The 103,009-nt window shown below is 33.8% G+C and overlaps 5 protein-coding genes across 10 annotated transcripts; 3 read left to right on the top strand and 2 right to left on the bottom strand.

The window, feature by feature from the left end:
• Positions 1-268: 268 nt before the first annotated feature.
• LOC128166151 (PDZ and LIM domain protein 7-like) lies at positions 269-15,310 on the top strand. Of its 4 annotated transcripts, XM_052831112.1 has the most exons (14): positions 269-524; positions 1,909-2,060; positions 2,564-2,593; positions 5,212-5,308; positions 6,501-6,595; positions 6,734-6,960; positions 8,896-9,052; positions 10,847-11,029; positions 11,512-11,549; positions 11,937-12,186; positions 12,481-12,667; positions 12,848-12,968; positions 13,675-13,790; positions 14,255-15,310. In XM_052831112.1, the coding sequence occupies exons 1-14, from the start codon at positions 411-413 to the stop codon at positions 14,330-14,332; spliced, it is 1,845 nt and encodes a 614-aa protein (XP_052687072.1). In that variant the 5' UTR covers positions 269-410; the 3' UTR covers positions 14,333-15,310. The 4 variants fall into 4 exon arrangements, with proteins under 4 accessions (XP_052687072.1, XP_052687075.1, XP_052687074.1 ...); XM_052831115.1 differs by lacking the exons at positions 8,896-9,052; positions 10,847-11,029 and adding an exon at positions 9,321-9,357; XM_052831114.1 differs by lacking the exon at positions 10,847-11,029.
• Positions 15,311-19,832: 4,522 nt separating this feature from the next.
• Positions 19,833-31,172, top strand: LOC128165798 (4-aminobutyrate aminotransferase, mitochondrial-like). The gene is made up of 13 exons (XM_052830632.1): positions 19,833-20,001; positions 24,340-24,491; positions 26,708-26,825; positions 27,348-27,397; positions 27,726-27,806; positions 27,896-27,988; positions 28,136-28,262; positions 28,554-28,702; positions 28,904-29,041; positions 29,274-29,441; positions 29,715-29,861; positions 30,034-30,145; positions 30,546-31,172. The coding sequence occupies exons 1-13, from the start codon at positions 19,950-19,952 to the stop codon at positions 30,668-30,670; spliced, it is 1,512 nt and encodes a 503-aa protein (XP_052686592.1). The 5' UTR covers positions 19,833-19,949; the 3' UTR covers positions 30,671-31,172.
• Positions 31,173-31,338: 166 nt separating this feature from the next.
• Positions 31,339-39,038, bottom strand: LOC128165797 (GTP-binding protein 1-like). Of its 2 annotated transcripts, none has more exons than XM_052830630.1 (11): positions 38,883-39,038; positions 37,864-37,992; positions 36,908-37,016; positions 35,924-36,104; positions 35,286-35,532; positions 35,000-35,095; positions 34,570-34,808; positions 34,226-34,370; positions 33,467-33,649; positions 32,410-32,545; positions 31,339-32,173 (listed from the first exon to the last, which is right to left on the bottom strand). In XM_052830630.1, the coding sequence occupies exons 2-11, from the start codon at positions 37,951-37,953 to the stop codon at positions 31,776-31,778; spliced, it is 1,824 nt and encodes a 607-aa protein (XP_052686590.1). In that variant the 5' UTR covers positions 37,954-37,992; positions 38,883-39,038; the 3' UTR covers positions 31,339-31,775. The 2 variants fall into 2 exon arrangements, with proteins under 2 accessions (XP_052686590.1, XP_052686591.1); XM_052830631.1 differs by lacking the exon at positions 38,883-39,038 and adding an exon at positions 38,646-38,859.
• A 2,128-nt stretch (positions 39,039-41,166) lies between these two features.
• Positions 41,167-68,387, bottom strand: LOC128165811 (cadherin-87A-like). Of its 2 annotated transcripts, XM_052830654.1 has the most exons (39): positions 68,299-68,387; positions 67,679-67,756; positions 66,930-67,001; positions 64,784-64,917; positions 64,100-64,243; positions 63,725-63,838; positions 63,293-63,427; positions 62,703-62,816; positions 62,142-62,220; positions 55,985-56,097; positions 55,525-55,731; positions 55,109-55,264; positions 54,697-54,864; positions 54,438-54,511; positions 54,112-54,320; positions 53,663-53,864; positions 53,433-53,502; positions 53,080-53,337; positions 51,965-52,091; positions 51,347-51,489; positions 50,358-50,688; positions 49,902-50,059; positions 48,930-49,079; positions 48,694-48,816; positions 48,288-48,474; positions 47,755-47,975; positions 46,981-47,175; positions 46,766-46,876; positions 46,484-46,628; positions 45,981-46,229; positions 45,396-45,637; positions 45,002-45,090; positions 44,589-44,696; positions 43,987-44,004; positions 43,327-43,474; positions 42,692-42,816; positions 42,328-42,353; positions 42,162-42,196; positions 41,167-42,023 (listed from the first exon to the last, which is right to left on the bottom strand). In XM_052830654.1, exons 2-39 carry the CDS (start codon positions 67,737-67,739, stop codon positions 41,742-41,744), a joined length of 5,523 nt encoding a protein of 1,840 aa, XP_052686614.1. In that variant the 5' UTR covers positions 67,740-67,756; positions 68,299-68,387; the 3' UTR covers positions 41,167-41,741. The 2 variants fall into 2 exon arrangements, with proteins under 2 accessions (XP_052686614.1, XP_052686615.1); XM_052830655.1 differs by lacking the exon at positions 43,987-44,004 and having other exon boundaries at positions 68,299-68,386.
• Positions 68,388-68,654: 267 nt separating this feature from the next.
• On the top strand, positions 68,655-100,980 carry LOC128165695 (cadherin-23-like). The gene is made up of 41 exons (XM_052830474.1): positions 68,655-68,759; positions 69,091-69,142; positions 72,399-72,434; positions 72,978-73,070; positions 73,418-73,554; positions 73,965-74,042; positions 74,352-74,441; positions 76,395-76,505; positions 78,220-78,366; positions 79,554-79,694; positions 81,365-81,440; positions 84,791-84,924; positions 85,609-85,812; positions 86,205-86,369; positions 86,781-86,945; positions 87,352-87,419; positions 87,778-88,021; positions 88,295-88,443; positions 88,589-88,667; positions 88,779-88,851; positions 89,137-89,312; positions 90,566-90,692; positions 90,910-91,058; positions 91,422-91,560; positions 91,781-92,020; positions 92,695-92,858; positions 93,042-93,188; positions 94,467-94,595; positions 94,925-95,117; positions 95,418-95,665; positions 96,028-96,213; positions 96,359-96,478; positions 96,602-96,740; positions 96,832-97,104; positions 97,495-97,781; positions 97,937-98,028; positions 98,332-98,418; positions 98,641-98,758; positions 99,329-99,459; positions 99,899-99,927; positions 100,045-100,980. Exons 2-41 carry the CDS (start codon positions 69,115-69,117, stop codon positions 100,062-100,064), a joined length of 5,412 nt encoding a protein of 1,803 aa, XP_052686434.1. The 5' UTR covers positions 68,655-68,759; positions 69,091-69,114; the 3' UTR covers positions 100,065-100,980.
• Positions 100,981-103,009: the final 2,029 nt, after the last annotated feature.

The following is a 103,009-nucleotide window of genomic DNA, read 5'->3' as shown; positions in this document are numbered from 1 at the left end:
GGGTGGGTGAAATATGCCTATGAATTTCGCATTTATCAATACAAAAAGACCCTGCTAATTTGGCAGGCATTTCCGCATACTCATTCACACTACAACCCTTTTTTAGATTTGTGACTAATTCTACCTAACATGCAAATTATACATATTAATGTTCCCCTGCCTTATTTGTACACACTTCCTATCGAGTGGGCGTTCCCCCACTGTCTACTCGGATACCTTCTAAGTCAACTAGTTCTCAGCTCTTCATAGCATATTGAAAAACAACGTGAACGTGAAAGCACCAGCTAAACCGTTCGGAACCCTTGTACCGTGTGCAAATGCTCCTTTGCCCATTGACTGTGAAGTGTATTGGGGGTACCAAAAAAGTGTATACATGCTGACACCTTAAACCGAAACGGAACTTTTAAAGTATGGCGTCGGTTCTAACTTTAGAGGCTAAATTAGAACGGGTGGATCCCACAACACCATGGGGATTTCGAATGCAAGGAGGAAAGGAGTTTGGAATTCCCTTGACGATTCTTAAGGTAAGGAATCTCTCTTCTTCAAGGACACACCCTACACCTGCACTCACACCTGTAAATTTTCACGGTTGACTAATCCCAATTTGACAGATTGATGTTTCCTTTAATGACCTAACAGTATTTTCACCTGGATCGGGATATAGTTATCAGCCGGTTTCTTGATGGGAACTCTCTATACGACTATAGATCTTTCCACACGGTTAATTTTTTGTCACCTAATGCAATGAACTAATTAAAAATACTGTTAGTGACACACCTGACTGCCATGTATTACTATTTTTGTCATATTGTTATAAAGTACAGCATGTAGCGTTGGATCTGTGCAGAGCAAGTTCTAGGAGGATTAAGGGCCACTTCAAACTTGATTAGTAGTAATACCCTCTATTAATAATACCAGATAACATCTGTGTTATGGAGTCTATACCATTAACATTTCTTCCTCTTCTTTACTTCTTCCCTACTTCAGAACTAAATAGACAATCTACGTTATGTTGTCCTGCTGGGTTTGTTCTCAGCTACAGAACTATAGCCAAAAAAATTGTGTTGGGTGCTATACCAATTCCTGTACATTCACAATTCGATGTTTCTTAGCATTAGTACATGAAAGCTCAGAACTTAGACATACAGCTACATATGTAAATGGTTACTATGGTTAGGAAAACTGTTACATCAGCGAGAGGATGGGTTGCCAATATCTGTCAAGGTATCAAGGTATTCCTGGAAAGTAATCACAGACAGAGAACGCTAGGATTTGTGTACCTTTCTTATCTCCTCTACTCACCATTCAGCCAGGCATCCGTTTAAAATAACTCTTACAGAATGCTGATTGCGAAGAATATGGGAAGTGGAGAAACATATCAAAACTTGTGTGTTTTGAATGTACAGTCATGTATCTATCATGTCGATCTTGAGTTATCAGATATTTTTCTATCTCTACCAAGAATCTGTGGGGGAGAGAAATCTTCAAATTCACCATGATCAAATTTTATCACTTCAACCTTTTTAGAACTGTAAGATTCTGTTATGAATAACAATATTGTTGATGATGCAGTCAAACATGCTCAGTATTAGTATACGGTACATCTTTTTAAAAAGATGGGTATTAATGAGATAGAATACACAGAACACTTATTCTCTTTTGAGAAGTGGACAGGCATAGCCAGTAATTCATTGACCAAAGCCTTGCTATAAGGACAAGAATAAAGAAGGAAGATGGTAATACAGACACGAAGAGTTCAATAAAAATTTCAAGAGATAAAAGTCATTATTATATCATGGTCATTATTACATATATAAGTGAAATAAAATGGAGAGAGAGAGAGAGAGAGGGAGAGAGAGAGTATAATGCCATTTATTTGCTTTACATATATCTTGTTATATTTGTTAGGTAAATCAAGGAAGTCTTGCAGCTAAGTGCGGACTTCAACAAGGGGACATTATTCTGAAAATTGGCAGCCAGGAAACAACAAATCACAAGCATAAAGAAGCCCAAGACCTGATCATTGGCTCTGGCAACAAACTCGATCTCCTTCTGCAGAGGTAAAGAGTTGTGAGAGATGTCAATGACACAAAAGTTATTTTTATACCACCCCTCCCCCATCTGTGCATGGTGGATTTCCTCCCCATGTCCCTATTTTGTATGTCTGTCCATTGTTGGGTGAAAATTGTTAGGCCTCGATCTTCATGAGAAGTGCAACCACTGGATAAAATATGAAAATGAAAATATTACTGGATGGTTTGCTACAGGAAAGAGCAATAAACTGTGCATATTGATTTGGTTATGGGTTAAAAGTTCCTGCCTTGCATGTTTGCAAATAATGTTACTAGTATATTATCTTTTTATTCATTCAGTTTTCAGAGTTTTCTTGATAATGGAGAGTGTTTTGGGTTCACAATTTGGATGGGTTGGATGCATTGCTTTCTCTGTTTGAGTTACACGAGTTCAAATATACAGTGCTTTCAGCCTATTACTGCTTCTTTAAGCACTTGAGTAAGGGTTAGTTTCAAATCTTGTCACCTCGTATTTTTCTTTTAAATTCAAGAATCCGTGAAAAAAAGTCAAACAATAATCGGTAAGTACAGGAATGCTGATGAAGAGAATGAATCAGTTTTTAGAGTAATAGAAGGAGATATTACTTGTTGTTTTGTTTGATGTGATATTAATTGCCTGATACTAAATCTGAAGGGTTGACAAGTTTTAGTTGATAGGTTTGATGTCTAATGTAGATATAATGAAGAGGCACAAGTCACAAGACATGCATGGCCGTTAAATGATGTTTGTTGTACAGTATTTCTGTCGTGACATCTATGTGACCTACGTGTGAAATAGTTAGCATAGCTGCACTTTTCTCAAAGCCTCTGATGATGGAATTAAACAATGTGTTTCTATTTTCTATCTATTCTTTCAAGAACTAGGCATCTACCAGTAAATATTTCAAATTCCTCTGCTTTTCTTTTATTTGTTGCTGGAAATTGTTATTTCTTTTTGGAATGCTTCTCTAAACTGACATATCATTACTAGCCTCTTACTAATAAAACTTTACCTACAGATATAGGAATTTTAATCTTTTTGCAACAAGGCTAATGATATATAGCTCATTGAAATGTTTAGATAGAGTGCATGCTCACATTTTTGTTTTCTGCTTCGTAAAGTCTCCGATCTTATCTAGATATCTTAGCTGTCTATGTGCATTCTAGTATTACATCATAGTAGACATATTTACAAACAGTACAATGTTTAAAGTACACTGACAGACTCTGTTAAGGGCAAGGCCCCTCCGTGGAGAAGTACCTGTACCTTAAGTCTCAACCTCCATATTGTTTATACCAGTACCATACATCTGTTAAAGGGTTTTAGCATTAGTCAATAAATCTTACGTTTTTTACGTCCAGTAATTTTGGCAATTGTGGATTGCGTAGGTAGAATGAAAATCAATCAGACGCATGTAATCAGTAATGAACTACAGGGGGGTAGAAGCTGTATCACACTCAATCACTACATTACACAGAGAGCACAGGGGCCAGGGAGGGCTATATATAGTTTTGTTTGGGTAAACTCCTAGTGATTACTACAGGTCATCCAATCAATAAGTATCATCATGTCTCTCCCTGCCAGTATCTCCCTCTTATCTAAAAAAGACAGACAGCTGGTTCATCTTGTGTTTACCTGATAGACAATCGTAATAGGATCACAGGTTTACACCAAGAACATGTGGAAACTGCCGAAAAAGCAGACTATTACATGTTATAATGGGAACGCTGATAAAGTGGAACCCCCAGTTTATGAGAGCTAGCATTATGAGGATACACATTAAAGCTTTTTACCAAGTTCTTTGAGAAAGCAGATTTGTTATCAATGATCTAGCATTATATTTGATACAGTCATGAAGATACATTTCTTAATCAAACTGTGCATGTATTGAACATTACAGAGGATAAAATAGAAAAAAATAATACGCCATTACACCTACAAAGAAATTAATCAGATAGCTCCTCAAACATGTCTAAGAAAAACTTAAACTGTTTTCTTTTATGTTTTCAAACCCACTCATTTGAATTAAAATGTTTGCACAGAAGCAGAAAGAAAAGATAACAGACTATCATTAACCATCTCTTTCTCTGTGTGAAACAGCTCTATTGTGAGATTACTTACTCTTTATCCTGGGTTTGACAAGTTATTTAGAAACGTAGGATTTTTAATTCAGGAACTGCTGAGAAAGCATGAGTGTAATAGGTGTATATTGTTATGGCTTGCATAGTTTCTACGTGTATCAGATAAGATTTCATAAAGGCCTAGATGGGAAGCAGGGAAACATTCTTGTGGCTGATTAATCACACACAGACGCACACGCCAAAAACGTTTTACACCCCAGCAAAATATACTGAAGCCAGCTAGGTTGCATTCGATGTTACCTGTGAATGAACTGTATAGTTCAATTTGCTATTCAGGTGCCGTGGTTTTATTAAACCGCCTCAGTTATACAACCACCATTTGGTGAATACATCAACCGACATTTGATTTATGTGCTAGAATTCCCCATCTATTGAAAAATAATAAATCTGTGTGCTCAATATGTCTGCAATATGTGTTAGTTTAAAGCAAGCAGTCATTTGTTACCTGAATTCACTATACTTGCTGAGGTTTGATTTTATCAGTGATTCAGTGAAAGGAATTTTGTTTCTTAAACAAAACACAAAAACAGTTTGACTTATTTTCCAGGACAAGGGCAATTGAATTTTTAATAAGAAACAACAAGGCACTCATTAGCATAAACAATGAGCCATTTGACGTTTGTAAAAGAAAATAAGGCTTGATGGAACTGTGAATTCATGATACTCCCATACAAATAAATCACTTTAGAAACAGAGGAACCTTTGATCTGTAAATATTAGTCTTCTTTCGTTGTTCGACCTAAAAATTCTACCTGGCCTTGCGAGCGCCAAAGTTCCTCATAGAAATTCTTAACCTCAAATCTGAGGTTTTACCTCAATTTTAAGAACTTATCTTGAAGAATATGAATCAAGTAATTTTAATGTTTTTGGTGATGATATATACTCGGTGATACTAGACATCACTCTTTATAAAATTCCTGTAGATATATGTCATTTATATAGATATATAAGGGACTTAAATTATAAATCTATAAGTGATTTATATAAATCAAGTCTCACTTTGTTTTCTATTTTTCAGAGGTGCTCCAGCCCCCCAGCATACTTATGAAAAGTTCGCTACCCCCAGCTTCAACTCGTATTCAAGCCCCTCTGGTGCCCCTCAGGCGGGCTCCCAGGTAAGAAAACAAATGTGGGTGCTGGGAGTCTCTTTGTAAGAGTGGCTATCAAACAATCACCTGCTAAAAGGCGATAGGGATCTGTAATATCTTCTTGTTATGTTACATTGTAAACACTCGATAGCAAGAATGTTGGTAAACATGCCACCTTAAAGTCTGATAAGGGGAGAGGAAATTGATTCAAATACTGGACATTTCTTGAAAATTAATGTGAACCGATTAAAGTGTGTTAATGCATGTTTATATTGATGAAAGACCAGGACGGATAAGGTTAGGGTTGAGTCATTTAATACCGGGGGTCGTAAGGTGGTGTAAGGTGACAGGGAAAAGGAAGGGGTTTTATAACCCAGCTCAGCCAAGTCAACAGTGTCTGCTTGTGTATTGATAGCGGGTTCAATTACACCACAAAAATTTACACAGGGAATCTGTTGAGCCAGCATTTATTGTTTCCTACATATTTGTGAAATATAAACTGCTTTGCTTCTTGAGACAGACAAGGGTCTGTTAGAGAAGAGTTTACAACTTCCTAAACTTCAATTAAACGACCTCTTTTAAATTTGATATTACATGGTTTTTTTTGTATGAAAAGAGAAGTAGGCATTGTTGACAGCATGAGGCTGAGTCATTTTCAATGAGTTTGGTTCAGGAAGGGTGTTTTTGATGGAGTTGTCCGTATTCAATGATGTAATCGAATGTTATATTTCAATCCTCTTTGCAGGCTATTCAATTTCCTATTTTCAAAAATGTAAGGGATTAGTTTGTGTTTGACAATACACCATCTGACACTTTTATATGTGTTGTTATGATGAAAATCACTTTGCACTCAGAATTTAAGTTTGTTGTTTTGATTTTTTAAAATAATTATTATATATGATACCAATTTTGTGGGAAAAGACACAAAAATACAAAGAAAAATATACAATATATATGAAAAAATACATCTCCTATGTTTTTACATATATAAGCAAGTAACTTGAATGAACTTCTCAAGCCCAATATCTGAAGAAAAATACTCCCACTAATCAATCAAAGGCATACGCTTTTATCAAAATAAAGTAAATCTTTTAAGATCTCCTTGTAATAATATGCAGGTGTTAAATTTTAATTAAGATACTGGCACAAAAGTAATTGAATCAATATGAGTTGGTGGACATATATTGTGTCCTATGTACATTTAGCCATCGTTTTACAGAACTACAATACTGCTGCAAAGCCCTTTGGATCCCCTGCACCCAGGCCCGATGTGGACGCTGTCACACAGCAAACTAGTCAACTCTCCTTTGCCCCGTAAGTAAATCCTAAATTTTACAGACTTTGTTTTTCATAACATTAAACAAATACACAAAAAGTGTTTTTAATGACCATCATGGCAATTTTTGAGTGTAAATGTGATGAATTTTTATTGATGTTTTCTGTAATGTGCAGGAAGCCTGCGGCGGTGCCGGCTGCCCCTCCCCCTCCCCCTCCCATGCAGGGCCAGGGGCCAGGGTTCTACTCAGCCACCCCACCCCCTCCCCCTCCTGCTCAGACCCAGGGGCCAGGGTTTTACTCAGCTGCCCAGAAGTATGCGGACAACGAGGAGAAACCAACATTTGCCCAGCATCAGTCACGCTCCTTCAAATTCCTCCAAGGCATGATGGACAGTGGACAAGGTGAGTTCATCCAAACAGAAAGAAAATCAAAACTAGATAAAATAAACGATGGAATCAAGCATGCGAAAATATTTTGATGTAAATGGGGCAACAATATATATATATAAGCACTTGTGTATAAGAGAATTTCTCAAATTCAACTTTTTAATGGAGATGTGAAAATATCTCAACTATGTATGATGGAAGGAAGTAAGGTCTCAAGCCCTTTCACTTGGTACCAGAGTAAGAGGAAATAGAAAAAGGAAATAGCTGTTTTGTGCATTGTTGCTATTATGAAAAATTGTTGAAGTACATGTAAATGAATTGCAAGAAAATTATGTGACAAAATTGTATAAAATAAAGTATTGGAGTATTAATTATTCATGTAATATAATTAAAATTCTTCTATCTGTAATTGGCTCAATTGCATGAATTGTAAGTGAACTGCATTTTAACTTTTCCTGTTGTGAAATGCATGAGTTGTTTCTCAAAAAAAACTGAACTGTTGTTTGGTGTATTGCCAAAACATTTAGAAGCAAAGTTGAAAATCCTCTGTTTAATAAATTGTGCCTTTGTTTGGTGAATAACCAAGAAAGTAAAATGAATAATTAGATGGCAAAGTTGAAAAACTTTGGTTACATAATATTGAAAAATTACGCCCTAGTGATAGACAGAGCTCTAAAACCACCAAGTCATTTTAAAACAAATGATCAATTTCACTGAACTATGTGAAGAATTCAATGGTTTGAGGCTCTTTCCAGTTCAGATGGTTTGTCTTACTTATTTAAATTTGGTTGGTTGGTAAACCAAACTTTTGCTTTTATTTTTTACATTTATTGAACATTTCAATTACTTATATCACAAAGCCGACTTTTCTAATCAATGAACTTATCAGTATAAAAATTTGATAGGAAATGCCTCATCAAGTTTTTGTAAATAGTTAAATGTCATCTGTGCTTTTATATAGTAGGGAATAACTAGGGATGACATCATATGTCCTTACATTTAACTGCATTTAGTGGCAGAATTATGAGGCTTGGGGTAAAATGCTGACGATGGACCCTCCGCTTTGGAGGGTCCAAAGTGGAGGGGGTGGAGCTTGCATGGTGTGTCAATCTTAATTCAGAGTCCGTTTGATCTGTCATTCCATTTTCATCATGCACCTAATAGCTAAAACATATTGGTTGTTTATTAGAAGTTTAAAAGGGGGGGGGGGTCCTAACATTTAATGATTTTGGCAACTTCAAATGAACTTTATCAGGATACATAAATTAATCTATGTTTGTGTAACAATTATTGTGAGTCCAGTGAAACTGGGAACAGGAAGTTAACTCACCTCAATGTTGAGAGATTTATTTTTTTCCCTGAGTAACAAATGTTAATAAATTAATAGATCTAAAAGAACATTATCCATTGACTATCATTATTAATTTCAACAATTACACAGATATAAACTCCAATTTTTATATTCATTGTATTTAATGAGCAAATTTGAATTAGGGAAGGGGAGTTTTTATGTGCCTGTGTTTAAAAGTCATATAAATAAAACAATGTTGTGGCCCATTCTGTTTCTAATAACATAATTGGAATGACAGATCAAACAGACCCTTAATTAAGATTGACACACCAAGCCCCACCCCCTCCACTCTGGACCCTCCAAAATGGAGGGTCCATCGTCAGCATTTTACCCCAAGCCGAATTATGAGTCATTCAAGTTTAAACTGGCATGTGCAAAGTGTAGATACATCAACTGGTATCTAATTTTTCTAGTCCAGATTTCATTTGAAGTTTGAAATATTTGCTGAAATATGTTAGAAACTTGATCAATTAGGTATCAAAAGATAAAAATCCAGTGTGAATACTAACAAATTAAAACACTTCTTGTGCAAATTGTTCATGTTTGCTATTTGAGATCATGCATGCTGTAGAGACTTCATAACACCCCACAATTTTCAGAGCCACCTAAAACCCTGCGACCTTCTCCTGGCCAAGTGGTTCGGAGTGTCTCCCCCAGCACAACCCAGAACAACTTTAACTCCAAACCCCGGCAGTTCAATACCCCACAAGGAATGTATTCAGAGGAAAGTACCAATAGTGCGTTAAAGATGGCAAGGTGTGTATTTTCTACAGACAATGACAAACCCTCAGTTAGAATCCTGACAGCTTTTTCCAGGCTTTTTATATTTATTGTTCATCTTTTGCATGATTTCAGTTCTTCTGTAGCCTTTTTATAGTTACGAATTAACAAGACTTTCAAAGACAGGTGGAAACTAATGTCTTGTCCCCTAGAGTTTAGGGGAAGGGAAGGTAGACTGTCACAGGGTGGAAGGCCTGGTTTGGGTTTTTGACAGAAATGTTGACCTCAGTCATTTTGTTTACAGATATCCCTGCTAAGCCTGAGCCAAGTCCTCCATGGAGGTAACATGTCTTCTGCTTGTTAGAGGGACCATTTTGTAGGGAAGGTGCTATAAAAGATGGCCCCCATACAAAGTTGACTTTGACAATGTACTACCATAAATTTATCATCAAATGTTCACATAAGGACATAAGGTTATACATGTACTATATCTATATATTCAATGACTGACAAGGGCTTCAAATGCCCCCCCCCCCCCCCCAAAAAGAAGAAGAAATAACAAAACAAACAAACAATAAAAAAAAACAAACAAGAAATTTGCTTGTTCATGTATTAAACTGTGCTTTATGCTTCCAAATTAGCAGACTTCTAGAAAAGTGAAGGATTTTGACCATTTTTGTGAGATTGCAAAAGTTTTGTTATTAATTTCTGATGTTATGCATACACGTACCACCAACAAGTGCAAATAAATGAGAAATAAATAGATTAGAAAAACATTGTATGTAAACACTTCATCAACATTCCTGAAATACTTTAAAAATATTGATTCACACATTCAAAATTTTACTCTCACTAGATTGATAATGAACTAGAACTAAGCTGTTTAATTAAATTTATTTCATTCACTGCTGTACAATGTCAAAGTGTATTGGGGTCAGATATAGCCCTTTCTGAAATGAGTTCCTTGGAGTTTGCATCATCCTGGAGTTTGATGAATATTGTGTTCAGTTTTCATTTTGTTTTACCAGTAGTATGCAGCATGTTTGAAAAGATGGTCCAGTTTCTTGGGAATTATAGAATTTTTGCATGTAGATTGATGTTTTTTCTCCATGGGTCTGCTTGAAGCACAATCTTTGAGTATTTTGTAATTTTTCTATTTTTTTTTCTTTTTTTTTTACATTTAATGGATTACCTTCCTGGCAGTCATGGCAACCAATCTGATGAGAAAAAATTCTGTCACTTTTTTTTTCGCAGATATAAGTTTTTGGTCAAAACGCTTCATTTGGAATGTAGCAATTTGTTTTTAGTACCAGGCAGGGAAGTTCACAAGGAGTGATGTTGCCTTTACTTGGCTGATATTTTTGTGACTAAACTTATATCACTTAGCCTTTAATAACAGGGATAGATTCACCTGTCAGTCTTTATTGACACTGTTAATGAAATATCAACATGGATTTAGTGTTGCGAATTGTAAAGATTAAATAGCCATGTTATTGGCCTTTTGAACCCAGCAATCTCTAACAAAAAATGTGCTGTCTGACACAAAATCTTAATAGGGTTAGTCAGGAAGTTTCAAATTGGGGGACACTTAGGAAAAATATTTCAAGTATCACCTGCGCCAGCATCTAACAATGAATGTTAAGAGCAGGTGCTTGTGTTAAAAGTTTTGTCAATTATGTCTTCTTCTCAGTCTGCACCCATTGATCTGAAGTGTCAATTTTTTGTTTTTTATTCATGAGTGTTTATTTTGAATATCTTATTATGTAATAAACCTGTGTATGAATGCTCTGCATGAGAAAGTAGGATTAGAGCCCTGCATGCATGTTTCAGGACTGGGGACGAGCAAGAGGAGGAACAGACGGTTGACGCTCAGGGGAAGGTTGTGTATCGTCCCTCAGAAACATTCAAAATGGTGCATGAACAAGAGACCCCCAGCCCACCCAAGCAAGAAGATGATTACAAACCTACTCATTCCAGAACTTTTAAAATGCTCCAAGAGAAATTGGGAGCTGGGTAAAGAATCTAGTACATAGTCTGGTCTGTGCCACCGGCATTTCGAAACACAGAGAAGAAGTTAAAGATTCATGAAAATTTATGAAACATTTTAATGACATTTATAGACATGTTCTTGTTCGAAATACATACATTAAACTATTTTCTGGCACAGACTAGAAATTCTACAAATTGGTTGGAGCTAAAGCATGAGACGAATTTGATAATTGCCTGTTGTGTATTTACCATTAAAAGTTGCCCAGATGTTGTGTGTTTATTCACCTGCATGTAATCCATCAAAAATCGATTAAATAAATGTTGAATTTTTTGAGCACTTGAATTCATGATACAAAAGTTGTAATCTTTGTAATGATAAATTAAAACAAACTTCAGTTCTTAAATGGGCATTTCAAGGATAATTTAATAAAAAGTATGGTTTATTCCCTTTATTATTTGTCATGAAATTCTGAAATTTTGATTTTTTAATTTTTTTATTTATTCAGGGACCAGCCCTCTACACCTAAGGCTCCCCCAGCACCAGGTAAGGGCAGCTAACTGTGTATATCATCTGAACCTCTGTCTCTGAGAATACTATAGCTTTCATGAAAATCTTCCAAAAACTGCATTGAATAGTTTGATAAATAGATCATCTAACTTATTGTATCTATGATATATATAAATGTATACTCAGTTTGATTGAATTTTTCTTGATTTATCTATATAAACAGTATTTAATTTAACATAAGCGATAGGCACAACCTATTTTAGCCGTCTCCCTTATTTTTCTTGATGCTTTAAGTATCATAATATGTGGATCTAGGCTCATTTGCCCTTGTCAGTCATTTTCAGAAATGCATATTTTAAATCTATGGCCTTGAGTAGCAAAACTATGATCTGTAATTATCACAGCATATTTTTCTTCCTCAAGCTCAATCTTCGGCGCCTAAGCCAGGGGTGTGGACTCCCCCAGCAGCCCCTACTGCCAAGCCTTTCACCCCCAATGTTCAGCCCCCTGCCCCTGCTGCTCCAGGAGGCCCCAAAATGGGCCCTCCAAGGAACCCAACTGGAGTCAATGCAGTTAGAGCCAAGAAGGGTGAAGCAACTATTTTCAAGAGCGGTGATTCAGTGCCAGGAATCACAAGAATTCCTGTCTGTTCTTCCTGTAGCATCTCAATCAGGTATAGCTATCGTCACTGTCTGATTAAATGCCAATAAACTAAGAATAAACTTATTAATAAGTTGAATTTTAAATTAACAAAGTTTTTATGAATAAGTTTCGAAAGTAAAATGAAGTTTTTGTTGAGTGTTTGTAAATGTTTCTAAATTTACTAATTTGCAAGTACATGTACATGTACCGGGTATACAAACATTTTTGTTGAAAAATAAATCAAGATAAATTGACATAAGTCTGTTCCTGGGGCCTGAGTACATAAATCTTTAGAAAAGAGTGAACTTGTGTTGTTATGTTTCAGAGGGCCTTTTGTGGTAGCCCTGGGTAAGACCTGGTGCCCTGACCACTTTGTCTGTCAGAACCCGCGGTGTGGACAGAAACTGCTGGATATTGGTTTCGTAGAAGAGGGAGGCTTCTTGTACTGTGAAAAGGACTATGAACAATACTTTGCACCAACTTGTACCAAGTGTGGAAAACCAATTGTTGGGGTAGGTCAAGCCTCTGCGTAAAAGTGCGTTAGTAAACATGATTATTGGTTTGATAGATTTAAAGATCATTCTTGCATGATTATTGTCTGATTGGGGTTAGAGATTTCTAAAAAGTATTGAAATGAAGTAGTTTGTTTAATGAAGCCATTCAATGACAGTTATTTTCTTTGATCACTTCAGGAGTGTGTTAACGCTCTGCAGAAGACCTACCACCCTGTCTGCTTCATCTGCTACCAGTGTAAGCAGCCAATCGGCGGTAACCAGTTCCACTTGGAGGATGGCAACCCCTACTGTGAAAATGGTAAGTTGGTACAGTACTAGGATTTGTACCAGTAGAGTACATAGATGGTTGACATTTTGCTGGTACATACTGAGCTTGATGTACAAATGTTGACTGGGATTGACTATCATGTGACCCCTTGACGGATGTGATGGTGCCTGGCACAGTTATATATAGTGAGAAAATATTCATAAATGCTAAATAGTGGCAGTTTTCATAAGCTGAGAGTTCAGCATACATTTATCTAGAACAAGCCACTTCAATACATTCAGCAGAAGTAGCTATCACTTCTCAAGGGAGACAAACCAACCTACCCCATTCAAAAAAATATGATAAGGGCAGAAAATGCATCACCCAATACCAACATTGAATAATTTGAAGATCTCTCAAGTCTTTATTCTTGGTAAATTGGGCAGTACATACTAAGTTTGCATTTTTGAATGAATATGAAGTATCTTGAAAAGTATGCATCATTTAATTAATTAAATCCCATTTATTGTGAATTTATTTACTAGACTTTTACTTGCACCTAAAATCAATTTTATTATTATCATTTTTTGTAAAGTTTATTTTTACTTTCTATAAAAATGGTAGAGGTAATCTTCTAATCAGGCATCTTTTAAGCTCTCAGTTTACCAGTATTATAATGGCATTCTTACCTTTGAATTAAATGTAAGAAATATCTCTGTTGTCTTAGAACGACATTAATGTGCTGCTCTCATTGTAGACTGGAGGCAGATGTTCCAGACCATGTGCAAGGGGTGCGACTTCCCCATCGAGCCCGGGGACCACTGGGTGGAGGCCATGGGCAACAACTTCCACTCAGAATGTTTCAACTGCTCGGTGAGTGAATCAAAGGCCAAACTTTGGTGTGCATGGGCTCGTTTCCTCTCATTTTGACACCCATAAAGCTTTTACTTGTCATTGGAATACATAGAGTAGATTTCTTTTTCCAATTCAAATTTTATGAGTAAAGTAGGAAAAAAGGAAAATGGAGGGTACCATTATAAGTAAATAACCAGCAATGTTAACCAATTGAGGAATGAATTTGAAAGGTACCAAATTTTAATATGAGTGCCGGTATAAACCCGGGACAGTTGATGCTTTACAACTGCTCATACAGATTGAATTTATTTGGATATTTGATTTTATAATATGTACGATGTACAAGGGGGAGACAATCTTGATTTTACAAAGAGTTTCTCTTTTTAGTGTGTATATACTGGTTGACTCATATTGTGAGCTCTTGTTATTTAAATACAATGTATTCTAATGAATTTTCTCTTTTCATTTCTTTTTTTTCATAGACCTGTGGTGTTAATCTAGAAGGTCAACCATTCTTTGCTAAAGGCGGCAAACCCTACTGCAAGAAACACACCCGATAAAGTTCTCCGTCAAAATCTTAGATCCTCCCATCCACAGTCACTGGACCTTAACCACCTCCTTCCGTGCCTGGAGTTCAGCAGAAATGTGATATGTCAAATTTTGGAAAACAGTAATAAATTTTCATTTTAGTGCCAAATCTTTCTTGATGATAATGGATATGTCTGTCACAGTTAGAGGTCAAGAATGAACTTCAATCACATGTTTAAGAATATTTGTGTTTTGACAGAGGTGCTTTTGTATTAAGCTGTAGAAATAAGCATGTCGTAAACATATCATATGAAAATGAGGGTCAGAATAGCCAGTTGTCTAGCTAGTCGTGATATTATACATGTATTGTTTTACATGTCGTGTCTGGGTGACTCCTTAGATGATACTATTTATAGTCTTAATGGGTCACAGGGTGCAACCATTTTTGGCAAAAGAATCTCATGTGTGCAAGTATTAACTTAAAATCATGTAAACACTTTTAATCTTCATACAAATACTTATACATGTAAAGATAACTGCTCTAAAATGTTGAAGCTTGTAAATCTACTTTTTCATGCATTTGATTAACTGGATGTGCATTATATACTGCGCATTTCTAGGAGGAATTCACAATAGCTAATTTGATGTAACAGCTTTACAGCCAAAATAACTTAGCACAGATGTTACTCATTGTTTTGATTATGCAATTTGTACATGCTAGTCTCAGGCATTTTCTCTAATTCTTGTACCTATATCTTCATGCTTATCATTAGACTCTTTGTGGAAGTTAGTGGATTTGTTTGTTAACTTGCTTGTAGGATGTCCACTGTTTAATTTCCTGTCACAACATTGGTATGTTTTATTTGTTTATGGGTGATAATGTAAATATTGAAATATTGATAAGTGAACAACACCAAGATCAATGATATGCTTTAAGCCAGTTCATTAATGAAGTAGGATTGTTTTATCAATGGATTAATAAAATATTTATCCCAAAATGAGATAAGAAATGTGTTATTGTTTTTTAAAGGTACTGCTTAGGAATATGGAGGATTGGTTAAGTACTCCCCCTATAAATATATATCTTTGTTTACCTGATAATACTGTAGAATAGTAAACTTGTTTACCATTTTACCTACAGGGTTAAACAAAGGGTGAAATCTAAGGTGGACCAACTGTGCTGTGTTCTGAATGGGGAGATGTGTCTGATGTCTGTTCAATATTCAAACATCCTATATATCTGATAGTGTTTTATATACTTATTCAATTTTGACCATGGTGGTAGTCCACCCTACATTGTTTATCAACCCTGGTAGGTCAGTCATAGGATGCACAGTAGTAAATGACTACTGGTACCTAAATTTCACAAGCTTTAATAGTACAATATCATTCAAAATAACAACTCACTTATTTTTAACACGATCTGCTTAGCACATTTGTTTAAAGGTATATAACGTTGTTGAAATTAATTTTTCACGCTCCCTTTCAGAGGTTGCATATACTGAAATGGGTATACAGATTTATCAGAATATCTATGTCAATTAGGTTTGGTTTTGTGTACCATAGTGCATTTTTTAAAAAAATTTTCTTTGCATGGGTTGCACATCTGAAATGAAATTCGGTATGCAGGTTTATCATAGAATATTTTTGTGAAGTTCAGTTTTAGGTATGATCGAGCAATTTTTGACAGTGCTGTGCTCCTTGGCCTTATAAAAATTCCAATTATTTGCAGTTTTCATTTATTTCTTTGCAGCGGTTGCACATACTGAAATGAAATTGTTATCCTAGAAATAAAAAAACCTTCCATTGGTACGCATAGGATTTGATCAGAGACTCACAATTTCTTTGAAAACAAGTGTGATTAAAAAACAAGTGTATTGATTGGTGGTACCATTTTGCAGGAACAAAATTTTCAATCAAAAGATGCCATAGTAGTGAAGATTGGGGGGGGGGGGTGTTATACTGGTGAAAGATTTAATTCCAAATTAAAAAAAAAAATTAAGATAATGCATTAAAATAGTACCGGTAGTTTCAAGAATTCTAAGTTATGTTTAATGATAAAAACAGTGCAATCACAACCATATATTGGTATGGTATATTTGATATAGCATAATGCTATAAATATAAACATGCAGACGGTTATACCAGTGCAACCCGTCTGTCAACAGTTTACATATCTATCATGTACATCCAACTGGAATGCTTGTTTCCTATTCGGAGAGATTCAATAAGCATGTTTTAAGTTTAAACACAATCAGATTGTGAATTCTATTTATCGTATATCTGAATTCATGACTAAACATCTAATATATTGAGGCATATATGTATATTTCTTAAATGTAAAATGCATGTACATGTATCATATTCCAATCTGGTTGTTTTTCATTTTTTTTCAAATAAGAATTGTAAAGTAGCACAGCAAAATAGCTTTCATGAGTTTAAAGCAAGCCCTATAATTCTTAATGTATGTACAATCTTGACAGTTCATTTGTAAAAGCTATTATGATAATTTTCTCCAAAAGGCTGTAGCCAGTTATACTGTAACACTATATATGCTGGTCAGGTACATGAATAATCTTGGTGACAGTAATGGCCTGCAAATTTGCCATGCATGTTTAAGCTTATTTGTATTGCATAATAGATAATAGATAATAATTTTTGTGAAATAACAAATTTTCAAATTTCCTAAATACTGTTTCTTTGTATCTGCATGATGTTTAATCTTACAGTTTATGGGAATAGTGAACATACTGCAGATGTTTGAGCTTGTTTTTACTCTTCAATTGTTTACATATCCGGTATCCTTATGTCACTCTTGCAAGTAACTGAAATAAATTAGATTTTCAATTAAAACTTATGACCAATTACTGATATTAGTTATGATAATTTTGCAGATCATATAGATCTATTCTGTGTAGAATGTATACATATAATAGACCATATAAATAATGCACCTTGTGTATTATTTGTTATTTATATACACATGTAATTATAAAAAATACAAATACAAATATTTTATTGGCACAAACACAATTACAATAATTGGCAAAGGCCCAATGGATATATAGGAACATCATTGTATGTTTACAATAATTGCATGTACAGTATATATATTTTTACTGATCTATATAGATCAGTTTAAGGTAGTCCTATACTCGGCACTAAATGGGCTCAATCATTAAAAGCTTAGCTTTAAATGATAGATATACATTTTAGCAATACATATATAAAAGAATATATGTATGTTTACATGCTAGTTTGTGTGCTATCACCTCTCAGACGGGTGTACCTCCTTGCGAAAATTATTGACAATTATGAAATTTGCCAGACGTCCGTTTTTCCTAAAAATAATTACCAATTTTAAAAAAATTAGAACTGAACATACAAAATAGAGTATAAATATTTATCTAAGCCATATCTCATCAATAATTTTGCGCAAATTTTTGTAAGTAAGTACGCTTTATGGACCTGATGCATCAAAATAGAAAAAAAAAAATGCAATGCTAGTATCGTGTTTGGTAATTTTTTTACTATTTTATGGACTCAAACTTAAATTCACGGTGTTTATTCTATAGATTGACATCTTAGAAATAAGATTTGGTAAAATAAATTATATGTTGACGGATTACTTTTCACGCTATAAGCTCCAAACCAAGTACACCCTGACGAAAAAATCAGTAAAGATCAGATTTTGCAACAGTTTTCTGCCTAGATCTGTCAACAATGTTAGATATCATTTAAACATTAATTAATTGACGATTGATTAAATTCAAAATAGCTTCTGTCTTTAAATTTAAACTGGTTTAAGGAAAAGAAAAATTGGGGGGGGGGGTCAAAACAAAGAAGATATAAGCATACCTGAGTTCCTGGTTAATGAGAAACTTCGTTTTTCATTTTACTTTAACAGAATCGAGTTTCTCAACATTAATCATTTCTATCTCTCTTAGAATACATATATTACTGTTCTAATTGCTTACTATTGCCATTGTTTACAACAGCGATGTAGGGCAAAATCAATACCGGGTATCAAAAACGCTTTGTAAAAGTCGAACCAATATTGTAAAATCCGTATTATGACGTAGTGCGATACTCGGACGACTTTAACATTTCCTTAGCCTAATTGACATCTGTGTTCAAAGCAGTCATTAATGAATTTAACAGTAATTTTTAAAATAGTATGTTTTTCACTATTTAAACATCCATGTAAAATGTATCTTTCTTTGTCCAAGTTATTGGCAATATTTATTTCACTTAGCTTATAAAAATTACTAAAATAGCTGTTCCTTAGATGAGAATAGGCTTTACATTGAAAAAGAAAATGAGTTTTATCTTCAATTGCACCAGTTTTACAAGCATTACAATATCTTTCATTCCTAAATGTGACATTATATCTACCACTTTCTATTGCAAGTTTATGTGCACTTAATCTTATTCTACTAATAGAGGATCTCTCAGATCTTTTCCTGAGTATATCAGCATAAGGACTTCTTTTTCTCATATATAATTTTTGAAAAAATGAAAGTTTTTCTGAACTAAAATTTTTGATGATTGCTCTTGGATACATTGGTCAATGATTCTTTGCTTTATGTTTGGTAAAAAAGTATTGAATTGTGCTTTTATAATACTAATGTTTGAGAATCCCAAATTATCTAGGATGCCATAAATTTTCTTATATGTCATAGAGAGCAGAACGGATAAGATGCCACTGCATGTGGTTGAATGTTTTATTACATACTAATTAATTAAGATGGGTTTGTATATGATTTGAGATGTAGGAGCATCTTCAGATATTTTTTTCATTGATTGCATGTTCATAGTTCAAATACATAAAAAAAAGATGTTTACTGAATTGAAAATGCACACAAATATTAAATTTAATCACATTTTTTAACCATATAAATTTACACACACAAAAACGGCTTCCTCAGGAACACTGAATTTCATTTTTAGAATGTTAAATCAACGCTTTGTATTAAAAACAAATTTACTAATGAATAAAATTTGGGTCATGGTTTTTTAAAAAAAAAAGAAGAAGGGTTGTTTGCAAAACCAGCTGAATCTAGATACAAGTAGCTTCGTTTGGACAAGAATCTATGGTTTTCTTCTTTGTGAAAATGTTCAAGGTATAATCTTATATTCTTATCTGTGTTTTATATATACACAAAACTTATTGACATCTTGTAACCACGAGTTACGTAATTACATCTAATACTAACCCAACACGTGATAATGTTTACAAACAAAATTTTACTTTCTGTGCGTCTGCGCACTTGCATGATAACATGTAAAAATAATACCTAAGTGATTTAGCACCTGAGTAGAGCCAAGAGAAATACGTTTTTTATGGTGTTTTCATCATTAAAACTGATTTAACATATGTTAAATATATAAGATTTAAGCAAATAAAGGATTTCATATATTCGATTTACTATGCAAAGGCCAAATTATTGTTTATGATCGCAGCGGTATCTTTTCACTGCGAAGAACGAACTGATTGGGAACCGGAGGTGTGTCCTTCATTTACACCAGATTTATCCAGTTTTTTGAATTACGAAGTATACAATAGAAGGCCTCTAACAACAAAGTTCATTAAACGTCAGAACGCAGAGTTGAGAAGACAACAGCAGCAGCAAGCGGGCATATTGTTTAATGGCTGTTTTTCTACGCCAGAGTGTTCGTTTGGGAAACCAAGTCAAAAGTAGTAAGTTACTCTCCTTTCCGACTATCTCACTTCGCAATGACGCCAAAATGGTCTACTTAAGTACTTTGACTGCACGACGTCAGGCAGTATAGTTGTCTACGGTCCTTAGAACGAAGGTAATCAGACCTTACTATGAATCATGAGCTTCAAACCTATATTTATTGAAATTCTGTGTATCAACTGAAGTCTCATGTAAGATCACTATAGATGTACAAGGACTTTAAAACTTTGTATATTTTTTTGCGGTTTACTGCACAAAAATAAAAGTCGTGCATTTTTTCGTTCCAGCGCTTATATATGATTTAAACTGTAAATAAAATTTGCAAAATAAAAACGTGTGAGCTCTTAATTCAATGTGGCCAGAAATTAGTCCTGACTTTCACTTTCATTTGGAACCAGTAGCATTGGTTACAGTGATTGATTATGAATGATCAACAAATTTTGATGAACTTAAGACAGGTTACAATGGTTACTTGTAGCACTGGTTTCAAATTAGTTTCGGTTTAGGTTAGGGTTAGGTTTGAGGTTATGGTTAGGTTAGGAACGGATTAGGGGTAGTTTAGGGGATATAGCTATAACCATTGTAACCAAAGAAAATAAGATCCCCTGCTTAACAGAAAAAGGCTTGTCATCTGCTGCTAAACAGGAAAAGGGTTGTCACCAATGTTACCTTTTGTCACCAAGAGAATATAGCCATTGTAACCAAATTCAATAAAACAACCTGCTAAAAAAAGGTCTGTCACACCTGTTACCCTTTGTCATCAAGAAAATATAGCTGTAACAGGCATTACTGGATAATATAATCCATCTAGCGGAGAGATACCGGAAAGCAAAATTTGTCATATATGTTACTTTTGTCTCCAGAAAACAATGCCTTGTTACTTGTGTCATGATATCTACTAATTCCTGTTCTATGATGAGGGGAGTCGAATGAAAAATGCACGACATTTATTTTTGTGCAGTTAAAGTTCAAGTAAGAAATGACTTCTATCATGATATTATGCCTGCCTTCAAAGAGAGAGAATTTATAAATTTTTCAAAATAATTAATCACCTTTTAAAAGAAAAGGGTTGTCACCAATGTTACCTTTTGTCACCAAGAGAATATAGCCATTGTAACCAAATTCAATAAAACAACCTGCTAAAAAAAGGTCTGTCACACCTGTTACCCTTTGTCATCAAGAAAATATAGCTGTAACAGGCATTACTGGATAATATAATCCATCTAGCGGAGAGATACCGGAAAGCAATTTTGTCATATATGTTACTTTTGTCTCCAGAAAACAATGCCTTGTTACTTGTGTCATGATATCTACTAATTCCTGTTCTATGATGAGGGGAGTCGAATGAAAAATGCACGACATTTATTTTTTGTGCAGTTAAAGTTCAAGTAAGAAATGACTTCTATCATGATATTATGCCTGCCTTCAAAGAGAGAGAATTTATAAATTTTTCAAAATAATTAATCGCCTTTTAAAAGATAAGATCACATGTATAAACAGAAATTTTCTATCAAATATTGATGTAGGGACCTCTTTTGCAAACATAGGAGATGAAATAAAATTTTTAAAAAATTACATTCATTTATCTCATAATTTCTTAATTATTTGGAATTATATAAAAATCTAACCTTAACAGCTTATCTTTTATATTTACAATCCAAGTATAGTTGTTTACCAATGGATTATGAGACTGTTTGGGTACAACTTCACTTGACTATGATTCGTAAACATCTTTTTAATCTATACAAATCTACCGATATATATAAAATTGCTGGCAAGACACATTTATCTGACCAAACTTTGAGTGCTGATTGCATCATATATATCTGGTCAATTTCATTTTGATTTGGCCAAATTTTATTTTGCTTTGAAGTGCGGAAAATGACAATTTCCCCTATATTCCTTTTTTTAATATACCTGTATTTTGAGATGGGGCCCTAAAAAGAACCAGATTGTAGATTTTATTGAAACTTTGCAAATATACTAGTTAGAGATGATGTAAAATACATATGGTTAAAAAGAATTTTTGCTATTGCATTTATGCAAAATAAAAAAAATAAGCTCCCTTAAACATGGCATTGTTATCTCACCAAGATGAAGATGGGGGAGCTAAATCTGCTTACTGTATCCCATACTGTGGGCATTGGTGTTGGCAACCGGAACTGATTAAAGGTTTTGGAGCAGGTCCTGTATACAAGTTATTACTTGTCCTAACTTCACCAAACTTGCATGGATGGTGCATTTGGACATACTTAACTACTATATTATACCCCCGCAAACAAAGTTTGGGGGGTATATAGGAATCACCTTGTCCGTCCGTCCATCTGTCCGTCTGTCTGTTCAATTCGTGTCCGGTCCATATCTTTCTTATGGAGAAACATGGGAAGTTCTTACTTCACACAAAGATTGCTTATGACCTAAGGGTGTGTCATGACCTTGACCCAAGGTCATTTTAGCAAGGTCAAGGTCACTGACAGAAAAAGTGCAAAATTCGTGTCCGGTCCATATCTTTCTTAAGGAGAAACTATTGGAAGTTCTTACTTCACACAAAGATTGTTTATGACCTAAGGGTGTGTCATGACCTTGGCCCAAGGTCATTTTGGCAAGGTCAAGGTCACTGGCAGAAAAAGTGCAAAATTCATGTCCGGTCCATATCTTTTTAATGGAGAAACATTGGAAGTTCTTACTGCACACAAAGATTCCTTATGACCTAAGAGTGTGTCATGACCTTGACCCAAGGTCAATTGAGGAAGTTCAAGGTCATTGTTAAAAAAAATTTGGCCCAGTATACCAATAATTCAAAATGTTTATATATTAAATGGCTGCTTGACATGTGGAATTTTGTTTGATTCGAGTCATGTTTGTTAACATAAGGATGCAAATGTCCTCATGCACTAACAGATAACTTGAACTAAAATGGAATTTAAAGAATAGAAATTACTTATTTATAAAAAATTGACGGTGAAATAGATTCATCCAATATTTTCTATAATAGAAAAAATACATGAGTTATAATTTTTTCTTAGCGGGGGGTATCAATTGTGAGCTTGCTCACAGTACCTCTAGTTTAAGATTTAATGCTGAATCTGGACCATGAATTCAGATGCTACTTTTTGGAGCAGGTTAAAGTTTTTAGAGCAGGTGCTCTTTGATAGCCACAACTAATTTTGATAGAGCATGTACTTGAGAATCAGTGGAAGATACACTCTTGATTTCTCTAAACATAACAAGTTAAAATTAAAGGTGTTATATCAAGTTTGACCTGTTCTTTGAAAGCTGACAGTGATGAAAATGTTGGAAAATTGTTCAAGGTATTATGAGTGACTTCAATGTAAACTGTACTAAACTTTACCCATTATAAATCTAAAGATATCTGATTTTGTTTCTGTGAATTTTTCTGAGTGAAAAATGATCATTTGCAATGAAGATATCTTGGATTATTTGCCTTTCATTGATTCATTAATTTCATTAATTCTTTCACAGGTATATTTATTAATTTTTTTCCAAATGTGCTGGATAAATATCTTGGGACAGACTATAGTGTGTTGGATGGTATATGAGACATTCAGTTTCAGTGTAGTCAAACTACAGATAAGATGCACTCGTGCATGCTCAAGAAATTAGACTTTAAATAACTGTTGATTATCTCTACTAGCTGTAATGTTTTAATTAGGTAAACAGAATTTTGTTGTACATGTAATTAAGTTATAGACTGACAGTAATATATTGCAACATTAAAGAGCTAGACCTACGATATAAAGACTTATAGGACATAGTACATTGTTGTTTGATAACGGATCCTTAAGTCATTGAGCAGGTAATGACCTCCCATGACCCTCCTCTACTGTTATTTAAATCCTTCACCGAGTTCATGATACGCATACACCTAGTTGTTGGACCTAACTTTGTAATGATACTACAGATGTAAGAACGGTAGTGTTATTATGTATGTCCCTTAGGCGTTTGACTTACGCATACACCTAGTTGTTGGACCTAACTATGTAATGATACTACAGATGTAAGAACGGTAGTGTTATTATGTATGTCCCTTAGTTGTTTGACTTACGCATACACCTAGTTGTTGGACCTGACTATGTAATGTAACTATACAGATGTAAGAATTAACGGTATTGTTATTATGTACGTCCCTTAGGTGTTTGACTTGACTATGTAATGGTACTACAGATGTAAGAAAGATATTGTTATTATGTATGTCTCTTAAGTGTTTGACTTAACTATGTAAGAACGGTATTGTTAAGTCCCTTAGGTCTTTGACTTTACTATGTAATATGGTCCAACATATATATTAAAGAATGGTATACTTTTGTGTGTTTCAGGCCTACGGTTGTGTTATGCCTCCCAGCATACAGCAGCAGAGCTTTCGCAGCATGTGACAGCAGGATGTCCAGAGCCCCAGGGTCCAATCCTGAGGACCACCCTCCCTGGCCCCGAGTCCCAGAGGCTGATGAAAGAACTGGACCAAATACAGGTCATTAGAAAAAACATTCACAGTAACACACCCCCCCCCCTTCCGCTTGACAGCATCAGGACATCTAGCCATAATAGACATTAACAATGCAATGATGTAATCTGGTAAGCTTTTTCTCATCACAAACAGTTCCCACATTTTTGTTTTGCATACAGTGTGATATAGATAGATTTATTTTGGTTATAAATCTATTCATGTTCTATGCAGTTCTGTCAGTAACTTATATAGCAGGATGTACCTGGTACCGGTACATTATAATTTATTGTAATCACAAGGGTATTAATTAGTTTGAAATATTTGCTGTCTTCCTGGCTTTTTAATGATTTGGATATTTTATTTGCCAGGAAAATGTCAATTTCCTAGCTTTTTAACAATTTTGATATTTTACCTGCCAGTTTTCCTGGCAAATAAAATATCAAAATTATTAAAAGGCCAGGAATACGTCAGACATTTCGAACAAAGTGACTAAGAATGTGTGATATTGATTTAATGACAGATGCGTTTTAATATATGCACTTGTTTAAAGGAATGAGATGTACATGGCATTTACTCATGTATAAATCATTATAGTACATACTATGTTCTCTTGCATTAGTTACTATTATTAATAGTTTAATTAGGGCATAGCTCTGCGGTTGCCCTATAGTGATCAATCTGTCCATCCATCAGTCTTTCTGTCCTTCCCTCTGTCCACCCAAGATCGCTTGTCTGGATCATATCTTCTCTCCCCATGGCCCAATCTGGGTCATACTTCACCTGCAGAGTGGCTTTGGGTAAAAGGTGTCCAGTGACTGTGAACTATGTTTCTAGTCTAAGGTTAAGGTCATAGCAGAATTATCGATAAAATCTTTGTCCGGGGTGTATCTTCTTTCCCCTTGGTCCAATTTGACTAATACTTCACTCACAGAACGTATATGGTCAGAGGGGTTTCAGATCATATATAATGTCCACTAAGCCCTAATTTGGCTCATAGTTAATATCAAGAGAGCTTTTGAGTAAAGGATGTGTAGTAACCCTGAACCAATTCTCAAGGTCAACTGTGAAGGTCATAGCAGAATCATATGAAAAATCCTTGTCCATAGCATATTTTCTCTCCCATAAAAGAATGGGAAAAAAGAATCATCACCATATTACAAGGAAAACTAATTTTAGTTAAAGACAAATCAAGACAAAAGAAAGGTTGAGATTTAAAACATGTACGGGTACACTGTGTTATAACTACATAACCACATACTGGTACACATATTAATCAGTTTAGATTTCATAACTTGTAGGATGTAAACATGTACATAAATTTCAAGGCAGTTTTGTGACATTAATTCACTTAATTAACTCAAAATAAATGGTAAAATTCTTATCAATTTACATGCAAATGAAGCTTAAAATTCTATATAATGTATCACAAAAATATATTCAGTCATCAATTAGATTATTTTTGTGTAAAAGCTACAAGTTTGTTCTTAGACGACCCTCTACAAGTTTAGAGAACGTGTAGATACCTTGTCGTCACAAAAACTTACGATGTAATATGCGAAGAATTTAGCTAGGTGATTCACCTAGTTCACGTACACGTTTGAAATATTAACCTCTCTAATATGAAGGATGCATTCATGTTCATTTTTCATTTTATATAAATGCCTAATTTAAAAAGGGAAACTAAATTTTTAAGTTCTTTTTGTGAACAGGCCCCTCTATCACTAAAATTTTTAAATTACTGGACTTTCTCAAATCTTTTTTAAGAACATTGCATACCGGTAATTGTTTAGGTATAAGTACTTGGATTTGAGGCTGAAAATTAACGCAAGGTGGAATAACACATCGTCATAAAATGGCTGACCTCTGATCAAAACAACATTTTGTTTTATTAAAACGATTTTATCGACGGCAACATATAACTTACCCCATAGCCAAGTGGATAAAGTGTCGGGCTTGTGATCCGTACATACCGAGTTCGGAACCCGAAGGGGCTTTTGTTGTTACTTACTGAATTGATTTTTTTAGATATTCATTTTTATCCCCAATTTGCAAATTTTTTGCTTATTTGACATGTATAGTTTATTTATCATTATATCTTTCATAATCAAATAATTTACAGTTAATCTGAGTGACTTTTTCCAGGTTTGTTATTCCACCTTAAGGAAAGTTGTTGAAGGAGGAGCTATATTGACTAGTTTTTACAATCATGAAGTATACTGGTAATTTGATTTTAATTTCAGAATGCAGGATCTGTACAGTTTTTTGTTGACTATGCAAAAAGTCAGGGAAACTACATTACGGACGTGGATGGAAATGTGATGCTGGATATATTTACCCAGATTGCCTCCATCCCTATTGGTGGGTGTAATCCTCAATTTTTGTGTGAGCTGAAACACATGTAAAGCTGTTTTAATCGCAAGTTAATCAATTTTTTGGTTGTCCCAAAAAAGGATTAATTTTAAAAAAGCTGCAATCAAGAAAAATTATTCCAGAATTGCCTTTGAGAGTGACTTGTTTAGAGGAGAATTTTAGCAACTGCTTGAAACGGGATGGTGAATTGAATGACTCGAATGACAATTTTAATGTCTGCACATCCATAATAGATGAGGGTGGTTCATAGGGTTTGTTTGGTTTCCCTTTGAACTAACTTTGCACAAACTATGACATGTTCACAAACTACTACATGTATTGGACCTTTGATAAAAGTCATTATTATCATTTGATAACAATTACCTTTATCAGAAGTTCAGATACATGCAGGAAACAACAATGTTAAAGAGACCATGATTTCTACAATAGATGTATTCTATGAATGTCCCAATAGTTTTTTAATTACTCAGTAATGTTAAAATTTGAGTATTTCTCTTTATTTTTTTTCAGGCTACAATCATCCAAATTTACTGAAAGTCATGAGTGACCCAGAAAATCTGGTAAGAATTTTTTAATTAGAGTCAGTTGAATTGAAATTCCAAAATTTTGTATAGGTCATATAGACCGCTTGAAGGTTGGGTAATTTTCTTGTTTTGGTTTTAGTTTTTTTAGGTTTCTTAGATGTGCTTTCATCAGAAAAATCAGTCATGGTAATAGTTAATGATTTTCTGAAATGACAACTTTTGAACAAATGAAAGTACTGGTACAATATAGATGTAGACAAACTGCTTGGGGTATATGTATGCATGCTTTTTTGCCAAGGAAGGATGGTGTTTATTGCAAACCTTTATGGTTTATTTCACATATAATTGTTTTTCTCCATTTTAGAGCACTTTTATCAACAGACCAGCATTGGCGGTGTTTCCACCCAAGGACTGGGTATTGCGCCTTAAAAACGCTCTGTTGGCCGTAAGCAACTTTCACATCCTCTAAATAAGATAATGATTCAAATCAAATCATGATGGATGTGTAAAACCTATTTCTTCTCTCTCCTTAAGGTGGCACCTCCAGGTATGCATCAGGTGCAGACAATGGCTTGTGGAGCTTGCTCTATTGAACATGGACAAAAAGCCATGTTCATTACATACCAAGTAAGTTTTGGAAGAATAACAACTCAAACCATTTTAAACTCATGAAACTACAAAAACCAAAAGTGTTACTAATGTATATTCACATATGGTACCAGTAACATAAAATAATATACAATAAAAACTATAAAGCTATAACTTGTGTTACAGAGAAAGAAGAGAGGAGGCCTCCCTCCCTCCGAGGAGGAACTGACTTCCTGTCTCTACAACAAGGAGCCGGGATGTCCTGATCTGACCGTCCTGTCCTTCTCGGGGGCCTTCCATGGGAGAACAATGGGTCTGTACTAAGCTGTGGTTTCATCAGTATTTGGGGGAATTAATTTTCATGGATTTAATGCAAAGCGCAGTATCAAAGATGTACTTAATTTGTGGACAATGAATCTATCAATACAATTTGTATTATAAATCAGTTCGCCAACAAAATCCAAAAAAATTTATATTCAACAAATGTTGATGAATCCATGGTACCCGGTACATCTAAAACACCAATAATATCTGAATTGTTCCTGGTTATGCCATGTGCAGCTTTAGATACACAAAAATAATTTGTTACTTTCGATATGTATAGGTGCTCTTGGAATCACCCATTCAAAATGGATTCATAAGTTGGACTTTCCAACTCCTGACTGGCCAATGGCAACATTTCCCAAACTGAAGTACCCACTACATGAAAATGAGAGAGAAAACATGGAGATTGAGAATCGTTCCTTGGAAGAGGTAATAAACTCACACATACCACTGGGCCTGAATGCTTAAAATATGCAATTTTAGGAACTGATCTGTATTAGATTACTTCCTATTGATACAATTCCAAATGGCAAATAAAGTTGATAAAAGAAAATGTAAGATTTGGAAATACTTTTTGAGAGTTAAATTAGATTAAAAGTACACTTATTAGTCAGTAACTTTTTGTGTCAGGTACGAGACAGGATCTTTGAGTACAACAAGAGGGGGCGTCCAGTTGTCGGCTGTTGTATTGAACCCATTCAAGCTGAAGGGGGAGATAACTTTGCTAGTCCTCGATTTTTTCAGGAGCTCCAAAAGATATGCAAAGAGGTACCTAATGTTCATCTTTATGCTTTTTTCAAAAATTCTTTTAGGAGAACTGTTTTTATAAGATATGTAGATATATAAAAGGTAATGAGAATAATTATAAAACTCCCTGGTATTTTAAATTACACCAAATTCAGTCTCCGTGTGTGCAGACACAAGACTGAAGTTTTGGGTAAATAAGTCAATAGTTACATTTTAAAGTAGAATGTTTTTAGACAGAGACTTGTCGTTGCAGAATGAGGTGGTACTGCTGATTGATGAGGTCCAGACGGGGTGTGGGTCCACTGGGAAGTTCTGGGCCCACGAACATTTCAACCTTCCCGAGTCTCCGGACATTGTAGCATTCAGCAAGAAGATGTTGACCGGGGGCTTCTACTACAAAGATGAACTCAGACCTAAGGAGGTTTGTTTTATTTAATCAGACTCTGTAATCCTAGATTCATATAAGTCATGTATGAAATTAAAAGTTGCCCAAGCAAAAATTAAAATGAAATTTTAATTGGGAAAGCTTTAGGCTATAGAGAGATTGGTGGTTGTATTATTTTTTCATGATGAACATTTGTTGGCATCTAAAATCAATAGAAGTTTTCAAAAATTGAATACAATGTACCGATAGTCAGTTTTTATTACATCTATTATAAATATATGCAATTTATTTGTGATCATTAAATTTCAGGCTTTCCGTATTTTCAACACCTGGGTTGGTGATTCCTCTAAGGTGTTGCTGTTGGAGGCAGTGATTAACACAATCAAGGAGTACAAACTTCTCGAATCTGTCCAGGACACCGGGAACTACCTACAGAATGGACTCCATGAAATGGCGGTAAGTAGAGGGAGACAATTCATCATTACTGCTAAATGAATTAGAGTTTAGAATTTATAGTGGAGTAAAACAGTAAACTCTGAATTAAAATCTGCTATTATGAAACATTTTCATGAATTAACTTTTAAATACTACATGTATTTTAAATTGAATGTTGACATTTTTTCTGTAGAAAAAATTCCCGAACTCTGTGAGTAATGTTCGTGGACTTGGAACTTTCTGCTCCGTGGACTTTCCCGATGGAGCGTTCCGTGACACCGTTATCACCAAGCTCAGGAACAGAGGTAGTATAGATAGGAACACCATTCAGCCCTAAAGCTGAACACTGCTCTTAACTAGGCACCTTCACACAGATACCAGGGTTGCGTTCAAGATCGTAGCTGCTACGTAGTTGAACGGAAAGCTAGCCTAGCCACTAGGTAGATAGTCGTAGCCTAAATATTTTATGCTAAGTATCGACTTCAAGATGGCCACCTCAGTTACCACTTAGTAACAGAGGTCTGCCCCTTACATAACGGTTGTAGGGACAGCAGTGATGAAAGAGAAATATGGCAAACAGTGCCTCTTTAGGAGCGGTGTTCAGCTTTAAGTGTTAAATTTTAACAGCCAAAGCCTAATCACTTCTACACATGTAACAACTTTGATTCAGATTGAGAATGCATAATGTATAAATGCTGTTTGTAGGGGTGCATGCTGGTGCCTGCGGGGACAGGTCTATGAGGTTCAGACCCACCCTCATTTTTGAGAGGCGTCATGTGGACATCCTGATGGATACTTTTGAGAAAACCCTCAAGGAAGCCGGTCAGTGAGGGGGGAAGTCATTGCGAGGCAGCATAAGCATTAGATAGTGCTATGAACAATTCATTACAGGATAGTGAATGTAGTATTTTTTAAATCATCAATGCAGAGAATTTTTTCATTAATATTGTATGTTTTGTATAGATTTACATGGATTTGGTCTCGTGTTCTTTTAATATAACAATTTGTAGAGATTGTAGAACATATGTATTGATTGATTTTTTAACATTTTGATTGTACACATTTTGTGTTGATGCACATGTTTCTACTATGGTATATATTTTTTGAGGAGATACATAATATGTGTGACAAATGGGTTTCATTGTATATGAACCCTCTTAGTTCTGGTATATATGTATTCCTAACATTAAATTTCATGTCAAAAGTTTCCCCATTACGTGCCATCAGAACTATATTAAGAGTGATTATTTGACAACTATTAGTATCTGTTTTATAGATACAGTTGTAATCTATGTGTACAGTTTTGAATAAACTCTAAATCTTAAAACAGAAGTTCTGGTCTTTCCTATTCAAAGATGTAAGATTGTGTAGAATTTCATACTTCGTATATGGACAAGCTATTGTATGGTGTAGACAGATGCCAAGTACAGGATTTGTGATCCTCAGTGGGCATGACGACCCTTTTTTACTTCCTGAATCTTATTTAGCACAACTCCCATACATTTCACTTTTTTAATGAACACACCGAAAGTCTGTATCAGTCTACATATAAAAATGATTTTTTAAAATGACATTCCAGTAAAAATTTGGGATTTTAAAATTTTGCAAATTTTTACATCTGTATGGTCTGCAAATGGACAGATGTTGGAGAAAAAAAAGTTCAGACAGCCACATTCTTGTTGATGAATTCCATCACTTTTGTTTTGTCATTAACAATGTCAATGAAAACAATGAATTTTGCAGCTTCTGCAGTATAAAAAGTTGATATGATTGATTGAAACTGAGTGGTTTTCACACTAAAAAATTGTTTTCAATTACAAATTACAAGCATGCCTTAAAATTAAACATGCACTGACAGTATACCTTTAGCCTTCTTTAAGCTAACTGTCACATGAATGGAAACTAGGCTAGTAAATGCCCCACACAAGTGTGAAATCAGGACTGAACTGTCACTTCTTGCATGGAGCTTGTTGATGGAAGGTTTTCCTTGGATTCCTCCATGTCTAGGTTCTTGCTGCTGTTCCGCGTGCGCCTTTTTTTGCTGGGTTTCTGCGGCTCGTTCTGTGGATGGACCTGATGGTTTGCTTCCTGCGCTTTTTTGGCTGCCCTCTGTTGCCGCGTGTTTTGTGCCACTGCACTCACATGGGGATACAATTTTGTAATGTTCCCGATGGCTTTTGTTCTGCCTTCTCTGAACACCATGCGCATGTCAGTCTTTAAATATTCAGGGTTTTTAATGAATCGGAACCTCACTATGGACTTATCGCCTGTTCGTAGATGTTCTTTGGTCATGTTCATAATGGTTGCTGTCTGTCGAACACTCCCAACATGCACTGTAACACAAAGCACACAATAAATCTGAAAACTCAAAATTACTCAAGAAACTTCAAAATAAGTTTGAACATGCATCATTTAATAATTACCGTACATGTACTGGTACACTATCATGCCAGGATATTGAGCCACCACAAAATCATAAGGATTCCACAGTATCCTTTTTTTATAATAATGAAATTCCCTGTTTCATGTGAGTTCATCCAGTTATCTACGTATATCAATGACCACTCACCCATAGCTTGGTATCGCACACTTATTGTCGTCGGGTGATGTAACACAAGGATCTCCCCTTCAAACTCCCAACATGCCTTAGGTTCAAGTTTCGGAGAAACCATCACCATACCTTTTCGTATTGAAGACCGTTTTACCTACAATAAAATCAAAATCATAATTTGGAGAATTTTTTGAATTTCAAAAGAATTTAACTTTTGTTTTATTTTCATCATTCATCGCCTTTTAATTAGTGATGGGAATTGGTGAGATTTTCATAATCAATAATCGGTTTCCCGCAACTAACTAATTATGGATTATAATCGGAGATTTTTATATTTTATAGTGTAGTGCTAAATAAATGTAAATACTGTGGTTTCATCAATATTCGTTGAATACCAATTTTCGTGGATTTCGTTATTCAGTTGATCCACGAAATTAAATGTTCATTGAAGTGCAATTTCTAATAACATTTTGTATTGATAAGACCAATGGCCACGAATTTACGTATCCTTGAAACTGTGATTTTCACTTTATCCACGAAAATTGATACCCTTGAATATTAATGAAACCACAGTAAACAAGTTACAATGAACAGACTTATTACTAGGCTTTTGTAATTTGATTTACTTAGTACTTCTAGCTATAAAAAAATTATATTCAAAAGATTTTCTTTAGTAGGCAGTCCAACATTAATTTTCTTCAAACCAAAATGCGTCCAGATTTGGGAATGTGCTATATTTCCCAAGTAAGAATATGGAGCTCGTCTGACATTTCAGCCATTTTCAGACCGCCCACCATTTTAGGGTTTAGATAGTTCACGTTTAGAATATTCTGTTTATTCTGATTTTAGGGTTTAGATAGTTCGCGTCTAGAATATTCTGTTTATGATATGTGCTCATTGAAAGGGAAATAAACCTCAAACGATTAATCGTAATGAAACCTTTTATGATCGAGCGCTTAGAATGCGATAACAATCGATCGATTTTCGATTATAATCGATGATTGGAACATCACTACTTTTAATATGTAAAAATGACCACAAATTGTATCCATCAGATTCCGGCGGTATTCCTTACCTTTTTGAGTGAAAATGAGGCTGTCTGACCTCCTTTGACCTCTCTCACTGGCATACGTTTGCGGTGTATACTCTTGACAGTGATTTGCTGAAAATGTCCGAGTGCATCAGGTCCAAGTAGTAAAGTGTCATTGAGTTTAATGGTACCTTGAAGAAGAGTCCCTGATACTACTGTTCCAACACCCTGAAATTATAGACATACATTTCATATTTTCCAAAACATAAAAAATATTTTTTCAAAAATAACACCTGGTAAGTTTAAAGTAAACAGTTTACAATGCATCCTTTGAAGCTGCAATCCCATCATATTACACTATGATACTGAATAATTATAAGTATTGTGAACCAGCAATATATTTTACCCATAAAAAGAATAATGATGCTATTCCTTTACAAGATTGACAAAAGGTATCTAAATTGTGAGTATTTCTGATTTTCTTTTTGAAATCATTGCCAGTTATTTAAGAGTCTGGTAGGTTAAAAAACCACCTACCAATATCTGATTTTTCTAGCCATACACTGTTATCATGTTGACAAAAACAACAAATTAAAATTTAATAATTTAAATCCAACAGAGCTCTGCTTTTCTAGAAAATGCCATGACTATCCAGCTTTTATAAAGCAGAAATGAGTGTACAAAATGCTTCCGAACCTTACAACATCAGAACTTGCAGTATTTTTTCTTGGGCAGAAACAGCAATGAAATTCAAATTTAATTTGCATGACTTGCACTATATGAGTTTTTGTTGTTGATACATACTGGTACTGAGAATGTGTCATCTATCTGAAATTCTGCTGGCGCTGTTGTTTCTGATTTTAATCGAGTTGATAGAAGATTCAGGAACATCTTTAATAAGTCTAAGTTTTCACCACTGACATTTGAGACTTGAAATATTGGACACATCCTGCATATCAAAATAAGGTAGATATAATTGTTGTTCAGAGAAGAATGAATTCTCAATGCTTTAAAAAAACCTAGGAGGTTTTTTAATAGATTTAAAAGCAAAACATGAACAGTAAATAATAAAATGTTACCACCTACATGTATACATACTTGTCTATATACTACACGTATTAATATACTTGACCCGTGAGGTTACACACCTTTCGGATGTGAAATTAGTGGCTGAGCACACAACATCATCAGTGTTTTGTACAATTACAGGGATTTTCCTGCACCCAGGAGATTTGAGGATTCTCTGTAACATTTTGAGTGTCTCCTGCAGTACATTGGGGGGACACATGTCAATCTTTGTCACAACAACAAAGACTGGCACATTGAGGGCCAAGGCCAGGCCCAAGTGCTCCTTGGTCATTCCTATCACACCAGCATTAGCTCCTATCTACAATGCAAGAATCAGATTTCATTTAGTATCTTAACACTTGTAAATACCACAATATCTGTTTTCAGAGGGATACATTTATCATATTTTCAAAGGCAAAATTAACACGTCTTCTTTCGAAAAAACAGAACTTCCAAAGCTTAGCTCATCAATAGCGTACAATTTGATTATTGAAAACCCGAAGTGCTTACCATTAACATGGCAAAATCTGGTGCGTGCCCTGTCATGCCAAATACTGTAGTTTTTAGGTACTTTTCGTGTCCAGCTAAGTCAATAAATGTGATCACCTGTAATTAAGAAACTTAGTCTTAGGGCTGATGATTTCAAACTTCACACAGTATTTCAATACACATTCTTCAGAAGTCATATAACTTAGCAACATTCAAATATCAAATGAGTTTGTTATATTACCAGTATCTATTCATCAAAAAGCTAGCACATATATGACTCCAAAACCTTACATAGATTTATTTATACCTTTGAGGACTTTTCACATATTTTAATCCAGTCCAGGTTTCCATGGTCCGGTTTGTTAACAACATTTCCTGAGGCATCAAATCCCAGGATATCATTGCCCACACTACTGGTCCGCCCTGACTCCATCTCGTGTTTGTGTCGGAACAACCTCTGTCTAGCCATGCCACGCCCATTGTCAAGGTCACCGTGAGTCAATACCCCTAGTAATGTACTCTTTCCTGCATCTACATTGCCCACAACTGCCACTCTGAAAGCACACAATCCTATTCATCAGTAAATGTTTACAGTCTACCTAAACTGACTTGTAAATGTAAATTCTGTAAACCAACTTCAAAAAAAAATTGCAAGGTTATAATATTACTATCTCAAAACTGTATCTGTGTAGATTATCTACATGGACTTGGTTACAACAACTAATAGCTACCACAAACAAGATAATCGCTAGTGAAATAATGGTGAAGTAAAGGCAGTGCAAGTATTAAAAGTTTTTTTTACAGTACATACATCACAAAAGTTCCCATCTTGACAGAAAATCTTCTTTCTTTAAGATTAAGTATTCATGATAATTTGAATTCATTGTCTTCACATAATGTGTTAACAGAGAGAAAGAGCAAGGCTGAAAAGGTAAACAACTCTACCTCACTTCCATAAAGTCATCAAATTCCAGCGATCGTCTCAGCAAGAACTCGGTCACCAAACCCTCTCCTTCTTTTCTCTCACGCAGCTGGGCCATTTCTAGACCCAAGGAATCTGCTATGCTTTTCAAGGTAGCTATTGATGCCTGCATATCTTCCTGTGATAGACCTGGAGCATCGCCCTCTAGGGAAAATATTAATTCCAGTTTATGCCATCTACATACAACATTTTAAAGGGGCATGGTCACGATTTTGGTCAAATTCTATTTTGATGTTTTTATTATTTACAATGCTTAAGAAATGTAGTTCTAATGATCAAATAAAATTTGAGAGTCATTCGTAGAGTTATAAGCAGGATACAGGGCTCACAATTCTTTGTCATGTAAACAAGGCTCGTGCCCTGTTTTTGTTTACATAGGTTCAATATACCAGTCAATAATCTTTTCCCAGCTATCTTATCTATCTTTTGTCTATATTTTTATTTATTTTAAGCATAGATAAACAGTTCCTAACATTTAAAACATTAGTTTTAGGTTTCAGACTGAATTTTTTACTTCAACGTTCTAAATGTAAACAAACGCATTATTTATATAGCGAAGAATTTCAAGCTCTGTAACTCATTTAAAAACTCAACAAATGACAATTAAATTTCGGTTGCTTATTAAAAATGCTTTTCTGAAGCAATGTAGATATCAATCAGAAAAATAACTTTTGACCAAAATCGTGACAATGCCCCTTTAACATAAATGGCTGGGTTAACAATCTTCATGAAATTGTTTTACATGTTTGAATATGGAATTAAAAATTGTGCAATAACTCTTGTTGCATCTTACCGGCATTCATAATTATTTTTAGCATTTTCATTTGTGACAACATAAACTTTCCCAAACACTTTTCATGTGTGACTGCAATAAAAATTTCTTAATAAGAATACTGTTTAATGTGATTTGCATGCAGACTAGTAGAAAATTTGAAAAGTAATTTTACCTCCAGTTCCAACTTCATAAATTGTTTCCCCTTGACCTTCATCAAGTCTTTCTTTGATCATATCCACAATTATGTCGTATTCCTCATTATTTGGACTAATTAAATGTCCCTAAAGACGAGAAAAAATTAGTTTTTATGACATTTTAAAACTGCAAAATATGTGTTCATTCCACCTTTTTGTTAAATCCAGATACCGGGGTATATTAAGTTTTGGTTTTCCTAACAGAACAAAGGACTATATTTGGTATGGTCAAATATCTGCACCCAAATTTAATCAATTTATAAATAGTATCATATAAATATCAAATCTTCATAAATCATTGTACAGAGGATGCATATCACTTCAATCTTGATTTTAGTCACCAATGCTTATCCGCTGTTTATCTATGACTTCAGTAACCAAATTCCCACAATTTTGCAAACAAATGAAAATATTCTCATTTTTCTTTATATTCTGCATTTGGAAGTATAGAGCGCAGGTATGCTCAAGTACTATTTTAACACATTTTTCTTCATAAAATTTTACACATTATACTAAAAATTGGTACGTGAGCAAGCCTGCCCTCTATGTTTCCCAGTCGAAAAACAATTGGAAAACACCCATACTTTAATTGCTACAAAACATCAATTTATCAAAATAAGACAATCTTCATGACATCATTTTTACATTATGACATCACTGTGGTGATAACCTTTTACATACTTATATTCAATATGATTTCAAATATCTTCCACCTTATTTTTAAAGCTTTTTATAAAACTTTAATATTGGGGGCGAAAAATGCATAATAGTACCGCACATAGTCCTTTCACCTTTGTCAGTTAAAAGCTTCATGCTCAGATACTTTTACATAGTAATTGAAGCATCTGGTTGACAAAGAGCAAAATGGAATGTAAACTTAGAAGTAATGCACAATGACATGCAAACTTTGGTCTAACCTGTAAACAGATCTCACCTTGCTAACAACTGAGGACATAGCGACATCTTCCTCTTCCTCCGGGGAAAATAGATTCTCCCCATTCTCCATTTCGAGAGTTGCTGCCATTATAAGATCTTTGTTCCTTGACTTCTAACTTTTGTAAACCTGTGAACCAACAAAAGATCGTTGAAGAAATGATTTTCACCCAAAAATTTAGTGTCACAGTTTGTTATTGTCTACTCATTGTTCTCCAACGTCTCATCCCCAATATGAATATTAACCCACATTCAATCAAATGCACAAAAACTTCATAATTTGATTGTTCATATTCTTTCTTATTTCATGCAAATTAGTCATTAACATTATCTAAAATGACGCAAAAGATTATTGTTAAATTGACCCAAAGCCTAATTGCCCTACGCTAGCACCTTAAAAAGTTTTTGTGCCTAAATCAATTTACATGACTATCCAAATGAGATTTGAAAGCAATCGAAATATTCCAAATTTTAAAATCTTTAGTGATATATAATATTTGCAAGAGTGTTTACTATGGCTTGACACAGAATAAGCAGTTTGTTTTAGGAAATTCTATACTACTGTGTATTGCATTGCTCCTTGGGTGCCATATGGTTCATTTTATAGCATATATTACAAGGCAGGATTATTTAATCTGCAGCAAGTATCATGTCTGCTCTGGAGCATGCAACACACCTTGTCTTTAGTAATTATGAAAATAAATAAGATTTTGCCATCTCTATTTCCTATCGATGCAAACACAATATAATATTACGCAATAGACAGATCTATACAATAAATACCGTTTTGCAAACTTGGAATGCAAATTATGCAACTTTTACTCCTCCGATCAAAAGTCCAGGCGAATATCTCACAAAAACTTTTTTTTATATATATAAAACCCAAACTATATTCTCATTTGTTGAAGTAATTGTTAGTGTAACACCAATGTAAAGTTTTCTCATACAGCAAAATGAAAATCTTATTCGCCTCCGATTTCTTCAACAGCATTTTCAACTAAGCAAACTCATACATCGTACCTCTATAATGTACCCTATGTATTCAAATCAATGATGCAATGAATGTGAAATTCTGGAAATCTGGCTATATTCCAAACAATATTTTGTTTTACTTCTTTTAAGTCGTTGCACCACCATGTCATCAGGACTAATACTTTCCAAACAGAAAACGTCATTGAAATTCCGGGGAAGGCACAGGGTAAAACCAGACTTTCACAAGACTTACTATCTTCTCTTTGAATTCGGTATTGTTTTAAACATTCAGATAAAAAGCTCTATCTAATGTTCGTTCTTTATTTCGTTGTGTTTTTGTTTTACGTAAACGAATATAAAAAAGCGCTGCTTAGTTTTGGAGTTTAACCTTTAAAAAAAAAAATGAGGCCCATAGGTAATGTTGCTCACCTGAATAAGCAGAGAATTAGCAAAACACTGTAACCAAAGTAGTTAATTTTCCATATTTACTATACTGCAGTAGTGTCATTTACGGAGGAAAAGCAATGTTATTGTTCTACTCTTCCTTGATATACAGCACGACTGTTTTTACTATTTTTAGCAATACATGTATTTGAATTATCGATCATTGTAGACTGGATAGCCTGCCCTTGATTACAATCATTGTGACTATCAGATGAGATCTAACACTGTTGACACCAGATAGCTCAGTGGGCACAGCACCTGACTAGTGATTCAGGGGGACCCTGGTTAATGAGTCAGTTATGGTTAACAGACGATAAACCTAGTTTATCAACTGTGAAACTATTTTAATTAGCTCATATTTGTGAATTTGGGGTGCCATTATATAAATGGTGCCTGTTTGGGAGGGTAACTGTTGAAATTGACACACCGAGAAAACCATTGTCAACCGACGCCAAGTGGAGGTTGACAATGGTTTTCGAGGGGTGTCAATTTCAACAGTTACCCTCCAAATTAAACAGGCATTATTTATTTTATTATACTGAATGTCTTAATTTAATTTTTTTTACTGCTTTTATATAGAAATGAAGTGAATTCTACCGTGAACCGTACGCGCATAATTTAGGCGCATGTAACAATTCGTTGTATTACCCGTTGCCAAGTGTGTTGCGAACGCCGAGGGTAATAGAACGGATTACCAACTGCGTCTTAACCAATCAGATTTCAGTATTTAACATGAAAGTATAATTATTTATAATATATAAATAGTGCCTGTTTGGGAGGGTAACAGTTGAAATTGACACCCCAAGAAAACCATTGTCAACTGACGCGAAGCGGACGTTGACAATGGTTTTCGAGGGGTGTCAGTTTCAACTGTTACCTTCCCAAATAGGCACTATTTATTTTATTATACTGAATGTCTTAATTTTAGTGAAAATTTGACTGCTTTTATTTAAAGCAACATGAGCTGTATTTTTAAGAATATCATTTTGCTGCAAAAACCTGCTAGTATGTTATGTCTGCATATATGATTATAATTTTTATGATAAATAAGATTTGAAAAAATCATTAATTTTAGTACAAGGAAAGATTTCTCTTTTAAGGAATACATGTATATAGCAAATCAATTTTTGTACAGGACGACAATAACTCAATTTTGCTCCAGCTAAGGCTTCTTAACGGCCTTTTCCACACAAATATGGCTAAAAGAAATTTTAAAAAACATGATATTTTTTGTCATTTTAGTAGAATATAACATTTTCGTAAAAAAAAAAATCAACGTGAAATGTGCAGCTCATATTGCTTTAAACAATAAGATGCTTTCTTTGGCGATTCATCGCAATATGAAGGTAGTCTTTTAGTGGCTGTTTCTATAGAGCTATGAATTAACTACAAGTTTCCGTAAGAGATAGAAGAAATAATACTTGGTAGATGTTAATATATAGAAATGATGTGAATTCTACAGCGAACCGTACGTGCATAATTTACGCACATGTAACAATTCGCTGTGTTACCTGTTGCCAAATGTGTTGCTAACACTGAGGGTAATAGAACAGATTATAAACTGCGTCTAAACAAATCAGATTTAAGTTTTTAACATGAAAGTAAAATAATATTTAATATAAACTTATGAACATATGGTGCATGTACCAGGTACATTTCATGATTCCCCAGATGTAACTACATTCTTTGAGAAAACTGCGGATCAATTTTTAAAATTTTATTTCTAGACGGACCATCAATTACTTGGCAATCTATCATTTTATCTCATGGTTAGTTTTACTGAACAATTCAGTGCATTACATTGATAATTATCAAAACCAATGTTCAAGACATCCAGACTTAATTTCAAATTAGAAAACAATCAAAAGTAATCATGGTGAAATGGAAAACAATTTTCATTCAAGTTTTATTTAAATATAAAAATATATTTGTATCAAAATGGTTAATGACATATAAAAAAGCAGAAATACTTTTCAAAAACACATACAAACACATCCATCAATGAAACTGTGTGTTTTTCTATAATCTATCATTCAATAACAAACAGTAGAAAAATGGAGCATTTCATATCATTGTGCTAATGCAAAAGAATCCATGTATGTATAAATTACAATTTACCAACTCGGCATCTTAAGATCTGATTTCAAATACTGATGTCATCTTCAAGATTTCTCTATCAATCAGAAAAATGTTTTAGAATACAACAAGACTTGTTAACTTCCGTTGACAATAGATTTCATACAAACCCCCCAAAGAAAAACAATTCGACATACATAAATAAGCTTCAAGGAGAGCATGAATTACTAGTACATCCTATACTTTTTTTGAGATTGTTCTCTCCTAATCTAACAACATGGCAAGTGATACATTGAAGTAATACATTTCTCTGTCTGTATGTCTCTAGTATTTGATGATGATTCAGCACTATTGCTGGGTATCAATGATTTAACACGTTGCTTAAGGTTACATCACTTCTGTCTCTATCCTGTAATCCTCTTCGGCAGGCTCCGACAGTCGTGGGGTGTCTTTGGGACTTGGAGGGGGGCTGGGTGGGGGGCTAGAATCTGGACTAGCGTCCCTAATTTCTACATTGATCTCCTCAATCTGCTGAGGGATAGGTTCTGGAGCTCTCTCATCCAGCCGGCCCTTCCCGACTTTGGCATACATTGGTTCTCGAGGAACTGGTTCATCGTTCTGGAAGCCGGAGTTATCATATATCTTGAACTCTGGTACTTGTTGGAAAGACTGGAAAGATACAATACAATAGTTATAGCCCCTGCTGCAATTTCTGATTATACTTGTACTTGATTTCCTCTTTATTTGAAAGATATCAATAGTATAGAAGAATGCTTCTAAATGTTCCTTCCGCGGCTCATTACTTACTGGATCATACCCTCCTCTGAAACTGCTCTTGTATCCTGTAAATAAAAAACCCATTAACATTACATTTTAGTCCTTATATCAGTGGTAGTAAACTATCTCATTTCAAGTCATCACGATTTTGATACATGCAACAAAGGCATCTTTTGAAAACATATTCAATGCTTACGCAGTCTCTCTTCTTTCTGTTTACGCCTGCAAAGCAAAGAAAATAGCGTCAAAAACTGCCTTAACTAAACAGCGTGCATCTTTTTAAAAGGTATCAAACAAAGAATTTGTATCCTTTGTTCAATAGCTTGTTATTAGTTTAAAGATCTTGAGGCCAAATACCATATTTTCTTTTTTTTATAATGATTATCATGGAATATTCTTACAAAAGATGATCATTTACTACAGCTAATCCATTGAATATCTTCAAACAATTCAGAGTTATCCCCCTTTAACTGCTCAAAACAATTTAAGAAGAATCATTACATGAATAACAGCTAAACTATCATATATAATGTTGATTATTGATGGCCTTGAACTCTGACCTGCTTCTGATACACCAACATGCCAGCAGGAGGAAGAGGAGAGCGAGGATGATGAGGATGATGACTAGTATCATCACCACCATTGTGGGCGTCCGGTCCAGGTAGTTCTTCTCTGCATTGCCCGCCTAAATAAAACACATTCATTTAAATTTTTATTGTAATGCATATATTCATACATGTACTGGTACCTGAATATATTGCCTCAAATTAGAGGTTCTAACGGTAATGAAATTATTTTTCCTTTTTTTTTTTTCTTTTTTTTTTTACAAGTTCTTCACATAAGTCGATGTCAAAACTTCATATCAACTAAAGTTAAACCTTAGAACCTCAGTGCATCTAATTTTTTATGATTCAAACTCATACATGAAAGTTTTAAGTGAATGGCAATCAGTTGACAAACATTTTAAAATTTGCCTGCATGAACTTGGTTGGCAATTAATAAATGAACATATACCGGTATACTTTTTCTAATTTTTAAACTCAATTATTTTTGTTGTTTTATTTCTTGGTAATTACTCCATTGAAATTTTCAACGCTATCAAGAAGAGTCTAATGTGCAAAGTGATGAACACCACAGAACAATTCTTCAGGGAGACTGACGGCATAAAAATTGCAAACTTTACAAAACATCATACCTCAATGTTCTGTATATATAACATATCAAACTGGTCACTGTTGGCTGATCTTTGTTGGTTTAGGAGATTCAGTAATTCAGTCGTGGGATAGATGTAGTACGAGGCTCCGTTATAGTTACGACGGATGCCAGATATGTACACGTCAGACCTGAAGAAACAACATACAGTAACACAGGTCAGCTGATTTCTAAAATGTTAACATATTTAGAGGTACTTTCCACAAATTGTGTCAATCTCCTTTCAAGAATTACTGTAGATTCTTTATTAAACGTGAGGAATTAATATTGATGTAAAATCGCGAGTAGCACATCTCCCGGAATTTAAAGTTTTGCTTTTTTTGCAGATGTAAACTACAGGAAACTATGAAAAAAAATTAGCATTCACGATTTCATATTCTTGCAATTTGATGCAAAACAGTTAAATTGCAGAAGTAAGTACCCGCATAAAATAAGGAATCTTCACTAACTAAAATCTGTTACAAATCATTAATGATTTAATAATAAATGTTTACTATGTTCACCTTAATTATCATAAATACACATAAAGCTTTCAATTGATTTTATAGTCAAAAAGTGGTTGACGGTAACTCTAACAGAAAACCATTTCAATCACAGTGCAGTGTGGATTATTATTAGACTGGGGAATAAATCATAGCATTACCATAGCGTATCAGATGACCTGAAAATCAAACCATTTCTATTGTATTCAAACTGTTTTCAACGAACTCAAAAATCCTTGAACATCAAGTATTTGACTATGTAAGACTCAAAACACACACTGAATTTTCTTAAAAGCAGTATATTTTCCATACAAAATGTTTCCACAAATACACGCTAAAATACAGTTTCATTTAGATACTAAGTATGCCTTAATTTACAAATCTAAATTTGTTTTTAAGGTGGTTTGGGACAACTGTCAATAATAATGTGAATAAATATACATTATAATAAAAGAACTTTCACCCTTTTATAATTTAAAATTTCACAATATTTGCCCCCAAAAATGTTTTAAAATTTTTGGGAAAGGTATAAATTATAAAAGCTCCAGCGGGATTTGATCTCATGACATACAGATTCGTAATTTATAGTTAACGCTCTATCCAATTGCATTACATTGTATATTAAGGTAACTATTCTAGAAAAGAAAAAGTTTATAAAATTATACTTAATTTCAATCCGAAATATGTCATAACACAGAGGTGTCCCATACCACCTAAAGTAACTTCATTGTATTTCACGTGCACATTGCAAGTGATCACATACCAGATGGATGTAGTCTGTCCATCATCTAGAACATGGTCAACAATTTGGGTGGCGCATACATAGTCAAAAATAAAGTCCCCATTCTGTAGGGTAAGTTTCTGGAGGGATCTGTAAGGAAAAATTGTTGAATATAAATAGTGGTAGTTACATAATCAAATGAATTCTAAGTGAAGAAATGAGTTAAAGCACTGTAAACATTGTATTTGTAACAGTTACAATTATGCTGAGAAATTATCAAATTTGTGAGGGTCAATTCTTTGATAGGTACAAGCGAGAAAATATTCAATGCCATGTCCATGACATTTCTTAAAAACTTTTGCGAGTTTTTGCATACTGGGGCCATTTTGGATATCCACAATGTCAATAAACTTTGTATGATTGCAAGCATGCACACAACAAAGGTCAACACTTACTTCTTAATTTGTTCAAAGAACTGCCTGACTTCAGTAGCTGGTTGTTTAAGAACCAACTTGACTTGTCTAGTCGGCTCGGTCACAAATATCTGCACACAAAAATAGATGTCAAATTAATTCCTTGTTATATTTCAAGAAACTGTAGATGCCTAATTAAAAGCAAGGAATTAATATCCACTTAAAATTGCGAGAAGCACATCTCGCAGATTTTAAAATATCGCATTTATCTTTCGGACATACCGTATATAAACTAAATGCGCATTCACGATTATATGTTCTCGCAATTTGATGCAAGACGTTTGAATCACGGAATTAAGTGCCCTCATTAAAAAAAAGGAATCTACAGTAAACAAAACCTTTGAAAAATGTACCAGTTACTGTGATATCAACCTACCAGGGCAGTGGTGTTGTGATACAGTGTTCCCTGGTCTGTGGCCCGAAGCTTCAGGTCAAAAGTCTGTCCCCCGTAGCTGTTCATCAGGACCGCATTATACAGGACACCGGAGCGGGAGTCAATCCCAATCGCATTATCCCTGTTCCCCTGCTGAATGGAGTAGGTCACAGATCCCACAGAGTCTGCATCCACAGCCTCCACCTTCAAAATGCTCTGACCAAGGGAAGAACGGACAGAGATACCTTTAGAAAACGAGAAAAAATATCATTAAGTAACAAAATCACTATGGTGTTAAAGCAAAAAGAAGAAGAAAAAGTGAAATTTTCACCAATATGCATACAGATACAATATACAGCTTGAAATGTCATAGCACTGTAGATCAATTTCATTTTGGGAGATCTCATTTCTATCAGAATATAGTTAATTCATTATTATTTGCAATATACAATTTTTCCTAATTGAAAAACAGGAGATTGACTTGACAAAAACTTGTTGTTTTTTGCAAAACAAGTTCATGTTTAAATAGTTATCACAAATAAGCAGTGATTTACAGGGTCCTTCATAGATAAAAATACCCCCACTTACACCCATGGTAGAGATTCTGGGTAAAATCTGGTCGAACATCGTTGGCATTCTTGATCTGGATCCTCCAGGTGGCGATGCTTGGATCCATGGCCCTCCGGCGCCGACTCCGGATAACTGTGTAATCACTTATATTGTTAGTGGCCTGTATGTCCAACAGATACACACTCTGTTCTTCTCTATCCAGCCTCTTTGTCAAAATCAGATCTCCAGTCTCAGGAATCAATCGGAAATATCCCTTCTCATTTCCACCTTGTAAAGTATTATAATAATATATAAACATTATCTTTTATCATCTATTTATTCTTTTTTTATAAAATTTAAACTTAATTCTTATATTAGCAAAACTTGTAATCTATTCAAAAGATATCAACGTACACAAAACATGTTTGAAACTTTAACATAAATATATTTTTCTCTAGTGGTGGTCAAACATACATGTAATTGTAGCAAGTTTTAATTTTTTACTTTTGAAGCTGCACAGTACAAAAAATGGCTCTACTTACTGATGATGTAATAGAAGACCTTGGAGTACTGAGCATCATCTATGTCCTTGGCCTCAAAACTACTCCCAAGCAGTCTCCCAAGGGAAGAGTTGACTGGTTTGTTCTCATCAATGTCCTCAAACTGGATCTCTTTTGTCTCACCATTCTGAATTTATGCGTAAGTTTTTGTTATAACAGTACAGAAGCACACCATCGAAATCTTAATCTCCATACACAGTATATTCAAATAAACTGCAAAGAAACTCATTTCGGATTTTAACTGTAACTGCAGATCATACTTACAGAATTGGTTGGAAATTTGGGATCATTATCGTTAACATCCAGGATTTTGATGGATAAATACCGCGTGGTCTCCAGGAATGGGTCTCCTCGATCACGGGCAACAAGCAGAAGCTGGAAATAACATCACATGCATGTAAATAGCAACCAAATGAAAAATAATGGTAAAATAGTGCAAAAGGATGTGATAGTAGAATACAATGAAGTCCTTTCATTACCAGGTAGCGGTCTCGGGTCTCCCTGTCGTACACCTTTTCGGCTCTGATGACACCTGTGATTGGGTTGATACGGAACTCATTGGTGATGGTGGTGTAAACACCATTGACATAGAATCCATAGTCGATGATGCCGTTATCATTGCGATCGGAGTCCTTGGCTTCCACATCGTACACCAACATCCCGAGGTACTGCTCCTGTAATTATAAGGAATGCCAGGTGTGAATTAAGGAAAACTTAATGAAAACACTGTCAGTATGATGGCAGGTACCGTAATGCATTTTGTTTAGTTGATCACCATTGATGGCTTAAATGAGAATAATAGCTAGTATTCTATTAGATGAATCTTTGAACAACACAAGACTCTGATCAAATACTATGCCTAAAGCATTGGCTACATCAAGATACCAAACATTGTCTGCAATCTGTGGACAGCCTTGCAAAAACTATATTGACAAATCTCCTTATAAACCATGTCCTATTCCAGTGGATTTCTCTACATTTTTGTGAAGGAATCTCCTCAAATACTAGCAGGTGCTTATAAACAGTAGCATGTTTTCATAACCTGATACCTGATTTCATTTATTCAAAATACAACAAGTTTATTAGTTGATTGATTAAATAAATGCATGTATTCAAGAAGGAGAAGAATTTTCATTGAGTTTGCCTCCCGTCAGTAAGCATACGTGAGTCTGGCCATGGAATTCCAACATTAGAAACCAATATACCCTTCCTTGACTTAGATGAATGACCTTGAATTTATTAGGATGACATACCTCTAATACATTGATGGTCATGTTGTCTAAGGGTGGAATGGTCCATTCTGGAGGAGAGTTTGTGGCCTCTAGGACAATAATGGTAACTTTGGCTGTGCTATTAAACGGTCCACTCCCACCTTCATCACGGGCCATGATGTGAAATACGTAAGTCCCAGAATTCCTCAGCAAGCTTCTATCTACTCGAATTCTACCATTTGTTGGTTCAATTGCAAAGAAATCTGCATTGAAGAAAAAACATCTTTATCATTTAGCAAGTTTCCAGTACATAAAATGAATCAAATCAAATAGAAATTCTACAACTGCATGAACACAATAATTTGTATACTGTGAATATCAAGCATAGACTAGCATCTGAGTTTACTCACTGTCAGTCTGGATTTACTCAGTCTGAGTTTAATTACTCTTAATCTCAATTTAGTCAGTATGAGTTTACTCAAACTGAGTTTAGTCACTGTCAATCTTAGTTAAGTCAGTCTGAGTTTACTCACTATCAGTCTGTCTTTACTCATTGCAAGTCTCGTTCTACTCACTGTCAGGGTCTCCTGAGCCAGGCACCTTGGAGAACTGTAACCTGGCATTGTTCCCATCATCAGGATCGCTGGCAAACACCTGCAGCACGTGGGTGTAGATAGGAATAGTCTCAATGATCTGCTGGAGATACTCGGGCTGGTTGAACTTGGGAGGGTTGTCATTCTCATCTTGTAGGGTGATGTACACCTGGAGGGAAAATGAATTCCAACATTAGGGCGAAACTAAAACTTTTGTGTTGTTCGCATGTTGAACTCTAAACAAAGTGTTTTGAGTCTCCTTACACAAGCTACTTCCACTAATACATGCATTTTTTAGAGGGTTTGAGTAGCATAAAGCGCTACAGAACTTTCCATAAATGGTTCATTGAAAAACATGTCTGACTCGGATTTTAATCATAAAACTTACTGTAACAGTTGAGAATCTGCGAACAACCGCATGAAGAGGGCTGTCGTAGGCAGTGACCTGTATGTCGAGTTCACTCAACTCCTCACGATCTAATTTTGCTCCTGGTGCAACAAATATTTCACCCTTAGAAAAAAAAAAATCACATAAATAATAATAATAATTTTTTCAAACTGTTCATGTGATAATCATTATGTACGTGTTGGTTTTAGTGATACTAGTTTATCTAAAGAACTCACTGAGATGTTGTTAATGGTAAATCGTGTTTCCTCAGAATCCAAGGCATATCGAACTACCCCATAGTCTCCTTTGTCTTTATCAGTTGCAAAAACATTTGTCACAAATTTTCCTCCCTTCGAATTTTCTGGTATACGAACTGTGTAAGCACCCTGCAATATATAACAGAAGCTTTTCTAGACATATAACTAATACATGCATTCATATACAGATACACAACTCCATAGAGCAAAATTTAATGAAATATAAGATGATTACAGATATACCGTATCTTATGAATCATATGTGAAATCACTTAAGTTGGGCTGACTGTTTACTCTTCCTGATTAAATATGGAAAAGTTTTCGTTGATGTCTTAATTACATATGTACCTAAGTAAACATAGGTTCCTTGTCATTGATGTTTATCCAATATGATTAAAACTAGATCTTTGATCCACTCTAAATAGATTGCTACACAGACAGCAAGGTGTGTAGACTTTGTGAAGCGATCTATTAGGAGCGGATAAAAAATCTCATTTTAGCTAGATTGATGTTTGCCTAATTAAATATCGGCGAGACGTTGTTCATGTTTACCTAATTAAATATGGGCGAGTCGTTGTTCATGTTTACCTAATTAAATATGGGCGAGTCGTTGTTCATGTTTACCTAATTAAATATGGGCGAGTCGTTGTTCATGTTTACCTGATTAAATATGGGAGAATTGTTGTTGATGTTTACCTGATTAAATATGGGAGAATTGTTGTTGATGTTTAATACCTGAATAAATATGGGAGAATTGTTGTTGATGATTACCTGATCAAATATAGAAGAGTTGTCATTGATTTTTACAATATTTAATATGGGAGAGTTGTCGTTGATGATTACCTGATTAAACACAGGAGAGTTGTCATTGATTTTTTCCTTATTAAATATAGGAGAGTTGTCGTTGATGATTACCTGATCAAAAATAGGAGAGTTGTCATTGATGTTTACCTGATTAAATATGGGAGAGTTGTCGTTGATGTTCCTGATGGTGACATACACAGTGGTCGTGTTACCAAGGCGAGGGGTTCCACTGTCCCACACCTGAGCAGTGAACTGAGAAAATTCCACCTCCTCAAAATCAACCCGACTACTGATACTGACAACACCTGGAAAAATAATACATAAAATATGTAGATTATTGTCCAACGTATTCAGCAAGAACAAAAAGATTAAGAATTATAATGGTGAAATTATGAATCTTTTAAATAACCCTTTCACTTTTACATGTAATGTCATTATTGGATATTTATGTGATATATTTAAGCTTTAATTAGCATTCTTACATAAATATTGTTTGAGAGCTAGCTCTTATTCTTTTTAATTTTAAATTCATAAGATAAGGACTTTGGCCTACATCAACAATATACTGGATATGTAATTACCTTAAAATGATAATATTGTTACCTGTCTGATATCCAATGGCAAAAAAGTTATCTGGATTTTGAATAATCTGGTACTCTGCAATAGGATCATCTTGATCCGTGGCCAGCAATGCCATAACGAATGTTCCGATTGGCTGTTCCTCGTCAATGGTTACATTGTTGTATGGCAGGAACTGGGGGTGTTGGTCGTTGTATTCCAGGATGTTGATGATGAGGTTTCCTGTTCCTGTCTGCTGTGGAGTCGCTGTCACGTCCACTACGTGGACCGTGAGAGTTACCACAGAGGCTCGATCTCGATCCAGTTTAATGTTTGTCTGTACATCACCTGTCTGTTGGTTTATGGTAAACAGTTGCTGCAAAATATAAAATTGTAGACCTAAAATTAATTAATGTCACTGTCATGGCATGTCAATAATTAATTCTTTTAATAATTGCATATGCATTGGTTTTATTATAATACATGTGTATTGTAAAATTCAGAATTTTTATGAAACATAAATTCATGAAGAATTGTACTGTCAATAATTGATGGGGTTTTTTTCTTCAGATATCTACTATACATACATCAAGTACAGAATTTTACCTGTAATACTCAACAATTTACATGCTATTAAAATTTCATTTGATTTAAAATGAACAATTCAGTCATCATTATTGCAATTAGCAAGCTTTAATAAACTTTGATATAGACACTGTAGATGTAGTACATTTTCTCTACATTTTTAATTTGCTTACTAGAAACATAATCCTGAAAAAATCTTTGCTGAGTTGTGAAGATAGAAGTCACTAATAGATGGCGGTTTACAGTATTGACAAATAAGAGGGCCAGAGACCAATATAATTTCACATGTATGAAAACGTGTCTATAATTTTTTAAATACTGGGGTACCTTGATAGCTGTATATGGTTCTAGCTACCATCAAAATCCTACAGCCAGTCTTTAATATATTTAGTAACCTTATGTGAGAATTATTGCGAGTTTCCAAGAATGAGGACACAGAGCACACTTACGGTGATGTCATAGTTGCTTCTATCAACTGGCACTCCATCTGGTGTGATGGCAGAGATGGGTTCCACCAAGAAAAAGTTGAGCATGGAATTGTCATCCGGATCAGCGGCTCTCATCTTGTGGACACTGAATCCGATGGCAACATCTGTAACAAACAAAAGTCAGTACCATTAGTACCGGTAGTAGTAATGTCACTGATCGATGAATGTGCTTTATCAACAATCATTACTAATGATTGTTGATAAAGCATATTCATCGATCAGTTCAAGTACAAAACTACATTTAACCTAATAAACCTTAGGAACTTAGAAAATGATGTAAATCCTGTAAATACAAAGCCAAATATTTGAAGTTTATGACAATCTAAGCATCACTTGACACTACTGTACATGAATACTTCAATGCAAATATTTTTTTCGCATTTCAGAGCCACATGTGGTCCCTCCTAGCTTTCATGAAAAATACGTCTCCAAACAAACTGTTGGTTTTTTCATCAAATTTAATTATAATTAGATTAATTTTACTAATATCAAAATTGCTTTCAGCCTAATTATTGACGTCTATTCTACTACCGCAGTGTGAAATTCATCGAAAATTACGTAATAATGAATATCATTTACTTTCATAAACATCAGCTCTCTGTGTGGAGGGGGTAAAGTAAGGGTCCTTGTTATTGGTGTCAGTGATCTCTATGGTGACATAACACGTGCCTGTCTGCTGGGGACGACCTCTGTCTCTGGCCTTGACCTAAATTCAACAAGATCATTAAATTCGATATCCAAAAAATCTTTGTTACATGAAACATTTTGAAGCTATATATATTTTAAACTAGAGGTACTGTGAGCAAGCTCACAAATAATACCTAACGCTAAGAAAAAATCATAACTCAAGTATTTTTTTATTACAGAAAATAATGGATGCTATCAATTTCACCGTCCATGTTCTGTAATGCTAATATGAGTACACAAACCAATTTCTATTCTTTAAATTCTATTTTATTTAAAATTAACTGTTAATGAATGAAGTTATTTATATCCTAATGATCAAACGATAATCCACATGTCAAGAAGCCATTCAATGTTTTAAATTTTTGGTATACCAAGCCCAATTCTTTTTTTCGAAAAACTTCCAAAAAAAAAAACATTATGGCATGCCATTTCCAGAAAGGCAGGCAGGGATAAGAATCTCTAAAAATCAATTTTATGTGGCCTGACATAAGCAAGCTTTGTGTCATTTTAGCATCTGATCATTTTATTAATACAAGACATTACACAGACAGGTATTACATGTATTAAGCATTTTTAAATGATAACCTTGAAATAGCCCAAACGACCAATTAGGTCAAAGTCATAACACACCTTCAGGTCATAAGCAACCTTTGTGTGAAGTAAAAATTTCCAAAGTATCTCCATAAGAAAGATAAGGACCGGACACAAATTTTGCACTTTCTCTGCCAGTGACCTTGGCCTTGCCCAAATGACCTTGGGTCTAGGTCATGACAAAACTTCAGGTCATAAGCAATCTTTGTAAGAAGTAAGAACTTCCAATGTCTGTCCATAAGAAAGATATGGACCGGACATTTTGCTGCTTTTTTGCACAGACAGACGGACGGACAAGGTGGTTCCTATATACCCCCCAAACTTGGTTTATGGGGGGTATAAAAAGGCAAGAAAACCAACAAATCAAGTTATGTACGATTGTCATTTTTCTCCAATGCACAATGTGATGCACTTACAGTCATATTATACATGCGAGTCAAATCGTAATCAAATGTGGCATCCAAGGAAGTAGAAATGACACCAGTGGTTCCATTGATAACAAACTTGCCACTGGCTCCAATCTCAATGCTGTAATCAATGATTCCAGCTCCAGTAGTGGGGGAGTCCTTATCATTGGCTTTGACTGTTAAAACATATACATTTCCACTTGTGGTTTCGCTTATAACTTCACGGTAATTGGTACTTTCAAACACTGGAACATTGTCATTTATATCCTGTAAAGAGAGTATTATTAAATCATTAGAGCTTAGTCTAAAGAAATTGTACAGAGTTCTGCATTCTAACACTCAGCCATTATAGACATACTTACAATGACAAAGATCTTGACATTTGCTGTAGGGTTGAATTTGCCATCTGTTGCTTGCACCGTGATTATAAAGCTAAAGTAAACAATATTGACAGTCATTTTAAAGCTATCTTTATCTATTATTTGAAATAATGTACAGTGTATGAACAATTTTTAATACCGGAAGTAGTCATACTGTTATAGTTATGGTACAATGGCTTTAAGAGGCTGACAAAGTTCCGCTAGTAACTTACAATCCCTGGTTGGCAGGGGTGTCCCTATAGAATATGGGTTGTTTGGCAGTGACCTTCCCGGTGTTTCGATCTATCTGCCACAAGTTGGTGGGGTCAGCAATTACTGAATATGAGATCTGGCTGTTGGAGTCAGGATCATTAGCCGTTACTATAACAACTGGACTTGGTTCTATCTTGCTTTCCTCAATGTAACTTGTATAGTCTGTTGAGGCAATTTTACAAGAATAATACAAATTGATCTTTCAAGTGTGAATTAGTAAAAGGCTATTGGATGACATGAATGTGAAATTTTTGTAATGTACGTTTTGATAATGTTCATCAAGAACATCAAAAACAGGAAGTTTGGATTATACACCTGGTATTATACTAGTACTTCCATGTATGCAAAAAATAGAAATAATCATAAAATTAAAACATGAATGCAAGAAATAAGAATAAAAAAGAGAAACCTGAGGTGGTGAATGCTGGGGGGTTGTCGTTGACATCCAGGATGTTGATGATGAGGTTGATAGTGACAGCCTGTCCCAGCCCATTGTTGTCCCGAGCTGTCACCGTCATGTCATAGCGGTGCTTCTTCTCATAGTCAATGCAACTTCCTGCCCCAGGGGTTGGGCAATTTTCCACAAAAACAACCCCAGAAGTTGGGTCAATACGAAACCTGAAACACAAGTGTTGATTTTTGTAAATATTAACTTTAAATCATGCATTGAATACTGCATGAAAATTCTTGTTAATTGATGATTTATTTGTAATCAATAATGCTAAAGGTTCTTACAGGTTAACGCCGTCACCAATCAGGCCGTAGCGAATACCAGCAGTACCAAGAATACCAGAGTCCGGGTCTGTCGCCTTGAAAACACAAAAAAACCCAACAAATTATAACAATCATGTATCTAACAATCAAGTGATGAAATGAAACGAAAACCCAGGTAAGTTTAAAAATTCACTGGAATTTTCTGGCAAAACCAATGGAAAATACTATGTTTTAAAACAAAGCTATTTGACAAAGAATGCAAAACGTCAATAGCAGATACCTGTATTTTGGTGACACTGGTGCCCCCTGGAGCAGTTTCCAATATACTCTCTTCGAAGTTGGGCTGTGTGAACTGTGGCAGGTTGTCATTGACATCCAGGATGTTGACTGTCACTGTAGCAGTGCCAGACTGCTGGGGCGTCTCTGTCTGGGTTTCCTGGGCAACGATCTAAATAGACCACAATCACCATAGATACACTTCATGGATCTAGTACATGTATTAATCATCACAAAATGAATGAGCAAATATACTCTATATAAATTTGATTCAGATTTTATTAACCATACTTGAATGATAAAATGACAATATTTAACTTTTTTACATTTAAAGCTGGATAAATGATTCATTCTGTTCCTTGCTCCTTTTAAATTTTACATTCCTCCCTCCCAGAAAAACAAGCAAAATCCATCACCTTCATGACATATTGTCTAGGACCCCTCTCATAGTCTATGAGGGAGGTGTTTCGGATCAGAATGATGGCTGGAGTGGACCCTTGTCCTGTCCCCGGAGACACCTCAAACTCATTGGTGTATTGGTCCAAGGTCAGTGTGTATACACCATTGGGTCCCTGTCAAGTATAGAATAACCAAATAATTACCTCTCATTTACAAAATAAAGATTACAGCCCAGATTATATAACTGATACAGAAAACCCATTACCCCACATCAATGAAATTAATTTAATATTTACCATAGATAATGGACGCAGAAAATACCAATGTTTCAGTATTTTTATCACAAAATGTAAATTAACCAGCGTACTTACATTTAAATGAATTTTAATTATTATCTAATAAATGTTTAATAAAAACCTAAATTGAGACTTACAACATCTAGATCAGTGACTCTCAGACTGAGGTTAGGGAGGGGCGTTTTGTTTGGGATATCCTCGGGGATGGTAACCTCATAGTTGACAGGGTTGAAGGTCGGAGCCTGGTCATTGATATCGTAGATATTGACCCGGATGGAAATTTTAGCCGTTGTCTGGGGGTCGTTCCCTTTCACTAGAGGGTTATTACTGATCACCTCACGAGCCTAAAGTTATTATATTGGCAAATCAGTCATATACCTGCATGTTAACTAACACGCATTATCCATATTCTTGAGTAAAGATTCAAATGGTCATTTCATTCTATAATACCCCAACAGTACTTTATAACTCCTTGATTTTTCATAGATATGTACTGAAAGTATTTTTTTTTATTTACCTCTAGTTTGCATATTACTGATATATCTAATTTATATTGTTTGACAGAGTCCTACATGTGGCAAATAAATCAGTACTTACAATGATTCCTAAATCTTCATAGCCTAAAGCAAATTCTGGAGATTCTCGATCCAATGCAATGTTATTGCTGATATTTCCAGTAGTCGTGTTAATGGAGAACTTATTTCCAGTACCTGCCAAACATCAAATGAAAACTATACCTCTGACAATGGAAATCTTAAGATAATTAAATCCAATTCTGTATAAGAGCACCTTTAAACAACAAATTTTAAACTTGTAAAACATTTATGCATAATTCTATCTCCAGATATTTGTGCATTATAATATTGTTTGAATATATTTTAATTATTGTACAATAGATACAAATGAAATGGGAACAAGTTTTTACAGTTTAATATTTCCATCTATTAAATATATAGCAAACATCTGCCAAACAAAGCATTACCGGTATGTGCGGAATTATGGAATTTTTGCCGCCAAAATTAATTACTTTTATAAGGAGTTTTAAAATAAGGTGAAAGATAGTTAAAAATTATATTACAGCGAATTAAAGAATACCGGTAGAGTTTTCAATAGCTTGTTGGATTGCTCAATAGGGTATTCAATTTGGTCAGCAAGGTATCACATCAGGTTTAAATCTAGGTCATGTGGTTACCCAACTGTAGATTGTTATTTTGCACTCAACCAATTCATTTGGGACAAAGAAAACCTCTAGAACACTCTCTCCTATTGTTAGCTATTCTATTCATAGACCTTTAAAAAGAATGTTCACCTGAACAGCACTGGATTCTATAGAGCATCAATTCTGCTTGGAGTAATTTGAATTTTGTTTTTCAAAAAATGAAATTCAAAAGACATTTCTGATGAAACAAACAAAAGAGAAAAGCATAACTTTAAGAATTACGGAGATATTTTTTCTCCTGCAAAAAATCATTAGACATTTTGGTTCCCCAACTCCTGGTGCAACATACAGCACTAAGAGTATTTTTGTGCTGTGACTGCTTAATTAGTTCAGACTTTTATAGCAGTAATGTAGGACAACAGGGAGAAACAAAAAAGGCCCAAATGTGCAAATGTTTACTAGATTAACTCACTTTATCACTGTCATACCTGAGTAATCACATGACCTAGATTTAAACCTAATGTGATACCTTGCTGACCAAATTGAATACCCTATTGAGCAATCCAACAAGCTATTGAAAACTCTACCGGTATTCTGTAATTCGCTGTAAAAATAAATGTGTGAAAAGCTATCATCACAGTTATGTCATAGAAATGACGTCATGAAGATTGTCTTATTTTGATAAATTGATGTTTTGTATCAAAATATGGGTGTTTTCCATACGTTTTTTGTCTGGGGAACATAAAGCACAGGCTTGTTCAAGTTCCATTTTTTAGTATAATGATGTATATAATTTTTATGAAGAAAAGCATATGTTAAAATCGTACTTGAGCATACCTGCGCTCTATACTTCCGAATGCAAAATATAAGGAAAAATAACAATGTTTTCATTAATTTGTTTGCAAAATCGCTGGAATTGAGTTATTTAGGTGACGTCATAGATCAGCGAATTAGCAATGATGACTAAAATCAAGATTCAAGTTATATATATAGGCATCCTCTGTACAATGATTTGATTTTTATAGACGAAGGATACTATTTAAAAATTGGTTAAAATTGGGGGCAGATTTTTGACCATACCAAATATAGTCCTTTAATTAATTTTAGAATTTTTAGTCCAATGTAGAGAAATTCTGTTGTTATATTGACCTCCTAAGTCAACTGCAGGTGAACATAACATTCTAATTTTTCTAGATGGTTGGATAGCTAGGAATTTAAATAAATCAATCATAATTCATAATAAATAAATTTATTACCTTTACAAAATTTCAACGTGTATTATATGTGTGCATGGCAGTGGCGTAGCTACATTGAAGCAATGTAAGCATGTGCTTACAAATTTTTTCTGAATCAAAATATGTTTAAAATCCTTAATTTTTATTGCAAATCTTGACAATTTTTTTGCGTTTGTGCCAGTATTTTCCTGAAGCATCCCAAACTTGTTCGTATATATGTAGTAAATTACTAGTAAAGGCCCTGTCACACCAAGCTGCTTCCCAAAGGCGTGTTTACGGCATTGTAAAATTCATGGAATCGCCATAGGATCGCAAGGAAAATTCAGAAAAAAAATGTTCTTACGGAGCTCCAACGGCATGTAACTGCGTTTCCACGGAGTTCTACTTGGCCATTAACTGCGCTCTCACTGAGTCTCCGCCGAGCGTTCATGACGTGCTATGAGTTTTTACCGCGCTGACAGCGTGCACAAGACGTTCTTTACTTCTTGGTAGGTTAATATTATTTTTGTACAATTGTATGGGAAACAAACAAGTATTTACAACTAGTAAATAAATAATTAAAAAATTGTTTTGATTTTATGAAAAGGTACATTGTAATTGAAACATAACTACTTCTATACAATTTGTGAAGGGCTAGGACAAAACTCTTAGTAGTCAGGTCTAAAAAAAAGATCCGTTATTAGTTGTTAGAAAAGATGAGAAAACATCAGAACCAAATGGCATGAATTCCATCTACGTCCATTGATAGGTCTTGGAATATTAGCAAATGCTACTTTTTACAGTCATCTACATCCAGTTTGATAATTATCACATCACTTGCTATTGTACAACAGCCTTTTTTCAAGTTTAAGTGGTCTTGATGACAGCGCACTAGAAACGCCGTGGGAGCGTGGTTTAAACGCAGTAGAAACGTCACGAGAGCGCGATGAACGCAGCAAGAGCTCTTTGGGGTCGCTGTGTGAACGCAGCCAAATGAAAACAACTTGTTCAAACGCTGTTGATGCGCAGTGAGAGCACATTGAGAGCGCGATAGAGATGCAGTGAGATCCCAAAGGACTCCGTGAGGTCTCCATGCAAGCGCAATTGACTTATCAGTGCGTCTACACAGCGATTAGCTGTGTTCCTTGAGCGCGCCGACAGAGCTCTCGTGGCCTTGTTGGAGATGTTACTGCGCTGTCACAGCGACCTCACTACACTTCTACGGCCTGTTTATCAGAACGCAGAGCCACGGCGCGTACTTTGTGCATGTTCAAAGGCTGAGGTATTTAATATAGTAGATTGTACTAGATTAAAATTACTGCCGTCAAAAAGTGCTCGCTTCTAGGGGGCTGCTGCCCCCTGCCCCCTCTTACAGATATTTTGTTCGTAGCTATGCCACTGCATGGTATTATTCATGTCGGTTACTACATGAAGTATAATATATATTTTTAGATCATCTGATAATACACTCGCCCAATTTCCAAAACAAAAAGCCCACAGGTCACATCGCTCACCTGAGCAACAGTAGCCATAATGAAATCAGATTAAAGTCATATACAAAATATCTGGACAATGTAGTAGAAACGATCCTGAAAAATACAATTTTCAAAATTTTCTCCATATACATGTGTTCTTATGTAAAATATTTAGCCCCTTTTGTAACAAGGTAATTCATAGTCATAAATCACACATTGAGAAATGCAGTTCTCAAATACTACGAACCTACATCACACTTTGAGCCTCTGGAGAAGAAGAGAAAATGTGAAATGTTTACAGATGGTCAGAATGACAGACGAGTAGACAGCCAGACTGACACCGGACAAAAAGTAATCAGAAAAGCTCACTTGAGCTTTCAGCTCTGGTGAACTAAAAATATAGACCAGGAAAAAGCAAAGAATAACTTATTAACTAAAAAGCAAAATTTCCAAGAGAAATGAATCAAGAATATATCAAAGGTTGCTTTTCTGAAGGACCTTATTTAAAGCCAGTGTGTGGGGGTGTTTTGTAAGAAGACTACTAATATGTCATGTGCTGAACTTACCATCTGCAAAATAAAGTAAAAAAAAGATGAAATGAAAAATCTTTACCATTCAATAAATAAATCATAAATAAATATATCAGTGTACCCTTTTACTTATAGATTATGTAATTTATTTCAATGACGTTATGCTTGCAGCAGTTAAACATATATAAACAAGAAAGATTTCTATTCTATTTAGGTCATAAAAAGGTAATTCTTGGTTCTCAGGCCTGCCCTAATCTGATTTAACAATGCACATTTGCACATCTGTAACTGAATAAAAATAAAAATTTCTCTAGTGCACTTACAAGTTCTGGGGAAAAAGAAATCTGGATTTAAGACCGCATTTTAGATCACATACTTAAGTCAGTAAAATGCTTGACATACTGGTAATAGCAATCATTGCAATGCAATGATCCAAACTATATTGCAAATGGCCATCGAATTTACCATAGTTAACAATACACTGTGTTCAAGTTATGACTAAAGCAATGATCCTAGTGTATTTACATTTTTCAGTGCCTTTGCCTGTGATAACACTACATATCAATTTTCTACTATACAGTCCAAGAAATTCAGATGACATATAATTGGGTGCAAGCGTGGTTTGCTTATTTATATTTAATTATTCAATTGTACAATTGCCGAAAATTATATTAATATAAGTAATAAGTAATCATTCTTTGAATATTATGAGGTGATAATTTTGGTCAAGGCGTGATTAAATCTATCTTGGAGCCCTTTAAGCTTTATTGGATTTGATCACGATCTGACCAAAATTATCACGTCATAATACTCAAGGAATTATTCCTTATTCCTTAATTGGACATTAAAGGAGCATTGTTAAACTTCATTTACCCAAGGCTCTGTCAAATCTCCAAGCTTTGATATCTCCTGAAGATGATTTGTTTACTTTATTTAGTTTTTGCTAATAAATTTAAGATCAATTAACACAATCAATATATGGTAACTATCAATGTGCTATAAAAAGCTTTTTGTGCCAAGAATTGCAACTTGTAAAATAAAAAAAAAATCCTGCATCCTTTTTTAATGAAAAGAAAAGTACGGTAAAACATGGCCCTGCATCATCTGTTTTTGATAATATATAATATTGGCCTGAGAACCTTCAATTAATTAATTTTATAAGGCCTCGCATCATGCATTTATAGAAGAAACAAAGGTAATCAAATATTACCGAACTCACTGAAATGAGGCATTACCTTTATAGACCAACCTTATCATATGTTTTATAAAAACCATATTTAAAACTCTAAATTACAATATTGTATGATATGATATTATATCATATGATACAAAATACTCTGCAATATAATATGGAATCATGTGATATAATACTAAAAATATTGTATCATATGATACAAAATGATATATTGCTCGATTCCATATCATATTGTATCATATTATGATATACATTACATATGATGCAACATCATGGGAATAGGAATCATATGATATATCATATATCTACAATCACACCCACTCAGCAAATTTGAGTGAGGTAGGACCAGGTTTTCTAAGCATCTTGTTAATTGAGATCAGGCTCTGTATGTGAAGCTTAACCCTTTTGTTTCAAATCCAAACTTAGATGAACTATAAAAATTTGTTTCGACATTTTGTCCCAACATTCAAACCTGCTTTGAACTAATCAAAAAACACCTACCCTGCCCCAACATCCAGATAATCAAGATCAACTTCTTTATCTGAAGATACCTCTATATAAATAATATATACCAGTATATAATGTGCAATTCTGATTGGATTTGAACAGGATTTACTTCATAAAGTAACCAGCTCTAAGACAGTACCCCACACAATTTAAGTTGCAAACCCATTAGTATGCCCAGGTGCCAAATCCATGCAGGTTTGGTACAGAAGGACAAATAATAACTTAAGTACAGGATCTGCTCTAAAACTTAAACCAGGTCCAGACGCAGACACAGATACCGAGTTAACACTTAGGGTATCGCATAAGCTTCCCAATTTATTAACATGCAATAAATTATTACTTGTTAGTATGTAGAATAAATAGAAGAAATCTGAACTCAATGAATGTATTGATGTATCTAACATAATTATGAATACAGGAACATTGTGGTGTTTTCTTTGTTTACATATTTTAGCAAAAAAATTTGCCAGCAGCTGTTCTTTTTGCATGGCATTTAAATTTGGTCAAACATAAGTCTGCTTTGATTCTGGAATACATTATTAGATACCCAATATAAAGCATACATTGTAAACATAAAAATAGAAAAAAAGTAGAATTCAAGAATTTAAACTTGGTTCACAATGATACTGCCAGGAACAAAGACTCCTGTTGGTGAATTAATTAACAAAACTTACTCTGTGTGAACTCATAGACGATCTGTCTTGGATTGTCTGAATCCCCATCAATTGCTTGAACATAGTCAAGAATTGTGTTCTGTATCAAACAAAAAAGAGAACATGTATCTAAAGGCATCATGGCTACAATATAGGATCCTGAATTTTTCCCCATGATATATGAAATATTCAAAGGTTTTTGATTAAGACACATCTAGATGCATACAGACTGATAATAATGCATTTCAAATGGTCCCCTGTTTGTCAAAGCAAATTTTTAGTTTTTGTTAGTCTTGCTTCTTGCTTTCCATAGACTCTTGCTCTTAGACTTAAAATGACTTGTGCATGAGAGTCAGGGGAATGTCATTTAAGTATAAGTATACTTTTATTCTTTAGCAGCAAGAACTGTAACTGTAATAGCATTATGCTTATTAATTTAACTGATTATTTTGTCTTTGATTATAAGATAAAAATAGTTTTATTATTTATTAAATAATCTTTTGTAAATAGTATCAAACATCTTCTAATAATTAATTAATAATATAACGTTTATATCTGCTATTGTGTTACATTGTCTCATACCGCTGGTATTCCTTCTGGTTTGTTGATGTCGTTAGCTTTAATAAATCTGGGCGGAGCATCCTGCACATTCAGGACGCTGATCTCTAAACTTCTGTCTGTGTAAAACCTACCATCCTGCGAAAGTAATAGTTCGTGCTTTAGATGTAATTAAAAGACATGCAAAAATACCTTATATAGTTGATAATAGGGCTTGGTTTTCAAAAAATAAATTCAAAATCTGTATAAGGTACATGTAAATCGTATGCAACTATTTTTCTAATAGGAGTCATGTGAACAACCTCATGTGTAAATTTATCAGCGATACGTCATATGCACAAGTGATGACGTATCGCTGATGACGTTCTCTGCTTGTTCATTGATTAAGCTATATCAGAGGTGTGTGCGAGGGGAATGAATGACAGTGGAAACATAAATAAATCTTAGTCTTCCATTCCTTTCGAAATAATATAAAGTGGTTATTTGGATTGTTACATTATCCTGGGAGCATTTTGGTTTTTTGTTGAAACATCTATAATGAAAAAAACCATCATAAGAATCATCCTTATTTGAATAAATTACAGTATTTACTCTGAGATAAAATTTGTACTTACAAATGCTGTTAGTGGCATCTGATAAAATGGTTTAGATTCATAATCCAGGGTGCCATCCAAGTAAATTGACCCCCTCCAGTCCTTGTTAGATACCGACTTCAATCTTAGTTTGAATTTATTACAAACATCAGGATACTGAAATCAAACCAAATCAAGTCATCAACAAAAATTGAACAAAAATTATGACGCATGAAATTCACATTGAAGAGTCAATCAAACAATTATTATATTATAGGCAATTACAAAATTTGATAGACATAATTTTACAATGAAAAATGCATTTATATAAAACAGCAAAACTTTGGGGGTCATAATGCATGTCAAGATTTTGTGCAATACAAACAATACACAATATAGTGTTGAAAGTCATATAGTTCTCTGATCCCCCCCCCCCCAGTCCTTGTGTTTGAAACATATGATTGAAATACTTACAGGACTTGCTGCAGCCTTGGTGGTATTGCATACCAGTGTAATAAGTCCACTGTTAGACACATCCAAGTCTGTGATTACCAAACTATCATATGCTACTGTGCCAATAGCTGCATCCTGTACATCGGGTTAAAAGGAAAAAGTTCAATATTAGATTTCCAGGAGACTGTTAATCTCAATCATTTTTAGAACTTGCATCAGGTTACTCTTTTTTAAAATTATATCCCACATCAATAAAGTCTACTGGTTCATCTTACAATACTTTTAAAAATATACATTTAAAAGCAAATTCATAGTTCTATAATTGCAAGACTTATCATACCTACAGCTATTTCACATACAGGTAAACTGATTCTACCTTACTTGGGAGTTTCTTACCTCAGACACTGTGAATGACAAAGTATCAGCTGAAAATTCTGGAGCATTATCATTGGCGTCAACAATAATGACTTTCGAAGTCCTTTGTGCCATTAAATTATTGCTTCCCAGTGCTGTTACTGTTACAAATAGCTGAGGATTTGTCTGAAAGAAGAAATACAGGAAAAATCAAAGCTTTGAAGCTTGTACATATTTATTTTTTCTTTGTCTTACTGGGTTTTATCCACATTAGTAATGAGCATGAAAACAGTAAAATTTGGCTCACAAATTGAAACATTCATGATTTTTTTTGATAAAGTCATGCATTTTTATTATGTTCAAAGTGTCCTGATGTTAAATTGTGCAATTAATTAATTCATATACATTAAAACATTAAAATTTGGTTCATGAACAAATTAATTGATTAACACATTTATGATTTTTAAAATTTCTGATCATGGTCAGTGCTTAGGCAGAAAAGTAATATATTGTGCCCAGAATTTGATTTGTTCTCTTTCATATTGAACTTTCAGTATCTTCTGTTTTACATAATTTGATAAAATTAAGATGCTTTAAAATGGCTGCTTAAAGGATGCTACACCACAGTAGTTATGAATGTTATTGCATTAACAAAAATCTACATAGGCATAATTAATCATATAAGTAAACACCAAGAGCGCTCCTCATTGAGTCATTTGAATTTACCTCATAATCCAGCAATCTTCTCAGTTTGACTTCACCTGTTGCCCTGTCCACAAAGAATTTATCAGTCTCTATCATTCCATATGTGATAGGTCCTGTTCCTCCCCCCTCTGCCAATAGGGTGTACACAACACTACCTGGAGATTAAAAAAAGTCATACTGTATACCGGTACTTAAATAAACTGTTTTCCATCCTGTGCAATATAAACTGAAAATCCTCCTACTGATGTAAAATGAACCCTTTGGGTGCGTGATAATTTATTTTGTTATACTTTCATGTTAAATACTGAAATCTGATTGGTTAAGAAGCAGTTCATAATCCGTTCTATTACCCTCAGCGTTAGCAACGCACTTAGCAATGGGTAACATTACAAATTGTTACATGCGCGAAAATTATGTGCGTACGGTTCGCTGTAGAATTCACGTTATTCCTTTATAAAAGCAGTAAAGTTTTCTTAAAAATTCAGACATTCAGTATAATAAAATAAATAGTGCCTGTTTGGGGGGATAATAGTTGAAATTGACACCCCTCAAAAACCATTGTCAACCGACGCGAAGCAGAGGTTGACAATGGTTTTTGAGGGGTGTCAATTTCAACTGTTACCCTCCCAAACAGGCACTATTTATATAATTGTACATCCCCCTTTCCAGCAATGTTTGGTTGTTATAATACACAATAGAAAATGAATGGAAACTGCAAATAACTGGAATTTTTCAATGTCCAAGGGGCATAACTTTGTACAAAATTGTTCCACTATGCCCAAAATAAAACTTGACCTAGATATTATTTTGATAAAACTGTATATCAAATTTCATTTCAATATGTGCATTCTATGCAAATCAAAATAATGGAAACTGCAAATAATTGGAATTTTTAAAAGTCCAAGAGGCATAACTCTGTATAAAATTGCTCGATCGTACATAATATCAAACTTGACCTAGATATTATCATGATAAACCTTTATACCAGATTTCATTCCAATATGTTCATCCTCTGCAAAGAAAATGAGCGGAAACTGCAAATAATTGTAATTTTTATACGTCCAAGAGAGATAACTCTGTTGAAAATTGTTCGATCGTACCCAATATTGAACTTGACCTAGATATTATCATGATTAACTTTTATACCAAACTTCATTTCAATATGTTCATCCTCTGCGAAGAAAATGAACAGACCGTTGGTGGACTGACCAACGGACCGGCCGACATACCAATCGACAGACAGAAGCAAAGCAATATGCCCTCCCTTCTTCGAAAAGGGGGGGGCATAAATATAAGTATTATATTCATAATTTTGTTTTCAAGATTTAAATCAAATACATGTATGATACTAGATATCAATGAGGTGGTATCGCGTCACTTGAATAATGGACATACAGTAAAACTCATCTAGTACGAACACGGATATTGCGAATTCACGGATATAGCGAAGTCATCTTGGATCCCCAGCTATGTAAATTTAATGAATTTCTTTTACGGTTATAACGAATTACGGATATAACGAAGTAATTTTGTCGGTCCCAGTGACTTCGTTATAACCGAGTTTTGCTGTAATTAGAAAATTTTGCTTTGATCTTAACCTATGACTACTGACTATGAAATTTTCCACTTGGCATTGAACTTTCATTCAAGCTTATTGTAACTGCTGCAGCAATGTATTGCAAAATTTAAAAGTTGTCGTAGAATCCTACTGCTCACGTTAATTTTTCCAGGTTAAAACACCTACTGGTGAAATGTGAAAATTTAGATGACTGATTGATTCTTTATGATTAAACATGTCTATCTTTGCAAAAAAGTAAGGGGGTGGCTAAGCCCACTCCTTGCCTACTGGTTCAAACACTTATGTTGTGAACTTCATTTCTTAAATATTTGATTAACAATACTGTGGAATCATTTTATAGAATTCATGGTGGCTCAATTTTCATGCTATTCGTAGGTAGCCCTCCCCACAAATTTAAATCCTCATTGACGGAAACAATTTTTGAAAAAGCTATCTTTGTTGCTGAAACTGTAGTAACTGACGCATCCACAAAATTACATCCCCACGAATCAGCAAAAAAGTCATAATTCATGAAAATTGGCCCCCACGAATTTAAATGATTCCACAGTATACCAGTGATGAATTTGTAGAATGAATTGGTCCACTCACCTACAGTGGTATCCTCACGTACCCTGACATTAGACATATCCTTTATAAATCTGGGAGGCTCCTGCCCACAAACTGCAAATACAACATAAACAAATGATAAAATATATTAACTTTCCAGGGCTCTCATTTGTAACAATGGAACTAAAGGCAGCATAGCTCATTCCCAATTCAAAAAAGTTACAATCTAAATTTTTCCCCAAAGTGTTAAATATTATATCACACAAAATAAAAGAATGAATTAATTTGAATAGTACTATAACTACAGTTAAACTTCGTTATCTCAAACTAGATGGGACAATTTAAAAACTTCGAGGTATCGAGGGTTAAATACTGAAAAAATTGGGCTGGGTTGGTTTGGGACTTAAAAATCACTTCAACATATATCCATTGTATTCAAGATATCAGCGTTCCAAATATTGAAGTTCAACTGCATGTATATATACTTACTCTTATTGGTTAACATATCCTGTATGTTGCAAATCAGAAATAATTCAAACTCCCCAACCCAATGAGTTCTAATATATAATTTTCCCAATGTTAATTATTACAAATTTCCCATCAAAAGTCTGCTGATTTTATAGAAAAATCATCATATAAATTATATATGTATATACCGTAAATGTACTGAAGGTGGAAATGCAGCCCAATTATATAATGACAATTTTTTATTGTTCTCATCTTACATATAAGTATGTAGGTAGGACAGTAATTACGTAGGTACATGTATATATGTAAGTAATTGGAATTACCTATAACAATAAGGATACTAATCCCACACAGGGTCTTCACCCAAGGCAGCATCTTCATCATGTTCACGATTCTGCAATCTGGATACAACAGTTGGTAATTAATTGAAAGCAAGTAATTAATTAATTAACAAATAATCAAGAAGATATATATGTGTTCAACCAATTTGAAAATGATCAACAATATTATATACATGTATATCAATTGCAATAATCTATTATATTAAAATTGTAGCGATTGCAGTGGACCTTATATAAAAACTTACAAATCTAAGGAACACTTTTACTAGTGTAGTTATTTTCTTGTATTACATTGACTCGTTTTGCAGAGTAAATCATTAATGCACGTAAGTTTTTAATTATATAATACATAATATACACAAATCACAATAAATACTAATTTAGAATATATAATAGTTTACTGTAAAATTGAGATGGTTCATCAATAATAATATGGTTTTAAAAAAATGATAAATTGAATATAAGCATGCAGATTTGTTCTCAAGCGAAATCAACAGAAATCGAAAAAAGAACCCCAAAATATATATAATTCTGCATCAATTAGAGTTAATTTTAGTGTTGTATTCATTTGATATATTAATGACATGCTCCTACATACTTACCCCCAGTTTGTAAGCTCACCGCCCTGAAGACATGCTATGAAAAAATCTATTTTTATCCCAAGACAGGTTTACAAAGGTGTAACTACCTGTTCTAATGAATATGCATGACCATTTGCTTTACCGACTTTATTTTTACCAAAACGAAATTGGTTTTGTAAAATCACCACATCTATTTTTTGATATTAATAATTAAAGTATGAGTTTGATATCACATTTTGATGTCGGTGATAACCGATTATTTTAGTTTACACATTTATCACGAATTAAATATGTTAGTTTTAAATTCGTTTCGGTAAAGTATTTTTTATAAGAGCGTGAATTGGTTTCATGGCTGAGTGCATTGCGAATATGAATGAAAATAACAACAACGGGGCTATTTTTAAACCCGCAAAACCGGTTTTTCATGCTGGATCAATACACAGAGCTAACTACAATCAGCGGTTTGGTGGAATAGGACACATGTAAGTATAAATCGCATCACCCCAATCAGTAAACAGATCTTTACAAATTTACGTTAAAATCACATCTATAAAAAGTTTTAAGGTTGTCCTGCACGTGCACCTTGCTAGTAAATGGGAGCTCCATCTGTATTATGTGCAGTTATAAATTTAAAGTTTTTTTTAGCTGTTTAATCGTTATTTGCTTATTCACTTCAGTGTTAAATTCTCCTTTTCGTGAATCTCGATAATCTAATTTTGGATTCGGATCAGTATACATTAATTGTATCACGACAGAATATATACCATTTGTATGTAGATTTCTCACAGTCTTATGGATTGTGTTTTTTTTTAGTTATAACTCTGGTGTCCAAGAGATATGGAAGTGTTCCTCACCCTGTTTGCAGGTCAGTTCATTAGCAGGGACGTATATACATCCCTGGATATATAGCTTTATAAAATAGAGTATTTTTAAATAATCAATATAAGATATAATTAACCAACCAGAATGTTAATTAAGTTGATTCTCTCTAATTACACCAACCCATGTAAATAAAGTGTAACTCCAAAGTCTTCTTTGACTCAATTTTATTTTAATGACATGATTTTCGTTTACTTAAAATTCAGTCCAGCTTCTCAAGATCATAAATTAATATACCATATTTTTCGAAAATTAGATCAATACTGTTTATTGGGCAAAGGAGCCCGTTTTTAGCAAAAAAAATTTAAAAAGTATATATAGGTTGACTTCGAACAATTGTTCGAAAAATTACCACTAGTTTGAATGAAAACATGGTTTAAACCAATAGCGTTATTATATAATAGCCTTTAATCTTATTTCATAGTTTTAAACAAAAGGGAAATAAAATGCATTTCTTAAAATCATCGTAAGAAAATGTCTGAAATTGCATAAAAATTTTCAAACCAATTTATTCAGTACGGCCGGATTAATTTAAGATCGTTTTTTATTACTTCCCTGCCATGTGTACAAACTGGTGTTAAATTAATATACCATATTTTTCGAAAATTAGATCAATACTGTTTATTGGGCAAAGGAGCCCGTTTTTAGCAAAAAAATTTTAAAAAGTATATATAGGTTGACTTCGAACAATTGTTCGAAAAATTACCACTAGTTTGAATGAAAACATGGTTTAAACCAATAGCGTTATTATATAATAGCCTTTAATCTTATTTCATAGTTTTAAACAAAAGGGAAATAAAATGCATTTCTTAAAATCATCGTAAGAAAATGTCTGAAATTGCATAAAAATTTACAAACCAATTTATTCAGTACGGCCGGATTAATTTCAGATCGTTTTTTATTACTTCCCTGCCATGTGTACAAACTGGTGTTAACAGGGGGATAGTAACCTAGCCTGGAGGCATGACTATGTTAGCACATGTCACCCTGTGTCTCTGTGTGACTTTTTGCTGTGTATGTACACACAAGTCAACCTCTGATCTTATCGAAGCCTCCGGGCATGAGGAGCACGTGCCGAGAGTTCAACTGTGTTACATATACAGTAGGCACTACCCAGACTGATTTCAGAGACACCTGGCTGAGATTTCATGGAGAGTTTTATTTTGGTTAAACAGAAAAAACTTGTAAATGTATTCTATTATAAAAAAAAATTGGTTTTTTTTTTATTTCTACCTGGCGACCCCCCCCCCCCCCCATCCCCCTAGTTACCCTTTATACGATTCTCATTTTACTTTTACCACAAGAAATCGATTTTCTGTTTAACGTAAGCACACGATCAAAATGCATGTAATAATGATCGAAAGATGATTCAGTCAGCAATCGAAGTAAGAAATGTAAGAAGAAATAAATTTATTCACATTTAATTTGTTTTGATGATAAATTACTACAGTATATTGATGAAAATCCACACGATTCTTACACAGAAATTCAAGCAGTATTATAGTAAACACTTATGATTTTATTGGAGGTTTGCATAAATTATTGCAAAATTTCATATCAAATTAAAAAACCCCCACATAAATAGGGTGAAGCGATGAAAAGGGCGAGGTCCACATGTCAGGAAAAAAAAGTATCGACCTAATTTCCAAATAATGCGGTAATTTTAATTAAATTTTGCTTAATTTAATTTTTTTTAAATTCAATTAAGGTCAGACGACAGGTTCCTCGAGAATCTTTTTTGTATCTCCTCGTAATAAAGAGTTCCAAATAAAAATATTAATATTTTAATTACTTTAAAAATGATCAAAATTTACTTCAATTTGGTTATATGTAGTGTTGAATAATCGGAAAAATTTTAAAATCGATAATCGGTTAAAATTGGAGAAGCATAATCGATCAATGATCGAAATAATCAGTAAATAAATTATTCACAAAATTCAATTTCTGTTTAGCATTTTTTATGCATAGAACAAACTAAGGACAACACATATTAAGTAATTTGAGTTTAATCTCAACATTTCAAGACAACTCTCTATTGCATTCATAACAAAAAATAACAATAAAGGACTTCGAAAAGAGAAACATTTTTTTCCATTAAAAATAAACTTGCATACTCGGCAAATCGCCGTAGTCATGTCCAAATTAGCTTTTATCGGTGGACATCCGTCTTTTTGAGAAAGTTAAAGAACTTCCACACATCAGATTTTGCCTTCCCCGGGTAGGGAAATATTTCCATCTCGTTGTTATTTATCTCTTCGTCGACCTCGGACGCCATTTTCTCTTGTTTCGTTTTCAATTGTATCATGACTACCATCGTATTATTAATGCGTACGTGTTTGTTTCGTTTTACTCTAACACATGTTTATTGTGGCGACAATCGATCATAAAATTCGTAATCGATAATCGGAATCGGCAGCCCATAAACGATCGACAATCGATCGTCGGCGACAATCGTTTCACCATTAGTTATATGTGTACATGGTCGAGTAGTTAGAACCGTGGCCGCTCACTATAAGTAGCGTATAGGTTCTAGAGGTTGTGAGTTCAAAGCCCCGCCCCGGCGGAGATATAGTTCTAATTTAGTGAATTTCGCTTTGCTGTAGATGTATTTATTTTTATATCAGCAATTCAAGTGTATTTTCAAGAAGATTATATAGGAAATAGCATACTCTAGTATTTTGCAGAAATGCCTGGTAGGTTACCCTAATTTTTTACAAGAAAGCTTGTCAAAGTAGTAGTAAACCATTAACAAATTCCTGGAAAAAGTTATCTAAAATTGAGGAACGTTTCGTCTGACCTTAAACTGATCGATACATAAACTGAGATTCCTAATTAAACACAAGGAATTTAATTATAAATGTGTAAAATCGCAAGAAGCATGTTAAATACATCATACATTTTAAAATCTCACTTTTATTTTCTTGAGATTGGCTCTTTATAATTTATATGAAATTATAACAAAAGTTTGGTGCTAGCAAATTTATTTTATTGTTATTCGACACAAAATAATATAGCATCTTGGAAATAAGTACTAACATTAAATAAGGAACCTTCAATAACTGGTGTATATTGTTTAAAACTTTTACTAACCAGTGCTTCCGGTGATTGCAGAATCTTAAATCACCCATATATCTGTGAAATGCATTGTTTAATATTGTGACATCAGTACATGTACATGTATTATAAAATCTTGCTTCAGTTTCAGTCACAGTTCTTCACATGAAATGTATTTGTATTTTCAGGACTGTTTACAGTTGCCTGCGGACAAATTAATTTTGGTAAGAATAAGTTAATTAAATGAATTTTTTGAGTTATCAGGCTGATATTTAAAGATACTGCTTCTCTGACCACTTCACTGTCTATTCTGATGCTTCTTAGCACACTTTTATGATCTTAACAATTAAAACATTTTAAAAGACCACAGGATTTCTCTCAATGGTTTTGATAGATGAACCTAACATAATAATTTAAAAAAAACAACGAGGGATGGAACTTGGATAAAAAAACCAGATTCATGTCATATTGAGAAATAAAAATGTTCTCGTTTTAATTTTTAGATAAGTCTAGAATATATTTTCTTAAAATAAGATGGAGGAGCTTAATTATTAGCATCTGGACTCAAAATCTCAATTTTTGACCAGTGTTCAATTTATATTTTATGCCTGCTTTTACATGTAGAATAGATGTAAAAGGATTTTATTTGGGATTCATCCTTCTATTTTTTAAAAACGGAGAAAAGCATTGGTTATCTGCATTGGTATCGTGCATCCTCTGAGGCACAGAGGATAAGTAAGTATAGTTCTATTTCTTTATAACTCCAGCTCCTGTGTTTGACACGGTCAATACGACGGGTGTGGATGGAGACTTGAGACAGAGGCTGGTAACGCAAGGAGTGTTGGAGAGTACGGCAGAGTGTAAGTGTACTGTGGATTCCTAATTAAACGCGAGGAACTAATATCCACATAAATTGAGAGAAGCAGCCCTTGCGGATTTTAAAATCTGGCTGGTATTTTTCACACAATTTTGAACTATAGGAAATAATAAAAAAAATTGATGCTTGCGGTTTCATATTAGCACAATTTGATGCAAAGCAGCAGAATTAAGTACTTGCGTAAAATAAGGAATTTACAGTAATCGCCTAAGACAACAGTCAAACATTTGTAAATTTACTGCAATATCATTGCACTCTGACATTATAAAACTTCAGCATAGCTTTGCATGATTTTAGCACTTAATCTACTTGTATTGTTTCATCATGCAGTCACAGTACTTGGAAATTTGAAAGCCCATGTGCCAGGAAATCCCAATGCCCTGCTTAAGTATGAAGCTACAAGTGACCAGACTTTGATGGTCATTGAGAACGGAACAGTTCTCCTAAACCGTCCACTGGACAGAGAGGTGTGTAGTAAATCCGAGGGTTTTTTCTATGATATTCAAAAAAAAATTGACAGGAATGAAGACAATTTCTTTACAGAGATAAATGAAGGTAAAATCTGACATCATTTTCCATTCTGAAGTTCTTGAAATGTTATGTCATCTTGCACAATTTTTTTAACATTATCATTTGGGTACTTTCATGTTATTTGCAATGAAAAATCTCAGTAGACATTTTATTCCGGCAGTGTTCTTCAGCCAGACAATTAAGATGGAGGTGTTGTTTCAAAGGAAAAATCTTTTGGACTTTTTTTTCGAGTGGTTTAATATCATTTGACTTTCAAGATATTTATGCAACATATGGGGACAGAATATACCCAGTAGTGTATTTTGCTAAAAACAGTAATTTTTAATAAATGATCTTGTTTCTTCAGGCAGCCTCCTCCACGGGGAATAACTTGAAAGTTACATTTGTGGCTTACTATTTGACCAGTACCGGTGCCAGACTTTCTGTAAGTACATTTATTTACAGGTTATGTAAATACTTTAATTCTGTTTGTTTCTTTCAATGGATGAACCAACAAAGAAAAAGTGTCATTGTTTATATTTTACCTTGTTAGATTGTGATTTTGTTTTGTCAGTAACTGGATGCACTCTCATGGATTTTTGATAAAATAGGAAAGAAAATACTAAATGTAAATATTAGCTGAAAGAAGCCAACAATTTTTAGCTCTTAGAACTTTTGGATTCCACTGGTATTTCCGGCCAACCCTGTTTTGGAAACATAAAATTTAACATCCCAACTTTGATTCTATCTCTAGGCTGATACATCCATCACTATAACTGTTCTTGATGTCAACGATGTGGAACCAGCATTCCAGAAATTGCCATACAATGCAAAAGTAGCCGAGGTAAGAAAAGATTCAGTACTCAAAGATGCATGTAAACTGAGATTGTATCATCTTGAGAATTAGTTACTTGTTGTCTATGGCATGCCAAATTCACAAAAATGTGATAATCATAGTTTCACAGTTGATAAACTTGGTTTTGTCACAAACTTTGAGAAAATTTGGAAAATCTTTAACAATTTTAATTTGCGACAGTCATTTTTTGCTAAAGAAAAAGTTTCTTATAGAAAATGATATAGGATATAATTTCTGTGTGTTCCAATGTTTGTGGTTGAAAAAGGGTCGCGAAAACTAGATCATCGCAAAAATTACCATATATACAGTATGTGATATAACGCCAAACTTTTGCAAGTAAACGGGAAAATTACGAGAATAAACGCGAAACTCTCACAAATAAAAGCGTTACTTTCTCAATATAACATGAAACTTTTGCAAATAAACGCGTTACTTTCGTGAAGAAATGCGAAACTTTCGCGATTAAATGCGAAACTTAAATATAAATATTGTCATTTCATACAAGATTCATAATAAAGAACAATGACTACATGAAATCAAATATATTAATTTTAAAGAAAACAAAATAATCTTATATATAAAGATGTAAAGAATCAGATTAAACCTTATACAAATTGAATTAAATTCAAACGTAGAAAATCTTTAAAATCTTAGTACTGATTTCGCGATTTTCAAAGGACATAAAGCATCGCGCTTATCACATTTTAATGGGGCCTGGCGCTGTATTATAGAAAATGAGGCGTCAACATATTTTATTATAACAAATTTTATTCGAATTAAAAGTTTTATAAAGTATCGTTATAGAATTGAAAGGATATCATTGTTCAAAACGTTATAATATATGTTCTATCGCCACAACATAAATTAATGTCTAGCTAGTTTTAAACAACATCAGAAAGATTAGTCAGGCTGTGAATTGAAATTTTTTAGCTATTGTTCAAATCTAGATGACGTAAATTCGTCCTCTAAATTCATCACATATGTCATTTAAAAATCAGTACTAAGATTTTAGAGGTTTCCGACGGTTGAATTTATATCAATTTTATAAGAAAAAGATAATCAATGAATGCCTGTTCGAACACAGGGGCTGCGAAAAAATGAAAAAGGATAAAATGATGCTCTAACTTATTATCTACTTGAACATATAAAATATAAAAATATTATGAAGTTTTATAAGATTTATTAATATCTATATGTAAAAAGGATAATTTTGTCTTCATAAATCAACGTAACACGGATATTATAGAAATAATGAATAATAAGTATTTTATGATTTAAAACTTATAATGTGTTTGTTTTCAATCGTTTTTCTTCATAAGGGTACTTGTATGAAATGACAATATTTAAATAATGATTTCGCATTATATTGCGAAAGTTTCGCATTTATTTGCGAAAGTAACAAGTTATATTGCGAACTTATTGCGTTATACTGTGAAAGTTACACATTTATTCACAAAAGTAACACGTTTATGGCGAAAGTTTTGCGTTTATTCGCGAAAGTTTTGTGCGTTTACTCGCAAAAATTACGCGTTTATTCGCGAAAGTTACGCGTTTATTCACAAAAGTAACGCGTTTTATCACAAAAGTTTCGCGTTTATTCGTGAAAAAAATATTTTTTTACCTACAAAAATGAGCTCAATGGGCTTTCGAATATTATTTTGTTGTTGTTAAAGACACAAAATAAATGTGCATGTTTGCAGGAAGTTTTGATGTGATTATTTTCAGGAGTTATGCCCCTTTATCAAATCAATTCATGTGTTCCTTTAATGCATACCCTAGCATTCATTATGTGTAACATTTTCAAGTAATAGAGGAGTATATGTATGTGAGCTTGCTCACATTTTCTTTCGTATTCATTTGGTTTAGGGAGGAATGGGTAGGTCATGTAAGTAATGTAAACAATGGTGCTTGTACCTTGCACCCTCTGTCTTTATTCAACAGGATGCCAGTGTTGGATTCACTCTGTACAGTTCCATTGAGGTGATTGATCTGGATGTAGGCTATTACTCTGAGATTAGCCTGAGCTGCTATTTGGATCAACAATCTGCAGAGGTAATGGTATTTTCAAAAATCTTTCAAATAATAATTTTTGCAATGAATAAACTTCTAAATATCCTCCTATTATTTTATGTGTTGAAATTAAGAATGCTATTTGACATGTTTTTAGCTCACCTGAACCGAAGGTTCAAGTGAGCTTTTCTGATCACCTGTTGTCCGTCGTCCGTCCGTCCGTCCGTCCGTCTGTCTGTCTGTCCGTCCGTCTGTAAACTTTTCACATTTTTGACTTCTTCTCTAGAACCACTGAGCCAAATTTAACCAAACTTGACACAAAGCATCCTTATGAGAAGGGGATTCTAAATTGTTAAAATAAAGGTCACAACCCTTTTTAAAAGGGAGATAATTGCGAAACTGCGAAAATTGGGTGGGTGTCTTAAAAAATCTTCTTCTTAAGAACCACTACACCAGATATGCCAATATTTACACCAAAGCTTGTATATATAGTGAAGATTCTAAATTGTAAAAATCGCGATCCCTGGGTCAATACTGGGGTCCCAAGAGGGGTTCAAAGTTGATTAAAAAAGACAAATTTAACATAGAAATATATGGGGGGAAGTGTTTTTAAAAATGTATTCTCAAGGACTACAGTTCTAAAATTAGTGAGATTAATATACAAGTACCCTAAAAGTGTAGATTCTAAATTGTGAAAACCGTGATCCCCGGACTAATACTACATACGGCTCCAAAATATGTTCAAAGTTAAACATAGACTTATATATTAATGGGAAAATGTTTTAAACTCTTCTTTTTAAGAATTACAATGCTACAGTTTGTGAGATTACTGTGCAATCATTCTGAGATAGTGCAGATTCTAAATTGTTTAAATCATGTTTTATTAAAAGAAGTATTGAAAAAAAAAAAGAAAAGAAATTTCCATGATAAGATTATCATCGTTAAATTATCTGGTTACACATGTGTATGTTTATCGACTAGTTTTTTGTTTTTTTTGGAATTTCAATCCCGACATCAATTACTCACATATCGGGATACAAGTGATCGGGATCAAAGATCATAAATTCAAACAACTTCAAAAAGGTGTGGATCTTAGTTTTTACGAAGTTTTGATTCACAAACACACAGTTAGGAAAGATAAAGGAACAAAAGATATGGAAAAAAAGTAGGAATCATTGATAGACTTTATCAACTATATATAGACTTTCCATGTTTTTTGAGTTTAGTCTATAAGACAGATGATCGATGAAAATGCAAAATCTAACATGCCTAATGTCCTCATCACACCTGCAATATTTTTATTTGATGAATCGATAAAGAAGCTTTTAATGATTGAAATACAAAACAGATGCCAATATCATCTTTTAATTATTTAATGAATATAATTCAATTTTTTCAGTGAAATTGGATTTTTTTTTTTTACTGCAAATGGGTATTTTAGAGCTTAAAATTCAGTCTCAGTTGATGTGTAAAATAACTATGAATAAAAACATGCCAAAGATAAAATTGTTTCTTCTTTTTATGTATTGTTTAATATATGGCAAAATCTTGAAATATATGAGTTTTACAATATTTATTAAGAGTTCACTTCATAATAAACCCTTTCGAAATAAAATGATACAAGGACTATTGTTCAGGTGAGCGATTTGTGGCCCATGGGCCTCTTGTTTAACTAAAATGTATGTCACTGTGTATTTTTGTTATATAGGGTTCTTTGTATACAATGTATGTATATTTGTGTTATACCGGTATATAGAGTAGAGCTCAGTCCCAAGAAGCCTGTGAAACTTTTGGTGTGAACACTCGACAGAACTCCCAGGGTAACTACACTGGGTTTGTTTTCCTAAAGAAACCCCTAGACTATGAGGTGAAGAAAGGCTACACCATGACAATCCAAGCCACTGTAAGTTCCAAGTTAACAAACACTTGAAAGTAAATAAAATGTATCATTTTTTGGGAGGACATTTTAAAGGGGCATGGTCACAATTTTGGTCAAATTCTATTTTTATGTTTTTATTATTTACAATGCTTTAGAAATATGCAATTTTAATGATCAAATAAAATTTGATAGTCATTCGTTGAGTTATAAGCAAGATACAATTCTTTGTACAATGCTTGTGCCCTGTTTTTGTTTACGTAGGTTCAATATATGCCAGTAAAAAAACTTTTTCCAGCTTATTTGTCAATCTTTTTATTTATTTTAAGCATAGATAAACAGTTTGTAACATTTAACACATTACTTCAACGTTCAAAATGTAAACAAATGCTTTGTTTACATAGCGAAGAATTTTAAGCTCTATAACTTATCAAATGACTCTCAAATTTCAGTTACCTATTAAAAATGCCTTTCTAAAGCATTGTAAATATAAAATAGAAAAAAATATTTTTTGACCAAAATTGTGACTATGCCCTTTTAAGTCATGAACATTGGGCCCCCACGAAAAATGGTAATTCCACAGTATAAAAGAATATTTCATAATTCAGCCCGACCCCATAAAAACACAAACAAAACTCTCGTTTCAGGGTCAATAACTAACAAATCCTTTTTTCTTTTCCAAAGAAGAAAAAAACTATTTTCGTAATACATACAAATGACTCTCATTTCTAATAAACAAATAAAATTTGAGAGTCATTTGTAGAGTTATAAGCAAGATACAGGGCTCACAATTCCTTGTCACGTAAACAAGGCTCGTGCCCTGTTTTTTTTTTTTTTTCAAAAGTTCAATATACCAGTAAAAAATCTTTTTCCAGCTTATTTGTCTATCTTTTTATTTATTTTATGCATAGATAAACAGTTCCTAATGTTTAAAACATTCGTTTTAGGTTTAAAACTGAAATTTTTACGTCAACATTCAAAATGTAAACAAACGCTTTGTTTATATAGCGAAGAATTTCAAGTTCTAGCTGTAACTCGCTTATAACTCAACAAATGACAATTAAATTTTGGTTGCCTATTTAATATGCCTTTCTGAAGCATTGTCAATATTAAAATCAGAAAAATAATTTTTGACCAAAATCGTGACGATGCAAGCCCCTTTAATAGAGAGTTCATATTCAGTGTAAATTGTCTAATGTAAGTTTGAATTGTAGGACAACCCGACTCGGTCTGGTACAGGAGTTCAATTGATGACCACAATCAACATCCTAATAGAGGTCATAGACAAGCAGGATTCCCCGCCCCGGTTCCTCAGCACCCCCATCACTGTCACTCTGTATGAGAATGCCGATAATGTAAGCCTTAATTTGTCCCTGTGTTGGAGAAAGCCCAAAATGCAAGCCCTAAATGTTTAAATTTTAGGTTTAATATTTGAAAACTGTGTTGTTTAATTAGAGTATGCATGCTGTAAGAGAATGTTTGGATGGTATGCAACTTTAATGTACTTATGTGATTTTAAAGAACCCGTAAGCTGTAAAAGAATGTTTTATATACTGTGATAGATAACCTAAGGTTCTTTGACTAAATACTTAGTGGCCCTGCGTGAATACCTGTGTGAATAATGTTTATACTCGCCTATAAGTATGATTCGTCTATAAGTCGGTTGCCTTTTTCCAGCTTTAATTTGAAGATTTTGCTGTTGACTTCCTTATAAGTCGGGTCACTTTTTCAGAACAATTGATGTACAGATATTCTCAATAAAATACCACATTTTATAGGGCTGGGACGATCCTTATAAGTCGGGTCACTTTTTCAGAACAATTGATGTACAGATATTCTCAATAAAATACCACATTTTATAGGGCTGGGCCGATTCTATATTTAGCCGATTCGGTACATATCACGATACATGAGATGCGATACGATACATATCACGATACATTGCAACAAAATGAAAACATGAATAAGGGTTAAAAATTTATTCAATCTGTCGATGTATTACCGCATGTCCAAAGTTTTTTTGATATATTTAAAATGAGCGTTGCACAATTTACAAATTACTTTAGTCTCATATACACTACTTTTTCATAAACAAGTAATCCAAAAGTTGTCCACACTCCAGATTTAGCTTCCTAACAGTTATGAAAACTTTACGAGGTTTTCCGCCATCTTTGTACTTTCATATTAGGCGCGCAGACTGAAAAATAGCCGATATATGAAGCTTCGATATTTTTGGAAAATAAAAAAAAGTTCGCTTAGGTATCGTTGTATTAATGGTAAATGTATTGATCCAAATATCGTCAAAATAAATACCGTGATGCACCGGTGCATCGTTGGATGGTCCTATCCCTAACATTTTATCATACATGTTTTGAGTTCTAAAAAAAATTGTCCTTATTTCACCCCATAATTGCTTCTAGACTATTTCTATCATGGGTCTATGATGTTAATAAGTTTTGATTTAAATGCCATCATTTTTTATAACACTTATTACAAGTTGGTTATAGCTTCAAAACTACCAGGTATTTAAATAGAGTCCTTTTGAAAATTTGATGATTGTGATTTATTCCCTTACTGACTGATTAGGTTGGTAATTAGCCCCTTAAACTGGGGTGTTGGCTTGTGTTGTTTTAGGTGACATGACCCCTATATCTATTATCACCTTAAGTGTGAAAAATTGACTGCTTGAATTTTCTTTTTATGAAGTCAACACAGGTTCAATGCATTTATCTGTTTGTTATTTAAAAAGAAATATAACTTACTTCTCTCTTGTGAATTTTTTTTATTATGTCTCACCTATAAGTCGGACCCCCACTTTTCATTCAATTTTCTACTCCCAAAAATCTGACTTATAGGCAAGTATATACGGTACATGTGTGTTGAAATTTTCAGAACTTATGCATTGTATGTCATGAAGTACATTATTTTTAAACTATATGTATGTGAGCAAGTTATGAATTTGTTAAATGTGTGGTGTGTTATTAAAATTCAATAAGTCATTCTATTTTGATCCTTTAATTAAAAGGGTACAAGGGTTGGTTCTGTCACAGCTCAAGATGGAGATGAAGGGAACCCCCGGCCAATCAAAATTGTGAATAAAGGTAGGCTACCCAATCAAAACTCTTGTTTCAATCGACCAATCAACATATACGAAATGTAGCTGTAGTATCTGTGTTCTTTTGTCTGTTTGTTGAGTCTTGGTTTGAGGTAAAATTAATAATGATCTTAACCTAACAATATAAAGTATTTCTAAATCACATAATGTATTTATCTTAATTGATCAATTCGATTTCCATTCAAAATTTTGTTGCTGGTCTTTAAAAGAAAAATATTTGAAAATGTATATTCTCTTGAAGAAAAGAAAAACCTTTTAAGGTAATTAATTCTTTTGAGAAGCAGATCTTAAACCCTTTGTTAAATTAATATCTTTTATCTCACTATGATCAATGCTAAACACAATGATTTTTATGTGTGCAGAATAAGACCAAACACTTTTGTAAAGTATCTTATTTAAAATCTAATTCCATATTAATTTGTAAATAAAATGTAACTTGAATACAATGTGATATATGTGTGAATGAACTGTTTATGTCTTGGTGCTTAAGCAATGGGAGGTAAGATAAATATTGTAGGCCAATTATCCAGTCAGCTTTTTTTGTGATATCATATTGTACGTGTATTTATTGCATGCAACATTTGTTTTCAGCTGTTGAGTTGCAAATTTTTGGGGTGCAGTTTGCATTATCTTTTGAGATAATGACACTTAAGCAATTTACTACATTTCTAAAACCTTCAGTAATTGATAATAACCATTAATGAAACCTTTAATTATAACAACCGTAATGAAACCTTTATCTCCAGATTCTCAATTGATACTTTCCAGAATATTATATTAAATAAATATTATGAAATATGATTGTGTGCAACTCAGCATTTTCATTAAATGGTTATGCTATCATTGCTAATTATAATATTGTTTCATTTAGTTTTCATTTATGCCAGTATTGTATAGATTTATAATTACTGCATGTTTTACAGAAGACATCATGCAGACTAAGAGAATAACATAATGATATACTGTATACAGGCAAATATTTGCCCCCATTTTATTTTCGCCCCTTTTGGCCCTCATTGTAAGTGAGCGAATTTAAGACTGAGCGAATTCCAATGTCTCAAATCAAATCATAGTGAACACAAACATGTTTGGGGTATTCAAGACGGGGCAAAACTGTTTGAAAGTGTTGAAGGACGAAAATTACATGGGGCGAAATAATTCGGTATACAGTGTGTACTTGACAAAGATAACAAGTCGCAAGAAATTCACTAATCAACATACCTACATGTACATAAGATCAATATATCCAGATGGTAACAGATTATGAATCCTAATGTATTTTTATAAATTTTCAGTACACAACTATTTGCAACTGTATACACCATCAGATAGTAATTGTTATCTTTCACATAACTTCTCGAAATGACCAGGCCAATTTTAATGAGCCAATGAGAAAAAAAACAGGATCATATGTGTAATAGATTAATGTCATGTCTACCTTATCATGCATACATGCATACAACTTTTAAAAATCTTCATTGATACTTGATCCTGATTTTTGGCTGGCGACCATGAAGCTCGTTGCCAGATGTAAAATTCAGGTTGGATATCGGAGTTTGTTGTCGTTAATCTGCATTTCTGGGCATTCTTGAAATTCTGATAGGAAAATTAAGATGGATGGATATTTAGAACTGGGAAAAATCCAAACTTAATTTGGAAAATTGGCATATGTGTACTTACGACCTAACAAAACACCTTGTATTATTAAACTCATAGGGTTGTTCAAGCAATTGCACATGATGAGGTACTTCATAATTGAGGACTTTTTAAACAATGGATTAGAAAGGCAAAAAATATATACTGTTTCCTATACTCTGTCCTAAGCTTCTGCTTCCAACACTTTTTGCTCAGTATCTTGATAAATGTAAATACCTTTGTGCCCAAACTATGTTTATCAACTAGAATGGAAAAAAACCCAACATATTTTCTGTTTTAAAACGCCCCCTCTAATGCTTCAGGTTTCAATATAAACTCAAAATAGATAGTCTAAGGGGATTTTGCATTGCAAGCAAATGAAAAATACACAGATGATAACATTGAATAATTGTGCGAGGTGTCCCGAGTATTTCCGAAGGGAGAAAAGGTGTAAACATTTCCCATTATAGATAGTTGTAAGAAGTTTGTTTTCGTTCTGTTAATTTCTCCAAGTAAAAATAAATGAAATGTCAATGAAGAAATCTTTAATTTTTTCCCTTACATTGATTTCAATTCTACTTCATTGACAGGTATAAATGTATTTTTGTTAAAAATCGTCAAAAAGTGACGGAAATAGTAACTTGAGATGGACTTTAGATGATATCCTTTAATTACCTTGATGTTCGTATAGACAAATAGCAATATTAATATTTCCAAGTACATATACCTGGGATAATGGAAAATTTTCTTGGATTTGGATTCTATTCCACACCTTTCTGCCTCCTTAAATTATGTTCTGATGCCATGCAGTTGGATTTTTTATGTTCATCATGCATATTTGTGTTGGCTTACATACGAATGTTGTTTCTTGAATTCATTCGCATTCTTTCTAATCAATATTCTGCCGTTTCTTAAACATTAATTTTATAGATGATGAAAAATCGCTTTGCATGGATAATTCTTCAATTTAAAAAAAGTAACTTTATACTTCAGAGGAATGTTTTGTACCTGTGTGTGCTTCAAATCCTCAGGCTGTAAACTTAGAGCACCTGTTTTTAAACCAGATGTGTGATTAAATCCTCAGTGATAGTTTTCAATATAATAAGTGATAAGATGGATGTTACAATGAATGCCTGCATGCTATTTAGTTTGATTTAGGAAATGAATTCTGCTTAACATTTTAACATTACAGCATGCCGCATGAATATGCAATGTAAATTTTTGTTTTTAGTCTATAAGGATACATTAGGAAATGATAATAGACCTTAGGTTGAAACAATCTATCCCATTTTGTTGTTCTATTTGTCTGTTAATGTTTTGCTTTGATATTTACAGTTTATCATATGTACTGAATCATAAACATATGACATCCAAAGCTAAATTGCTCATGCTAAACTGTTGTTATACCAATATTGATACTTACAATGGTATATTATCTTCATACTGTGTTAAAATTTTTAAGACAAAGTAATTTTAGATTTCATAGTGCAAAATTACACTAGATTATAATTAAAAATTTAATTATAGCTAAAATAAAGTAAAGACCTAAATTGATGTGATTATTTAAAAAAAACAACACTTTTTTGAATCAGATGCTTAAATGACTTAAATGGTAGTACTCTATATTTGTATTGAAGGATATAATACAGATAAAGCTAGCTCAGTGATAGGATCTTTCACCTTGTGTTTCTTGCCTTGTAGACCCAAACAACCTGTTTTACCTGATGCCTGCTGAACCACAGGCCCCAGCAAACCTCCAGTATGTGTCCAGAATCCAAGTCTTTAAGAACATAGACCGCGAGACCCAGCTCGCCAGATACGATTTTGAAGTTGAGGTAAAGTAACAATCCAGTTTGCTCATCAAATTTAAACAAGCTGTCAAATTCTGATTTGCTTAGAGAAACTCATTAATATTCATAGACTGTCGAAATTGGAATATATACAGTACAGTTAAACCTTGATATCTCAAACAATAATATCTTGAATACTATGGATATGTCAAAGTGATTTGTAAGTCTCAACCACTTATTCTTTAAGTAATTTACCCTCAATATTTTGAATACTCGGATATCTTGAAGTTTTTAAACAGTCCCAACTAGATCAAGATAATAGAGTATGCCTGTATTTTAAAAGTGAAGTTGATGCTGTTTCCACTGAAATATACAGCCCTGGATTAGCTCGGACAAGTGTCCTTTGGTTCAATGAATTCATTATAATCTGGCCAGTTAAAGATGATAAGACACTGCCTTCATCAATTTAGAGTTTGACACGTTCTGCCCAAAGTCCAAGCTCTTGTTAAAATGGTTCTACCATTTCTCTGCAAATACCCTGAATATTTTTCATAGAAAATATTGAATGAACATTTTTAATTATTAAATGTCTCAAATAGCGTTTTTTTTAAAATCCAATTTTAAAAAACCCACATTTTTTTGTTTTGGTTAGCAGCAAGACACTTCACAAGCTTTAGGATACAGTACCAATAAATTGAATCTATCATAAATTAAATCTACCTGTTGTAGGCGATAGAGATGGAGAATGGAGTAGAGACAGACCAGAGGGTGACCACCAAGGTCATCGTGACGATCCTGGATGAGGATGACAACATCCCCCAGTTTCAGCAGTCATTGTACAACGTATCTGTCCTGGAGATGGACAGTAGCACCCTGGTTAATGCAGCTACCACTGTACCAGGTCTAAACATGAGGGTCTCAGACCCAGACGATGTGAGTGTTTTTATGGTATTTTGATTTGTCATAATTAGCATTGACCTTAATTTGTTTTTCAGCTCACCTTATGTGAACATCGAGTTCATCTTTGCTAGCCTAAGGTTTATGATCCAAGGGGATTGTAAACCAAGCCCTGGAAAAAATTTTGAAGCAGATCTTATTTCATTGACTCTATCCTATATTTAGACCAGAGTTGCATGAATGGCTCACCTACAATTTTATTGTAGCAGACAGGTTTCAGAAGCTGCATTGTCAAACAGTGATTTTTAGATTAATTTTATTCTGAATTATATATCCCCTTAAACTATTTATACCAGTTGTAAGATAGATTTCAATTTTTTTCCTTCTTTTGTACTAGTAATAAGATTATTGTCATTTGTCTGTTTTAGCCAACAAATGCCCAGTTTGGCATCTCCATACTGAGCCAGCCTACTGCTGGTCTGTTCAGTGTGTCACCAACAAATGCCACTCAACAAGCTCAAGTCACACTGATTGTCAACCAGGCCAACCAACTGGATTATGAAAATCCCAGTATGCGCAGACAACAAATCCTGGTAGGTAGCAACAGCTTTGGGTTATTAATAGCAGAATTTATATGAAAGATTAAAATTTTGGCATTTTAAGCCAAATTGTTGAGATTGCCTAAATTGAATATAGCTAAAAGTTCATTACATTTAGAAGATCAAAGTTACAAATATAATATTTTGCATTGATCAATTTTTTTCGTATTTTCACAATCATTTTAATATTGCGAAAAAAAAAATGTTCAGAAAAATTTGTCAATTACTGTGCACTAAATATTTGACTTTTAAAGAGGCAATTACAGATCAACTTTATTTTTGCAAAAAAATGTGGATACAGTAATTTGGAATTTTTAAGATGGCAACATTTTCTACAACAAGGCAAACAATAATGTAACATCTTGAGACACCTTTACTCAAATTTATCATTACTCGCACTTGTAGTTGTTGGCAAGGGATCTCAATAACCCAACTGACCATTCATCAACTGCTACCGTGATAATAAACTTGGAGGACAGCAATGATAATACCCCAGAATTCCTAGTTCAAGAATACCGGGCCTCGGTGCGCGAGGATCAAGTGGTTGGAACCAGTATCATTAAAATCACTGTAAGAATCATGCTTTTTTTCTCATTATTTACTAGATTTATCTTATTACATTGTACAGAATAAATTACAACAGATGTATTCATGCCCCTGACTTAATGTTTACCTGATAGTATCATTTCATTTCTGTTAATGTTTAAACAATTTTAAACTTTTTCTCCAAAAACTACAATGACTATCACAGAAATATTTTCTCTGTTTTTTAATGTCAGTTAGTAGTGCAAGGTAATGGAGATGTTATATCAAAGTCTCTCTTTCTGTCATAAAGATAGATTCTTTAACCTAACATTTAAACTAACAAATATTAAGTACAAAACGTAGACATCAAATTGGTGTTTAACAAGAACATTTTGTTGTTGCATGTTCTTGGTTGAATGTTGTGTGAGGAAATTCCAATTTTTGAAAACAGGGCTCTGACAAAGACAGTGGAAACAATGGTCTGTTGACTTATAGTCTTCGTGGTACTGGAATAGAAAAGTAAGTACCTGGTACATCATTACTGGTATCATTATCTGGTGATGTTGTATACAAATGTCAATTAAAAGAGGATGAAATTAACTGCTACATAAATTCTCCATTTTGTAAAATATATGGAATATAAGTTTAAAAATAAAACATTGTATTACTATTTCATATGAGCAGATTTAATATCTGTTATTTAAATGTTGGCAAACATTTACAAGTAGCATGTATTTGTATTATTATTGTTAATAGTTTTGAAACATTAATTCATGCAATTAATATTTTGAATATCACCTGTATTTACCAGTGAATCTATTCTACGTGTATGATTGTGTTTTTAAAAAAATGAGTATTTGCATTGGATTTTTACCAGATTTAGTGTTGACCCATCAACAGGCCTTGTCACTTTAGCTCAGACTCTGGATTATGAGAACACACCAGCTTATCAGTTATTGTTCAGAGCTCAGGACAACGGTACCCCTAGCCGTGAAGCTTCCGTCAGTCTGACCATCACTGTCCTGGACTATAATGACTTTGGTCCCATTTTCAATCCCCCCTCCTACCAGACCTCAGTCAATGAAGGCGAGACAAATATCTTGATCCCAGTCATTGTGAAGGTAACGACAGATAGTGAAAATAGGGCTTAACAAAAATAATTCATGAATGCTAATTTTTTAAGAAAATAAAATTAGACATGAGAAGCCACTTTTGCTCTAAAACTGAAATTTTGGGGAATAAGATGATCTTCATAACTAGGATATGACAGAAATCAGTTATACTGCATACACTGTATCAGTCGATGGTCCTTTCCACTTGTGACAAAAACCAGTCTGAATTATTCTCTTTCTGAAACATGAAAAGTTATCAAGTGTTAAATGGTTTGTTAACAGGCTCGGGATCAGGAATCCTTGGACAACATCACCTATACAATAGTTTCTGGAAATACTATAGACAATGCCTTTGTTCTTCATCCAAGAACTGGGGTTCTGTCCATGTCCAGAGGCCTTAACTACGAGGAGACACCTCAAAAGAGGGGAACGTAAGTTATTTTTTTATTTGGACAGTGGCAGTTTTTGCACTCTTTTATTTCATAAAAAATTTTATTTTTATTTCATATGTTCAGTAAGTTCCTGAGTTTAGATACCTCCAGTTTAATATCTGTAAAATATTTGCGATGTTGATAGTTTCCGACTGATTGTAATGGCCACGGACGCAGACAGCCCCCCTCAGTCTGCCAATACAACCATTGATATCTCAATTATCGTAAGTGTGAAAAAAATAGACAAACTTGATGCGTGTATTTTCAAATATATAAATCAGATTGATTCAAAAACTAGACTTACAAGTTACATGTTCATGTATCTATTTGATTAGGACAAAAACAACCATGACCCCCAATTTGTGCAATCCCTGTACACTGCTACCATAAGTGAAGGAGTTCCTACAGGTAAATATAGCTAGTCTACAGCTTGTTGGATGAAACTTGTGATCAAATCAAAAAGTACCATGATATCAATAATCCTTTTTATTGAGTCAAGCATCCAGTATTTTCATTTAGTTTGAAAATTCATGTCATTGCTGTAGAGAAGGTTCTTTTGAAAGAAAAAACCAGCTGTGTCTGTACAGTATTTAACAGCCAAACGCTTTCTTTTAAATATGTATTCAAGTTTATGATGCAAAAGTCTAATGTAGCTATCTGTGATCTACTAAAAGTCATCTTCTGTATAATCAGGATATTTTGTGAAATCGGTTTCGGCCACGGACCAGGACTTTGGGTCCAATGGGAACATTACTTACTACATCTGGAGTGGAGGTCTGGACCACTTCACTATTGACCAGATGGGTCAGGTCACCGTCAGCTCAGGGGCAGCGCTTGATGTTGATGATGTCCGCAGTTACAACATCCTAGTAAGTGTCCATTAATCAGCTACCTCTGTGTATTTTGTGGTTCATTATCTTTACACCAAGGGCACTGTAAGACTAGAAGTCTGTCGTAATCATGATTTATTTGATATGAAAGCCAAAAACTCTGTCCCGATTTATAGGTATTATTATGCCTTCTGTCAGTTTGTCTCTATATATTCAATACTCATCTATTTTCGCATAGTATCAAAGGTTTTATGTAGTGTAAGCATACTATGCCAAAATAGAGCACAGCAAATATTTTCAATGAAAATCTTTCAAGCGCTGACATCGGGATTCCAACTGGCGACACTAAAATCATTCCAGCTTGAAGCCCAACGCGTAACTGCTAAGCTAAATTAGCCGTTATAATATCTTACGGTATTTATATATATAAAACGTAGATATATATGACTGACATCAAGCAATTAGAATTATTCATTTTTCCAAAAACACTTCATTATTGACAGTAATTTTAAAGTTAAAGTTTCTTATAAACTTTTGAACAAATTGATTGAACATTTTTCAAAGAAATTCTACATGAGAATCACAAAAATGCTTTTTTAAATGACGCTTGATAAAGAATGTACAAGAAAAAAAAATTAAATGAGATTTCGTCTGCTAAACCTTTTGAGTTTTCTTGGTCAGGCCAAACGTCTCTCATTTCTTGAAAAGAACATAAACCTTTGTTGACTTTTTATTGTACAACAACTTGTTGATTAAATAAACAATCAAATCAATGGATTAATTTGAAAAAAACAAAAACAAAAAAACGAACACTTGCTTTTCCGGTGATTATTTTTAGGGACTTGTCAACACTCGAACATCACAGCTACTTATAGCAAAGCACATCAGTATATCCAACAGTCGACATAATAATAACAATAATGTTGTGTTGTGCATGTACTATGCCTAAATAGTAGTCAGGGTTTGATACATAGTGCACGAGCTGGAGGCAGGTGCACTATGTATCAAACCCTGACTACTATTTAGGCATAGTACATGCACAACACAACACTATTATATAAATAATGGTGTGCTGCCCAACTTGCTGAATCAAATATTTACAAAACATTAAGTTTGAATTCTGAAAATCCTCTAGAATAATGAAAAAAAAATATCCCGATACCAAAAGTACGTTATACAAGGAATAATTAGTTACTAAACTGTTAAAAGGATCTGTGTTGAACCTAGAAATGGCATTGATGTAGATTTGTCAGTGTGACAGTGTATTTATGTAACCATGCTGTATGATTTAGATCCATGCCAGAGACCAGGGCAGTCCCCCCAGAACGGGGTCCACCACCCTCAGTGTGACCCTCACAGATTCCAACAACAAAGACCCCTTCTTCTCACAACAGGTGTACATAGGATCCATACAGGAAAGTGAGTTCATCAATGTCAACCTGCATGGCTTATAGAAAGAGTTTCGGTTTATTTTCATCATTAAATCATATTCATTTGGTCTTTTTATCATAAATGGTTGCTTTTTGCATCTTTTAAGTTAAAATCTTGCCTTAGAAAATAGCAATAAAAGCGATGAGTTAAAGAATTTCACCTAAATTAACCAGACGTTTTATTTTGCTGTTCTTGCTTCTTTCAGCTGTGTCTGTTGGAACCTCTGTGTTACAAGTGAAAGCTAATGATACAGACAGCACAAAATCACTCCAGTATTCCATTGAAAGACTCAGCATTATTGCCAAGAGCACAGACGGAACACCGATAGCCTCAATTTACCCCTATGACTACAGGGTATGTCCATTACTTCTATTTTTCTTTTGGACTGAAGAATATATTTGACCAAGTGCATACCTTTAGAATGATCCTTCAGATCTATATTCTCCACTTAACCCTGTTTGGCTCATACTTCACATAAACAGAGCTTTTGAGTAAAGGGTGTGCAGTGACCTTAAACCAAGTGTAAAAGTCAAATGTGAAGGTGATAGCAGAATTGTCCATTATTTAAGCGGGGCTCTTTGAGATGGTCACCATCTCAATGTTGTCTAGTTATTATGAGGATTTTTTTTCCTTGCATACAGTATGAATATGAGATAATTTTAATTTTCTGGATTTTAAAAAATTTGAGAATTTACAAACCATTTGTTACTTTCACAGGAAGCATTTGAGATAGAGCCAACATCAGGATGGATTAAGGTCAAGTCAGGCTTGAGTCGAGACAGTGCTGCCGCGATAGACTTCAATGTCATTGTTAGGGATGTGAATGCTGAGAACAACCAGGAACAAACAGCCAAAGGTGACTAACTTTTTACAGCATTAAAAAGGCATTGTAAATTGGTTTTGTTTATGATCAAAAGCTTGAAATTTAATGCTAACAAGCAGCTGTTTTTAAAAACAACTTAACCAGCAGATGCTTAAAATATGCTGTTTAAAATTTAGGTTCTTTTATGCCAAAACAGTAATGGATACTGGCAGATCAAGGCAATCCTTCTAGAAAAAATGTGTTTATTTTGCAGCCCTTGTGATAATTACAATCCTTGGGTCAGCTGATTTGACGCCATACTTTGCCCCTCCCTGGTCCCTCACAAACCCCACCTACTATTACACCCTCCCAGAGGAGCTGGCCATTGGCACTGTCACATCTACCCTCATTGCCACTGATCCCAAGGGTCCTTTCTCAATAAACAACTTTCAGGAAGTGGCCGAACCCAATGGAGGCGACTTAGGGGATTATTTCTCTGTGAATCAAACATCAGGTTAGTACATAAGAAATAAACAATGATTATTTAGTGAACATGGTGTTATGAATAGCAATTGCTCTGTTGGCATATTCCATGATGCCAGCAGAGCAGTTGCTATTCATAACGCCATGTTCACTAAATAATCGTTGTTTACTACTTATATTTGCATTTTACCACTTGCAAATACCCTGTATTAGCTTAGACCTTGACATTTAGTTATTGCATCAAAAATAAACTTTCAGACTGTAATGTATCTTTTTAATTCACATAGATTTGTTAACAGAATCAATGATATGTTATTACAGTAATTCCTTTAAAATGTTATTATAAGACATGTTTTAATATTAAATACATCAATTTTATGGAGTTGGAGAAAAACACTTGATGTATCGTATAGTGGTTTAAATCTATAACGTCATGGAAAAGTATATGACGTCACACCTTTATGATGTCTTAGTATACAGACAGAGCAATTGCGATTATAGAAAAATAATTGCAGTTCCTCCGTATGGACTTATAGTGGGAAAGAACAATGCATATGCAAATATACGTTCATGTATACACTTTCTCAATATTTGTTTTGTATATATACACATTGAACTGTTTTAGTTATTAGACAGATACCTGCAAGATTTCAAAATGTATACCTATCTGATTTGGCATTTTTAAGTTGTTGGTAACTCTTACAGGTCAAATCAAGGTGAACAGGCGATTGGACTATGAAAACCTTAACATTAAACTCGTTAAGTTCCGAGTGAGGGCTTTCTCAAGGGATGGCCTCAGGAGTGTGGATGCTAACATCACAATTCAAGTGCAAGACATTAATGACAATGTCCCACAATTCTCACAATCTGTAAGTTGGGTTTACTTAAGCTGTATAAACCTTTAAAATTTGTAAAAAGAAATTTTCTTATTGTATGGATTTCTGACACTTAATTTTAAAATCATGCTGATTAAATTCTATCATCAGAAATTTTTTTGATCAATGATAATCATGAATAATCATTTGGTGATGATTTACATTAAATCATTGCAGAAGTACACAGTGACTGTCTCAGAGGATAAGGTTTATCCCTATCAGATTGCCTCAGTCTTTGCTCGAGACTTGGACAGTGGAAGTTACTCTGAGATTCAGTATTCTCTCAGTGGTCAGGGTCATGAGAAATTCATGATTCTTAAGTCGGTAAGTTTATTTAATCGACTCATATACATGTATATTGAAAGTTATTTATAACTGACTCAGAGACAAAAATTCAAATGTATAGAATTTCTTTGGGGGAAAATGGTACACAAATACATGTAAGTATAGAGATGTCAGATTGATTCAACTACATGTATTAGTAACAAGATCATGGTAAAATAGGATTCACTGCTCAAATTTTGAGAACAAATAAGAAAATATTGCATATTTTCACATGAATACTCAAATATTGATTTTAGTTTTTAATACTTGAACCTTTAATTATACTCTTTATTTTAATTGGTTACTGGTTAACAACCCTGCAAATAAAGTACAGTATTTCACATCAGGGTATGTTTGTGAACAGTTTACATGCAAATGTGAAAACTAGTAATTTTATTCTGAATAGCACATGTGTTTCAGACAAGGGAAATTGGAGTTGTAAGTATCAAACAGGAGTTAAAGAAGGACAATGAATGTCACAGTGCATGGCTGATAGATTTTATATGCATATGAATGGCTCAAACTGAAATTTAAAGTCATCAGTTGGGAATGTTAATTAGGGCATGATTTTTGGCAGGTAGTGCAATACAAAGGACATGGCTTGTACTAGAACATGAGGAAAAAAAACCCTCTTGACAAAACAATGTACCTTATGCCAAATTTGTGTGCTAGAGATATAGTCAATATCTTATTTGCATGATAAAAGCTTTGTCGGCCCAGAAAGAAGAGGTGATATGTGTTTTATTTGCATGCACATTTTGTAGCAATTACGATTGATTTTATTGAAGCTGGAGAAGGGATCTGTGCAGTAAGGAGATCATTGCTTGTGCTACTGCTATGGGGAGTGGCATTAAGGTTCATTGACCCTATGATAAGGGATATACCAGTAACTCACACCGGGATAAATCGCGATTCTTCACATGTAAAGTGGTCATCTTAAAATGTGATCTCTGTCCCATTTTGGCTTGTATGCTTTAATTTACTGAAATTATATGTATTCAATTTATATACCAGATTTTGAGGAAGCACTTTTTGAAAAACTTTTGTATATAAATATGGGTATATACAATAGAGGGTTGATGAACCTTGAAATGTAAAATGTTACGTTATGTGTGAACAAATCACAGAAGGTTACTTATTGATAAAAGCTCACTGGATGTGTAGCACCCCACTAGCATTCATTTCAAAAGTTGTAACAAAAATGTCTGAAAAACTTTGTCAATATGTTTCATTGCATTACCGTTTCCATGACAACTAACAATTGCTTATGTTTTTCAGGGACTGCTTTTGATCAATAATGGAACATTTCTGGATCATGAAACAACCCCTGAATACAGTCTTTTGCTCACTGCCCAGGACAACCCTCAAGCTTTATCTTCAGAGGTTCGACAGAGGTCTTCAGTTCCGGTAGGATTTTACATCAATAGCTTTACTAAGCATTACATCAGCTATACCACATACTGGGAAATATTCGCTTCTGTTTTATTTTCGCCCCTGTAGCCCTCGTTGTCACTGGGTGAATTTAAGACTGGGAGAGTTACAATGTTTCAAATTATCTCTCTTAAAATTCAACTGTGTTCAGGTGAATTCAAGATGGGGCAAAACTGTTCGCAAGTGGGGAAGGGGGAAAATTACACGGGGCAAAAATAATCATGTATACAGTATTTCCACTACATTGAAGTCTTGTTTTTTTAATGGATATTGCAGCTGTAATTTATTTATTTTCTATTTTGCAGTTGACGATACAAGTCACTGATATTAATGACAATGCACCGAGCTTCTCAAGCCCTGAGTACTCCTTCTTAACAGTTGAGAGTTATGACTTGAACACAAACATTGGGGAGGTTCGTGCTGTTGACAGGGACAGCGGAGTCAATGGAGAAATCGTTTACACCATAGATTCTGTGGAACCTGTCCCAAGAACACCAGGTTTGATTAGAATTATATTCATAAAATAATTCAGATTCATAAAATAAGATGTCTATGTTACATTTTCTTTGTTAATTTATTTTAATAAAGTTTATTCTGAATCAGTATTCTTGTAATTTATAATACCTGAGCTTATGTTGATATATTTATGATGTACATTGTTAGGAAAGTTAAGTGAAATCTAAATTAGTTTAAATGTATTTTCTCTCATCATTCTCATCATTGATTTTCAATATCCATCAATGATTGTTTTCTGTGTACTCTTTCCATTCTAACAAGACTATATCTTGGTTTGTGTAGAGGAGGACTATTTTGGGATTTCATCAGAGAGTGGCATGTTGTACAGCAAGAACTCCCTGCGTGGTGCCTCATCCAAGTCCCCCTACAAGCTGGTGGTGAAGGCCCAGGACAAAGGAAGCCCCGTCCTAATGAGCACCACCATAGTCAACATTAATGTAAGCAGCGGGCAGCTGGACAACGGCAAACCTATCTGGATTTCCCCCCGCTTCGGAGATTCCAATGCTGTGACTATAACAAACCTAACTGAGGTAAGCACCATTATGTTATAAGATTATTTCTTATCATTGGAACAAGTATGCTTTTACCATTTGAAACTTGGAAAAGTTGTCAGGAGAAATACAAATTGTGCAAAAATAAACTACATGTAATTCTGTGAACACTTTTTTGCCACAACATTTTCTTTTTAATTTATAAATTTTATATTGTACACATTAGCAAAAATAATGTGACTCACATTATGTGAGTTTTATTTTTTGTGATTATAAAATGTTATTGATTGTCAAAAATAGATCATTCCAAAAATTACTAGATATACTGTAGATCTCTGCAGTGCAGCTTAGAAAATATTTTATAAAATTCATGGAAACAATATATTTGATATATATTACAGCACGCTGACCTTGGGACAGTGGTGATTCGAGCCCTTGCTGTACCTCGTACCCCTGGAGCCTCCATTGAGTACTCTATCCTCAGTGATAATGAAGAAACAACAGAGTTCGCCATTGATAAGGACACAGGAATTGTCACTGTGGCACGTAATCGTACACTGGACAGAGAAAAACAAGAAACTCATGATGTATGTTATACTTGTAAATCATATCAAGTTTTTTGCTGTTCCATTTTTGTTTTAATGTACATGTATTTTATTATCCATGAGATTTTCCTTGATTTGATATAACATTGATAAGATTTTTAAAAAAGTTTTTTCTGCTGATTTCCAGTTGATTTTGCTGGCAACTGATACATTGAACAGAACTCTACAGAGCACTAGACTCTTGTCTATAAAACTACAGGATATAAATGACGAAGAACCATCTTTTAATAACTGCCCCAACAGACAGGTTAGTGTGTTGTTAGGAGAAAAGGAGAGAAGAGGCTATGGCCATTAGATACATAATTTCAATGTTATTTGACATAAATCTTAAGATCAGAAATGAGATGTTTAGATCTGAATATTTTTACAGTATGATGTCCCAACAGAGACATCAGTGCGTGAGGGTGAACCTGTAGGGACGCTGGTGTATACAGCCGTGGCTTGTGACCTAGATAATCCCCCTTACAACACTGTTCAATACAGCTTCTATGAAAATAGCACCTTATATTGTAAGTTTGGATTATTTTTTTCCTGGCTGTACCTTATAACGAATACATGAATGGTCACTCTTGAAATACTGTATTTCATACTTGTTCGAAGGTTACCCAAACATCACCCAGAGCTTTAAGCTGGACGCTTCTACTGGACAAATCACCACAAACAAAATCCTGGACAGAGAATCTCATACCACCTACCTCATCTGTGTCAAGGCTTCAAAACCGGGACAACGCAGGAAGCGAGAACTTCCCAGCAGACAGGAACTAGAGGCACACCTCCGGCAGTATTCTACTGGGGATGTCCTATTCCTCCTGGTGACAGTGTCTGACATCAATGACAACAAGCCAACATTTGCTAAAGCCAATGTCTACACATGTAAGTCAAGAGATTTCTCTACACAGCTATCTTTATTTTTATTTCAAGACAATTTTCTTAGTATACATATAGATGTTAACATTAATGTACAATGTCTTTTTGATTAGAGATAACTCTACTTGGATTTTTTAACTGAATTCCTTATGAAAACTTGTCAAATTGAATATTGGTTTCTTTCACCAGTTTTACCACCCAGGTACATGAATGCTTGTGTTGAGCGCACTAAGATTTCTATGGACAAATATTATTATTATCACAAAAACAAAATTATATTTTAGAGTCCTTATGATTTTCATAGATGTCGCATGTTATTCCAAAAAAAAAAAAGAATCATGTAGATAGCCTTGTTTAACTGCTCTATTCTTATTAGAGGACTTTTTACTTTTTTAGACATCTTTTCCTATCCTATAAAAGACACAGTATTCCAGCAGACTGCTAGTGATCCTGACCTTGGGGACAAAGGTCGTGTCCGTTATAGCATTATTCTGTCTCAATATGTTAACACAGCCAAAGGGAGGAACATTTCCGTGTTTGATGCATTTAAAATTAACTCTGACTCTGGCCAGGTGTCAGTGGGTTTCCAGTCCTACAAGTATTTCATTGGTGGATATTTTGAGCTCACTATAAAGGGAGAAGATTACCTCAATACCAATATGTACAGCACGTACAAATTGAAGGTTGGTAGTAATAGTATTGCCATTGGAATGTAATACACATGCATTAACAATTATTTAGTTGATATTTCTTTGCAAAAGAGCTTTGAGGTTTGAATTATACAGTATTTTATTAATATGCATGATATTAAGCTCTGAATTTTTTAATCATTTAATAGATATATGTTGGTGAAAAAACAAGCCAAGTTCGAGTTGTAATGGATGCTGACGCAAATCGTGACCAACAGCTGTTTGTTGAGACCCTAGAAAAGTAAGTTAAAATTGGAATGAATAACATTACATATATTTTTTCTTTTCCAATTATACAACAACATACAATTTTCAAATTAAAAAGAATAGACAGTTATAGCAGATTTGATGAAAGCAAGTTTTATACATTGTATTAAGTTGTAATTTTGTTAATGGCCCATAAAATCCTGTATGTACATGTATAATGATGGCCTCTCAATATTTGGCCTCACGTGTGAGTTATACACATGAATATGAGATCTGATCAATGATACTTTTCCATAATTTAATGATACTTTTCCATAATTTAATTATTTTCTTTCAGGAATTTGAATCAGAATTCCCGAAATGCACTGTACATTCCAACAAACACCCGTTACCATAAGACTGCCACAGGCACCAGTGTGAATCAGTAAGTACAATTGACTGTATGCTTTGTGTTTTGAACAAAATCTATTATCACTATATATTTAAACTCTTATTTGTATTCTTTATCTGTTGGAAGGAAATAGTTTAAAATTCATGGTTTGCATAACTTTCAATACAAGACAAGAACCCCTAAGAATTTAAGACAAAGGGTGGCCTTTGGCTGTCCATATAGCTGCATGTAAGTGATAACCTTTTTCAATTGCAGGATCGACATATGTTTCTTTGTTGTAAAGAACAACCGAGTGATAGATTCCTTTGATGGTACTACATCTCTTAATGAAGTTCAGTCCATCTTGTCTTCTCAAAACCTTTATAGCCCAGGGGTAAGTCCATTGACTCTTATTCTTATAAATATCTTAACATTTCACAGTGCAACTTGTGAGTTGTTTTTTTTTTGTAATATTTCTCTTTCATTAACAACAATGTGGGTACTTGTATATGAAATAAACTTGATATTGATTGATATTTCTCAACAAATTGGCAATCACTGGTAAGAGGGACCAATGGTCATGACCATTTTTAGGCTATATTTACCTCCTTCAGATGAAAATCTGTACTTTAGATGAAGGGCTCTGAATAAATATATAGGAAAATGTACACAATATAAAGCTAGATATTGGATTTTCTCTTTACTAAATAATACTTTATGACTACAAATATCAAACATGTGCAAGTACATTAGAAAACACTTTTAACAAAGTGCCAGGGACAGGGGGTTTTGCTTCTTGATAAGCGTAATTTTTCATATCTGTCTGTTTTACATGTAAGTCAAGGGGAATGAAAATCCCGGTAAGTGTCAATTCACTATAGGCATATTTGCTATAACCGTGTTTTACTGTATTTAATAGTTTAAGACAGTTCTGATATTAATTGAGTTATTTCGTATTTTGCAGCCCTGTGAGCCTGCCACAACAAAGTCCCTGGAAGGCTGGTCTGCCTATTGGTGGGTTCTAGTGGCCTTCGCTATATTCATGTTCGTCATCATCATCATACTTATATTTGCTGTTAGAGCTCTGTACAATGAGTAAGTAGAAGTATCTGGTATTTTTTCACATTGATCTGATTTAAAATCTCATTTATCTGGTATTTTTTCGAATTGATCAAATTTGAAATCTTTTGTATTTGGTACTTTTTGCATTGATCTAATTTTTGCTGTTTTAAATTGCAAAAAATATAACACACAGAAAATATGTCGGTAAAACTGTCACTGCATACTTTATGTATCTTTATTGTGCAAAAATGACTTCCACAGATTGTTAACGTTACAGATTTACTTCACTTATGTATAATTTTCGTCATGCAGGGGGGGGGGGGGGGGGGGGAGGATATAGGAGATTTGGTTGACAGAGATGAACTTTGTCTAGCAATCATAGATCTTTAACAGAGAAAATCTAAATTTTGAAAGTTTTTGTCAACAAAATGTTAATCTATTTAAACATGTTTTGATATTTCTTTTAAAACAGCTATAAGGAATCCATGCTAGCTATTACAAGTAAGTTTACATACTACATGGAATTATTGAAATACATGTATTATTTTCTGACTTTTACTATTTTCTTTTTACCGTTTCATCAATATGGAAAATTAACTTGTTAATTTTATATTTCAGAGGTGCAGTTAGTTCAGTAAAGAGAAGAGAACGTTATTTTGTGAAAAAATTTAAATTCCTGTCACCTTATTTGGAGAAGACTTGAATTTACTGCAACATGTGAAATTTCTTTATTCAGATGTGATTTTGCCAGACCTTTTGACTGAAAACAGATCACTGAAATATTTGTAAATGGAGAATGAGAGTGTTCAGGTCATGCTGTTGACTCCAATAGATTTGTATTAATTGTAATATACTCCAGGTCATAGAATCTTGAAGTAGTCTTGAACTTGAGTTAAAATGTTCATAGTCTTAAAAACACAAAAATTAATTTGGTTTTATAAGATTTGTTGATTAGAAAATATTTTTCTAATTAGGTTTATTATTGAAGATCAAATTATTGATTAATTTTAAGAGTATTCATGATCCAAGACCTGAACATAGATTACCTGTATTACTGTAACTGCTGTTGGGTGTAATCTCTGAATTGTAACTTGCCATTACCTAGCTGCAGAAATGTAGCTCTATGGAAAAATTGGCCTGTCAACCTGAATTTGCCATAGATGAGTTGATTTTTTTCTTATATATTATAAAAACTTCAGTTTTTGTAAGTACCGGTAATGTCGATAGTGCTGTTTGATTGTGATTAGAGTGAGAGGGAATGGTGAATGCTAATCTATTCAGAAAATGCTGTGAAGATACTCCGACGTTTTGTAGAGGAAGTTTAATATCAAATACTGGAAGCCTTTTGAAATACAATTTGCTGTCACATATTTTGATTAGTGTCATTTTGGGAAGGGGTGAATAAGTACAGGAACTCAACAAAAGTGTAGAAAAAGGGGGGAAATTAATTTACTGTAATATCTCAGTTAGTGATATTTTCTATATTTTTATATTATTTATACATGTTTGATTATCGATGCAATTTTTGATATAAATATTTTTATACATATATAAGAGTTGTGTTTTTATGGCATTGGATTGAAATGCCGATTGATTTTTACTTGTTCTTTAACCTATTTGATCAGCAGAAGATTTTGAATCTCTCATTGATGCGTGGACAATACTAGTATGTACAAATTTGTGTATAACACAATTTCATTTCAAAAGAAAGAGCAAACACTTTTGTTTTGTGCACAAGTTCACTATCCTTAAACGGCAAACGGTGGAATTTAAGCAGAGCATCATCCTTGGCTATAGCAAAGATCCCTCTGCACCAATACAACTCTTATAAGCATTTATAATTCCAGTGGTATGCTTAACAACCTTGTCTCAATACCCGGAAGAGCGTATTTTTATCCAATTGACATATGAATTATAGCTGTTGTAGTACAAAAGCCCTTTGGGCTCGCGTAACTTTTGCGAATTAACACATAACTTTAACGATAAAACGCATAATTTTTTGCGAATAAATTAGGAATTCCTGCCCTATCAAATATTGGCTGTAAACACAAAATATAAGGTCGCTAGCTCGTTTCCAGTAAAATTGTAATCCCTTTTTCAGTGTATAACAGAATTTTTTGAACATGTATTTTCCACGTACATGTATCTATATAGCTACACGTGCATTCAACATTAAAAAATATTTAATCTATGAACAAAAAATTGTAAATAACATTCTTCATATATCATAATGTAAATGCAATAATATATAGGAAATAAAAGCTATAAATTTACACATATATTGAACTGATATATTTAATATTCTGCGTGGGTTTTTTTTTTCTTTGTTCGTTTTCTGAATTAATGACATACATGTATAAGAATGTATGTCATTACTGAATTAAGATTGTCTATGCGGTATATGTATTTAATTTTTAAGAAGAAAGATTCATGCGTGTTCTAATAAGAGTTTCTGCGAAAATATCTAAAGTAATGCTCTACATCTTTACTTTTACTTGATATAATTATTAACATGACATTTTTATCAAATATGATTTATCAGAAAAAATAATCTTGATAGAATTCACTTGGCCAAATATATAAATCAATGGAAAACAGAAACTATAACCTCTGATTATTTAAAACTAAAACTTATTTGCTTTCAATCATTGGTCTTGAAAATGGCTACGAAAAATAAATGGTTGATAATTAATTTATATTAACATTTTGTGTTTATTCGAGAAAGTTAAACCTTATATAGCGATTGCTTTGCGCAAGTTTTTCATTATATCATGAACAGGTCTAGGCAACCTCCGGTTTTGGAGGATAGATTTTATCCTCCAAAATTGGAGGATAGATGTTTGCGCCCCCTGGTGGATCTTTTCAGATGAAGGGCAATTAACTCTGTTTTTACAAAGGGAGTTAACTATGAATAAAATATGATTATTAAACAATAAAAATATCACCTTATTTAGCTATTAGTAGTTATATTTATTGATAATATTTAATAAATATTTAAGTTTAACTAATTGCAGGGCTGATTTTAAAGAAAAATATTTTATGTGAAGACTCACAATTTTTCAATATTCAGGATAATTGATATCTATAAATGGTATCATTTTGATTAATAAAATTTAACAATGTCTTTTTGTGTGAAGGGATTAAATTTAAATGATACTTAATAACCTGTGAATTAATTAGAATAAGAGCTACAAAGTTCCTAAGGTATATGCGAACATTTACTTTGTACATGTACAATATAGCAGATCAAGATTTGTATTATGTGTCTCTAAACGTGAATGAACTCATTAATGTTTTAATGAGGAATAAACATCACTAGTTTGTGATTTTTATCAAATGAAACAGATGTAAACAGTCTATGTCATTCGTAAAACTGAACACAGGAAGTACACACTTTCAAAGCATATTGTGAAAATACTATACATAGAATTTCAAATCGCCACATACAATCATTAGTTTATTTCCTTAACTTTAATTCCCATATGGTCTGGTGCTTGCATTTTCTCATTAAAGATATGCACGAAGCCTTTGAAATATACCCATGCTATCCTCCAAAAATGGAGGATAATTTCACCCACAATGC

The sequence above is a fragment of the Crassostrea angulata genome, chromosome 10, assembly GCF_025612915.1.
Source record: "Crassostrea angulata isolate pt1a10 chromosome 10, ASM2561291v2, whole genome shotgun sequence".
Taxonomy (NCBI): domain Eukaryota; kingdom Metazoa; phylum Mollusca; class Bivalvia; order Ostreida; family Ostreidae; genus Magallana; species Magallana angulata.
Note: the sequence above shows the minus strand (reverse complement) of the source record. Positions and strands in the feature narration are given on the sequence as shown.

Excerpts from the sequence above, each read along its gene's own strand:
- LOC128166151 (XM_052831112.1), top strand. The coding sequence starts at position 411 with ATGGCGTCGGTTCTAACTTTAGAGGCTAAATTAGAACGGGTGGATCCC. Across the intron at positions 5,309-6,500 it reads CCCCTCAGGCGGGCTCCCAG|AACTACAATACTGCTGCAAA; the intron begins GTAAGAAAACAA and ends ATCGTTTTACAG. Across the intron at positions 12,969-13,674 it reads CAACCCCTACTGTGAAAATG|ACTGGAGGCAGATGTTCCAG; the intron begins GTAAGTTGGTAC and ends CTCTCATTGTAG.
- LOC128165798 (XM_052830632.1), top strand. The coding sequence starts at position 19,950 with ATGGCTGTTTTTCTACGCCAGAGTGTTCGTTTGGGAAACCAAGTCAAA. Across the intron at positions 24,492-26,707 it reads AAGAACTGGACCAAATACAG|AATGCAGGATCTGTACAGTT; the intron begins GTCATTAGAAAA and ends TTTTAATTTCAG. Across the intron at positions 27,989-28,135 it reads CCATGTTCATTACATACCAA|AGAAAGAAGAGAGGAGGCCT; the intron begins GTAAGTTTTGGA and ends CTTGTGTTACAG.
- LOC128165797 (XM_052830630.1), bottom strand. The coding sequence starts at position 37,953 with ATGGCAGCAACTCTCGAAATGGAGAATGGGGAGAATCTATTTTCCCCG. Across the intron at positions 36,105-36,907 it reads TTATGAAGTTGGAACTGGAG|AGGGCGATGCTCCAGGTCTA; the intron begins GTAAAATTACTT and ends TATTTTCCCTAG. Across the intron at positions 34,371-34,569 it reads ACTAATTTCACATCCGAAAG|GATGTGTCCAATATTTCAAG; the intron begins GTGTGTAACCTC and ends TTTGATATGCAG.
- LOC128165811 (XM_052830654.1), bottom strand. The coding sequence starts at position 67,739 with ATGATGAAGATGCTGCCTTGGGTGAAGACCCTGTGTGGGATTAGTATC. Across the intron at positions 54,321-54,437 it reads ATTGGTGACGGCGTTAACCT|GTTTCGTATTGACCCAACTT; the intron begins GTAAGAACCTTT and ends CTTGTGTTTCAG. Across the intron at positions 46,230-46,483 it reads GGTCTTCTATTACATCATCA|GTGGAAATGAGAAGGGATAT; the intron begins GTAAGTAGAGCC and ends ATACTTTACAAG.
- LOC128165695 (XM_052830474.1), top strand. The coding sequence starts at position 69,115 with ATGGAAGTGTTCCTCACCCTGTTTGCAG. Across the intron at positions 86,946-87,351 it reads CCAGTATCATTAAAATCACT|GGCTCTGACAAAGACAGTGG; the intron begins GTAAGAATCATG and ends TTTTGAAAACAG. Across the intron at positions 88,022-88,294 it reads TGATCCCAGTCATTGTGAAG|GCTCGGGATCAGGAATCCTT; the intron begins GTAACGACAGAT and ends GTTTGTTAACAG.